Source organism: Oncorhynchus keta, chromosome 16, assembly GCF_023373465.1.
Source record: "Oncorhynchus keta strain PuntledgeMale-10-30-2019 chromosome 16, Oket_V2, whole genome shotgun sequence".
Classification (NCBI taxonomy): domain Eukaryota; kingdom Metazoa; phylum Chordata; class Actinopteri; order Salmoniformes; family Salmonidae; genus Oncorhynchus; species Oncorhynchus keta.
Genome location: NC_068436.1, coordinates 15,566,938 through 15,711,116, shown reverse-complemented (window position 1 = coordinate 15,711,116; position 144,179 = coordinate 15,566,938). Strand labels below are relative to the sequence as shown.

The 144,179-nt window shown below is 44.7% G+C and overlaps 5 protein-coding genes and 1 pseudogene across 11 annotated transcripts; 2 read left to right on the top strand and 4 right to left on the bottom strand.

Moving 5' to 3' along the window:
- The window catches only part of LOC118373766 (ovochymase-like), a 39,595-nt pseudogene extending 24,531 nt beyond the window's left edge, over positions 1 to 15,064 (bottom strand).
- An 11,536-nt stretch (positions 15,065 to 26,600) lies between these two features.
- LOC118377030 (G protein-regulated inducer of neurite outgrowth 3-like) lies at positions 26,601 to 50,997 on the bottom strand. Of its 2 annotated transcripts, none has more exons than XM_035763846.2 (2): positions 50,754 to 50,997; positions 26,601 to 30,324 (listed from the first exon to the last, which is right to left on the bottom strand). In XM_035763846.2, the coding sequence occupies exon 2, from the start codon at positions 30,226 to 30,228 to the stop codon at positions 27,529 to 27,531; it is 2,700 nt and encodes an 899-aa protein (XP_035619739.2). In that variant the 5' UTR covers positions 30,229 to 30,324; positions 50,754 to 50,997; the 3' UTR covers positions 26,601 to 27,528. The 2 variants fall into 2 exon arrangements, with proteins under 2 accessions (XP_035619739.2, XP_035619737.2); XM_035763844.2 differs by lacking the exon at positions 50,754 to 50,997 and adding an exon at positions 36,593 to 37,021.
- Positions 49,661 to 54,792, top strand: LOC118377032 (ELMO domain-containing protein 2-like). 3 transcript variants are annotated; one of them, XM_052464803.1, is made up of 9 exons: positions 49,661 to 49,977; positions 51,425 to 51,572; positions 51,819 to 51,847; positions 52,399 to 52,496; positions 52,597 to 52,726; positions 52,891 to 53,024; positions 53,165 to 53,233; positions 53,512 to 53,645; positions 53,754 to 54,792. In XM_052464803.1, the coding sequence occupies exons 2-9, from the start codon at positions 51,428 to 51,430 to the stop codon at positions 53,912 to 53,914; spliced, it is 900 nt and encodes a 299-aa protein (XP_052320763.1). In that variant the 5' UTR covers positions 49,661 to 49,977; positions 51,425 to 51,427; the 3' UTR covers positions 53,915 to 54,792. The 3 variants fall into 3 exon arrangements, with proteins under 3 accessions (XP_052320763.1, XP_052320761.1, XP_052320762.1); XM_052464801.1 differs by lacking the exon at positions 49,661 to 49,977 and adding an exon at positions 50,006 to 50,196; XM_052464802.1 differs by lacking the exon at positions 49,661 to 49,977 and adding an exon at positions 51,193 to 51,336.
- A 92-nt stretch (positions 54,793 to 54,884) lies between these two features.
- LOC118377031 (mitochondrial uncoupling protein 2-like) lies at positions 54,885 to 59,561 on the bottom strand. Its single transcript, XM_035763847.2, has 7 exons — positions 59,402 to 59,561; positions 58,262 to 58,398; positions 57,921 to 58,128; positions 57,578 to 57,775; positions 56,934 to 57,035; positions 56,105 to 56,285; positions 54,885 to 55,721 (listed from the first exon to the last, which is right to left on the bottom strand). The coding sequence occupies exons 2-7, from the start codon at positions 58,385 to 58,387 to the stop codon at positions 55,607 to 55,609; spliced, it is 930 nt and encodes a 309-aa protein (XP_035619740.1). The 5' UTR covers positions 58,388 to 58,398; positions 59,402 to 59,561; the 3' UTR covers positions 54,885 to 55,606.
- A 3,853-nt stretch (positions 59,562 to 63,414) lies between these two features.
- On the bottom strand, positions 63,415 to 100,037 carry LOC118377026 (TBC1 domain family member 9-like). Of its 4 annotated transcripts, none has more exons than XM_052464798.1 (23): positions 99,946 to 100,037; positions 99,040 to 99,176; positions 90,720 to 90,830; positions 87,990 to 88,108; positions 87,172 to 87,400; positions 86,789 to 86,865; positions 86,491 to 86,675; positions 80,680 to 80,887; positions 79,401 to 79,607; positions 78,861 to 79,040; positions 77,152 to 77,302; positions 75,106 to 75,320; positions 74,225 to 74,342; positions 73,694 to 73,979; positions 73,008 to 73,137; positions 72,646 to 72,744; positions 72,424 to 72,492; positions 71,534 to 71,786; positions 71,331 to 71,396; positions 70,575 to 70,658; positions 70,268 to 70,336; positions 65,552 to 65,655; positions 63,415 to 65,388 (listed from the first exon to the last, which is right to left on the bottom strand). In XM_052464798.1, exons 2-23 carry the CDS (start codon positions 99,158 to 99,160, stop codon positions 64,597 to 64,599), a joined length of 3,873 nt encoding a protein of 1,290 aa, XP_052320758.1. In that variant the 5' UTR covers positions 99,161 to 99,176; positions 99,946 to 100,037; the 3' UTR covers positions 63,415 to 64,596. The 4 variants fall into 4 exon arrangements, with proteins under 4 accessions (XP_052320758.1, XP_052320756.1, XP_052320757.1 ...); XM_052464796.1 differs by lacking the exon at positions 99,946 to 100,037 and adding an exon at positions 99,763 to 99,939; XM_052464797.1 differs by lacking the exon at positions 99,946 to 100,037 and adding an exon at positions 99,491 to 99,902.
- A 7,192-nt stretch (positions 100,038 to 107,229) lies between these two features.
- LOC118377029 (RING finger protein 150-like) lies at positions 107,230 to 141,750 on the top strand. Its single transcript, XM_052464794.1, has 7 exons — positions 107,230 to 107,975; positions 120,812 to 121,062; positions 122,587 to 122,658; positions 123,100 to 123,182; positions 123,448 to 123,544; positions 123,662 to 123,887; positions 137,929 to 141,750. The coding sequence occupies exons 1-7, from the start codon at positions 107,519 to 107,521 to the stop codon at positions 138,045 to 138,047; spliced, it is 1,305 nt and encodes a 434-aa protein (XP_052320754.1). The 5' UTR covers positions 107,230 to 107,518; the 3' UTR covers positions 138,048 to 141,750.
- The last annotated feature ends 2,429 nt before the right edge of the window (positions 141,751 to 144,179 follow it).

Here is a 144,179-nt window from a genome sequence, read left to right as displayed (position 1 = left end):
GTCTATGAGTACACTCATAGATATAGCACTGATATATTATCTATGGGTACACTCAGAGATATAGAACTGATATATTATATATGGGTACACTCAGAGATATAGAACTGATATATTGTCTATGAGTACACTCATAGATATAGAACTGATATATTGTCTATGGGTACACTCATAGATATAGAATTCTATGTTATTCCATGGTTTTCCCCGTAGTGTACTCACCGGTTATAGCTAGTGTTGCGGGCATCATGGTGGTAGGCTTGACCGTGGTCGGGATGAGGCCGGTCTTGGTGAATGTGGCACTGAAACCCTTGGAGGTGAGAGTGGCATCGCTTTTGAAACGCACCACCATCGTGTTGCCACTGGAATCCACGCGGCCTGGATTCTTACGACCACAGAATCGACCTGTGAGAAAACAACATTTCACTGTTCAGAATCCCCTGAAGAGTTTGATTAGGCCACTAATCAAACTACACAGTTAGTTATAATAACCCAAACTCCAATTGGTGGTACACTGATGTAAAACCTGGGCAGGCATTATGCACCACTTGAATTGACCAAACAGTGACACCAATTATTATTTGATTAATTCACACAAGTATTATACAGGTCTCCGCATACATAGTAAGCTTAATAATAACTATAAATACAGGTATTTTGCATAACTTCTGTTTGTAGAGATTACATTTACATGCCAGTCTAATTTGGGAACGTCTCTCTATTTTTCCATCTTCCTACCCAAAACCTTTAGTGGACATCATATCTTATTCATGCAGCCTGAAGTGAATTTGAGTGTTGCTGTGTGCATAGTTGATTTCACTCCCCACAGCCTGTTTCAAGTGCTCCTGTTGCATGTTGATTACCATACAAAACCTCCTAAAACTAGTTGATTAGTAAAGTTGCTCAAATTGTGAGACTTAAGAATATATTGATTGTGGGTTTGGAGGATTGAAGAGGTTGCACTCGTTGTCACAGTCTCTCTGTTCTCATAATTGAAAATCCATGACCAAAGTAGCCTATTTTAGAAAATGAATATTTGAGTGTACCCATTTTATGAGGGAAGGGTATAATTAGGGTATTTTGACATATTATGAGACTAGTGAATAAGTACATTTTGAGTGTTGGCCTACACATATTGTGCAACAGGTGTGTAGGCCTAAGTATGTCTGTACTATAAGTATCTATACTAGTCCAACTGCTGTATACCAGAGTTAGCATAACACAGAGTGATGTCATACCCAACATGGCCGAGCCGGTTTTGTGGCCATCGTAGACATCTACGTAATCTCTACAGGCCTCAGGGACCAGGTCGAAGGAGGAGAACGTCAGTCTGATCTTCTCTCCCTCTGGTACAGTGATCCTCCACTGTGGACCACATGCACATATTATTTCATTTCACCACACATTTCGTACACAAACATATCCATTTAGTTTTTACCACAAACATCCATTTCAAACACAAACACATCCATTTAGTTTGACCACAAACATCCATTTTATACACGAAGATATCCATTTTGTTTGACCACGAGCATTCATTTCATACACAAACACATCCATTTAGTTTGACCACAAACATCCATTTTATACATGAAGATATCCATTTTGTTTGACCACGAGCATTCATTTCATACACAAACACATCCATTTCATTTGAACACAAACATCCATTATATTTCCATGACTTCATCAAACATTCAATCAATTACAAAGATGAAATCAATGATCAAAGATCAACTATTCAATCAATGTCAAGATAAATCCATTATATAACCACATGCACCAACATGAGTCTGATATTCCTTCTAGTAGATTCTGGTGGGGGCGGGGTTTTTGGCACACATTTGAACGTATTCATATTCCAAGGCAGGGGCTTTCTAAGTAAGGCACAACCTTAAGAAAAACATTACTGATAGAAGTTACATCTCCAGAATAGACACAGTCACTCGTCTGCAGGAAACGGGCAAGGGTGTCCTTTCTCTACATTTCATTTCTATCTACATTGCTTTATGCATAATTTCTCCTCAATGTTCCCATCCATCTCTTTCTCTCTCTTTCTGCCTGGAGGGTGCCCAGGTTGCAGACGGCTGCATGCGCTGCATATTGACACGAGTCATGAATAAAAATCATCCAATATCTCCTGGGCTGTGACGGTTTGGACAGGAGCCCATCCGCCTCAACATCCAAGCCAAGAAGGAGACAGAAAGCAACATGAGCAAGCCAGATAATACACAGCCAAACAACAGGACAAAGCATGAGTCCCAATTGGCAACCTTTCCCCTACATAGTGCACTACTTTTAACCAGAGCCCTATGGGACCTGTAGTGCACTATAAAGGTCTATAGGGTGCCATTTGTGACGCAGCCCAATGATCTAATGATCCAAACCAAGCAAAAGCTGACGTCAAAGCGCTCAGCCGTGCTCCGAACCAAACACGACGCGAGTTGCTCCCCAATGTCGATCCACTATCCAGAACATCAAGCATGGTCAACATCCCCCTGTGTTCAGATGGTGCCTAGTGACCATGGATTTACTAAAGGGGCACCTCATTTGTAAACACCCCAAAATATAGGAGTCCGTTTCCCCACTGATTGTTATTGATGTAGTTAAGCTCCATACAGCACAGGACATGACGGACCATGTTATTATTATTCACTTCCTCAGACAGAGAGAAAGGCGCTATTGATTGTAAAGTACCTCACAGAAAGACTGGGGCCATATAAACAATGTGTTGTGGATAATACACCACTTGGTAGAAAGATGCTGCCATGTGTATGGCAGATTGTGTGTGGTACCATGGATGGCATGTCCTTGTGGAAGCCGCTAGTAGTGTGAGAGAGTGTGTGTGTGTGTACTTGGTAGAGAGCCCCGTTCTCATAGTTCTGTGCTGGGAACCCAGGGGTCAGCGGTCACCTTGGAGAGCGCCACCAGCCCCGGCTATTTCTGGAAGCAGGGAGTGTGGAGATGGAAAGGACTTCAGCTGAACAGACACCTCAAGGATGCCCACCATCCATCCATCGCTTTCTCTCTGTCTCTCTCTCTGTACTCTTTCTCTGTTACTCCTTCTATGTCTCCTTGCCCCCTGTCATTCTCTCTCTCTCTCTCTCTCTCTCTCTCTCTCTCTCTCTCTCTCTCTCTCTCTCTCTCTCTCTCTCTCTCTCTCTCTCTCTCTCTCTCTCTCTCTCTCTCTCTCTCTCTCTCTCTCTCTCTCTCTCTCTCTCTCTCTCTCTCTCTCTCTCTCTCTCTCTCTCTCTCTCTCTCTCCTGAAAAGTTCTGAATGTTCATAACTATGATCACTGTTGATAATGGTGTTATTGTACCTAAAGTACTCTCTGGTGTCACAGCTTGGTACTTCGCTTTGAATCCCTTGTCTGTATTTCTGTCATTGGTGTCAAAGAACAACAACATAGAGTTTCCTAATGACACTAGAGAGAGAGAGAGAGAGAGAGCGTGAGTGTGTGAGTGTGTGAGTGTGTGAGGTGTTCGTGCTGCAGCCAAGGGGCAAAGGAAGTGAAGAGCCAGCGGAGGTGTTGGCTATGTGTTAATGTGTGGCACGGTGGAAAGTGTAACACAGCTGAGAATGATGGTGTGGCCTCACATTTACATCCACCAATCTCTAACTATACAAGTACAGAAAGTATAGAAAAGTACAGGAAAAAAAGTGAGTCCTAACCACAAGGTTTAAACATCAACGCTTTTGCACAGTCACCTTAATAGTTCCACCTCACACTTCACATAGCTTCCCTTTGCTGTGCCAGACAACCCAGCGTGTCAGCTAAGAGGTGAGAATGGACAGTTGGAGAGAGAGAGAGAGAGAGAGAGAGAGAGAGAGCCTCTGGCTGGGTGTCTAATTCTCCCATCCTGTCAGAAACAGTCTGAAGAGCACACACCATCACCTACAGGCGTAATAGAATATGATATGCGGAGTAAATTAAATATTTAAATGTAATATGTTTGCTCAAGTAAATGAGCTTGTAATAAAATGGGTAAAGCTAGTGATAGTGGGGAGAACCTGGTGGTTTGAGTTGTATAAAGTCAAGGAGAAAAGATCTGAGGATAGATCAAACAACTGAATATGACTGTACGATGTGCTGGAGATACTGATACTTGTTTTCAACAGGCTCAAAGGACAGAAATGGAATTACATTCCTTTGAATTAAATGTCTTTGTGCCCCACCATACCTTAAGACATGCCAAGGATGGATCCCCTACCCTACACCTGTACCCCACCTCTCAAAACCCTGTGTGGATCAATATCTGATCTGTATAGTGAGCTATTTGAGAACACACTACCCCCCACTCCAGCACACAAACCTTCGCATATGTCTCCCCCTCAGGTTTCAGTAATAAATGTTGGCCTACCAAACCCTTTGCCTGGATGTATTGGCCTTAATCCACTTAATTAGTCTGGCTCCAGTGTCTCCAGTGTCTTACCGATGACTCCCAGGTTGTCCTGTAGTGTAAAGTAGTCTGCTGTGCACAGGTCTGTTGCCTCCAGGGAGAAGTGTTCAAACCACAAATGGATCACCTGGAGTAGAGGAAAACAAACAGGAAGGTTTTTATTATTCACTGTCTTAGAGACTAGAGCAGTAGACATACTGCTACTTAGTAAGAGGCTTGACTGTGTGTGTGGGTGTGTGTGCATATGCGTGTGTGTGCGAGTGAGCGAGAGAGAGAGAGAGAGACAGGAGAGAGAGATTAAAATCGAGACGACGGGGAAAAAGAGAGGGAGAGAGAGAGAGAGAGAGAGAGAGAGAGAGAGAGAGAGAGAGATTCAAATCGAGATGACAGAGAGAGAAAGAGAGAGAGAAAGAGATAGATAGAGGAGAGAGAGGGGGAGGAGAGAGAGGAAGGGAGAGGGGAGGGGGAGAGAGACAGACAGAGACAGAGAGAGAGAGGAAGGAGAGGGAGGGGGAGAGAGAGAGAGAGAGAGAGACAGACAGACAGACAGAGAGAGAGAGAGAGAGAGAGAGAGAGAGAGAGAGAGAGAGAGAGAGAGAAAGAAAGAAAGAAAGAAAGAAAGAAAGAAAGAAAGAAAGAAAGAAAGAAAGAAAGAAAGAAAGAAAGAAAGAAAGAAAGAAAGAAAGAAAGAAAGAAAGGGGGAGAGAGAGGCAGTCTCAGTCTGGCTTGCTTGGCAAAGTGAAAATGATTTTTGTTTTCCTGTCTCTTCTCCTTCTCCGGATGTCGTAGCTTGAGAGAATGAAAGAGACGGCAGAGCAGCCATCTGTCACGGTGTGGAGCTGTGTTTACCCATGTCTCAGAGCTACATCTGATCTAAGGGCTTTCTGTTCTGTTCGCCTTGCCTACCTACCGTACTGTTATATACCCTGGTGTCTGTCTATGGTTGCTTCCTAAATGACACACTATTCCCTATTTAGAACTATGGGCTCTGGTCAAAAGTAGTGCACTACATAAGGAATAGGGTTCCATTTGAGATGCAGACTTATGGCTACGCCTGACATCCTTCCAGCTCAGAGACTCATATCAAAAGCACTATTCCAATGAAAGATCATTGAAATGATGATCTGTTGGTGACGGTGATCGAAGGCGTCTTTTAAACCATTGTTCCGCTGCAGGTTTTGTTCTATATAAGTCAACCAAGCATTCTGGTTTAGAGTTGGTTTTTAAAGTGCAATATTTTTCAAAGTTAGTGATGTGGTTAATTTGATGTTTTTAGTCGTTATCTTAATGGTTTCTGCACCTGCCAAACATTCTCTCTAGCCGCTGTGCATTAATAAAAGATAAGGGGATCCCTTTGATGAATATTTATCAGGGAGACACAGAATCTCCTTTAAGGACAAGAGACCCTGTTCCTTACAATATGATTGGGTTCCCATTTTCCAATTTCCAAAATGGCCGCCTGTCTTTGTGTTCTCTTCTGCTCTGTATGTGCACTGATGGGTGAAAGGACAGGGCATGGAAAGGTGTCTGGCGTGTTACTTCCACCCATCAGCTCCTGTCAGATCAGTGGTCGTCATGGAAATGACATGAGGCTTTTTTAGATTATCTCTTGAAAGTTTAGAATTCTTAAAAATGCATCCATTCTTCCTTTCTCTCTTCCATGAGGTAGTCAATGATCCAACCAGTGACTACTTCAATTAAGGACGAAAGAAAGAAAGAAAGAAAGAAAGAAAGAAAGAAAGAAAGAAAGAAAGAAAGAAAGAAAGAAAGAAAGAAATGGAGGCTAGTCAATGACATTTGAACAGAGCCTATGAGACTTAGTTGAGTTTTGACATGTATACTGAACAAAAATATAAACGCAACATGTTAATTGTTGGTCCCATGTTTCATGAGCTGAAATAAAAGATCCCAGAAATGTTCCATACTCACAAAAAGCTTATTTCTCTCAAATTTGGTGAACAAATTTGTTTACATCCCTGTTACTGAGCATTTCTCATTTGCCAAGATAATCCATCCACCTGATCAGTGTGGAATATAAAGAAGTTGATTAATCAGCAGGATCATTACACAGGTGCACCTTGTGCTGGGGACAAGAAAAAGCCACTCTAAAATGTGCAGTTTTGTCACACGACACAATGCAATTGGCATGCTGACTGCAGGAATGTTCACCAGAGCTGTTGCCAGAAAATGTCATGTTAATTTCTCTGCTTTAGAAAATTTGGCAGTACATCCAACCTGACTCACAACTGCAGACCACATGTAACCACGTCATCCCAGTACCTCTACAAATCAGCCGGGATAGACAATCTGGACCCTCTCTTTCTAAAATGATCTGCCAAAATTGTTGCAACCCCTTTCACTAGCCTGTTCAACCTGTCTTTTGTATCGTCTGAGATTCCCATAGATTGGAAATCTGCCGCCGTCATCCCCCTCTTCAAAGGGGGAGACACTCTTGACCCAAACTGCTACAGACCTATATCTATTCTACCCTGTCTTTCTGAGGTCTTTGAAAGCCAAGTTAACAAGCAGATCACCGACCATTTTGAATCTCACCGTACCTTCTCCTCTATGCAATCTGGTTTCAGAGCTGGTCATGGGTGCACCTCAGCCACGCTCAAGGTCCTAAACGATATCATAACCGCCATCGATAAGAGACATTACTGTGCAGCCGTATTCATCGACCTGGCTAAGGCTTTCCACTCTGTCAATCACAACATTCTTATTGGCAGACTCAACAGCCTTGGTTTCTCAAATGATTGCCTCGCTTGGTTCACCAACTACTTCTCCGATAGAGTTCAGTATGTCAAATCGGAGGGCCTGTTGTATTTATGCTACAGTAGTTTGTGTCAGGGGGCTAGGGTCAGTTTGTTATATCTGGAGTACTTCTCCTGTCCTATTCGGTGTCCTGTGTGAATCTAAGTGTGCGTTCTCTAATTCTCTCCTTCTTTCTTTCTCTCTCTCGGAGGACCTGAGCCCTAGGACCATGCCCCAGGACTACCTGACATGATGACTCCTTGCTGTCCCCAGTCCACCTGGCCATGCTGCTGCTCCAGTTTCAACTGTTCTGCCTTACTATTATTCGACCATGCTGGTAATTTATGAACATTTGAACATATTGGCCATGGTCTGTTATAATCTCCACCCGGTACAGCCAGAAGAGGACTGGCCACCCCACATATGCTCTCTCTAATTCTCTCTTTCTTTCTCTCTCTCGGAGGACCTGAGCCCTAGGACCGTGCCCCAGGACTACCTGACATGATGACTCCTTGCTGTCCCCGGTCCACCTGACTGTGCTGCTGCTCCAGTTTCAACTGTTCTGCCTTGTTATTATTCGACCATGCTGGTCATTTATGAACATTTGAACATCTTGGCCATGTTCTGTTATAATCTCCACCCGGCACAGCCAGAAGAGGACTGGCCACCCCACATAGCCTGGTTCCACTCTAGGTTTCTTCCTAGATTTTGGCCTTTCTAGGGAGTTTTTCCTAGCCACCGTGCTTCTACACCTGCATTGCTTGCTGTTTGGGGTTTTAGGCTGATTTTCTGTACAGCACTTTGAGATATCAGCTGATGTACGAAGGGCTATATAAATACATTTGATTTGATTTGATTTGATTTGTCCGGACCTCTGGTAGTCTCTATGGGAGTGCCACAGGGTTCAATTCTCGGGCCAACTCTCTTCTCTGTATACAACAACGATGTCGTTCTCGCTGCTGGTGATTCTTTGATAAACCTCTACGCAGACAACACCATTCTGTATACCTCTGGCCCTTCGTTAGACACTGTGTTAATGAACCTCCAGATGAGCTTCAATGCCATTACAACTCTCATTCCGTGGCCTCCAACAGCCCTTAAATGCAAGTAAAACTAAATGAATGCTCTTCAACAGATCGCTGCATGCACCTGCCCACCCGTCCAGCATCACTACTCTGGACGGTTCTAACTTAGAATATGTGGACAACTACAAATACCTAGGTGTCTGGTTAGACTGTAAACTCTCCTTTCAGACTCACATCAAACATCTCCAATCCAAAATTAAATCTAGAATCGGCTTCCTATTTCGCAGCAAAGCATCCTTCACTCATGCTGCCAAACATACCCTCGTAAAACTGACCACCCTACCGATCCTCGACTTCGGCAATGTCATTTACAAAATAGCCTCCAACACTCTACTCAACAAATTGGATGCAGTCTATCACAGTGCCATCCATTTTGTCACCAAAGCCCCATATACTACCCACCACTGTGACCTGTATGCTCTCATGGGCTGGCCCTCGTTTCATACTCGTCGCTCAAACCAACTGGCTCCAGGTCATCTATGAGTCTCTGCTAGGTAAAGCCCCACCTTATCTCAGCTCACTGGTCACCATGGCAGCACCCACCCGTAGCACGCACTCCAGCAGGTATATCTCACTGGTCACCCCCAAAGCCAATTCTTGCTTTGGCTGCCTCTCCTTCCAGTTCTCTGCTGCCAATAAGTGGAACGAACTGCACAAATCTCTGAAGCTGGAGACTATTACCTTCCTCACTAGCTTTAAGCACCAGCTGTCAGAGCACCTCACAGATCACTGCACCTGTACATAGCTTATCTGTAAATAGCCCATCCAATCTACCTCATCCCCATACTGTATTTATTTATTTATCTTGCTCCTTTGCACCCCAGTATCTCAACTTGCACATTCATCCTCTGCACATCCTACCATTCCAGTGTTTAATTGCTATATTGTAATTACTTTGCCACCATGGCCTATTTACATGCTGTATATAGATTTTCCTACGGTATTATTGATTGTATGTTTGTTTATTCCATGTGTAACTCTGCTTGTTGTATGTGTCAAACTGCTTTGCTTTATCTTGGCCAGGTCGCAGTTGCAAATGAGAACTTGTTCTCAACTAGCCTACCTGGTTAAATAAAGGTGAAATAAATCAATAAAATAAACCTTCACATCCGGCTTCTTCACCTGCGGGATCGTCTTAGACCAGCCACCCGGACAGCTGATGGAACGGAACTGTGGGTTTGCACAACCGAATCATTTCTGCAATAACTGTCAGATAGCGTCTCAGGGAAACTCATCTGAGTGTTCGTCATCCTCACCAGGGTCTTGACCTTACTGCAGTTTGGTGTCGTACCCAACTTCAGTGGGCAAATGCTCACCTTCAATGGCCACTGGCACGCTGGAGTAGTGTGCTCTAAACAGACAAATCCCGGGTTCCAACTGTACCGGGCAGATGGAAGACAACATATATAGCGTTGTGTGGATGAGCATGGTGGTGGTGGAGTTATGCTATGGGCAGGCATGAGCTTCAGACAACGAACACAATTTAATTTGATCAATGGAAATTTGAATGCACACAGATACCGTGATGAGATCCTGAGGCCCAATATCATGCCATTCATCTGCCGACAGTACCTCACGTTTCAGCATGATAATGCATAGCTACATGTCGCAAAAATCTGTACACAATTCCTGGAAGCTGAAAATGTCCCAGTTCTTCCGTGACCTGCATACTCACCAGACATGTCACCCATTGAGCATGTTTGGAATGCTCTGGATCAACGTGTATGACAGCATGTTCCAGTTCCCGCCAATATCCAGCAACTTCGCACAGTCATTGAAGAGGAGTTGGACAACATTCCACAGACCACAATCAACAGCCTGATCAACTCAATGTGAAGGAGATGTGTCGTGCTGCATGAGGCAAATGGTGGTCACACCAGATACTGACTGGCTTTCTGATCCACACCACAACCTTTTTTAAAGTGTGGAATCCATAGATTAGGGCCTAATGAATTTAATTGACTGAGATCCTTATATGAACTGTAACTCAGTAAAATCGTAGAAATGGTTGAATATTGCATTTGTATTTTTGTTCAGTGTATTTGTTTGAAGGAAAGAGCACAGTAAAAGGAAAAGAGGTTACTGTATAAAAATCTTAGTGTTTTGAATGTGTTGCATTGTGGTACTTACCATGCCTGGGTCCACAGTGATGTGCCAGCTGCAGCTCATGCCGTTGTCGTAGCTACTGGGGTGATTCATGCTGGTGAACTCCCCCGACGGGCCCTTGAGTGCCTGAGGACCCCCGCATCCTGAATTGACCTCTTGTCCCACACACAAACACGCACGCACGCATGCACACACACACACACACACACACACACACACACACACACACACACACACACACACACACACACACACACACACACACACACACACACACACACACACACACACACACACACACACACACACACACACACACACAATTGATTACATGAACATTCAGTTGATGTGTCAGCTGCAGGGGAACAGCTTTGGGTAATGTTGGCAGAATAATTTGTTTTGATTAGAACCCTTGTTATTGGGCTGTTATGTATAACATGGAAGAGTAACACAATGTCATTATGGAACATCCTGCTGGGACAGACTGTTTGATGATATAGTGGCACTACTTACGTTAATAAGAGTATTCAAATTAAAGATTGCTTCACCAGTCCCATTAAACAAAAGCAATTGGTAATTGGTCATTAAAGCATTAATATACAGCAATAACATACACTCTTACAATGGTATGGCCAATGACAACATGGTCAGCAACTACCCTATACAACCAATACAGTACACGTTTTTTAAATATAATTTGCACACATATACACTGAGTGTATAAAATAGTAAGAACACCTTGCTAATATTGAGTTGTACCCCTTCTTTTAGTCCTCAGAACAGCCTCAATTCTCCGGGGCATGGACTCTACAAGGTGTCAAAATCGTTCCACAGGGATGCTGGTCCATGTTGACTGGATGTTGTCTGGATGTCCTTTGGGTGGTGGACCATTCTTGATACACACGGGAAACTGTTGAGCGTGAAAATCCCAGCAGCGTTGCAGTTCTTGACACACTCAAACCAGTGCGCCTGGCACCTACTACCATACCCTGTTCAAAGGCACTTAAATATTTTGTCTTGCCCATTCACCCTCTGAATGGCACACATACAAAATTAATGTCTCAAATGTCACAAGGCTTAAAAATGCTTCCCTTCATCTACACTGATTGAAGTGGATTTAACAAGTGACTATAATGGATCATAGCTTAATAAGGGATCTTACATTCACCTGGATTCACCTGGATTCACCTGGATTCACCTGGATTCACCTGGATTCACCTGGATTCACTTGGATTCACCTGGATTCACCTGGATTCACCTGGATTCACCTGGATTCACCTGGATTCACCTGGATTCACCTGGTCAGACTATGTCATGGAAAGAGCAGGTGTTCCTAAAGTTTTTTTGTACACACATATATCTATCCGTATGTTGACTAGTGGTGTATATACAGTGCATTCGGAAAGAATTCAGACCCCTCAACTTTTTCCACATTTTATTATGTTACAGCCTTATTTAAAAATGTATAAAATTGTTATTTTTCGTAATCAATCTACACACAATTAGATTAAAAAAGCATTCACATTCACATAAGGATTCAGTACTTTGTAAAGGCACCTTTGTTGAAGCAGTTTGGAACCACCAAGACTCTTCCTAGATCTGGCCGCCCGGAGAAGGGCTTTGGTCAGGAGGTGACCAAGAACCCGCTGGTCACTCTGACAGAGCTACAGAGTTCCTCTGTGGAGATGGGAGAAACTTCCAGAAGGACAACCATCTCTGCAGCACTCTGCCAATCAGACTTTCATGGTGGAGTGGCCAGACGGAAGCCACTCATCAGTAAAAGGCACATGACAGCCCACTTGGAGTTTGCCAAAGGCACCTAAAAACTCTCAGACCATGAGAAACAAGATTCTCTGGTCTGATGAAACCAAGATTGAACTCTTTGGCCTGAAAGACAAGCGTCACGTCTGGAAGAAACTGGGCACCATCCCTACAGTGAAGCATGGTGGTGGCTGTGGGGATGTTTTTTAGCGGCAGGGACTGGGAGACTAGTTAGGATTGAGGGAAGGATGAACGGAGCAAGGTACAGAGAGATAGATCCTTGATAAAAACCTGCTCCAGAGCGCTCAGGACCTCAGACTGGGGTGAAGATTCACCTTCCAACAGGACAACGACCTGTATAACGACCTAAGTATACAGCCAAGACAACACAGGAGTGGTTTCAGGACATGTCTCTGAATGTCCTTGAGTGGCCCTGCCAGAGCCCGGACTTGAACCTGATCTAAAACCTGATCTAAAATGGAGAGACCTTAAAATAGCTGTACAGCGACACTCCCCATCAAGCTAACAGAGCTTGCAGAGAACAATGGGAGAAACAAATACAGGTATGCCAAGCTTGTAGCATCATACCCAATAAGACTCAAGGCCGTAATCGCTGCCAAAAGTGCTTCAACAAAGTACTGAAGAAGGGTCTGAATACTTATGTAAATGTGATATTTTCAGTTGTATATTTTTTACAAATTTGCAAACATTTCTAAAAACCTTTTTTTGCTTTGTCATTATGGGGTATTGTGTTTAGATTGATGATACATGTTTTTTAATACATTTTAGAATAAGGCTGTAGGTAACAAAATGTGGAAAAAGTCAAGGGGTCTGAATACTTTTCCCGAATGCTCTGTACAATGTAGACAGAAGCTAGACAGTTTTTGGCCTTTCAATGTGACCATCACTTCAAAGTGCAGACATTATTTCTGGGCAAGGTTTATTGAATAAGGGATTTAAAGGACGAATAAAAGGAGAAAGGATATAAAAGGGAGAGAGAGAGAGAGAGAGAGAGAGAGAGAGAGAGAGAGAGAGAGAGAGAGGGTATTTGCATTATACTAGACCAGTGTACTGTGTGAGTGCTGTCTCTGGAGTCAGCCGTGTCTCCTAAGACAGTCTCACTCATAGAAATGGATGACAGCCATTATTCTTAGGTACGATATGACTGATTTGGCTAACCGAGCCAAGGTAGCGTGGGACAGTGTTAATAACATCATAGATTTTTACATGATTTAAATGCATTTTTAGGGGGTGGGGGAGGCTGTATTTTTTGGGAACCAGCACAGAACTGTAAAAAGGCACCAAGATATATTGCAGATAGGTGGACTCTATTATATGATAAATAGATCATCATTGACACCCTGTCAGAAGCCAAAACAACACGCATGTTATATCACATTTTAACTCAGATGATTTGATTGGCTGTTTATATAGATGAAATAGAATGACTCATGGAAAAAATGCAGATGTGACAAATTGAGGACGTATTTGTCATGCTTTCTATGGTGACAGAGTGACACTATATGAAAAATACATCCAGCCATCCATAACAGTGCTTGGAACCGCGTCACTGCATCAGTATCCAGTGCTGAGACCAATGAGATGCCAAGGTTCGCAGGAGGTTTGTCTATAGATGTTCCCTCAACGTTATTAGAGGGAACCTTTGCCTTTTGTTGTCGTTCTGTTCCTCCACAGCTGGGTCTCAGCTCGGACTGTCTGTCTGCCACACTGTGAGGCCAGTGGCAGGGGACGTCACTGTGACTCACATCACAAAGGTACCACAAAGACACAGAACCCCCTTAGAATATAACTCTCTGTCTCGCCCTGTACCCAGAATGGAGGCACATTCAATGCCAGAAGTATTCAATGCCATTATCACTGTAGCAATGAATGCTGTTGGTTTGTTATTGCGATATACAATGACTCAGATCATTCTTCTATACTTAACATTTATTGCTGATATGAAAGTGTGGTTTAATTTAATCCTAAATAATAAAACATCTGTCAGAGACAGAGATACATTAAGAGCACAATGTACAGTGATGGAAATTTAAATCAAAATAGACAACAAAACATCACTTTTCATCTTCTTGTCAGCAAACTCACCACCAACCGACAGCCATTACCCACCCACTCCCCAGACGCTTAGCTAAGCCGGGTATTATGGTAAATGTATAATGGTCCATAAATCACACGGGTCCATAAATCACTGTTTCATAGTCCTGCTGAGAGGCATTGAACTTTCTGGTGTGAGTAGAGCTATAAACCTTCATTTGATTGAAGTGTTTCAAGTTTTGTACTCACACACCTCCTTGACAGTGATGAAGTTTAGAGGGATAGTCCAACTCCTAAGTGTTTACAGTAAATACAGTAGTACTAATCATCTGGCCTACATGAATGTGTTTAAAGTATATAGCAGCTCACCACCAGGTAGCCTAGCAGTTAAGAGAATTGGGTCAGTAACCGAAAGGTTGCTGGTTCCAACCCCTGAGCCGAAAAGATGAAAAAAATCTGCATTTCTGCCCTTGTGTAAGACAGTTAACCTCCAACAACAACTTCTCCCCGGGCACCGATGACGTGTATATCGATTAAGGCAGCCCTCCGCTCCTCTCTGATTCAGAAGGGTTGGGTTAAATGTGGAAGACCCATTTCGGGTTTAATGCATTTAGTTGTGCAACTGACTAGGTATCCCCCTTTCCCTTCCCTCCATTTAAACATACAGGTAGTACACTACTCACCTTCATCAGTAGAGACGCTGTTCTTGTCAGTGAAGTAGATGACCACCAGTCCGATGCAGGCCCCAGTCAGAGCCACAAACAGTAGTATCAGGCTCTTCTCCAGGGTACTCAGACCCCTGGACGTGGGCCTCTTCTTTAGGTCTTCCTCCATGCTCTCTGTTCACAGTGGTGGAGATGTGCAGGTGTGGAGCAAATGTGCTTTGCCTCTGGTGCACCTGCGTCTCACGGTCTGGTTTGACCTTTGCTAGACTGGCTGTACCTTGGACTCTCCTGAACCTGGACAAGGGACACGGAGTGTGTCTGTGCCGGAGACCTTTTGACTGTTTAGGATTTTTCAACATGTTGTAAAACGTGTTTTTGTGTGCATAGGGTAAATTAGTTGATGTCATTTTGACTCTCAAATAAAACCATTAGGATATTGTACACAGCTTCAGTAGGGGCAATGGTACATTTTTTTTACCTCTCACCTATAACTTAGCCTGTTGTAGGCTACTACAGAACCGTTATACACACTGTTGTACAGTATAGCCTATAGCAGGGGTATTCAACTCTGACCCTATGAGGGACAGAGCCTGCTGCTTTTCTGTTCTATCTGGTCATTAATTGTACCCACCTGGTGTCTCAGGTCTAAATCGGTCCCTGATTAGAGCACAACATTGAAAAAAAACACAGTGGAACCGGCTTTGAGTTCCAGAGTTGAGTTTGGGGGGACAATGGTATATGACCTGTGTTTACGCAAGGCTTGTTTATATTATTAACTTTGTCCCTACACTCGACCCCGAATCTCATTTCAAAACATTTACTGTCTCAACCTCAGCTTTTATAAGAGGAGCGGGGCCCGTCACACAGTGCACTGCAATTATCGTCAAGCTTACTAATTGATTAATGTAGTACAGAGCACTTCTGGGCTATGGTTAAACTCTTTAATGTGGCTTAAGTGCCAAAACACTTAGAATTAGCGATGGATTTGATTAAAGTCAAAGGCATGATGGGGACTAGGCTCACGGGAAGCTACTGTGTAGTCATCTATGCCCCATAGGAGTCCCACAGACGCTACCTGGCAATCAATTACAATTTGTTAAGCTAATGGATAATGTGCTAGAAACAGGCTTGTAATCCTGCCTGTTGGAATCAGGGGTCCCTTCCCAGGATGCATCTAAAATAGCACGTTATTCCCCAAATAGTGCAGTACGTTTGACTAGTGCTCTATGTGCCCTGGTCAAAAGTTGGGCACTTTGTAGGGAATTATGGGCCGTGGTCAAAAGTAGAGCACTATGTACGGAATAGGATGCAATTTCGGACACTTCGTTGCAAATTTCTAATGGCTCTCTGTATAGACAGACTGGCTCATGCTGTCTTGCTGTAATGCTGCCAGTGTGTTTGTAGCAGGGGATAACGACTGCCCCCTCGGATTGATGCCATGGAAGTTCGAGGCCAACCGAGGTACTAAAGACTTATATTATAGTGAATGGAAAAATGACAATCTTCATGGTCAATCTTTGAGTAAATAAAACAATTTAGAAGACAATCATGGTACCAACAATTGCTTCTAACACACCAGATGTATGTCCTTGAATCAATTATTTTAAAATCGCACACAGAAGAAGTTATAAGGATAATTAAGTTGCTAATGGCAGCCTGCAGTACTCCGGTCGGCCTTCAGCTTCAGTTACTCAATGAGAGGGAGCAGCACTTCCTGGAGTAGCTCAAACTGCGCATGTGATGTCTCCATCAGACACCATTTAAACAGACTTCACTTGGCTTCAATGCGCTATTGAGTCTTCACATAGGAATGAATGGTGTCACGTGATCAGTGGCTTTGTCCATTCATATATACAGTCATTGGTTTGTAGAGAGGAGTTTCAAAGCGCTGAGATAAGCACTTCACTATGTACAGACTGATAATAGCACAAGCCAGAGAGATATTAGAACAAGCAGAAGAGGGCCATTTTACAACCAGTCATAAACACTAACAGAGATCAGCACAGATCAGTATGATTGTCAAGAAAATTGCGAAAATGGTCTCTGTGGAGAGATTAATTTCACCACACAAGCCATATTGTTAAATATTTATACAGCACAGACTAGTACAATGTATTATCAGATAATGTTTTATTATCTAGGTGAAGTGTGAGTTACACTGTAGCGGGTATCTATCTGGCTCCCCAAGGTCTACTTTAGAGGGTTCGATGTTGTGAACCTGTGGTGAGGTGGTTCGTGTATCCCCTGGGCCTAGGATATGGGAAGTAGCACACTCACATACAACAGCACTGGGTCTGAAATGGCACCCTGTCCCTTATATGATACACTACTTTTGACCAGGGCCCTACTATGACTGTAACTTGGGACTCAACCTGTGTTACAGTACTATACAGCACAGGAGTTTGGTGGCAACTTAATTGTTGAGGACGGGCACGTGGTAATGACTGGAGCGGAATAGGTGGAAAGGTATCAACAACATTAAACACATGGTTTCCATGGGTTTGATGCATTTCCACTCGCTCCGTTCCAGCCATTATTATGAGCCGTCCTCCCCTCAGCAGCCTCCTCTGCTGTACAGGTGTGAGTTGCTGTTTTTTACTGTGTGTCAAAGTGAGGCCATCTTGTTTGCATTTAATTACCAAGAAGGATGACGAAGGCTGAAGGATGATGAAGGCTGAAGGATGAAGGCTGAATCACTATTTCTCAACACATGATTGTGTGAGAATCACCCCTCAGCCACGGGCAACGTCCGGCGAGACAGAACGCTCCCCCTCCTCCTCTGACCGACAGGTTTTTCATTGGACTTTTAATCAGAGTCGACTTCAGGAGAGTTGAGGAATCTTTATATCATCTGAGGGGGCGATAATGATAAGGGACAGTTTGGCAACCTCAATATTCACGCTCGCCATTCGTCATTACAAATTAGGCCGCTCAATAACGACCTACGTCTTCATTCACACGCTCCTAATTGCGGATTGGGAATTAAAAATAACTTTAGGGGAGATTTGCATACAATGTGGAAGCGATACCAGAGGTTTCTTCACAATAACTTTGGAGTCAGGGTTAATGAGTTTCATAGAGGAAGTGCTTAAATTTAGCTTAATCTCCATGGAGATTGAATGGTTGGAATTACCTCATCATATAAAGGCCTCTTGGATTCAGCCACAGTCTGATTAGACAGAGACACATTCACTATGGTAACCAGTCACTTTAAATACCTAATCTATCTCTAGGAGATAAGCACCTAGGCCTATACATTCCCTCCAAATCTTCCCTTTGGGAAAGACAGAAACAAGTGGTGATATACTGTACTCCCACTGGGCACACACTGGTTGAATCAACCGTGTCATTTCAATGAAATGACGTTGAACCAACGTGGAATAGACGTTGAATTGACGTCTGGGCTGAAACGGAAGCTTCTTATCTCTCCTTGGCAACACATTTAGGAGCATATCATTATTTAACAGAACAAAATTAAATGATTTAAGATATTATACAGTCGATAATGATTTTATACAATGTCTTGCATTTTTTTGTTGGTTGTGGGTCAATTCTAGTAGGTGGTTGAGATATTTTCTAAGTTGCTTTAAATTTCAACTCAAGGGGGAGAAAGCGGTCTAAGGAACTGCACCTCAGTGCTAGAGGCGTCACTACAGACCATGGTTTGATTCCAGGCTGTATCACAAAAGGCTGTGATTGGGAGTCCCATAGGGCGGTGCACAATTGGCCCAGCGTCGTCCGGGTTAGGGTTTGGTCGGGGTAGGCCGTCATTGTAAATAAGAATTTGTTCACAAATAAAAGAAATACAACTGGACACCTGCCATGGAGGATGCTTCCAAACTAAGATGTCTGGGAAGTGACATTAACAACTCTCATTGCAACTCTACCCTCCAAACTTGCTCACAACTAACTGCACACCACTCACCACAATGACATCTGTTCACAACAATACTAGTAAATGTCCTACAACTACAGGTCAGTATATCAACCCTGCTGCTGCTGCAGGTCTTCAATACATCAGCTGCAAAACATTTTAGTGCATCAAGAATGGATTGGATTTATATAGCAGTTTTCCCAGTCGCTCAAATCGCTTTATTAGATGTGGTGTGTCAATGTGGGGGATATTTTTCTCAACCATGAGTGTCTCTGGGAGGGGGAGGGAGAGGGAGAAAAAGGGAGAGAGATAGAGTGTTGCTGCAGTGTGTGTGTGTGTGTGTGTGTGTGTGTGTGTGTGTGTGTGTGTGTGTGTGTGTGTGTGTGTGTGTGTGTGTGTGTGTGTGTGTGTGTGTGTGTGTGTGTGTGTGTGTGTGTGTGTGTGTGTGTGTGTGAACCTCTGTCCACTGGGGGACCAATGATTTATAGAAACATCTGTCAGCCGTTATAAAGCAGTCTCTAGTGAAGACAGCCAAGGTGACCTTAGTGTGTGTGTGTGTGTGTGTGTGTGTGTGTGTGTGTGTGTGTGTGTGTGTGTGTGTGTGTGTGTGTGTGTGTGGAGATAACTGGGTCATAGCAGGAGGTTTAACACAGTTTAACTATGTTTCTAAGGTGGACATTTTATCTGGAGGGCTAGAGGCAGTCTTGATATAGACTCGAACTAACACGCAGTCGAAGCACCACGCCGAAACCTGATGTTCAGTGAAGCTCAAACAATGGTTATGTAGTGGTGACTGTAGAGGATTTTCCATAGAGAGGGGAAAAATGCCCCGTGTGTCACGCCCTGGTCGAAGTATTTTGTGTTTATCTTTATGTATTGGGTCAGGCCAGGGTGTGGCATGGGGTTTTTGTATTGTGGTGTGTTTTGTCTTGGGGTTTTGGTGTGTATATATTGGGATTGTAGCTAGTGGGGTGATCTAGCAAAGTCTATGGCTGTCTGGAGTGGTTCTCAATCAGAGGCAGGTGTTTATCGTTGTCTCTGATTGGGAACCATATTTAGGCAGCCATATTCTTTGAGTTTGTCGTGGGTGATTGTCCTTAGTGTCCTTGTAACTATCTACTGTTAGTTTGCACCAGTTTAGGCTGTTTCGGTTTTTCATTACGTTTATTGTTTTTTGTATTGATTCGTGTTTACTTTGTTTTTATTAAACATGAATCTCAATCTACACGCTGCGTTTTGGTCCGACTCTCCTTCACCACACCTAGAAAACCGTTACAGAATCACCCACCACCAACGGACCAAGCAGCGTGTCAACAGGCAGGAGCCACAGGAGAGATGGACATGGGAGGACGAACTGGACGGCAAAGGACCCTGGGCTCAGCCTGGAGAATATCGCCGCCCCAAGGAAGAACTGGAGGCGGCGACAGCGGAGAGGCGCAGGTATGAGGAGGCAGCACGGCGTAGCGGATGGAAGCCCGAGAGTCAGCCCCAAAAATTTCTTGGGGGGGGGCTCAGGGAGAGTGTGGCAGAGTCAGGAGTCAGACCTGAGCCAACTCTCCCTGTTTATCGTGAGGAGCCAAGGAGGAGACCAGAACCAGAGCCGGTGTTGGAGGTGAGCGAAGCAGAGACTGTGAAGGAGTTCATGGGGAAATTGGAGGAGAGAGAAATGAGGGAGTTGCTGTGTTGGTGCTTTAAGCATGGAATTCGCCCGACGGAATGTGTCGGGGATTTGATGGCACCTGAGTTAGCGCTCCATAATCGTCCTGAGGTGCGTGTTAGTCAGCTGGTGAAGTTGGTGCCAGCCTCACGCACCAGGCCTCCTGTGCCCATCCCTAGCCATGCACGTCCTATGCCAGCACTGCTCTCAAAATCTCCAGTACGCCTTCACGGTCTAGCCCATCCTGTGCCACCTCCACACCCCAGCCCTCCAGTAACAGCTCCCTGCACCAGGCTTCCTGTGCGTGTCCTCGGTTCAGTTCCACCAGTGCCAGCACCACGCATCAGGCCTACAGTGCGCCTCGCCTCTCCAGCGCTGTCGGAGTCTCCCTCCTGTCTAGCGCAGCCAGAGCTTTTCTCCTCTCCTGTGCTACCGGAGTCTCCCTCCTGTCTAGCGCAGCCAGAGCCTTTCTCCTCTCCTGTGCTACCGGAGTCTCCCGCCTGTTCAGCGCAGCTAGAGCCTTTCTCCTCTCCTGTGCTACCGGAGTCTCCCGCCTGTTCAGCGCAGCTAGAGCCTTTCTCCTCTCCTGTGCTACCGGAGTCTCCCGCCTGTTCAGCGCAGCTAGAGCCTTCTTCCTCTACAGCGCTGCTGGAGTCTCCTGTGTGTTCAGCGCAGCCAGAGCTGCCAGCCTGCATGGAGCAGTCAGAGCTGTCAGCCTGCATGGAGCAGTCAGAGCTGTCAGCCTGCATGGAGCAGCCAGAGCTGTCAGTCTGCAAGGAGCTGTCAGTCTGCAAGGAGCTGTCAGTCTGCAAGGAGCTGTCAGTCTGCAAGGAGCTGCCAGTCTGCAAAGAGCTGCCAGTCTGCATGGAGCAGCCAGAGCTGCCAGCCTGCATGGAGCAGTCAGAGCTGTCAGTCTGCGTGGAGCAGTCAGAGCTGTCAGTCTGCGTGGAGCAGTCAGAGCTGTCAGTCTGCATGGAGCAGTCAGAGCTGTCAGTCTGAATGGAGCAGTCAGAGCTGTCAGTCTGCATGAAGCAGCCAGAGCTGTCAGTCTGCAAGGAGCTGCCAGTCTGCAGGGAGCCGCCAGAGCTGCTAGTCTGTAAGAAGCCACCAGAGCTGTCAGCCTACATGGAGCAGCCAGAGCCGCCAGTCAGCGTGGAGCAGTCAGAACCGCCAGTCAGCATGGAGCAGCCAGATCTTTCAGTCTGCCAGGATCCGCCAGTCAGCCAGACTCTTCCAGATCTGCCAGTCAACCAGGATCTGCTGAGACCACCAGCCAGCCAGGATCTGGTAGATCTATCTACCTGCCTGAGCTTCCTCTCACTCCCGAGCTTCCTCTCACTCCCGAGCTTCCTCTCACTCCCGAGCTTCCTCTCACTCCCGAGCTTCCTCTCACTCCCGAGCTTTCTCTCACTCCCGAGCTTTCTCTCAGTCCCGAGCTTTCTCTCACTCCCGAGCTTCCCCTCAGTCCCGAGTTGTCCTTCAGTCCCGATCTGCTCCTCAGTCCAGTGGGGTTCTGGGTGAGGACTACTAGGCCATGGTCGGCGGCGAGGGTGGACTATCCAGGGAAGCGAGTAGAGGGGACTAAGACATTGACTGAGTGGGGTCCACGTCCCGCGCCGGAGCCGCCACCATGGACAGACGCCCACCCGGACCCTCCCTATTGTTTTGAGGTGCGTTCGGGAGTCCGCACCTTGGGGGGGTTCTGTCACGCCCTGGTCGAAGTATTTTGTGTTTATCTTTATGTATTGGGTCAGGCCAGGGTGTGGCATGGGGTTTTTGTATTGTGGTGTGTTTTTGTCTTGGGGTTTTGGTGTGTATATATTGGGATTGTAGCTAGTGGGGTGATCTAGCAAAGTCTATGGCTGTCTGGAGTGGTTCTCAATCAGAGGCAGGTGTTTATCGTTGTCTCTGATTGGGAACCATATTTAGGCAGCCATATTCTTTGAGTTTGTCGTGGGTGATTGTCCTTAGTGTCCTTGTAACTGTCTAGTGTTAGTTTGCACCAGTTTAGGCTGTTTCGGTTTTCATTACGTTTATTGTTTTTTGTATTGATTCGTGTTTACTTTGTTTTTATTAAACATGAATCTCAATCTACACGCTGCGTTTTGGTCCGACTCTCCTTCACCACACCTAGAAAACCGTTACACCGTGAGAATATAACAGAATCGTATGAGACGACACAACAGTGACATTCAGAGAAATTCCCTCACCAAGATAGAATGTAGACTCTACTAATCCTTTCCAACGCTAGAGCATAATTTGATTTCTTAAAGCGCACTGACACATTAATGTTAGATGATGATAGACTGGCCAACTGATGAACATGGGCTCTCAGTTTAATTAAGTTTCTGGGCCCCGCACAATTTATTTTCATCTAAATCAATGATCATCTGCAAGTCAAATAGCCTATATCTATTTTTAAGGCAGGGATTTCATTTTCCAAACCCTATGATTTATAACTCTTAAAATAAAACTCAGTTTCAATTCCACTCCCTATATTTCTTATCCTGCCAGAGAGGAGAACAGCAGCACTCATTGTACAACATTACAAAACACCCTTTCCATTTCAAACAGGTGCATTCAAAACAGCCCCACCCCCAACCGTCTAGGGGGGGGTTCTACCTGGAACCAAAGACTGCGGACATGACCAGATTGGATTCTGGGTAGTGATATTAGACAGGACATACAGTGAAGAGTGTGATTTTAATATTGAATTAATAGAGGCTGCAAGTTACTATGTCAGAGTGAGAGGTATTTTTTCTCACTTTTTTGAGATCCCCTACTTCCCATGTCTGTTTCTCTCTGTCTCAGTCTCTCTCATCTCTCTATCTTACAGTCTTTTCATCACAATGAATCTCCTCTTGTGTTTAACATCCACCGCCTAGGGCCACTTTCAAATGGGAACCAGTCGCAGGGACACGGGGGGGCGAAGGGGACATTAAATATTGAAACACCAGCTAATTAAGGCCTGGGTGAGGGAGTCAGCATTAAGGCTGGTGAGCCGACTGCTGAAGGTCGGGATCTATGGACAGAGAGACGGAGAGAGAGAGCGCGAAGAGACAGAGAGAGAGAGAGATGGGGGAACATTGAAGGAAGATGGGAGGGAGAGGATCAGGGGATGCTTGTAGCTCTACACATGTAGAAAAAGTGTCAGTACAAATCCAATGCATCTCTCAAAGGTAGCGCGGCACAAGGTTGGTGATGCACTTCACTGTGGCAGCCCCTTTAATCAGCAACTGAGATGACTGTCTGGTTGTGAGTGTGTGGGGGGTGTGATTCTCGTCTTAACACCTTGAATACCAGGGGGATGGACTTTTGTGTGTGTGTGTGTTCTTTTGACAGGGAACAGAATAGCCCAGGACACCTAACCTAACAGCCCACTGTGACGAGTGCAGTGATGAGTGGTGACACACACATACACAGAGACACACAGGAAGTGACAGCACAGTCCTGTGAAATCAGTGTATCACACTGAGACAGAGGGTGTATTCAAACAGACAGTTAGTTGTAATTCCCAAACAAAGTAGATTGGCTGTGAATATTCCCCATTCCACAGTAGGATGTGATGGTAAGCCTATATCAACAAGTTGAGACTACATTTTCAATGTTTTATAATTTAATAACTTCATTACTCTTACAATGACTGGTTTGGAATGTAGACCTACCTACCTCTCACAATGACTGGCTTTGGAATGTAGACCTACCTACCTCTTACAATGACTGGTTTGGAATGTAGACCTACCTACCTCTCACAATGACTGGCTTTGGAATGTAGACCTACCTACCTCTTACAATGACTGGTTTGGAATGTAGACCTACCTACCTCTTACAATGACTGGCTTTGGAATGTAGACCTACCTACCTCTTACAATGACTGGTTTGGAATGTAGACCTACCTACCTCTTACAATGACTGGTTTGGAATGTAGACCTACCTACCTCTCACAATGACTGGCTTTGGAATGTAGACCTACCTACCTCTTACAATGACTGGTTTGGAATGTAGACCTACCTACCTCTCACAATGACTGGCTTTGGAATGTAGACCTACCTACCTCTTACAATGACTGGTTTGGAATGTAGACCTACCTACCTCTTACAATGACTGGCTTTGGAATGTAGACCTACCTACCTCTTACAATGACTGGTTTGGAATGTAGACCTACCTACCTCTTACAATGACTGGTTTGGAATGTAGACCTACCTACCTCTTACAATGACTGGCTTTGGAATGTAGACCTACCTACCTCTTACAATGACTGGCTTTGGAATGTAGACCTACCTACCTCTTACAATGACTGGTTTGGAATGTAGACCTACCTACTTCTTACAATGACTGGCTTTGGAATGTAGACCTACCTACCTCTTACAATGACTGGCTTTGGAATGTAGTCCTACCTACCTCTTACAATGACTGGCTTTGGAATGTAGACCTACCTACCTCTTACAATGACTTTGGAGTATAAAAAACATTTTGAACATCTGTCTTATTTACTATGTACTTATGTACTCATGGAGGACCTGAGCCCTAGGACCATGCCTCAGGACTACCTGGCCTGATGACTCCTTGCTGTCCCCAGTCCACCTGGCCGTGCTGCTGCTCCAGTTTCAACTGTTCTGCCTGCGGATATGGAACCCTGACCTGTTCACCGGACGTGCTACCTGTCCCAGACCTGCTGTTTTCAACTCTCTAGAGACAGCAGAAGTGGTAGAGATACTCTTAATGATCGGCAATGAACAGTCAACTGACATTTACTCCTGAGGTGCTGACCTGTTGCACCCTCGACAACCACTGTGATTATTATTATTTGACCCTGCTGGTTATCTATGAACATTTGAACATCTTGGCCATGTTCTGTTATAATCTCCACCCGGTACAGTCAGAAGAGGACTGGCCACCCCTCATAGCCTGGTTCCTCTCTAGGTTTCTTCCTAGGTTCTGGCCTTTCTAGGGAGTTTTTCCTCGCCACATTGCTTCTACACCTGCATTGCTTGCTGTTTGGGGTTTTAGGCTGGGTTTCTGTATAGCACTTTGAGATATCAGCTGATGTAAGAAGGGCTTTATAAATACATTTGATTTGTTTGGATACTAATGAATTTACACATACAAATCTTACTACTAATTTGTGTTCTCTAATAGAAGCCCACAGTAATTCACAGATGTAGTCATATTTACTTTAACTGTGCCTAATCTAATCAAAGATGTAAAACCCAGAATAAACTAACCCAGCAAGTGAACGATTTTAAATTTAAATGATTTTGAAAATAAACTGTTTTTAAGTCTTTGAAGAGACTATATTTCTCCTTCTCCGCAAATATTCAACCATCTAATTTCAAAAGTGGTTCTTTTGTCCTAGCTTTGATAAGTATTTAATTTTAATTTAATCTAATTTTAATGAGAGATTATAGCGAGAGGAAAAGGGCTTGAATAGTGTGGAGTACTGTATACACACACTTTGGGTCAATTTCACCACTGTCTCAAAGACATTCTTTTGGGAAAGGGCTGTATAAAGCCCATCGACAACTAATCCACAAGGAGTACACACCTCCACTTCTCTACTACTGCCTGCTGATACATCCTGAACAATGTCCCCTGTGGTTTCAAACAGCCTTCTACAGCAGTTTTCAGATGCACCTATTGAAACAAAACACTGTACCTGATGATACAGCGTGTACAACTAAGCATATACAACATCAGTATATTTATGTTTTGAATCAGAGCAAATCAAAAAGCTGACATTTCATATTATATACGGACAGAGTCTAACCAATAGTTAAAAAAAGAAGAGTATTATGATTCCATAAAGGACATGACAAGCTGGGTGTTTCATGAGGATGGTTCACAGACCAATTGGAAGAGGAATTTAAAAATAGAGACCTCAGAGCTCCTCGGATTAGCAATGTCTCTACTACTAGACATTACTCACGCTCTCAATCGTTTCCGGTCTCCATAGATCAGCTATCAGCTGCAATATTGCTTCAAACAGACCCTTTTCCCATCCTCAAGCAATATCTGATAACACATTGTAACTGAGGAACTCACACTGTGGGGATACATGCTGCTAACGCTCTCTTGAAACACCTGTCAATGAACCCAGACAAAAACTGCTCGGCTGTATATCAGTTTTCGACCTTGAGTTTAAAAAAAATCCAAAACGGAGAGAACAGAGACTAAATATAGAGCACCTAAATGCACACAGGCCCAGTGTTATATTGTATATAAGACATACGGAAGTGAGCACAGCAGAGGTTTTATTCTTCTTTATCAAGACAAAATAAGTAGTTACCCATTCAAAATAAAATCTGCAACAAAAAAACAAATAATAATATATTAATCTTATAAATAGAGGTTGTTCAATACACCCGGAACGTAATCGTACTGTATATATACCAAAATGCACCCACTGCACTGAGAAGTAGTGATATTTAGTTGCACATCTGTAAAAGGTATGATACTGACAGTAATATGTATGTACGCCCAAAGATCAAAGGCATGTACTGTATACACCAGGACTTCATAGTGGTAAAATGAGTTATGACTGCCATAAGTACTAACACACATGCGTTTCACTAAGATAATATTATTGCCATTTTTCATTAAATACTGTTAGAATCTCTCATCTAAAAAATAAGTTGTCCATAACAAGAACCTATTTTAGCTTTTTGTTTTGCCCTCTTCTGTTGATAATCATCAACCCTATCTAAGGTAACATTGTATACCACAACATCTGACCAGTAGGGTTAGGGAGAGATCCCAATATCCACACATGGCTTGGCATCGGAGGAACCATAACAAGGGGTGAACCAGCCTGCTTTATAGGGGACTCAGCTGATGGTGTGGGCTGCATACAGCCCTCTGCTTCTCCTTCTCACTCCAGCACGGCGGTAGGGGGAGGGTGTGGGCTGCATACAGCCCGCTGCTTCTCCTTCTCACTCCAGCACGGCGGTAGGGGGAGGGTGTGGGCTGCATACAGCCTGCTGCTTCTCCTTCTCACTCCAGCACGGCGGTAGGGGGAGGGTGTGGGCTGCATACAGCCTGCTGCTTCTCCTTCTCACTCCAGCACGGCGGTAGGGGGAGGGTGTGGGCTGCATACAGCCTGCTGCTTCTCCTTCTCACTCCAGCACGGCGGTAGGGGGAGGGTGTGGGCTGCATACAGCCCGCTGCTTCTCCTTCTCACTCCAGCACGGCGGTAGGGGGAGGGTCTGCGCAGCACTTGGGCCGTCTGATATTTTTCAGCATGGACCTGAAAACGTTCTGCTGCCTCCTCTTGTTTTTCCTGCTGTTGGTGTTGTCCACGGCAACGGTGGCGGGCGAGTCGGGCACCACCGGCGGCACTGAGATGGACTTCCTGAGTGATGACTGGGTCACGACCTTCTTCTCTTGTTCTTTGATCTTACACTGCAGGTGGCTCTGAATGGCAAAGCCAAGGGACTCGGGGTCAACGGATGCTCCGTACACCTCCCAGGTCATCCCCTGCTCGTCCCACTGCACATCGTGCACGCTCTTCTCTCCTTTCTGTTTCCCCTCCTCGTCTTCGTCCTCCTTTTCCTTCCTCTCCGGCTCCAGCTGCTCCTGCTTCTTCTTGCCCAACAAAGCCTTAACGCCCCCAACCCCCTTAACAATGCTCTGCTTCGCTGCTTTGACTGCGGTCTTGGGTTTAGTGTCCTCTGCTTTTTTGGAGGTTGTCGTTGAGGCCTGGCTGGGCTTGGTAACGGAAGGAGTTGACTGCGAAGGAGGAGGAGCAGCCTTATTGTCGGAAGATTTGGTCTTGCTTGCGGCAGTTGGCAACAAGGGGGATGGAGCTTTAGCAGAGGGAGGCTTGGCAGGCTGCGTTGGCACGGTCTGCGTTTCATTAGACACCTTTGGTTTCTCTGCTGCATTGGGTTTGCATTGGGAGTCTGCCACTGCCTTCTCGCCTCCATGCTGGTGATGATTCGCTTTAGCTACCGGCTCGTTTTGGCCACCGCTCGGCTCGATGTTGATCTGGTAGACGGGCTGCAGAGGTGGGAGTGCTCCTCTCTGCTGGATGTTGCATAGCGCTGCTGCCCCCCCGACTGCCAGGTCTTTAGGCTTGGCCCCCAGCCTGGCGACCTCTGCATGGAGGGCCGCCACCGCCTCCTCTGCATGGAGCACCACCCCGGCACTCTGACTGGAGCATAACCCCGCCTCCAGGGTCAATCGCTCTGACCCGGACCTGAGACCTGCGGTGTAGTTAGGTGGCGGGGGGCAGGATGGACTGCTGCCCATGTGAATCTGGTGGAGAGGAACCTGGTAGACCACAGACAGGCTCTCAGCTGCTGCTTCCTCCCTCAGGGCAGCACCTCTGTCAGTGGACCTGTAGGGCGGGGGCAGAGGAAACAGGCTGGGGCTGGTGGAGACCGCCCGGCTGCACACGTCAGCCACTGCCTGGACCTCCACGTCTTGGCCCTGCTTGCTATGGGTGGGGGTGGCGATGGGGGTGCGGGTCATGGTGGAGGCCTCCCGGTATAGTTTGCAGTGGGCTTTCTGTTGCATCTCCTCCGAGACAGAGGCAGTCTGGACAGCTTCATCTGTCACCTGTGCTGCATGGTGGGCAGGCTGCTGGTTCTGGCCCTGTTGGGCCTCCGGCTGTTGGTTCTGTTGGGCCTCGTTGGGTGACGAGGGAGAATCCTTCTGTGATGAAGACTCTGACGATGCCACCTGCAGGTGTTTATCTAAGCAGATCTCTGTCTTTGCTACTGGAGTAGGTTTTAAATCCTTCTTCTCGGGAGGTGCCGGACTTGAGGCCTTATTCCTAAGCCCTACGTTCTCCTTGCTGTCTGATGATGGAGGCGTGATGGTGACGGCAGCATTGACAGGAGCTACTGCAGTCTGCTTGGTCTGTTCCGGCTGCGATGTAGCTGCCGTTTTATTATATTCCATTTGGGAAGGAGGGTTCTGAGAGTTTGTCTTGGGCCTATTTTCTTTAGAGGCCTGTAGAGGACGTTCTGGTGGAGTAGGGTTGGTGGCAGGGCTAGGTAAAGGTGAGAGACTCTGTGTTGTAGCACTATTATCAGCCTCTTTTGATTTGTAAGGAGGTGGAGCAACCTTGTTTGAAGTCACTGCAGCTCCCTCTGCCTTACCTTGTTTGGGAGTCGTCAGAGACGTCAGCACTTCAGAGGCCGAGGTATGCTTTGGATCACAGGTCTGAGGGGGATGTTGATTTGGTGTGGTTGCGTTTTTGTTGTCCCCTTCTAGTAGTGACTCCTCTTTAGCTACTGCAGAAACTCTGACTGTAGCACTCTGTACTGCTGTGGGCTCTGGCGATGGCTTGGCTGCACACCCCTCCCCCGCCCCTGCTCCACCAGGCTCTTTCTCTCTGCAGTAATTTGTATGCACGTCAACCTTTGATGATGTAATGGCGGACGACAGGCTTGCCTTACAGATATGCTTCTCCTTCTCCTCGGCGGCGGCTGTGGGGGTTAACGCTGTCAAATTGGCGTTGCCGTCCCTACTGCCCTCTGTTGCCGCCTCGGTTACACTCACACCTCCTCGGCATGTCAATACCATCTGCTGCTCTATTCCAATCACATGCTCCGATGGCGATTTCCCTCCGTCGCCATTGGTCGAGAAAGGTGTGTTGGTGTTGGACCCCACACCTCCGCCAACCTGTTGTCCATGGCCAGTTGATTGGATCCTGGAGGTTGTGTTGGGGGTTGTCAGACACAGGTTAACCTGTGTGTGTTCTGTAAGGACAGGGGCAGGGGTAGTGGTGGGGGCAGGGCAACCCTGGGTGAGGTTCAGGTTAGGTTCTTTAGCCCAGTTGGCGTTAGACTCCTGGTTTCCCAGAGCTTCCACTCCAGCCAGATGAGGGACCATTTGGACTGTCACTGTCCTTGTTGGGTTGGTTCCCATCCTGTATTGAGACAGTCCTCTGAGCCACTTCTACTGTAGGGATCCAAAGTCGAACCAGGTGTCCACAATCCTGTCCCTGTCTATTTGTGTAATTCCCTATAAAGTAGGAAAAATAGAATAGTTTTAGATTCAGAGAAGAAGTATGAACAACACATTAGATCCTTCCATGTAGATAACGATACTATACTATACGCCTTATATAGTATAATATCCTCTAATATAGTGGAGAATGATGATCTTGGTCATGTCTTTCTCACTCTTGCATTTTACATCCTGACCTCAAAGGTGATTTCGAAACACCAAAAGACGTGAGACTCTATTACAATTCTTTTTTAAACAGAAAGACATTTTAACTTGAAATTAGAGAACTAACACGATGACCGACGAGGAACAGTTGTACCACAGTGTAGTGCACTCCAGAAAACATTTATGGATATTTTTCAAACTAGACTTTCATCCTCGAGACCAGACATCTGATGGAGAAGTGACCAATGAGGCAATACATTAAAACAATGGGAGTTGACACCTTCGCTTATTTCTGACTCCTAGTATCCGTCACAATAAAGACCGTGTGCCAACTACCGCATCAGAACTGAATGAATTAACTGAATCTGTAAACAATGCAACAGATAATAGCAATAAATCCAAATGACTAAGAATAAGCCCAAGACAATGATGCTTCAAAACTGACCTAAACTGTTTTGCTGCTCAGAGAAGGTTGGCCTTTCCTCTTCTCATTCCAGTACATTCCAAGTACATTTCATTTTAATGTGTCTCTGATGACTGCAAACTGAATTGAAATTATGGACCATGAGCACTCCGAGTCCCTTTGGAGCAGAGAAGATAAAGCAATGCCAAAACTAAGATGAACTATGCCACAAATGATTTTTGCTCAAAAACGGATGGAATTTGAAAGACTACAGCAATCACAAACACTTACTACACACTTCAACAAGCTTAAGTGAATTAAATAATTCCTCTTAACCCAGGAGGAAATCTATTGAATTATCCTTAAGTGGGGACAGAGGCATTGACTTTGCAATCGCAACAAGTGAAAGCAATAGTGTAGCCTTAGTTCCATGTTTGACTTTATCATTAGAAAAAATATATATCCCAATGCCCCAGGGCAGTGATTAGGGACATTGTCCTGTGTAGGGTGCCGTCTTTCAGATGGTACGTTAAATGGACGTCCTGACTCTGCGGTCACTAAAGATCCCATGGCACATATCGTAAGAGTAGGGGTGTTAACCCTGGTGTCCTGGCTAAATTCCCAATCTGTCCCTCATACCATCATGGCCACCTAATCATCCCCAGTTTACAATGGGCTCATTCATCCCCCTCCTCTCCCCTGTAACTATTCCCCAGGTCATTGCTGTAAATGAGAATGTGTTCTCAGTTAACTGACCTGGTAAAATAAGGGTTAAATAGAGAGCTATCAGACACTGCAGCCTACATATGTAGGATCTTAATTTGTTTCCTACAGTAAGAATATAATCCTGCAGCAACAGGAAATGTGAATTATTATGTGGACTATAATAAATGGACAGTTTTGTAGGAGTTGATCAATTTTCTCAGCAACAAAAGAGTGACCAAATTACGATCCTATATCTATGACAGAAGTCCTTTTAAAAAGGTCTGAAATGAGCCATCTGCTGGCCTCAAACACAGACCTCTGTGAGTTTGTTGGTCTCATCTGTTACAACATCTCCCCTGAAGCTACAGCAACAGAGCTGTTTATTGTGGACATAGATAAGACATTGAACCATTTTGAGGAGATTTCAAATGCACTTCAATTAGCCCATTGGATTTATCCAATAGGCTTCATTCATCAGGGAGTCTGTTCATTTTCGACTCTGTGATCTTATGTTCCTCGTCATCATTCTACAGTTTATGGCAATTAAAAAGCAGGCCTGTTGTCATTAATAACAAAGTAAATGTCTCGACGGGTTATCCTTATCCTTCTCAATCAGACACTTCTAGTTACTGAATGTCCTAGCCAGGCTACTAAATATTCAATTTGGAATTGTAGGCTCAAATACATCAGAGTGTATTGGCTTATATGTAGGCCAAACGCACACACCCATCCGAAAATAAATCTCAAGCAGTGTCTAAGCCTGCAGCTGCAGACTCCAGACAGAGAGAAATAGAAAGAGTGAGTGAGCAGGGGCCCACTCAAAAAGAAATACGATTTCTGAAAGGTACGAACTAAATGGCTTTGCCATGGTATTTTTAGTACAGAAGGAAAATAGGATGTCTTGTATAGTCCTGAGTGCTTGAGTTGTGATTTGTCAGATTGGATTTTCCATGCCACACAGTTGGCAAACGTGTATAGTATATTCACACTATACGAAAGTGACCTATTACTATGGCACCACTCTCTGGCTGCCTTGACAAGAGGCTCTGGCTGCCTTGACATGAGGCTCTGGCTGCCTTGACAAGAGGCTCTGGCTGCCTTGACAAGAGGCTCTGGCTGCCTTGACAAGAGGCTCTGGCTGCCTTGACATGAGGCTCTGGCTGCCTTGACAAGAGGCTCTGGCTGCCTTGACAAGAGGCTCTGGCTGCCTTGACATGAGGCTCTGGCTGCCTTGACAAGAGGCTCTGGCTGCCTTGACAAGAGGCTCTGGCTGCCTTGACATGAGGCTCTGGCTGCCTTGACAAGAGGCTCTGGCTGCCTTGACAAGAGGCTCTGGCTGCCTTGACATGAGGCTCTGGCTGCCTTGACATGAGGCTCTGGCTGCCTTGACATGAGGCTCTGGCTGCCTTGACATGAGGCTCTGGCTGCCTTGACATGAGGCTCTGGCTGTCTTGACATCAGGCTCTGGCTGCCTTGACATGAGGCTCTGACTGCCTTGACATGAGGCTCTGGCTGCCTTGACACGAGGCTCTGGCTGCCTTGACAAGAGGCTCTGGCTGCCTTGACAAGAGGCTCTGGCTGCCTTGACATGAGGCTCTGGCTGCCTTGACAAGAGGCTCTGGCTGCCGGACGAGATCACATCCAACCCCTTGGAGGTGTGAAGTGAAATGATGGTTCCCTATGAAATTGTTCTTCAATGGCCAACCGAGTATTCAGCAATCAACTCTCCCGCAATAATTGAACCGGGTGTACAGGGGCGAAATGAAGAAAAGGAATCAGAGCAACTCAGCACTCACACAGACACACTGTGTGTGACTCCTTGCACTGTCATCCGAGGACGTTCACATTCTATAAAATTATGTGTTTCCTATGTAGTTTATCTCAATCAAAATTACATGCTGACTTCAAGCACCTGTTGTTCTGGAATTTTGTGTCCTCGGGTGTTGTTTCTGGGCCTCACTATTAATCATCCTCATCATTAAGTTTGTTCTCAGCCAAGGAAAGGTTAGTCTTCTTTTTGGGCATATCCAAATAGCCAGAATCTGTGACATTTTATTTTCTGCACAAAACAATGAATTCATAAAGAGTAAGTGTGAGTGTAAGAATGCTGACCCAGGATCAGTTTAGGATCAATATTCCATATAATAGAACTGTGGGTTTAAGTTACTCTGTCGGAGTACATTTTGAGGGGAGAGGCAGAGGGATAGACAAGTCACTCCTTTATTCAGGGCCCGTAATGATTCATAACGCCCCTCAGAATAGGAGTGTGGATCTAGGATCAGGTCCCCTCTGTCCATGTAATCTTATTCATTATGATTTAAAAGAATAAACTGATCCTAGATCAGTTTACTCTCACGCTTACTCTTTATTAATAAGGGCCTTGGTTACTTGAATCAGGAGATGACTGTATCCTACAGGAAGGGGTCAGTGTGTCCTCTGCCTCATGTAGAGTAGCTGTGGGGTCTCCCATCAGGAGTTCCATCACCCCATGCTAATATTGAAGATGAGCGAGAGGCCCCCAAGCTGTTCATTTGACACACGGGAGCATATAATTACGACGTTGTAATTAGATTTGTCTTGTTTCTTACTTCGATGGGAATTCAGTGGAATAAACCACGCAACAAGGTGGTAAATAAGATCCAGCGAGGTACACTATATGAGGACACCTGCTCGTCAAACATCTCATTCCAAAATCATAGGTATTAATATGGAATTGGTCCCACCCTTTGCTGCTATAACAGCCTCCACTCTTCCAGGAAGGATTTCCACTAGATGTTGGAACATTGCTGCGGGGTCTTGCTTCCATTTAGCCACTAGAGCATTAGTGAGGTTGAGCACTGATGTTTGGCGATTAGGCCTGGCTCCAATTCATCCCAAAGGTGTTCGATGGGGTTGAGGTCAGGGCTCTGTGCAGGCCAGTCAAGTTCTTCCACAATGATCTCGACAAACCATTTCTGTATTGACCTCGTTTTGTCGTGCTGAAACAGGAAAGGGCCTTCCCTAAACTGTTGACACAAAATTTGAAGCACAGAATCGTCTGGAATGCTATTGCATGCTGTAGCATTAAGATGTCCCTTCACTGGAACTAAGGAGCCTAGCACAAACCATGAAAAACAGCCCCAGACCATTATTCCTCCTGCACCAAACTTTACAGTTGGCGCTATCCATTGGGGCAGGTAGCGTGCTCCTGGCATCTGCCAAACCTAGATGGTGACCCGTGATTCATCACTCCAGCATTTCCACTGCTCCAGAGTCCAATAGCGGTGAGCTTTACACCACTCCAACCAATGCGCATGGTGATCTTAGGCTTGTGTGCGGCATCTCGGCCAAGGAAACCCATTTCATGAAGCTCCCGACTAACAATTATTGTGCTGACGTTGCTTCCAGAGGCAGTTTGCAATTCTGTAGTGAGTGTTGCAAACGAGGACAGACCATTTTTATGCACTTCGCACTTCAGCACTCAGTGGTCCTGTGAGCTTGTGTGGCCTATCACTTCGCGGCTGAGCCGTTGTTGCTCCTAGACGTTTCTACTTCATAATAACTGCACTTTCAGTTGGGCAGCTCTAGCAGGGCAGACATGTGTTGGAAAGGTGACATCCTGTGACGGTGCCTTGTTGAAAGTCACTGAGCTCTTGAGTAAGGCCATTCTACTGCCAATGTTTGTTTATGGAGATTGCATGGCTGTATGTTCGATTTTATACACCTATCAGCATAATTTTATTACACCAATGCAGTAAAAGTGACGTCCCTGTGTTTTATGTATATTTCCACACTATGAGGTTGGAATAATACTGTGAAATTGCGAAAATTATGATGCTGCCCTTTCAGTGTAAGAGCTGTTTGAAAAGACCGCATGAAATTTCTGCCTGCCCGGTGACATCACCATGGGTAAATTAGTTAATAGACCAATAAGAAAGAGATTTCCAAACCTCTCTGCCAATAATAGCTAGAATTAAATGTTCCCCTCCCAACTCAGACCACTCCCAGACAGTCCTAACAAAATTATTGCTTTAGAAATGTATCTTTGCTAAGAAGCTATATATATATATATATATATTTACAATTAGAATTGAAAACAATCACAGTGAGGTACTTAAATTGTTAACCAGAAATGATTTGATAAGTTAAATAAAAACTGCATTGGACCTTAATCACAAAATAATTGCACATTCTACATTTGCAAAATAAACATGTTAAATATTTTGAAAACCATTTTCAAAAAGCTTATCGTACAGTACAGTAGGATCAAATATATCTAGGACTACTGAGGTTTCCCCCCTCTTGAATTGACTGACATATTACATACATATCACAACGAATCACGTGATACACTAGGTGAGTTGGGGGAATAGACCCTGACAATTGAATGGTCATATCAGATCTCATTCTGAAATAGTAATTCGTAGGTCTGTGTGTTTCCCTGGAGATACCATATATTTAAAATACAATTTTATACAGTCAGTGAATGCATGGACTTAGCGATGGAGATAATGTAGCTTAGACATACATCAACTTTACCATTATGACATGAATTCCTTTAGAAGCATCACATCATCTATTTCACGTTTCACTTCTACTACACATTTAGTAGGCCTTTAGGCTACCCAATCCGTCTGTAGCTGTGAACGTGTCTATGAATTCGTCATATTAGGGTCTCCTCTCTCGAACAAAAATATCACCACCGCAATTACAGTTTCAACCCCAGACAATTATCTTATGATGTAGCCTACAAGTGAATTGATATAGAAAATACAACAATATCGTAGCCATGACAAAACAAAGGGATGTGCGGATGAAAAGATACAGTTAGGTGAGAGAAGCAACATCACAACCATGTCAATTGACGATGCACATCCGAACCCCACTCCTAATAACCAACACATCAACACTTAGGAATTTCAGGATCCCCCCTGCGGCTTTATAGTCATATTTGACCTTGCGGAGGAATTCATTATCTGTAGACTTATTATCTTAACGACACTTTATTCAGACAAAGAGGAGACAGCTTACCTGGTGCGGTGTAGTCCCCGTATCATATCATATTCGGGGGTTGATTACTGCGCTATTTAGTCACGGTTTGTTTCCACCGTGCGGCTGAAGCACCCAGCTGAATATCAATGAAATAATTTCAAGCAGGTCTCCGTGACATAAAGCCGCGCCTTCGATCGGAGCGGTTCGGAATACAGGTCTGATCAGAGGAGGTAGGCTAAATGATAATTGGGCCAAGCATGTAATATCGATTTTCTTCTGAGGGTCTAGCGAAGATGTGGCTGTGCGCTATGACTCATGCTTGTTCGGTTGGGTCCTCCTCCTATACAAACAGTTATCATATCAAACTTGCTTTACTCTTCACCGAGCAATACCGGCTACATTGTCATTGGACCTAACAAATCGTGGTGTCACCTCTCTCTTTCTGCGAGATCGTGCTGTCCCAGGGGATGTCCACACTGCATTGTTTTCGGGATGCTCAATGACTTTAAAAGAGAAAAGGAAAAAAAGCATGTGGAACATTTTTTTATGAAAGAGAGGAGGACACAGAATTGCAGGGACATTAGACATCAAACATAGAGAAAGCAGCATTTAATGACATATGATAGGCTAGTTATTTCCTGCTGTGGTATCACCCATATGGCATTGCTTGCTGAATGGGAACAACAATCTATAGGCCACAGACAGTGTCACTGCAACACTGTCTGTTGTGTTGTGTTGAGGCAGTGGCTATACACTATCCATTTCCATCACAGGATATATGGCTGTGACTATGCATGCACTTGCACTGAAGGGGAAAAGCACCATACTTATGCCCTGTACTCAGTGGTGGTTGGAGCTTGTATGGCTCCCTGGGCGAACACCCCCACACAACAGCAACAACAAAGCGCCATTCTGCACTAACTGTCATTTTTATTCAGACATTTGGAACAAGACAAATAAATAATCAAAACATTTAAAACTATAGAAATATAAATAAATATACAAAAATAAATATACAAAAATAAGACTCATACATATCAAAAAGAAGTAACAAAGACAAATAGATACAAATTGTAATATATAAATACAAATAAAAAAAGAGAATCTATTACCCTATTCCTAACAAAAAACACACAAATGAAAAAAAATTCATGCAAATACACAAATAGAATAACACACTTATAAAGAAGAGAACCTGATTATTACGCTATTGCACTTCAAACAAGAAACACACCAACTAAATTGCACAACTAATTGCATTAGTACTGTACACTGTTAGAGGTGTGCTATTTGATAGATTCCCCCTCACCCCCAACCCTGGGCTTCCAGTGGGGAGACCTGAGATCAACCTACCCCCACTCCCCCTACCCCGGGCTTCCAGTGGGGAGACCTGAGATCAACCTACCCCCACTCCCCCTACCCCGGGATTCCAGTGGGGAGACCTGAGGTCAACCTACCCCCGCTCCCCCTACCCCGGGCTTCCAGTGGGGAGACCTGAGATCAACCTACCCCCGCTCCCCCTACCCCGGGCTTCCAGTGGGGAGACCTGAGATCAACCTACCCCCACTCCCCCTACCCCGGGATTCTAGTGGGGAGACCTGAGGTCAACCTACCCCCACATCCCCCTACCCCGGGCTTCTAGTGGGGAGACCTGAGGTCAACCTACCCCCACTCCCCCTACCCCGAGCTTCCAGTGGGGAGACCTGAGGTCAACCTACCCCCGCTCCCCCTACCCCGGACTTCCAGTGGGGAGACCTGAGGTCAACCTACCCCCGCTCCCCCTACCCCGGGCTTCCAGTGGGGAGACCTGAGATCAACCTAACCCCGCTCACCCTACCCCGGGCTTCCAGTGGGGAGACCTGAGGTCAACCTACCCCGGGCTTCCAGTGGGGAGACCTGAGGTCAACCTACCCCGGGCTTCCAGTGGGGAGACCTGAGATCAACCTAACCCCGCTCCCCAACCCCGGGCTTCCAGTGGGGAGACCTGAGGTCAACCTACCCCCGCTTCCCCTACCCCGGGCTTCTAGTGGGGAGACCTGAGGTCAACCTACCCCCACTCCCCCTACCCCGGGCTTCTAGTGGGGAGACCTGAGGTCAACCTACCCCTACTCCCCCTACCCCGGGCTTCCAGTGGGGAGACCTGAGGTCAACCTACCCCCGCTCCCCCTACCCCGGACTTCCAGTGGGGAGACCTGAGGTCAACCTACCCCCGCTCCCCCTACCCCGGGCTTCCAGTGGGGAGACCTGAGATCAACCTAACCCCGCTCACCCTACCCCGGGCTTCCAGTGGGGAGACCTGAGGTCAACCTACCCCGGGCTTCCAGTGGGGAGACCTGAGGTCAACCTACCCCGGGCTTCCAGTGGGGAGACCTGAGATCAACCTAACCCCGCTCCCCCAACCCCGGGCTTCCAGTGGGGAGACCTGAGGTCAACCTACCCCCGCTTCCGCTACCCCCGGGCTTCTAGTGGGGAGACCTGAGGTCAACCTACCCCCACTCCCCCAACCCCGGGCTTCCAGTGGGGAGACCTGAGGTCAACCTACCCCCGCTTCCCCTACCCCGGGCTTCCAGTGGGGAGACCTGAGGTCAACCTACCCCCGCTCCCCTACCCCGGGCTTCCAGTGGGGAGACCTGAGGTCAACCTACCCCCGCTCCCCCTACCCCGGGCTTCCAGTGGGGAGACCTGAGATCAACCTAACCCCGCTCACCCTACCCCGGGCTTCCAGTGGGGAGACCTGAGGTCAACCTACCCGGGCTTCCAGTGGGGAGACCTGAGGTCAACCTACCCCGGGATTCCAGTGGGGAGACCTGAGATCAACCTAACCCCGCTCCCGCAACCCCGGGCTTCCAGTGGGGAGACCTGAGGTCAACCTACCCCCGCTCCCCCTGCCCCGGGCTTCCAGTGGGGAGACCTGAGGTCAACCTACCCCCGCTCCCCTACCCCGGGCTTCCAGTGGAGAGACCTGAGGTCAACCTACCCCCGCTCCCCCTACCCCGGGCTTCCAGTGGGGAGACCTGAGGTCAACCTACCCCTGCTCCCCCAACCCCGGGCTTCCAGTGGGGAGACCTGAGGTCAACCTACCCCCGCTCCCCCTACCCCGGGCTTCCAGTGGGGAGACCTGAGGTCAACCTACCCCCGCTCCCTCTACCCCGGACTTCCAGTGGGGAGACCTGAGGTCAACCTACCCCCGCTCCCCCTACCCCGGGCTTCCAGTGGGGAGACCTGAGATCAACCTAACCCCGCTCACCCTACCCCGGGCTTCCAGTGGGGAGACCTGAGGTCAACCTACCCCGGGCTTCCAGTGGGGAGACCTGAGATCAACCTACCCCCACTTCCCCTACCCCGGGCTTCCAGTGGGGAGACCTGAGATCAACCTACCCCCACTCCCCCTACCCCGGGATTCCAGTGGGGAGACCTGAGGTCAACCTACCCCCGCTCCCCCTACCCCGGGCTTCCAGTGGGGAGACCTGAGATCAACCTACCCCCGCTCCCCCTACCCCGGGCTTCCAGTGGGGAGACCTGAGATCAACCTACCCCCACTCCCCCTACCCCGGGATTCTAGTGGGGAGACCTGAGGTCAACCTACCCCCACTCCCCCTACCCCGGGCTTCTAGTGGGGAGACCTGAGGTCAACCTACCCCCACTCCCCCTACCCCGGGCTTCCAGTGGGGAGACCTGAGGTCAACCTACCCCCGCTCCCCCTACCCCGGACTTCCAGTGGGGAGACCTGAGGTCAACCTACCCCCGCTCCCCCTACCCCGGGCTTCCAGTGGGGAGACCTGAGATCAACCTAACCCCGCTCACCCTACCCCGGGCTTCCAGTGGGGAGACCTGAGGTCAACCTACCCCGGGCTTCCAGTGGGGAGACCTGAGGTCAACCTACCCCGGGCTTCCAGTGGGGAGACCTGAGATCAACCTAACCCCGCTCCCCCAACCCCGGGCTTCCAGTGGGGAGACCTGAGGTCAACCTACCCCCGCTTCCCCTACCCCGGGCTTCTAGTGGGGAGACCTGAGGTCAACCTACCCCCACTCCCCCTACCCCGGGCTTCTAGTGGGGAGACCTGAGGTCAACCTACCCCTACTCCCCCTACCCCGGGATTCCAGTGGGGAGACCTGAGGTCAACCTACCCCCGCTCCCCCTACCCCGGACTTCCAGTGGGGAGACCTGAGGTCAACCTACCCCCGCTCCCCCTACCCCGGGCTTCCAGTGGGGAGACCTGAGATCAACCTAACCCCGCTCACCCTACCCCGGGCTTCCAGTGGGGAGACCTGAGGTCAACCTACCCCGGGCTTCCAGTGGGGAGACCTGAGGTCAACCTACCCCGAGCTTCCAGTGGGGAGACCTGAGATCAACCTAACCCCGCTCCCCCAACCCCGGGCTTCCAGTGGGGAGACCTGAGGTCAACCTACCCCCGCTTCCGCTACCCCGGGCTTCTAGTGGGGAGACCTGAGGTCAACCTACCCCCACTCCCCCAACCCCGGGCTTCCAGTGGGGAGACCTGAGGTCAACCTACCCCCGCTTCCCCTACCCCGGGCTTCCAGTGGGGAGACCTGAGGTCAACCTACCCCCGCTCCCCCTACCCCGGGCTTCCAGTGGGGAGACCTGAGGTCAACCTACCCCCGCTCCCCCTACCCCGGGCTTCCAGTGGGGAGACCTGAGATCAACCTAACCCCGCTCACCCTACCCCGGGCTTCCAGTGGGGAGACCTGAGGTCAACCTACCCCGGGCTTCCAGTGGGGAGACTTGAGGTCAACCTACCCCGGGCTTCCAGTGGGGAGACCTGAGATCAACCTAACCCCGCTCCCGCAACCCCGGGCTTCCAGTGGGGAGACCTGAGGTCAACCTACCCCCGCTCCCCCTGCCCCGGGCTTCCAGTGGGGAGACCTGAGGTCAACCTACCCCCGCTCCCCCTACCCCGGGCTTCCAGTGGAGAGACCTGAGGTCAACCTACCCCCGCTCCCCCTACCCCGGGCTTCCAGTGGGGAGACCTGAGGTCAACCTACCCCTGCTCCCCCAACCCCGGGCTTCCAGTGGGGAGACCTGAGGTCAACCTACCCCCGCTCCCCCTACCCCGGGCTTCCAGTGGGGAGACCTGAGGTCAACCTACCCCCGCTCCCCCTACCCCGGGCTTCCAGTGGGGAGACCTCAGGTCAACCTACCCCCACTCCCCCTACCCCGGGCTTCCAGTGGGGAGACCTGAAGTCAACCTACCCCCGCTCCCCCTACCCCGGGCTTCCAGTGGGGAGACCTGAGGTCAACCTACCCCCACTCCCCCTACCCCGGGATTCCAGTGGGGAGACCTGAGGTCAACCTAACCCCGCTCCCCCAACCCCGGGCTTCCAGTGGGGAGACCTGAGGTCTACCAACTCCGCTCCCCCTACCCCGGGCTTCTAGTGGGGAGACCTGTGGTCAACCTACCCCCACTCCCCCTACCCCGGGCTTCCAGTGGGGAGACCTGAGGTCAACCTACCCCCGCTCCCCCTACCCCGGGCTTCCAGTGGGGAGACCTGAGGTCAACCAACTCCGCTCCCCCTACCCCGGGCTTCTAGTTGGGAGACCTGAGGTCAACCTACCCCCGCTCTCCCTACCCCGGGCTTCCAGTGGGGAGACCTGAGGTCAACCTACCCCCGCTCCCCCTGCCCCGGGCTTCCAGTGGGGAGAGCTGAGGTCAATCTACCCCGGGCTTCCAGTGGGGAGACCTGAGGTCAACCTACCCCCGCTCTCCCTACCCTGGGCTTCCAGTGGGGAGACCTGAGGTCAACCTACCCCCCGCTCCCCCCAACCCCGGGCTTCCAGTGGGGAGACCTGAGGTCAACCTACCCCCGCCCCCTACCCCGGGCTTCCAGTGGGGAGACCTGAGGTCAACCTACCCCCGCTCCCCCTACCCCGGGCTTCCAGTGGGGAGACCTGAGGTCAACCAACTCCGCTCCCCCTACCCCGGGCTTCTAGTGGGGAGACCTGAGGTCAACCAACTCCGCTCCCCCTACCCCGGGCTTCCAGTGGGGAGACCTGAGGTCAACCTACCCCCGCTCCCCCAACCCCGGGCTTCCAGTGGGGAGACCTGAGGTCAATCTACCCCCGCTCCCCCAACCCCGGGCTTCCAGTGGGGAGACCTGAGGTCAACCTACCCCCGCTCCCCCAACCCCGGGCTTCCAGTGGGGAGACCTGAGGTCAACCTACCCCCGCTCCCCCTGCCCCGGGCTTCCAGTGGGGAGACCTGAGGTCAATCTACCCCCGTTCCCCCTACCCCGGGCCTCCAGTGGGGAGAGCTGAGGTCAATCTACCCCGGGCTTCCATAGAAAACCAATAACGCAAATGTCACCATTTTGGAATATTATTATACATTGTTTTTTTTGTGCGGGCACCCCATGCTGTCCCCGGCAAGATGTCTCTCCGGTCGGCTTCCCATGTTGCCTATGCCTCAGTCCGCCACTGCCTGTACTGTATGTGAAGATGTTTCACTGTGACAGTACAGTACATGTGGTGCTGTTCGACAGCAGTGCACTCAGGGGGACAATGGCTTTAGTCTAGATTTCCAGGTCAAATGAATCTGATTCAGTATCTCCTCCATGTGTTGTTCTCCCTGTCATGTCCCCAATCCTCACCGCCAAGATACTGTGTTATGGATCATTGCTCCCTGGGAAGTCCAACGATGACATCACCCCGTTGAAGTTGAAATGTAAAATGGTTAAGGTAAGGGTTATTGTAATGAACACGAGGGGAGAAAGAGAGCTGGTTTCAAGCGCAGGGCGCAGCAGGTGTTTATTGCAAAGGACCACAGGAGGAAGCAGGTAGCTGGGTCCAGAGGCAGACAGAAGGTCATACACAGGGGGTCCAAAAGGGAAACAGTAAAGGCAGGGAAAAGGCTAGTAACGTAGTACGGGAGATTGGGCAATAGGTAGGTAACAGGAAATCCGATAGGCTAAAGTACAGGCAGGGAATAGGCAAAAGGCGTCATTCGTGAGGCAGGCAAAAACTATCCAGCACAGGAGGAGTAAATCACAGGGAAGTCCAGTGCTCCAAAAGACGTGTGTCACAAAACAAACAATACCTCATAGTGATGGGGTGCAAAGAACTGAACTAAATAGTGTGTGATAATGACATACAGGTGTGTGAACAAGTGAATAGAATTCAGGTGATTAGGATATGGATAGTGAGCTGCGTTCAGGGGATCTAGGTGTTTGAGGGTGTGGGCTGGAAGGTGAGCTGCGTTCAGGGGATCTAGGTGTTTGAGGGTGTGGGCTGGAAGGTGGGCTGCGTTCAGGGGATCTAGGTGTTTGAGGGTGTGGGCTGGAAGGTGAGCTGCGTTCAGGGGATCTAGGTGTTTGAGGGTGTGGGCTGGAAGGTGAGCTGCGTTCAGGGGATCTAGGTGTTTGAGGGTGTGTACTGGAAAGTGAGCTGCGTTCAGGGGATCTAGGTGTTTGAGGGTGTGGGCTGGAAGGTGAGCTGCGTTCAGGGGATCTAGGTGTTTGAGAGTGTGGGCTGGAAAGTGAGCTGCGTTCAGGGGATCTAGGTGTTTGAGGGTGTGTACTGGAATGTGAGCTGCGTTCAGGGGATCTAGGTGTTTGAGGGTGTGGGCTGGAAAGTGAGCTGCGTTCAGGGGATCTAGGTGTTTGAGGGTGTGGGCTGGAATGTGAGCTGCATTCAGGGGATCTAGGTGTTTGAGAGTGTGGGCTGGAAAGTGAGCTGCGTTCAGGGGATCTAGGTGTTTGAGGGTGTGGGCTGGAATGTGAGCTGCGTTCAGGGGATCTAGGTGTTTGGGAGTGTGGGCTGGAAAGTGAGCTGCGTTCAGGGGATCTAGGTGTTTGAGGGTGTGTACTGGAATGTGAGCTGCGTTCAGGGGATCTAGGTGTTTGAGGGTGTGGGCTGGAAAGTGAGCTGCGTTCAGGGGATCTAGGTATTTGAGGGTGTGGGCTGGAAAGTGAGCTGCGTTCAGGGGATCTAGGTGTTTGAGGGTGTGGGCTGGAAAGTGAGCTGCGTTCAGGGGATCTAGGTGTTTGAGGGTGTGGGCTGGGAGCAGACGTCACAGTTATGGTGATGGTTAAGGTTATGGTTTGGGTAGGGACATCCCAAGAATACCAGATAGCACCAACACTGTGCCATCATTGTATTATGACACGTTTTGTAAATCATGGTAGGAATTACTGGTATAGTATTGGAGTATTGAATGTCAATGTTTTCTTCATTTCTGTCAATCAACTAAATAGTTGGAATACTTACAATTTCAAATCAAATCAAATTGTATTAGTCACATGCGCTGAATACAACCTTACCTGTGAAATGCTTACTTACAAGCCCTTAACCAAAAATGCAGTTCAAGAAATAGAGTTAAGAAAATATTGACAAAATAAACTAAAGTAAACCATTTAATGTAACACAATAAGATAACAATAACGAGGCTATATACAGGAGGTACTGGGTCAATGTGAGGCACGTAGTGAGTGTAGCATTGTAACCAACCGTCTGAAGGGATTATAACATTAAGACATGGTTGGTAATGTCATCCTACTGTATTTCAGTGTGTCTCTGATCACACACACACACACACACACACACACACACACACACACACACACACACACACACACACACACACACACACACACACACACACACACACACACACACACACACACAGAATAGCTCACCTTTCCTGGCCCTAAGAAGCCCAGGAAAGATGATTAGATGAGACAGCAGCCACTGAGGCCAGTGATACAAACCTTAAAGGCAGAGCGCAGTCTTATATAGAGTACCGGTCAAACGTTTGGACACACCTACACATTGCCGGGTTTTTCTTTATTTTTTAAAACTATTTTCTACATTGTAGAATAATAGTGAAGACATCAAAACTATGAAATAACCCATATGGCATCATGTAGTAACAAAAAAGTGTTGAACAAATTCTTAAAAAGTAGCCACCCTTTGCACACTTTTGGCAAGCTTCATGAGGAAGTATTTTCCAACAGTCTTGAAGGAGTTCCCACAAATGCTGAGCACTTGTTGGCTGCTTTTCCTTCACTCTGCAGTCCAACTCATCCCAAACCATCTCAATTGGATTGAGGTCGGGTGATTGTGGAGGCCAGGTCATCTGATGCAGCACTCCATCACTCTCCTCATTGGTCAAATAGCCCTTACACAGCCTGGAAGTGTGTTGGGTTATTGTCCTATTGAAAAACAAATGATAGTCCCAGATGGGAAAAATGCAAACCAGATGGGATGGCGTATCGCTGCAGAATGCTGTGGTAGCCATGCTGGTTAAGTGTGCCTGGAATTCTAAATAAATCACAGACAGTGTCACCATCGAAGCACCCCCACAACTCCTCCTCCATGCTTCTCGGTGGGAAATACACATGCGGAGATCAACCGATCACCTACTCCGCGTCTCACAAAGACACAGCGTCAGACCAAAGGACAGATTTCCACTGGTCTAATGTCCATAGCTCATGTTTCTTGGCCCAAGCAAGTCTCTTCTTCTTATTGGTGACTTTAGTAGTGGTTTCTATATAGCAATTCGACCATGAAGACCTGATTCAAACAGTCTCCTCTGAACAGTTGATATTGAGATGTGTCTGTTACTTGAACTTTATTTGGGCTGCAATCTGAGGTGCCATTAACTCGAATAAACTTATCCTCTGCAGCAGAGGTAACTCTGGGTCTTGCTTTCCTGTGGCAGTCCTCACGAGAGCCATTTTCATCATAGCGCTTGATGGTGTTTGCAACTTCACTCGAAGAAACTTAAAAATGTATTGAAATTGTCGGTATTTACTGACCTTCATGTCTTAAAGTAATGATGGACCATTGTTTCTCTTTGCTTATTTGAGCTGTTCTTGCCATAATATGGACTTGGTGTTTTACCAAATAGGGCTATCTTCTGTAAACCACCACTACCTTGTCACAACACAACTGATTGGCCCAAACACATTAAGAAGGAAAGAAATTCCACAAATGAACCTTTAACAAGGCACACCTTAAATGCTTTCCTTATGAAGCTGGTTGAGAGAATGCCAAGAGTGTGCAAAGCTGTCATCAAGGCAAAGGGTGGCTATTTGAAGAATCTCAAATATATTTTGATTTTTTAAATACTTTCTTGGTTACTACATGATTCCATATGTGTTATTTCATAGTTGTGATGTCTTCACTACTATTCTATAATGTATAAAATAGTAAAAAGAAAGAAAAACCCTGGAATGAGTAGGTGTGCCCAAACTTTTGACTGGTACTGTATATATATATATATATATATATATATATATATATATATATATATATATATATATATATATATATATATATATATATATATATATATGTGTCACGGTCGTCCTCCTCTTCATCTGATCTTCACTAAGAAGCAATTTTTTTCTTTTAGACATTTTAAATTGAAAACAATTACAGTAAGGTACCTAATTCTTTTCCAGAATTGTTTTGAAATTGAGATAAAAATGGCTTCATTGGACCTTTTAATTACAATTTAAACACCACAACATATATGTCACATCAACAGCATCCTCCCGGACACCCTAGACCCACTCCAATTCACATACCGCCCCAACAGATCCACAGATAATGCAATCTCAGTCGTACTCCACACTGCCCTTTCTCACCTGGACAAAAGGAACACCTACAGTGGGGAGAACAAGTATTTGATACACTGCCGATTTTGCAGGTTTTCCTACTTACAAAGCATGTAGAGGTCTGTAATTTTTATCATAGGTACACTTCAACTGTGAGAGACTGAGTCTAAAACAAAAATCCAGAAAATCACATTGTATTTTTTTTAAAGTAATTAATTAGCATTTTATTGCATGACATAAGTATTTGATCATCTACCAACCCGTAAGAATTCCAGCTCTCACAGAACTATTAGTTTTTCTTTAAGAAGCCCTCCTGTTCTCCACTCATTACCTGTATTAACTGCACCTGTTTGAACTCGTTACCTGTATAAAAGACACCTGTCCACACACTCAATCAAACAGACTCCAACCTCTCCACAATGGCCAAGACCAGAGAGCTGTGTAAGGTCATCAGGGATAAAATTGTAGACCTGCACAAGGCTGGGATGGGCTACAGGACAATAGGCAAGCAGCTTGGTGAGAAGGCAACAACTGTTGGCACAATTATTAGAAAATGGAAGAAATTCAAGATGGCGCTCAATCACCCTCGGTCTGGGGCTCCATGCAAGATCTCACCTCGTGGGGCATCAATGATCATGAGGAAGATGAGGGATCAGCCCAGAACTACACGGCAGGACCTGGTAAATGACCTGAAGAGAGCTAGGACCACAGTCTCAAAGAAAACCATTAGTAACACACTGCCATCATGGATTAAAATCCTACAGCGCACGCAAGTTCCCCCTGCTCAAGCCAGCGCATGTCCAGGCCTGTCTGAAGTTTGTCAATGACCATCTGGATGATCCAGAGGAGGAATGGGAGAAGGTCATGTGGTCTGATGAGACAAAAATAGAGCTTTTTGGTCTAAACTCCACTCGCCGTGTTTGGAGGAAGAAGAAGGATGAGTACAACCCCAAGAACACCATCCCAACCATGAAGCATGGAGGTGGAAACATCATTTTTTGGGGATGCTTTTCTGCAAAGGGGACAGGACGACTCCACCATGTTGAGGGGAGGATGGATGGGGCCATGTATCGCGAAATCTTGGCCAACAACCTCCTTCCCTCTAAGTGCATTGAAGATGGGTCGTGGCTGGGTTTTCCAGCATGACAACGACCCGAAACACACAGCCAAGGCAACTAAGGAGTGGCTCCGTCAGAAGCATCTCAAGGTCCTGGAGTGGCCTAGCCAGTCTCCAGACCTGAACCCAATAGAAAATCTTTGGAGGGAGCTGAAAGTCCTTATTGCCCAGCGACAGCCCCGAAACCTGAAGGATCTGGAGATGGTCTGTATGGAGGAGTGGGCCAAAATCCCTGCTGCAGTGTGTGCAAACCTGGTCAAGAACTACAGGAAACATATGATCTCTGTAATTGCAAGCAAAGGTTTCTGTACCAAATATTAAGTTCTGCTTTTCTGATGTATCAAGTACTTATGTCATGCAATAAAATGCAAAGATCATACAATGTGATTTTCTGGATTTTTGTTTTAGATTCCGCCTCTCACAGTTGAAATGTACCTATGATAAAAATGACAGACCTCAACATGCTTTGTAAGTAGGAAATCCTGCAAAATCGGCAGTGTATCAAATACTTGTTCTCCCCACTGTATGTGAGAAGGCTGTTCATTGACTACAGCTCAGCGTTCAACACCGTAGTACCCATGAAGCTCATCAATAAGCTAAGGACTCTGGGACTAAGCACCTCCCTCTGAAACTGGATCCTGGACTTCCTGACAGCCCGCCCCCAGGTGGTAAGAGTAGGCAACAACACGTCTGCCACACTGATCCTTAACACTGGGGCCCCTCAGGGGTGTGTACTTAGTCCCCTCCTGTACTCCCTGTTCACCAACGACTGCGTGGCAAACCTGACTCCAACACCATCATTAAGTTTGCTAATGACACAACAGTGGTAGGCCTGATCCCCGACAACGATGAGACGGCCTATAGGGAGGAGGTCAGAGAACTGGCAGTGTATAGATACATTATTGAAAAATATATAGATAAATAGTTGAAGATACCTAGATTGATAAAGCTATTTCATAGATAAAGTATCCATACATGCAATGTTTTTTTTTTGCCAAAACATTACTGTTTAAAAATGGGAGATTGACATGTCTGATTCCATACTTCAATCAAATATGAACACACTACTAATTCAAGGAATTTGTCGAGCTGTTAAACTTAATCCATATGACCAGTGACCATGGTTTCTTTATGGAAGTATTTTCACCATACATCCTATGCAACATCCGCACCTTCGTGTGGCAAGTATAGGAAATGCAGCTACTATAATAGGTTAGTGCCCTCAAATTCAACTCTGGACCTCGAAGCCTGTTCCACTGTTTTTTTTTCATTGTTCCCGTCTAATCTGGGACTGATTTAGACCTGGGACACCAGATGAGTGCAATTAATTAGCAGGTAAATAAGTTTACTCCAAATGTTTTTGAGTCCCGTTTTTTTTCTTAAATAGAAGTTGGAGTTCAGTCGTGTCTCTCTTAAATATAAAAAATAAGCGGCTAGAAGAAGTTGGAAGGAGCCCCACAAACTTCAGTTCACTTTAGAGCAGAATCTATCATTTATAGCAGCTTGTGCCAAACCCTTAGACTATTCAGATTGGAGTGGCAACACGTGGAAACCATACAATTAAAAGGAACTACAACGTCCGTTTAAGAACACAACAACTTGTCGTTGAAGAGCGTTTGGAGTACAAGGTTTCTGTTCTGTTGCAAAACGTTTTGAAACAGAATCTGTGTATTGAATACACCCCAGGATTCCATCAACTCACCATACCCCAACCCAACAGGTGGCGCTAAAGGTAAAGTGGTACACTTGTGGGTCGAGATTCTATTAATCAAAGAAGAGGTTAGCCAAAAGACTTGTCAACATCACTACCTCAGTGGACACATCTCTTTTTAGTTTAATCTGAGGAATTTGTCATTGCTAAAGTAAATAACGCTCACCACTAGGTCTATTTGTTGCTATATTCACTCAAATCAAGGCGTAATTGCTGACATAATCCACCTGATTACTAGAGGTAAATATTGACAACCTGTTGTGATTGTGTGGCTAAGCTAGCTAACGTTAGGTAGCTAGCTAACGCTTAAAAGCCAGGTATAGCTAACTGTGTTTATGAACATGTTGACTTTCTTTCTGGGGTTAATTATCTAGGTCTCTAACTGCAAGTATTTCACAGTCATTGATTTGCTAGCAAGCTATCAGTTGAAGACTGTTCCAGAACAGTCAGTTTGTTATAGCTAGGCTAGTTAGTGTTGTACCGGTCAATGAAATTACTGTACATTTTTAGTACCCCAACAACTTAGAAACCTCAAGCTACTGTGCTGAAGCTTTACGGTGGAGGCACAGTGGCTGAAATGAGACGATCTACTGCGAGCTGACTAGCTAGCTGTTAGTTAGGAGGTAACTAACGTTAGCTGCTAAACAAAAGACAAGCTGCCAGTCGGCTAACAAAAGCAGTTATTTTGCCAAGCAAAAGCCATTTGTGTAAAGACACCTACTAAAGTAGGAGCTCAAATTACAATAGAGCCTTTCTGTTCAAGTTGCAACGTGTTCTCTCATTTCACTTCTACTCACTGGCAAGCCTGGTTCAGCAGCCACAGCCTGCACCTGGTTTCTGGGCTGTACGACTCACTAATTGGCTAAATGAATCACGCCTGGTCTCCTAGCTAAGTAAATGACTGTCCTGGAACAGCATTCAACAGATGGCTTGCTAGCAAATCAATGATTGTGAAATACTTGCAGTTAGATTTAGATCATTTGGGAGGGGGGCAACGTGGAAAGTTACTGCTACGGTAACTTTCCAGTGATTGACTTGACCTAACATGACCACCTAGGCCTATCTGATGACATGCCATTTTAAGATTAGCTACGTATCAACCGTTCCCATTGAATATGGGGTTTTGTACAGAGTAGCGAATGATTGTTTTTGGGGAGGTCCTGCAGTACTTTAGACTGATAGCTTGAAGGTATCAATAGCTAGCTCCTACTACAGAGACATTACCATTGCTGGATTTTTAAAATTCTCCAGCCATTAATTCCATTGCGCTGCGTACAACTAAATGATAAATCGATTGGCTTGTCTGGAGTACACGGGGAATCTTTTTGTGTGCTCGTTTGTCTCGAAGAAGAGGCACGGCTCCCCATTGCTGTCCTACCAGTATGTGTCTTGGATGACTCGTATGATTATGGTGTCGTTCACTTGCCTTGTTGTATTTGGAACTCTTGCTGACATGTTTATGTTGTAGACCATGTTCGGCAGCATCTGGGGATACTTCTACACATCCTTCCTTAGATACTGGCTGAAGTGGTTCATCAGACAGGTGACAGGGAAATGCGAGCTGCAAAGGATTTGTGCCGGCTACAAGCCTGGGGCGCCAAGGACAACGAAAGCAGGTGAGGTTACATTCTAGAGCTAAATAGTGTTCATTAGGGTAACAGAACATGTTTTAAAGCATTTTGTTACGGGAAAACAACAATTGGCATCTCTAATTGGGCAAGTCCAGATAGTCCTCCGTGTTTTTCCTCCATTCGACACCCAATGAACACTACCCAACCCTTACGAAAAAGAAGCTGTCAGTTGTGCTATTCATTATCATTTTGAACTGTTTTTAACCTGGCATTTGATTTTTCTTCATTCAGAATACTCACTCAAGAACTCCAAATCTAAGGTATATGTTGGAAATCAATTCCTTTCACTTGATTTTTTTTGTTGTTATTCTTGTTATGCTAAGCACATTCTTATCAACAGTTCGTGGGCATTTCCATGGTAACACATTTAGTTGAACAGTGCAGATGCAAAGTTTGGTAATAAAATGACAGTTTGTGGTGTTGGTGTTGTCATTCACTTACCAAACCTTTGCATCTGCACTGTTGGAAGTCGTCGTGCGTAGTTGTATGGTTTGCTTAACTTTGCAAATATTCGTTTTTGTTTGGCATACATTTTAAAGGGAACAATTCTGAGTCTCAGCATCACTCTGTTACTATGGCATTTCCCCCATACAAAGTTAAGGCAGTAGGTAATACATAGTTGGTTCCATCATTCCATCATCTGACCTCAGTGATCATCGTGCTTGTTATGACATCATAGTCTGTAGGAGAAGTACTAACACAAACTCTGAGCTATTACAATGGATGAGATAACTAATCACACCATCTCTCTCCTCTGTCCCTCCATCCTTTTCCCCTCCCTCTCTCTTCCTCTCTCCTTCCCTCTCTCCAGCTATTAAGAGCTGCTGTGGATGTGGAGGAGGATGGTTTGGAGAAGCATCTGGATCTTGTCATGAGGGAAAAGAATGTCAAAACGCAGAGGGATCCCACGTCAGTCTTGTTACCCTTTACAGTTTGTTTTATTAATGTTTTATATAGATTATTTTATATGGTATGTATTGATGGCTAATGTGTGTCTCTTTGGTCCTAGGTTTAAGGTGAATCTGAAGCTGTGTCTCTTACAAATAACAGGATACAGGAACTTATTCACGTCCGTGGAAGAGTTGAGGAAGGAGAATTTTGACTCTGATAAAGTCCAACACGAGGAAATGCTTTTGAAGGTACTGTGGCCGTTCATTTTTTTTTATGTCAATGACTAGCATGGAGCAGTGGACTGTTTATGGATGAGATGATTCAACATGACTTTTTCAAACTTTTTAATATCATCTCTGTTTAAAGTGTAAGTGTAAAGCATTAACAGGAATGGACTTGTCTGACTCTACAGTTCTGGGACCTGTTGATGCCCGAGGTCAAACTGGAGTCCAGAGTTACCAAACAGTGGGGCGACATTGGTTTCCAAGGCGATGACCCCAAGACTGACTTCCGAGGAATGGGCATGTTGGGCCTAACCAACCTTGTGTGAGTTATGTTGTCTGAATGACTGTCCAGTCCTTAACAATCTACCCTTGCTCATCAGTATTCTGAAAAGTTGTATATTTTTTTCTCAAGTTTAAGCTAGATTTCTTAACTTTTTAAATTTGGTATCTTGTTTATTACAGGTTCTTTAGTGAGAACTACACTGAAGAGGCTCGGCAAGTGCTGTCCCACGCAAACCATCCCAAACTGGGGTAAGGATTACGTAATTATCTCATTTTAGGAGTTGACTGGCCTGTTGAACTCTGTTCTTTATATGTCAGCTGTTCTGTTGCACATTTCAGTATATTCACTCATCTGTCAATAGTTGTTTGTTTTAGCTTGCCCAATGTACTGGGTGGGTAGAGTTTCCACATTTGAAACCTCTGCCCACCTGGGCCCCAAACAAGCTACAACAAGCACACCCAAAGTAAACTTACTTTGGCAACATTTATAGCCTTTTAATGATTATCATATGTGTGTCATGTTTCAGGTACTCCTATGCCATAGTGGGTATCAACCTGACGGAGATGGCATACAGTTTACTGAAGAGTGGTGCTCTCAAACCCCACTTCTACAACACGGTGTCTGGGAGACCCCAACTGCAGCACCTCCATCAGCTGTTCTGTAAGTGTATGCTAATCGCGCTCAACTCTGTTTGTCAGTAGCATAGGGGATAACTCCCTGCTTCAGGTTACCTAAACCCCTAACTCTGTCTTGGCCTCCCTGCTTCAGGTTACCTGGTGTACAAGTTTGATAAGTTCTGGGTGGAGGAGGAGCCCGAGAGCATCATGGAGTTCAACCACTACAGGGAAAAGTTCCACGACAATATCAAGATTCAACTACTGGACCCCGCCGTCGCCCTCACCATGACGGATAGTCCAAGAAGTAACTGACTGACCAACCGACTGAACGGGTCTCGCTTGGACCTCATCGGGACCACCAGAACCTCGATACATTACAGCGTACTTCCAAACTAATAAGGGACATTTTGAGCTAGCTTTCCCTTCGATCTTAGTTTAGACCCAATCTACACACTTATTTTTTATTTGTATAAATTAGTGACTAGTTTTTAGAAATAAGACCAGGTGACTGGAATTCAACCCTCTGCCTCAAATAATGACCATTCCAATGCTTCAAATATTACAAAAGGGGAAATAAAATAGTAGGGCACTAGTTCTATGTAGTTGATTGGCTGTGTACTTTTCAGTGGACATGGAAACGGAATCACAAAATAGTTTTAGAGGAAATGCAGATTGGTAATAATAATAATAACATTAACTAGGTTTGAATTTATTTAACAAAGTCAACAAGTGCCGTCTCGCATGTATTCATAATAACTTTGCCTACTCATTCTCGTATTTGTCCTTCTTGCTCAGGAATCAAATATGTGCCCAGAGAGGGAATTTATATCGTAGTAGACTTACAACTAAGGAATAATTTGTTTACCTAATGCTCAATGGTTGTACCACTTCCTCAGACACGGAGAGCTCTGTGCATGTTTTAATGCGTTTGAATTGATACCGTCATTGTTGTCAATACATTTCAATAGGTGGTGCTGAGATTACTGGTTATTACGCCGCTGCCTATTCCACACATTCGTACAATATTGTCTTTGCTGAAAGCTGACTTTGTATGGTATTTTGTCTGTTATTTATAGGCCGTGGGCCCTGATTTAGTTTTTTGAAGATGATTTGACATTTTGTAGACCCAGTATGGATCTTTGTAACGACTGACACATGTCCAGTGTTAATAAATTAAACTTCTGATGTGATGTTTTTGGATGAGTGTGTGATGACTGTCAGCTGTCAGGCTGAGATTGAGATCAAATGGAGCGTGTAATATACAATACAATGAACACAGACAAACAAAATAAGCATATTTATAAAGTTCAATATATTGCAAATTACCAACATCTAAATACTAATTATTAAACTAACTTATTACATTTGTTGGGGGGGGGCTAAGGGAAAGTGGGATAAATAGTCAGCTGCACAACTGAATGCATTCAACTGAAATGTGTCTTCTGCATTTAACCCAACCCCTCTAAATCAGAGCGTTGCGGAGGGGGCTGCCTTAACCGGCGACCGGGAGTTGTTGTTGGGGATTCAATTTAAGCACACAATACAAGGGAAGCCTTTTTCAACCCGGTCCTGGTAGCCCAGCAGTCGTTCCTAGAGTACTGTATCCTAACCCTAGTACACCTGATTTAAAGGAACAGTCGGCTTGCTGATTCGTTCACATTTGGCAGGTGTGCTAAATACACTTTAGAGAATATCTAGAGGTCCACAAGGACTGGTTTGAGACCGTAGGAGAAGTATAGGTCAAAATAAATAAAAATAGAAAATAAAACTTCTCCAATGTAGATGCACTTCAAATGCACTTTCATAACTCCTTTTTTAACAAAGGATTCCTCATTATTCATACAACATGCTGACGAACACATAGGCATCTTAACGTTATGGATCGTGGTCCATAGTATTGCTGTAGTCTGTCTACACTACATTGTGGGTCCAACTCAATAGGGCTAGGGTTTGTGCGCTTGTCAATCCATCATTGCATAGGGCTCTTTGAACGTAGGAATGAAGTTAACTTTTGTCCTCCATCTTCTGCTTTCCTACCATCATGACTCTCTTGAGCTGCTCAAACGACACAAACATCACAACGTTCCATGAGCCCAGCCTTAGAAATGAGGGCACAAATCTACAGGGAACAAGAGGACAAATTAAACATTAGTTGGCATGTCAGGGAGAGACTTTCTACTAAAGAACCCTGCGAATGCTCCAAAGTTTTGCTTAGTAGAGTTCAGAGGGGACTGCTGGGAGGAGCTATAGGAGGATGGGCTCATTGTAATGGCTAGAATTTGATTACATTCCAGCCATTACAATGAGCCAGTCCTCCTATATCTCCTCCCACCAGCCTCCTCTGGTAGAGTTACTGTGTCAAGGTAACCACCCAAAACAGGAAAATCAATGATATATCATTGAGGACTAAAATGTACAACTACATCCAACTGTCTTGTTCTATCAACAGACTGAAGGACACCGGTCTGTTTGTACAGTGTGTGTGACTGTCTGTGAGCTCACCCTTTGTAGAAGGCTGTGGGTCCCTCTTTGGTGGCCATGGTCCAGGCACAGTTGATGGCACTTTTATACTGGCCCGGCGGAGAGTTCATGTATCGTGTCTTCACCACGTCCACGGGAGAGGCAATGCAGGTGGTAACGAAGCCGGCGCCGAACGCAGAAGCAAAATGGCACGGGAGGTTATCTGTGGGAAAACGCAAGCCCTTTTGAAACACTGTCACAAAGATATCAACCTATTTTCAGTATGATTAACGATTTTAGATTTTGTGGATACCATGTTTGTAAAAGTCAACTAGCCAGCTAACTAATTCGACCAAAAAGTGCAATTTGTTTTACTAGCCTGTATTTCAAACTCAATTTGCTAGCTAGCTAGCTAGCAATGACCAGCGCTGGCTTGTTTCCATAGAAATAGAATGAGAACATATTGTTATGGTGAATCCATTATGACATGTGTAACTAATCATAGTTTAAAGATTGAACCTTAGATGAACTAGTTGATTAACACAGATGTATAACAGAAATGCTGACACTAAAGGTAATATTCAAGTAGTGCCATGCAGATACACTGTACTGTATAAGGCCTCTGTCTCGAGGCCTACAGGAAATCATTATCTCTGTTTTATACCGCTTTGTTGTGAAAGGTGCAATAAAAATCCTTTAGATAAATGTTAGCTCCGTGTTATTCCATAGCTGGACAGAATATTATGTACCACTATGTATACTGTTATCAGACTTTCAAGACACATGAAGAACAAAAGAGCGAGAGGGCATGTGGACTCCTGCCCAGTCAGCTGTCTCGCTGTGACTGTATGCACCAATAGCACCCACTCACCTGACAACAGGTTGTGCCTAAGAATGGCCTCCTTGATGAGGTCATAGGTCACAAGCTCTGTGCAGTTGACCAGAGCGTTCCTAGTGATGTTGGGTAGACAGCCTGGAGTGAACAAGAAGCAGGTCGGTTGGTTAATAACCCCAATAGTTATACCAGAATTAAACCAATAGTCTATCATTAGTAAAAGGCCCAAGAAAACTCAACAACAACCTGCAAAGCCAAGTTTTATTTTCAGGTGCACTCAAGTTCTGTCCTATGGGATCATCAACTTTGCAGCATCTGCTCCAATCAATATCTGTACATCCCTGACATTTAATTTTACCTTTATTTAACCAGGCAAGTCAGTTAAGAACATATTCTTATTTTCAATGACGGCCTGGGAACAGTGGGTTAACTGCCCGACCTTGTCAGCTCGGGGGTTTGAACTCACAACCTTCCGGTTACTAGTCCAACACTCTAACCACTAGGCTACGCTGCCGCCCCAATGACAGTGACATAGACAACAATCTTTGGTATTTTCTATGCAAACAGTTCCACTACGGACAAACACAATCAATGGGGCTCAAGGTTAGCAGCAACACCACCAATGGAGATTGGTGTTACTTGCAAATCAACCGATTGGGCCCAGGGCCGTACTGACTAACCTTTCCAGAGCCCGCGGATGCCCTCGTGGTTGAAAATGTGTTTGTAGGCCTGCATGGTGCCCGTGTAGCGACGAGCCACCCCGGTCAGGTTGACCTGGGCCTGGAAGCGGACCTTCACCACGTCAGTGGGCTGGGCGAAAGACACAGCCATGGCCCCTGTGGTGCAGCCGGCCAAGATACGGATACCAATATTTGCAGCTGGGATAGGACAGGGGCAGACGGGGTACGAGGGTTTGTTAAGTACTGAAAGGATGATGATTGAGGTACTATATGATGCTTCTTCTCTTGGTACAAAATATGTAACATCACAGATTATTATCTCGAATTAATTATCCTAATTTACTGTCTGCTCCGCCAGAGTAGAAGTTTTTGACGTTGTCATAGAAGCCGATCCTGATGGAGGCAAAGCACATCTGTCTCTGTAAGCCCGCCACCAGACCGTTATACAGCGACCTGGGCCCCTCCGTCCGGATCATGGTACTGATTGTCCCAAACACCCCCCTGTAGCGGATACCCTTGGTAGCTTCCGACGCCACCTTCTCTCCCTGAATCTGGGGTACACAAGTGTCAGTGTTAACGGAGGTCCCCACAAGAATCAGTGTTACAGGAGGTACTGGTAAAATTCAGAGTTACAGGAGGTCAGACTCAAGTCTTCAGGGCTGGAGGAGGACAGTGAACCATTACCTGGAGTCTGACTTTGGCTGTATCCAGGGGAAAGGTGACCAGGTCAGCGATGCAGGCCGCTGAGCCAGCACTCAGCAGCTTCACCACCAGGGTAGGGGGTGTATCGGAGGGCTTCATTCCCACCATGGTCCCTGGTACTGCAGACAGTGAAGGAGGAAGGATGTCAGCACTGCTGCATCTATTCTCTCTTACCATCCTTGGAACAAAATGCTGTGGATACTTAGGATATTGTTGAGTAAATATGCCGGTCAATTTGTTGATTCGGTTTCTAAAGTACAATAGCCTGTGTAGCCCATTGTTGTGGCAGGAGGGATTTTGTGATATTTGAAAACACATTACATCATAATAACAACAGAACAGCATTGATTACAATAATCTATACAATCAACCAGATCAAATAAACATCAGTTATATATAGGGGTGGGTTGCACCAACATGGATTAACTCAAACTGGGTTTAATCAAGGTTTAAACTGGGTTAAATGAAGGTTTTAGTATTAATCTTGTTGCACCACATTTTTAACCTAGTTTTAAATGAATCTTAGTTCAATTTAAATCTTCTTCTAAACTAAGTTTAATTTTGTTCTTAGTTTAAATCTTCTTGCTCTATTGTTTTAAAATGAAATGAAAATGTAGATAAGGGATTATTCTGAACTGCTCCTGCAGGAGGTTTAAATGGATTAAATGTCAGTGTATGTGCTTCATTTTCAGTGTGATTGTAATCATGGTATCCACAAGAGTGTTAAAGGTCAACTAGCCAGCTATCTAATTTGACCAAAATGTATAGTTTTAATAGCCTGTATTTCAAACTTAATTGTCAAGCTAACTAGCAATGACCAGTGCTAATTTGTTTCCATAGCAATAGAATGAGAACATATTGCTATGTCGAAACCATTATGACACATGTAACTAATCATAGTTTAATGATTGAAACTTAGATGAACTAATCCAGGTTGAAAATGAAATGGTGCAATACATCTCAAAAAGAATGACAAAACCTATATTAGGTCTAATCAACAACAACAAAAAATTAAACCATGTTGGTCAAATCAAATCAAATTGTTTGGTCACATACACATGGTTAGCAGATGTTATTCCCGAGTGTAGCGAAATCTAACAGGTAATATCTGAGAGTACTTACATTGTTATTAATCCTGTGGATTAAAATCCGTTTGACTAGCTATTGGTTTACTGCAGGACGTGAGAGCCCAAACTACAGTCCCAGGGAGCCAGCCCTAACCCTGAAACAAGGAGTTGTGCATCCTCATATTTATTTGATTTTTTACTGACTTGCCACAGAGAGAGGCGTTACTGTGTGCAGGAGCACGGGCCAAACCAAAGTCCACTCACTGTCAAGAAAGTCAATGTCCAAATCAACCCTACAGCAGCGCACAGCTTCTAACATTTGTGAAAAACAACACATTTACCAGTACATTACATTGTAACTACAATACAACATTTAATGGGAATATTTCATTAATCCCAGTGCAATGTGGCAACATTCACCACTCATTGTGTAATGGTACCTTTTGGTACCTTTTGTCATAAACTCAGCAAAAAAATAAATGTCCTCTCACTGTCAACTGCTTTTATTTTCAGCAAACTTAACATGTGTAAATATTTGTATGAACATAACAAGATTCAACAACTGAGACATAAACTGAACAAGTTCCACAGACATGTGGCTAACATAAATGGAATAATGTGTCCCTGAACAAAGAGGGGTTCAAAATCAAAAGTAACAGTCAGTACCTGGTGTGGCCACCAGCTGCATTAATTACTGCAATGCATCTCCTCCTCATGGACTGCACCAGAATTGACAGTTCTTGCTGTGAGATGTTACCCCACTCTTCCACCAAGGCACCTGCAAGTTCCCGGACATTTCTGCGCGGAATGGCCCTAGCCCTCACCCTCCGATCCAACAGGTCCCAGACGTGCTCAATAGGATTGAGATCTGGGCTCTTCGCTGGCCATGGTAGAACCCTGACATTCCTGTCTTGCAGGAAATCACGCACAGAATGAGCAGAATGGCTGGTGGCATTGTCATGCTGGAGGGTCATGTCAGGATGAGCCTGCAGGAAGGGTACCACATGAGGGAGGAGGATGTTTTCCCTGTAACGCAGTGTTGAGATCGCCTGCAATGACAACAAGCTCAGTCCGATAATGCTGTGACACACCGCCCCAGACCATGACAGACCCTCCACTTCCAAATCGCTCCCGCCCCAGAGTATAGGCCTCGGTGTAACTCTCATTCCTTCTACTATAAACTTGAATCAGACCATCACCCCTGGTGAGACTAAACCGCAACTCGTCAGTGAAGAGCACTTTTTGTCAGTCCTGTCTGGTCCACCGATGGTGAGTTTGTGCCCATAGGCGACGTTGTTGCCGGTGATGTCTGGTGAGGACCTGCCTTTACAACAGGCCTACAAGCCCTCAGTCCAGCCTCTCTCAGTCTATTGCAGACAGTCTGAGCACTGATGGAGGGATTGTGCATTCCTGGTGTAACTCGGGCAGTTGTTGTTGCCATCCTGTACCTGTCCCGCAGGTGTGATGATCGGATGTACTGGTCTTGTGCAGTTGTTGTTACATGTGGTCAGCCACTGCGAGGACGATCAGCTATCCGTCATGTCTCACTGTAGCGCTGTCTTAAGCCTCTCACAGTACGGACATTGCAATTTATTGTCCTGGCCACATCTGCAGTCCTCATGCCAACTTGCAGCATGCCTAAGGCACGTTCACACAGATGAGCAGGGACCCTGGGCATCTTTCTTTGGGTATTTTTCAGAGTCAGTAGAAAGGCCTCTTTAGTGTCCTAGGTTTTCATAACTGTGACCTTAAATACCGTCTGTAAGCTGTTAATGTCTTAACGACCGTTCCACAGGTGCATGTTCATTAATTGTTTATGATTCATTGAACAAGCATGGGGAAACTGTTTAAACCCTTTACAATGAAGATCTGTGAAGATAATTTGTAAAAATCCAAATATCTTTGAAAGACAGGGTCCTGGAAAAGGGCCATTTCTTTTTTTGCTGAGTTTACATAGCTATCTACCACAGAGTATTTGGAACCACTGGGGCTCTTTTACTCTGTTCACCCCACAGTTACCAGCTCTCAGCCAATAGAAGTTAGGGCGTGGATGGCAGGGGCTTAAGGTGGGAGAGTTTAATTGGCTAACTGCCAGATTCATGATAGTCTGTCAAAAGGTAACTGGTGTTTCTGATGAAATTGGGACAGACCAGGTGAGATAGTTGGCTTTATTGCAATTGATTGCCTATTGATAAAGAGGTTTAAACATACCAGCAGTCTGGTTTAACCATGTTAGCAGCTAACTTAATTATCTACAATAAGTTATATCACTATGAAAAATTGTGTTTTTAGGGGGACAAAATGTTTGAGCACATGTTGGAATGTGCCGTTCAAATCGTAATGCTGGCACATGTGGAGTGAAGAGTTTGCCTCTCGGTCAATATACAGAGGTGACAGAAGTGGGAGGGTTGTGACATGAACTAGGGACTAAAGGTCAAATGGGGCTGATAAGAGTATCACCTTACAGCAGGGTATTTTCCCTCTCTCCCTCTTCAGCTCAGCTACCTAGAAACGCTACCTTGTGTAAAAGACTTAGAAAAACTGACCCTGGGCCTCCCGAGTGGCGCAGCGGTCTAAGGCACTGCATCGCAGTGCTAGAGGCATCACTACAGACCCGGGTTTGTTCCCGGGCAGTGTCACAACTGGCCATGATCGGGAGTCCCATAGGGCGGCACACAATTGGGCCAGCATCATCCAGGTTGGGGGGAGGGTTTGGCCGGGGGGGGGAGGAGTCGTCGCACTCTAGCGACTCCTTGTGGAGTCAGTGGAACAGTGTTTCCTCAGGCACATTGGTGCAGCTAGCTTCCGGGTGTTAAGAAGCACGGTTAGGCTGACCACCCAGGTTTATAGTAAACTCACAGGAATGAGAACTTGATAAACAAAACATTATTGGTTAACATATTACCCCTGTGGACAAAGAGGGAAACCCGGTGATTGGAGTATAAACAGAAAATAATCCAGAAAGCAAGAGGGAATTGGGGACATTGTTTGCTACCATACATAAGACTATGCACCTACCGTATAGGCTCTGGGATGAATGGTAAAAAAAAAAACACAAATTCAGCATCATACATGATTAGACGTTTATGATTTTATAAATCAAATTCTTTATCCTAAAAACACAGAACATTAATTAAAATCCAGTGTTCTACATCAGTTTCCCAAAGACGGTCCTGAATCAGCTGTGTAGTGCAAGGGCAAACACGTGTACCCAGGGGGGCCCCAGGACAGAGTTTGGGAAACACCGTTCTACATTCTAATGCCCTTTGAATCCATAATTTAGGGACATGATGCGTTTGCTCAGGTCCTGGGATGAACAATATTACGTAACTGCAGTCAAAGGAGGACAGAGAATGACGTATTAGCAGACCAGTTACAACTAGACATCAGTTAAACACTTCAACCCCATCCATTACTACGTTAATGGATTAATCATTGCTAGATAATGTTTCCATATGCATTACAATGGCAAGCTCTTATTGGTCAACCTGAACCACACCCCAAGCATCTGCAGAGCAGCACATCAATGAGAAGAAAGCAAGAGAACAACCTTTGTGACAAAGTTTCTATTTCAGCATGACTCCCATGCTGACACCGCACACCATTGTTGAAGCTAGAGAACTGCAAAGATGTCAGCCATTAACCCTTCGCTTCCTTTTACTGAAAAGGTAGAAAAGAAAAAGGTATTTGCAGTGGTGGCATCAGAGATATTCTACTCCCTTATTTTTTCTTGTTTCAAATGGAAGTCAATGAGCTGAGTAGACCAGACCCAACTGCTATCACATTGGTGTCTATGGGAGAGCCAGCCCCTTAAGTAGACAGGAACTGACCATTCTTTCAATGATAAACAGCCTGATGAAAGCATCCTCATTTATCCTTATCTTTGGTGGCATTACAGGATTTTGGTCTGATTCTGGAACATTCTCTTCTCCAGCAGAGGGTGCTCTGTCTCCATCTCTGTATAGAGACGTCTTCCCCTCTCAATGTGAAAAACAGAGCGTATCAATATTTATCCCAGGCTACAGTATGAGCAACCCTAACTGATAAATCCCATAAAGAGACATGAGACATTTTTAATATGTAGCGTAAGACCGTTCTACACTTTTTAATTAGTTGAAGTGGTACACCTAAAATCATGACTTTTGTACATGACAAAATCATTCACATTGGAACAAAAAAAAATATATATAAAACAGCGTAAAAATATACAGAGCAAAAAGTTCAAAACATTGTTACAAAAAAAAAATAAGCTTTTGGAGTGTGCTGACGACGAGTGCAGGAGTGGCACAGAAAAAAGGCAGAAAACATGCTTATGGAATTAAAAGATGTTGTAAATGATTTTTTTTCCTGATAAAACAAAGTGCGTGTGCTCTACAGTTCAGTATGCAGGCTAAGCTACCACACGAATGAAATCTAAACAGTGTTTTCCATAGTGAATTTACTGAAGTACATCTAGTCAGATAAAGCTTTCACCACCATTCATATTTAATTCCAGTGCAAGTGTGGTTTATCCTGAAGCGGTGGCAACTAATCTTCCCAACTCTAGAAGTACAGTCACTTCTTCATTGTAGCTAACGGATGCTATCCGTCTTAACCATTGTTTCTTGTGTAAATTAGCAGCTAATAGATTAGCAGTGAGTACAACTGCCCCACAGGTTGCTGTTAGTCAATTAGCCTAGCAGCTAATGAGTTAGCGGCTAACAGAACTCTACAACGACTGAGCAGTGTTCCTCTGGGACTGTGACAGGCCACTCCTGGACTGGGCTGGTGGTCTGTAAGACTTAAACATCATGATACGTAGTAGTCTAACTGGTTTAGCTATTATTAGTAGTAACATGTATACACCACTTCATATAAAGTAGAGCAAGCTCAGCTAATACATGTACAGTACATACACAACAGCTCTGCCTGAATTCCTTTTGAGGTCAAAGGTCAATAAAGCCATTTTTGTCCTTCCCTGGTCCCTCTGCTGAACAGAATCTAACCCTAAAGATAAAACAGGTTGTTGACATCTGGTAAAATACATTGCTAAGTGCAGGTATTTAAAAAAAAATTATACTCTTACAGTATTGCACACAAATGTTAGACTTTTCAGTTCTAGCAGACTGTCATTCTTGTCACCCAACAAAGAGGAGAAGACTGGGTTTTTCATGTTGTACATTTACATGACATGTTTCCCTGTTTCCGAAGCAGTCAACCTACAGAGCAAGAGTCTGTCTCTGTAAATTCTCTTTTTCATTGAGGCATTAGTTACCCAGACAGGGAGATCTCATAGTCGCTAGCGGACAGTAGGGAGCACCCCACTTTCCTCACATTCTTGGCATTGGTGATACGTGCGGCCACCTCCACTGGCTTCTCGAAGTAAAGCACCAGGGCCTGCTCAGTGAGCACTGATGCCAGGAACTGCTCAAAGGTGATGGCCCAGTCTTTATCTATGCTGGTGCTGTGAGGCAGCCCCCCATCTCTGCCATGGGGCCCACCTTCACCGTGAGGCCTGTTCCCTCCCCCATGGGGCCTGTTCTCGCTGCGCACCAGGACCGTGTCATCATTAATGTCCTCGCAGTGAAGCTTGTCGTCGAGCTCATGGGAGCCGCCACTGAGCACCGAGTAGGACGACATTGACGTGTCGTCTTTGGTCTCGTCATCTGAGATGAGCATGGAGGACGATGTCCCTGTGTCCTTCGGGGACGAGTCCTCCAGCTTAATCTCCTCCATGGCAGACAGCTGCTCGCCCCTGCCGTCCCTTTTCGCAGGGCCACACGGCCTGGCCTGGCTCTCCTCCTTCCCCTCTCCCTGGCCCCTCTGCTGGAAGACACCCTCAGGCTTAGTCCCTCCATCTTGAGCTGGCCCACTGGTTTTGGCCTCCTCTGGATCATCCTGGTCCTGCTCCTCCTGGTCCTTGGAATGGCAGAAGAGCTTGCCCACCTCGCCCATCTCCAGCAGCAGGCTGGTGACGGTGGCCGTGGCGTGGTACAGCTCCTGCTCCTGGGCATCCTCGCTGAACATGTTGTACAGTGTCTTGCACAGCTCTATGAACTGGCTCTGAACGAAAGAGAGAGGAAGACATGCAGGTTAGCCTGGGAAGGAAGATGAGGTAGAGTCATTGGCACGACACACACAATTTCATAGCCTCACACAGCCACATTGATCAAGTGGACTCCACTGACTCCCCCTGGGGAGGTGGAGTGGTTCTTAATGCTCTTACCTGGTTGAGTTTGGGCAAATCCTTCATGTTGTCCAGTTTGTTCTTGGTGCCCTGGTTCCACAGCCTCAGGTAGTGGCGGTAGTCAGGGGTGTGTAGTTTCTTCACTGTAGAAACAGAGGTGGCCGTTAAGAGTTAAAAGCTAGCAGCCTGGCACGCTTTGCCTATTTATAGGAGGCCATAACAACAACTAATGTATGTGCTGTTGTCAAGGAGAAAGTATTGACTGAATAAGAGAATATGCACCAATAATGCCCTCAAACTGAAGTGGCATGCAGGCCTAGCTTGGGCACCATTTAACATTCAATTCTATTAGGAATCTATTGCTTTAATGGGAATTTTATTGTCTGGAAAATCAGTAAGTATATCATCCCTAATCTCAACAACCCGGTCGCATTCCGCTTCGCTCCACAGGTAGTATCACATTTTCATTTCATTTCATTACAGCACAACGGTTTGATTTGTTTCATCGTAGCTAGCTACATAGCTAGCTACATAGCCGTCTGTGTATCAAAGATAATTGTGTAGTCTAGAGCGATTTTCTAGTTTAGCTAGCCAGCTATTGTCGTTCTTTTAACGCAACGTAATCAACACTGCTAGCTAGCCAGCTAGCCCCCGAATAGCAGCACTGTAGAAACTATTACACTCAACGGAACGACTTGATTAGTGTAGTGTCAACAACGCAGCCACTGCCAGCTAGCCTACAAAGTCAACAACGCAGCCACTGCCAGCTAGCCTACTTCAGCAGTACTGTATCATTTTCATCATTTTAGTCAATAAGATTCTTGCTACGTAAGCTTAACTTTCTGAACATTCGAGACGTGTAGTCCACTTGTCATTCCAATCTCCTTGCATTAGCGTAGCCTCTTCTGTAGCCTGTCAACTATGTGTGTCTATCCCTGTTCTCTCCTCTCTGCACAGACCATACAAACGCTCCACACCGCGTGGCCGCGGCCACCCTAATCTGGTGGTCCCAGCGCGCACGACCCACATGGATTTCCAGGTCTCCGGTAGCCTCTGGAACTGCCGATCTGCGGCCAACAAGGCAGAGTTCATCTCAGCCTATGCCTCCCTCCAGTCCCTCGACTTCTTGGCACTGACGGAAACATGGATCACCACAGATAACACTGCTACTCCTACTGCTCTCTCTTCGTCCGCCCACGTGTTCTCGCACACCCCGAGAGCTTCTGGTCAGCGGGGTGGTGGCACCGGGATCCTCATCTCTCCCAAGTGGTCATTCTCTCTTTCTCCCCTTACCCATCTGTCCATTGCCTCCTTTGAATTTCATGCTGTCACAGTTACCAGCCCTTTCAAGCTTAACATCCTTATCATTTATCGCCCTCCAGGTCCCCTCGGAGAGTTCATCAATGAGCTTGATGCCTTGATAAGCTCCTTTCCTGAGGACGGCTCACCTCTCACAGTTCTGGGCGACTTTAACTTCCCCACGTCTACCTTTGACTCATTCCTCTCTGCCTCCTTCTTTCCACTCCTCCCCTCTTTTGACCTCACCCTCTCACCTTCCCCCCCTACTCACAAGGCAGGCAATACGCTCGACCTCATCTTTACTAGATGCTGTTCTTCCACTAACCTCATTGCAACTCCCCTCCAAGTCTCCGACCACTACCTTGTATCCTTTTCCCTCTCGCTCTCATCCAACACTTCCCACGCTGCCCCTACTCGGATGGTATCGCGCCGTCCCAACCTTCGCTCTCTCTCCCCCGCTACTCTCTCCTCTTCCATCCTATCATCTCTTCCCTCTGCTCAAACCTTCAACCTATCTCCTGATTCTGCCTCCTCAACCCTCCTCTCCTCCCTTTCTGCATCCTTTGACTGTCTATGTCCCCTATCCTCCAGGCCGGCTCGGTCCTCCCCTCCCGCTCCGTGGCTCGACGACTCATTGAGAGCTCACAGAACAGGGCTCCGGGCAGCCGAGCGGAAATGGAGGTAAACTCGCCTCCCTGCGGACCTGGCATCCTTTCACTCCCTCCTCTCTACATTTTCCTCCTCTGTCTCTGCTGCTAAAGCCACTTTCTACCACTCTAAATTCCAAGCATCTGCCTCTAACCCTAGGAAGCTCTTTGCCACCTTCTCCTCCCTCCTGAATCCTCCTCCCCCTACCCCCCCTCCTCCCTCTCTGCAGATGACTTCGTCAACCATTTTGAAAAGAAGGTCGACGACATCCGATCTTCGTTTGCTAAGTCAAACGACACCGCTGGTTCTGCTCACATTGTCCTACCCTGTGCTCTGACCTCTTTCTCCCCTCTCTCTCCAGATGAAATCTCGCGTCTTGTGACGGCTGGCCGCCCAACAACCTGCCCGCTCGACCCTATCCCCTCCTCTCTTCTCCAGACCATTTCCGGAGACCTTCTCCCTTACCTCACCTCGCTCATCAACTCATCCCTGACCGCTGGCTACGTCCCTTCCGTCTTCAAGAGAGCGAGAGTTGCACCCCTTCTGAAAAAACCTACACTCGATCCCTCCGATGTCAACAACTACAGACCAGTATCCCTTCTTTCTTTTCTCTCCAAAACTCTTGAACGTGCAGTCCTTGGCCAGCTCTCCCGCTATCTCTCTCAGAATGACCTTCTTGATCCAAATCAGTCAGGTTTCAAGACTAGTCATTCAACTGAGACTGCTCTTCTCTGTATCACGGAGGCGCTCCGCATGGCTAAAGCTAACTCGCTCTCCTCTGCTCTCATCCTTCTAGACCTATCGGCGGCCTTCGATACTGTGAACCATCAGATCCTCCTCTCCACCCTCTCAGAGTTGGGCATCTCCGGCGCGGCCCACGCTTGGATTGCGTCCTACCTGACAGGTCGCTCCTACCAGGTGGCGTGGCGAGAATCTGTCTCCTCACCACGCGCTCTCACCACTGGTGTCCCCCAGGGCTCTGTTCTGGGCCCTCTCCTATTCTCGCTATACACCAAGTCACTTGGCTCTGTCATAACCTCACATGGTCTCTCCTATCATTGCTATGCAGACGACACACAATGAATCTTCTCCTTTCCCCCTTCTGATGACCAGGTGGCGAATCGCATCTCTGCATGTCTGGCAGACATATCAGTGTGAATGACGGATCACCACCTCAAGCTGAACCTCGGCAAGACGGAGCTGCTCTTCCTCCCAGGGAAGGACTGCCCGTTCCATGATCTCGCCATCACGGTTGACAACTCCATTGTGTCCTCCTCCCAGAGCGCTAAGAACCTTGGCGTGATCCTGGACAACACCCTGTCGTTCTCAACTAACATCAAGGCGGTGGCCCGTTCCTGTAGGTTCATGCTCTACAACATCCGCAGAGTACGACCCTGCCTCACACAGGAAGTGGCGCAGGTCCTAATCCAGGCACTTGTCATCTCCCGTCTGGATTACTGCAACTCGCTGTTGGCTGGGCTCCCTGCCTGTGCCATTAAACCCCTACAACTCATCCAGAATGCCGCAGCCCGTCTGGTGTTCAACCTTCCCAAGTTCTCTCACGTCACCCCGCTCCTCCGCTCTCTCCACTGGCTTCCAGTTGAAGCTCGCATCCGCTACAAGACCATGGTGCTTGCCTACGGAGCTGTGAGGGGAACGGCACCTCAGTACCTCCAGGCTCTGATCAGGCCCTACACCCAAACAAGGGCACTGCGTTCATCCACCTCTGGCCTGCTCGCCTCCCTACCACTGAGGAAGTACAGTTCCCGCTCAGCCCAGTCAAAACTGTTCGCTGCTCTGGCCCCCCAATGGTGGAACAAACTCCCTCACGACGCCAGGACAGCGGAGTCAATCACCACCTTCCGGAGACACCTGAAACCCCACCTCTTTAAGGAATACCTAGGATAGGATAAAATAATCCTTCTCACCCCCCCCCTTAAAAGATTTAGATGCACTATTGTAAAGTGGCTGTTCCACTGGATGTCATAAGGTGAATGCACCAATTTGTAAGTCGCTCTGGATAAGAGCGTCTGCTAAATGACTTAAATGTAATGTAAATCTAATCAGCGACCGTAGACAATTTTTGCTCCAAGAAAACATGATACATAGAAAAGTAACAGTACTTCCCCTTTTCATCCCAGAGTTTTGGGATGTGTGCACACACACACACATGTGTATGTGTGTGTGTGTGTGGAGTCAAATATGGTTTGAAATAATTTCAAATAGGAGGGAGATGACAGAGAGCGAGAGGTGAGATGAGGGAGGAGGTGAGCTGAAAGAGAGGGAAGAGGGAGAGAGAGGAGCTAGGGGCCAAGAAGAAGAAGAAGAAGGTGGAAGGGGACTGCACTGGCAGAGGCCATACCACTGCCCCAGCCCTAAAGACCAACGGTGGTGCAAGTGTCTAGGCCTGTTGAGACACCAACAGGGACTGTACCTGAATGATCAGCTGAGAGCCTACCCCTCCTTGCCCTCTCTGTGAGTAGTAGCACCAGGTTTTGAGTCGATTCCATTTCAGTGTAGTCAATTCAGGAAGTATTTTTTTTCTCATAGGAGGAATTGGTGAAATTGGAATTTGTTTACTTCCTGTATTGACCGAGTTTAAATGGAATTGACCCCAACCCTGTTAGCTACAGCTAACTTCCTTACAGTGAAATGGGTGTTCTTGAGGTACAGTAAATAAAGGCCTTTGCAACAACAAAAGGAACATGAATGGTAGACTTTGTGGCTTAAGGTATTATCATTTAGATTGGAGCATTTACAAACTAGCGATAGATACGCGTCTCATAACTGTTTTATAGCAGTGCGTACCTTTCTCAGTCTTGAACGTGACCCTGACAAAGCCATCATCCTTCTCGCTCTTGCACTTGGGGTCAAGGCCTGGAGGAAGGGAAAGATCAAGAGTGCAAAGGTCAAAGGACACATTAGGAAGTTGTCTGAAGAGGGGAAAAAAAGGTGAGAGGTTGAAATAGGTTGATGCATGCCTTGAGTAGAGTGTGACTGTGATTGAGGACACATAAGGCTCTGGTCAACATTAGTGGACTATATAGAGAAAAGGGTGCAATTTGAGGCGTAAACATTGTGTAACCTCTGGCGTGTTGACGAGGACATGGCCTACCATTGGAAGTTTCCGGGGTGATGTCCTCAAAGAAGTACTGGGTGGCCTCGAAGGCAGAGTCTGGTTCCTGCTCATGGGTCACCTCTGGGAGGGGACAGGAAGACAACATTTTGGGCCTCATTGTTATTATAATTGATAGCATTTATATGGCGCCTTTCCAGATGCTCAAAGTACTGTAAGGGGCATCATCATAACGCATCAAACACTGCAGTTGAAAAAGTGCAATAAAAATTGTATCCAATTGTATCTTTCCATCGAGGCCTCACACATCCCAATGTTTGATCATAAGTCTGAAGTCATTTCTGTATCCTCCCCTCGCTAAACATCTGTTAGTTCTCAACATATATCATTCTGCCAGAGACAATATTTCCATGTGACTGGCAAAGGAAAAAAGCTAACCCCATCATTCCGAGAACCAAAACAATAGCTGCTTCAGGCTTTGCTGTTATACAGGGAATTAACGCGACCTGAGCCAGAGAGCCATGAAAGCTCTTCTGATTGAGAGATTTCCAGCTGAGTTAAAATACTGCTGTGTAAGTCTTGAGAAGGGAAGCTGCGGTTGGTACTCCATATGCTCAACCAAGCGAGGGAGAGAACAAAATAATTCATCTTTCCTCCTTTACAGTAAAGAAATCCAATCCCCTATCCTTAAAACATCCTCCCCCTCACTCAGTTATGACAGCATATAAGGAGTATAGATTTCCCTCTGGAGTCCCTCTCTGAACAGTACACACACACACACACACACATACTTACCAGGAATCACATGCATCTTGTACAGGAGCTTCAGTTTCTCAGTCAGATCCCCATGGCATAAAACACCTAAAATACACCATAGATGTGATAATTTATCATAACATTATGTCTATATAGACTTAATATTAATTTTGACTAGTTGCTACAATCATTAGTCAACTTCTATTTGATACACCCCCTCACCCACCTCCACCAATACTCACTCAGTCCACTAATAAACTCCCGGAAATTAATCAGAGAGTCTCCGTTATGGTCCAGGAGCCTGAAGAAGCGCAGGGCCAGGAGGTCTGCATGGGCCCCGTTGACAGGGGCCCAGGGGAAGAGCAGGGAGAACAGCCCCCTGAACTGCTCCAGGTCGATGCGGTACTGCTCCAGGTAGGGTAGGCTGGGGTCGTGGCGCTCCGTGGGGTTGCTGCCACCCGTTCCGCCCCAATAGCAGCTGGTCAGGTGTTCCTCCTGGAGAATGAAGATGGTAGAAATAGATTAGATAGATTCAACAGGCTTTTAATGTGAATGAAATAAATATATTACATTTATGTAGCAGTTTCCTATAAAATGTTGAAGTATAAAGAAGCGAGGTGGAATGAGACCAAATGGTGATACCTATGCTAAATGTGGGAAAATGTGGTCGCCCACAGTGAGGAAAATGCATATAGATACCGCTGAATTGCTTTGCACAATGTTTCTAATGGATAAGTACTTGATAAACAGAGAATAATGTGAACGTTGCACAACATTGGGTATTAAAAGTTCTCTACTTCTAACATCTTATACCAGCAACCCTGACCATTAGAACTGTGCTGAAGACTCATCCGTCTTTCTCCATGTCCTCTAACAGGATTGAGCAGTGAGCGTACTTTGTGTTAATGGAGTAAAATGCTGTTGCCAGGGTTTTAGGTCTGTCTCTATGGATATTAAGTCCCGGCTCCAATTATAGCCCATAATTCAGCGTTGCCGTGGCAGCAGGGCACTGTGTGAGAACTAGGAGAAATGAGACGCCCTGCCAAAGAAAGAGAGGCTGAGGAAAAGCACTACAGGAAGAGATGAGTTCCTTTAAGTTCCTATTGGCTACAATAGTTTGGCTGTCACTCACCTTGAACAGAACGTAGAGCTCCTCCAGTTCATCGATGCTGAAGGCAGTCTCTGTGACAATGGTTCTGACCTGAAAGAGAACAGTGGATTTAGGAGCTGTGTGAGGAGATCAGAACTAACCAGCATTGAATACAATCAGAAACGATGGCTTAAAATGACTTGAAATCCTCCACACCCAACATCTGGTGTACCATACAGTGTGTGTAATAGCAGGGGTCATTACCACGTTGCGTTTGGTGGTGTCCTCGATGGTCTGGATGACCCTTAGCCTCTGTTTGAAGCGCATCTGCTCAATCACATCAGCCCTGATGGAGCCAAACTTCTACAAACAGCAACATGGGACAGAGAGAGGTCAACAATGCTGCTATCCTAAGGTTTAGATATTCACTGAGACTGCATAATCACCAGCCAGAGTAAAGGTCAAAACAGAGTGACAGTTCTACCAGTGAATAAACCTGGGTCTAGGAAGCATGGTTGGGCTGAATTCCATTTAAACTTAATTGACTGAATTTAAATGGACCCCATCTCTGACAGATTGAAGGAATGATTGAATGACGGTGCCCTGGTCATGGTGCGAAGACTCACCTCGTAGGAGCTGCGGACCAGCTTGAAGATGTCCACCTCCGGGTGGGGATCCCCATCGTCTGTCAGCAGGGAGTGCAGGTGGGGGATGGGAGGCAGAGTGCTGTCCTTATTGGTCACGCTGTCCAGGTACCTACACACAAACGTTTCAAGCATATTCCTTGAATAAAGGCTTCTCTATGAAAAACTAAATTCTTCATATTGACAGCGTATCAATATCAAGTTTTAATTGAATTAAGAAGCGTTGTTATTGCAGTGTTTCAAAACAAGATGAAGATCTCTCATGTCACTTCCGCCAACACAATTTTACCTTTGACCCGACTCATGGGGTCTGCTCTGAGTGAAAAACTAAAGTAGCATGACTGACCAGCAAACCCATGTTGAATGACCTAATTGGTTATGGTTAGGATTAAGGTCAGGGCAAAGGTTAGGGTTTTAGTTTAGGTTCAGTGTTCCAGTCATGAGTTGGCCTATCAGTCATGTCCCTTTCGTCCAGGGCTGTTCCAATTCTGGTACTGCAGGGCTAAAACCCTTCTGGTTTTCATCAGACCTGGTGCACCAGGTGAATACAATGACCTACCAGGTAGAAACAAATCAAGAGGTGTTTCTGCCCTCCAGGACCGAAATTGAAAAGCCCCGTTTTAGTATCTTTGGCCCCTTGTCGGTCTTCCACCCCCACCCGTCCTCACCTTCCCAGCACGGTCATGGCCTCTCCATCGTCCTTGGCCCCCAGCAGCTGGTGGATGTTGGCGTGCAGCACGCTGAGTGCCAGCTGGAAGATGACCTTGATGCCCTCGTAGAAGAAGCAGTCGACCACCACCACGGCACTCTCGAAGGGCATGACACTGAGGAACAGGGTGAGGAACCAGGAGAGGGAAATGGTAGAGATGACTCCCAGGTCCTGCATGCAGTCGTAGAGTTCAGGGACGTACTCCCTGGCCAGCTCCTCAAAAACACCTTGGTCTACCAGAGCTCCTGGAGAAGGAGAAGTGGGAGGTTAGCAAGACAGAAAAGAGGCCTATGCAGACACTGATACAGTAAGAGGGAGAATGATGCCAACAGATATGCACAAAGACTGAGGGACACATACACACATCTGAACACAAAACAGAAAATAGAGACACTGAGACCAAGTTAAAAATGCAGAGGATAACACACTAGTAGACCACAAAGCCACCCATTGCCCTTCTACAGCCTCATTCCAGAAGCTTCCAACTGACCTACGACCCTGGTGTTGTAGTAGTCAGGCAGCATCCGCTCACACAGAGCCACCAGCAGCCAGAAGGCCTCCTCCTCTTTAGCATACAGCAGCAGCACCGACGTCACAATGTTCATGGCCTAGGAAGAACCACCAAGATTATTCAGAATAATACATTCAACTTTTATAGCGCTTTTCTTTACAGAATCTCAAAGCCCATCAAAAAGCAAAACAAGAATCAAATTAAACAGCTATGTGACAGTAGGTCTGGACTACAGTTTTCAGCCTGAGTTAAACGCCTTCAGAGTTTCAAGCTGCCAACAGATGGACTGGCAGTCAAGAGGGAACCACATGGCTTCGACCCGCAGGGGGAACCAAGATTAGGGACCTGCGGGGGAGTCAGGACAGCTATAGAAGTGGCAAACTATTATGTGACTTGACCAATTATAAACTGAAGAGCAGTGTGAATGTTTGTGTTGTAAAATAAGTGTGTGTAACAAGCTCTCACAGTCTCACTGCAGAATCAGATGTTTGTCCACATGCATAACATTTAGAAGATTAGGCACTAATTCCAAATGGTTAAGGGTTAAGGTTTGGGATAGACAAAAATTGTGCTTAGCGCTGGGATTGAACACGCGACTTTCAGAGCCGGAGCTCGCAGCTTACGCCAATCTGCCATCCCTGTCCACAGGACTTAAAGGTAATAGCGCCAATATTGCCCCTAGAGACCGGTTTTGAAGTAATCTCGTGATGTCCTGCTGCTTACGTGGACGGATGTCTAATTTGGCAGTGGATTTTGAGCGACAGGACTGGTGCGTCTGTGTGTGTATACTATATACCATGCGTGTATACTATATACCATGCGTGTATACTATATACCATGAGTGTATACTATATGTGTACCTGGCAGTAGCCTATGTTGGGGTTTCTGAAGGCGTAGGCAGTAAGGACCCTTCGTAGGGCAGCGATCCCCATCTCGTTCTGGAAGGCTGGGTGTTCAGGGAGGGAGCGGTGCAGGTCTCTCTCGATCTCCTCCGTGGCCAGGTTGTACTTCCCCATAGACTTCTCTACCAGGTCCTCGTAGTAGCCAGGGTGGGTCGCCATCTCGTTGATCGCCCCTGGGGGGGGATATAGTGACCACAGGTAGTATAGCGTTAAACGAGGCCCATTGGCACCAGACCATCAGCCAATTGCGTTTTTTTTTAAATGGTCTGGTGGAAAAAAGTTAATATCAGGCCCATCTTTCAACTAACAGCCTTAGGAGAATTGCTAACAAACAGACGTTCCAGTTTTCAGGGGGAAATGGAAAGAGAGCCTGTGATGCGACTTCCGCATTTGGACGTTAACAATGCAACATCTTAACTCCTCCACATTTACTGGATTGGTTGAACAGAGAACCTCCCCCCAACAGTTATTTTTTGATTCTCTTCAAGACCATAGGGGATCTAGTTTCAGGCGTTTATTTTACACCTGGCTAAGTTAGGCTAGCATTGCAATGCATATTCAATGTAATCAGTTTCAGAAATGGTTGGAGTGAAGAAACCAGAACTCAAGACATGCCATTGCTCACTCCATCTCTACTAACAGAGGGATGTGGCAAGCAGCCAGTAGACATGCAGTTGTAAACCTTCCACTCTCACTTTAGGCAGAATCCCTTCTACACTAAAACCTTAGTGCCTTTATAGCCCTCCCCTCCTGTACTCCCAGCTGTGGAAGCAGCCATTACTGTGCACTGAGAGCAACAACAACACAGACTAAACCAGTAAAGAGGGGGGGGGGGGTCCTGGGTAAAAGTCTGTTGAATCATAACACCCTCAAATTCACTCTTCTAGCGCAGTCAAACGCAGGCTTATCAACTGTTCCCACTGTGACAGTGAGTTGAGGGACAAGTACAGAGGTTGCATTCAAATGCTCCATCTTCTTCCAAATAAAAACACAGCTAGCGAGCTTCGCCAAAAGAGACGCTAGGCTAACATGTAAACACACCAGTCCCTCCAGGAAGTGCAGATGTTTGGCTGCCATGGCGACTGTGGAAGGTACCACAAGTAGGTCACTAGGGGAAAGAGCAGGTAGATAGTCGCTAACTGTTAGTGCTGTCGCGTGGGTGCAAGGAATTTCCTCCAGGAAGAAGAGGCTGAAGTATAAAACATTGTTTGGTGATCTCAGCAGTGACTCTCCCTGTAGGCCAACTGGTTCTTCAGGTTTATTTATATAGGTCAGCTTTTACAGCTACGGTGGTCACAATGTAGGCCTACGTCTCTAACACAACCCCTACATAAGCTGTTGTGTTTGTAAAGCCTGGTTAACCAGACTGACAGTGTTCAGTTTGGCGTACAGTAAGCAGACTATAGAATGTGTGCTCTCACTGTAATATGCTGTAGCAGTGGACGTGAAGCATGCAGCTCAGTTACAGGTTAGATACAGTACGATACTGCTGCTCAGGCAGGAGATGGGAATGGAATGCATTGCCAAGGCCAAGCTAATGCATGTTTAATGAGGCTACCCAAATCCATATGTACACTGAAAGAAAAGCTAATATTTGACTGTCAATACTTCTAATACACCTGGATGATGAACCATTCTGTGCTCATACCACAAAAGGGGGTTTGGGAAAACCCAAAACTAAAATCTGATGTGTCTCTCCTGTTGTTTTTCCTCCTGTGGTAACAATAACTATAGTAATGAGATGTGTGGTCCCACCACATGATGCCGAATGCAGGTTAGGAGTTGGTGTATGAGCACGTAGTACTGTCTATCCGTGGTATTTGAGTGTGTGTATCAGCGCAGCTTGTGGAGATACAGACTGAGTGAAAGTCGAGTACATGAATGTCAAGAACCGGGGGCATAATGTAATACACAAATGAGTATGTACAGTGAATGTGAGAGTGCATTGTGAGATCATGCCCACGTCGGACTGTTTGTGAGAACGCGTGCGACTGTTGGCCTCACCGGAAAAGAGCAGCCACAGCTCTCCCCTCATGTTCTCTGGGATGCCTTTAAGCACCAGGTCCTTGGTCTTCTCTGTACGGTACATACACACCCCCTGGCCGTACTCGGTGATGTGGTTCTTCCACGCCTGTTCCTTCAGGAACTCCTTGGCCTGGGGAAAAATACAAATTGACAGTTAATAATCTTGCATGTGTTGGAAAAAGAAAAAAGTAAAATGCCCCTTAGAGAGAACTACAGAATGATGTTCAAGGACAGAGAGAGCGAGAGAAAGAAAGTAGACACCCTTGTAACAGCTGTGCCAACAACCCGACTTCTCTGCAGAAAGCAACAAAAAAAAGCCTCGTACGAACCATCCTAATCTGGCACACTTACATTGTTTCAATACATGCAGAATGTAAGCTCGAGAAATCAGGATGGTTCGTAGGAGGCAAAAAAATAATTACCACCTCATTAAATAACGAGCCAGAGAGCCTTCAAAGCCTAAACAATATTACTAACTTTCGACACAGACGTATGCAGCACAAATACTCCAAGAGGTCTCTGAAGAATTTCATTAAGGCTTTATTTACTTCAATTAACTTGGATCTAAATTTACTTTACACACACTTCCCCCTTCCTTGGTCTACATCTGCAACTTCCCTACAGGCCTTTGAACTGTGCAATGCCAGCTGGAGGTTAGAGCAGGAACAGAACACACTGACTGTAAGCCAAGCTTTGTTTTAGATCCAGGTTGAGACACTGATGGCACCCGACAGACATGGCCGCTCTGTTTCTGGCTCCTAAGCAACTTTGCTTTGTTGTGTATTGTTAGATATTACCGCACTGTTGGAGCTCGGAACACAAGCACTTCGCTATACCCGCAATCACATCTGCTAAATAGTTGTACGCAAGCAATACAATTTGATTTGAGGCTTGGGAAAAGCCTCAGATTATTACATGCAGATATTGGATTCCCAATGGCTTAATCAGCATGCAGGTATATACACACAATTAGGTTGTTACAATATTTTGTCACTGTAAATAAATGTATTCAACTCAATTAATTTAGTCCCAGTTCAATTCCAATCATGTGGAATCATTCCAATTCTCTACTATAGCAATAGAGCATCTTCTTCAAATCAAATCAAATCAAATTTTATTTGTCACATACACATGGTTAGCAGATGTTAAATGCGAGTGTAGCGAAATGCTTGTGCTTCTAGTTCCGACAATGCAGTGATAACCAACAAGTAATCTAACTAACAATTCCAAAACTACTGTCTTATACACAGTGTAAGGGGATAAGGAACATGTACATAAGGATATATGAATGAGTGATGGTACAGAGCAGCATACAGTAGATGGTATCGAGTACAGTATATACATATGAGATGAGTGTGTAGACAAAGTAAACAAAGTGGCATAGTTAAAGTGGCTAGTGATACATGTGTTACATCTTGTGTTCGACCACATGTTTATTTAACTAGGAAAGTCAGTTAAGGACAAATTCTTATTTACAATGACATTCCTACCCCGACCAAACCCTAACCCGGACGACGCTGGGCCTATTGTGCGCTGCCCTATGGGACTCCCAATCACAGCCGGTTGTGATACAGACTGGAATTGAACCAGGATCTGTAGTGACACCTCTAGCACTGAGATGCAGTGCCTTAGACCGCTGTTCCACTCGGGAGCCCCCAACATGTGAACAGAACATTCAATGACCGTACCAGTTTGGGGTTGAACTCCTCCGGCGAGCGGCGGCGGTACATGGTCATGAGGGCCTGGGTGGCGGTGGGCACGCTGTTGTCATTGAGGTTAAACTGGCGCTCACCCTCGGAGGAGCCCTCTGAGCCCAGACTGCTGCGTTGGGGACTGCTGGAGAGGAGAGAGCCCTGCTGGGAGTACACCTAGAGGAGAGAGAGAGAGACACAGATTCAGGATCAGAATTAGGAGATGATTAATGCAGTTAATTATCATGAGTTTATCATAACAACTGTTCTGAGACCTGTGCTGAGATGCTAAAATAATACTGAGAATACACCTGGTGGAGAGCAGAACAAGTCCAGGATCAGGGTAAGGATAGTTAATGCAGTGTGCTTTATAATAAGAGCTGATCAGAGACCTGTGATGATAATCATGCTAAGTATTTACTGAAGACCTGGAGTAGAGGGAGACTTCTCAGCAAACTTGGGGAGCAGTTGTGGAAGAGTATAGACCTAAATGGTGTACAACATCCTAGATATACAATGACATAGATGTGTCCTCACTTCATCGTCGGAGCTGTTCACACTCCCGGTGGTCTCCCTCTCGAAGTAGATCTTGGAGGTAGTCTGCTGCAGGAAGTCAGAGATCCTCTGAACCAGGAAGTCCCGGTCCTTGAGGTTGGCGAACAGGAAGGTCATCCTATTCTTGGTGCTGATGGACACTGGGCTGGGCAAAAAGTTGGAGCTGTCTGCCTTCTCCACTATCGTCACCTGGGAGGGACAGAGACACAGAGGTCTGTCACAACAGATATGTAATTCATGTATCAGTCACAACAGGTATGTCAGTCACAATAGATGTCAGTCATATGTCAGACAACAGATATGCCAGTCATAACAAATCAAATGTTATTGGTCACATACACATATTTAGCAGATGTTATTGCAGGTGTAGCGTAATGCTTGGGTTCCTTGTTCCAACGGTGCAGTAGTATCTAACAATTCACAACAATACACACACATCTAAAGTAACTCCATTCTTTTAAGAAAAAATATAAATATTAGGACGAGCAATGTCATAGTGGCATTGACTAAAATACTAGTAAATTGAATACAGTATAAATTATATGAGATGAGGAACGCAGTAAGTAAGCATTATTAAAGTGACCAGTGATTCCATGTATATTACATGGGCAGCAGCCTCTGAGGTGCAGGGTTGAATAATCGGGAGGTAGCCCATCTAACCACATAGGTCAATATTCTCATGTGCAATGACCTAAGGCCAACATACCATACCAAACACACAATAGGTTTCCCCATATCAACACTTCAACCCACATACTAGGTGACTGAATTGATTCAGTGCCACACATAACACTAGACATTAGTAGTCGATCCACGTTCTGTCCTGCCAGTGATTGGTAGTTTAAGATGGCTGATGGGGATAGGATGTGACAGGGTGGGTGGGGGGATGGGGTCCTGATTGGCATGGCAATGGCTGGGCGAGGGGCAGCCAGTGACTAAAGCAGATTGGGAGTGACAGCTCCTACCAGAGTCTTAAGCCGGCTGCTGCTCTTTCTAACTGCCCTGCAAGTAACCCCCTACAGCAGCACACAGCACAACTTGTCTAAGGTAACCTTTCTTTCCTGATGGAAAATCTCAAATCTATAGTGGTCCCACATTGACTTATGTCTTAGCATCATCCAAAATTGTCACAAAAGTCTAGTTCAAAGGTCACCAACCCCAAATCCCAGAGAGCTCCAGTCAGTGCAGACTACTGCTCCGGGCCAACACTAAGCTCTAGGACTACGGTCAATCACCAGAGTCTGTACCCAGCCAGACTCACCTCTCTTAGGGGGATGATGAGGCTGCACAGGGTCTCCTCCTTGGAAGTGAAGCAGATGTAGTTAGTGGAGACAAACATCTGGCCCAGGATGTGCATCTTGTTGAAGGGGGTCCAAAGGGTGCAGCCTGTGTGTCCGTCCAGCTTCTCATCCTTGGGCAGACGGAACAAGGCCCGGTAACGCTCGCTCTTAGCCCTGGCATCCAGGTCCCTGGGTGAGACAACAAGGTTCAAGAGATTGTCTAGTCTAGAGACGGTCAATAATCTAATTCGGAACATAATCTGTTGTCTTTAAATAGCAGCAGTAAATTGAGACTAACTGTCGGTGCAGTTCTTGACACAAACCGGTGCGCCTGGCACCTACTACCATAACCTGTTCAAAAGGCACTTAAATCTACATTCTTGCCCATTCATGCTGTGACTAGCACACATACACAATCCATGACTCAACTGTCTCTAGGCCTGAAAATCCTTCTTTAACCTTTCTCTTCCACTTCAGTCAATATCATGGAAAGAGAAGGCATTCTTAATGTTTTGTACGCAGTGTATTTCCATACAAATGTATGTATTCCAAATACCTTTACAAATGTATGTCACACATTAAAATACATTTGGCAAATGTTTTATATTTCCCATGTATCCTAAAATGCATCCCAAAAACAATTTCAAATGTTTTTTCTTTGTATGAAAAATAAAATAAGATCAGGTCAATGAAGTGAAAGAGCAATTTGCAACCAAGTATGACAGTATAATACCACAATAGACATCTATATAGGGCAACCAGTTCCTACCACAATAGACATCTATATAGGGCAACAGTTCCTACTACAATAGACATCTATATAGGGCAACCAGTTCCTACCACAATAGACATCTATATAGGGCAACCAGTTCCTACCACAATAGACATCTATATAGGGCAACCAGTTCCTACCACAATAGACATCTATATAGGGCAAACCAGTTCCTACCACAATAGACATCTATATAGGGCAACCAGTTCCTACCACAATAGACATCTATATAGGGCAACCAGTTCCTACCACAATAGACATCTATATAGGGCAACCAGTTCCTACTACAATAGACATCTATATAGGGCAACAAGTTCCTACCACAATAGACATCTATATTGGGCAACAGTTCCTACCACAATAGACATCTATATAGGGCAACAGTTCCTACCACAATAGACATCTATATAGGGCAACGGTTCCTACCACAATAGACATCTATATAGGGCAACCGTTCCTACTACAATAGACATCTATATAGGGCAACCAGTTCCTACCACAATAGACATCTATATAGGGCAACCAGTTCCTACTACAATAGACATCTATATAGGGCAACAAGTTCCTACCACAATAGACATCTATATTGGGCAACAGTTCCTACCACAATAGACATCTATATAGGGCAACAGTTCCTACAACAATAGACATCTATATAGGGCAACAGTTCCTATAACAATAGACATCTATATAGGGCAACAGTTCCTACTACAATAGACATCTATATAGGGCAACAGTTCCTACTACAATAGACATCTATATAGGGCAACCAGTTCCTACTACAATAGACATCTATATAGGGCAACCAGTTCCTACCACAATAGACATCTATATAGGGCAACCAGTTCCTACCACAATAGACATCTATATAGGGCAACCAGTTCCTACCACAATAGACATCTATATAGGGCAACAGTTCCTACTACAATAGACATCTATATAGGGCAACCAGTTCCTACCACAATAGACATCTATATAGGGCAACCAGTTCCTACTACAATAGACATCTATATAGGGCAACAAGTTCCTACCACAATAGACATCTATATAGGGCAACCAGTTCCTACTACAATAGACATCTATATAGGGCAACAGTTCCTACAACAATAGACATCTATATAGGGCAACAGTTCCTACAACAATAGACATCTATATAGGGCAACAGTTCCTACAACAATAGACATCTATATAGGGCAACAGTTCCTACTACAATAGACATCTATATAGGGCAACCAGTTCCTACAACAATAGACATCTATATAGGGCAACAGTTCCTACTACAATAGACATCTATATAGGGCAACCAGTTCCTACAACAATAGACATCTATATAGGGCAACCAGTTCCTACCACAATAGACATCTATATAGGGCAACAGTTCCTACCACAATAGACATCTATATAGGGCAACCAGTTCCTACCACAATAGACATCTATATAGGGCAACCAGTTCCTACCACAATAGACATCTATATAGGGCAACAGTTCCTACTACAATAGACATCTATATAGGGCAACCAGTTCCTACTACAATAGACATCTATATAGGGCAACAAGTTCCTACCACAATAGACATCTATATAGGGCAACAGTTCCTACTACAATAGACATCTATATAGGGCAACAGTTCCTACAACAATAGACATCTATATAGGGCAACAGTTCCTACAACAATAGACATCTATATAGGGCAACAGTTCCTACAACAATAGACATCTATATAGGGCAACAGTTCCTACTACAATAGACATCTATATAGGGCAACCAGTTCCTACCACAATAGACATCTATATAGGGCAACAGTTCCTACTACAATAGACATCTATATAGGGCAACCAGTTCCTACCACAATAGACATCTATATAGGGCAACCAGTTCCTACCACAATAGACATCTATATAGGGCAACAGTTCCTACTACAATAGACATCTATATAGGGCAACCAGTTCCTACTACAATAGACATCTGTATAGGGCAACCAGTTCCTACCACAATAGACATCTATATAGGGCAACAGTTCCTACCACAATAGACATCTATATAGGGCAACCAGTTCCTACCACAATAGACATCTATATAGGGCAACCAGTTCCTACCACAATAGACATCTATATAGGGCAACCAGTTCCTACCACAATAGACATCTATATAGGGCAACCAGTTCCTACAACAATAGACATCTATATAGGGCAACAGTTCCTACTACAATAGACATCTATATAGGGCAACCAGTTCCTACCACAATAGACATCTATATAGGGCAACCAGTTCCTACTACAATAGACATCTATATAGGGCAACAGTTACTACAACAATAGACATCTATATAGGGCAACCAGTTCCTACCACAATAGACATCTATATAGGGCAACAGTTCCTACTACAATAGACATCTATATAGGGCAACCAGTTCCTACCACAATAGACATCTATATAGGGCAACCAGTTCCTACTACAATAGACATCTATATAGGGCAACCAGTTCCTACTACAATAGACATCTATATAGGGCAACAGTTCCTACCACAATAGACATCTATATAGGGCAAACCAGTTCCTACCACAATAGACATCTATATAGGGCAACCAGTTCCTACCACAATAGACATCTATATAGGGCAAACCAGTTCCTACCACAATAGACATCTATATAGGGCAAACCAGTTCCTACCACAATAGACATCTATATAGGGCAAACCAGTTCCTACCACAATAGACATCTATATAGGGCAAACCAGTTCCTACCACAATAGACATCTATATAGGGCAAACCAGTTCCTACCACAATAGACATCTATATAGGGCAACCAGTTCCTACCACAATAGACATCTATATAGGGCAACCAGTTCCTACCACAATAGACATCTATATAGGGCAACCAGTTCCTACCACAATAGACATCTATATAGGGCAACCAGTTCCTACCACAATAGACATCTATATAGGGCAACCAGTTCCTACCACAATAGACATCTATATAGGGCAACAAGTTCCTACTACAATAGACATCTATATAGGGCAACAAGTTCCTACCACAATAGACATCTATATTGGGCAACAGTTCCTACCACAATAGACATCTATATAGGGCAACAGTTCCTACCACAATAGACATCTATATAGGGCAACGGTTCCTACCACAATAGACATCTATATAGGGCAACGGTTCCTACCACAATAGACATCTATATAGGGCAACCGTTCCTACTACAATAGACATCTATATAGGGCAACCAGTTCCTACCACAATAGACATCTATATAGGGCAACCAGTTCCTACTACAATAGACATCTATATAGGGCAACCAGTTCCTACCACAATAGACATCTATATAGGGCAACAGTTCCTACTACAATAGACATCTATATAGGGCAACAGTTCCTACAACAATAGACATCTATATAGGGCAACAGTTCCTACAACAATAGACATCTATATAGGGCAACAGTTCCTACAACAATAGACATCTATATAGGGCAACAGTTCCTACTACAATAGACATCTATATAGGGCAACCAGTTCCTACAACAATAGACATCTATATAGGGCAACAGTTCCTACTACAATAGACATCTATATAGGGCAACCAGTTCCTACAACAATAGACATCTATATAGGGCAACAGTTCCTACTACAATAGACATCTATATAGGGCAACCAGTTCCTACCACAATAGACATCTATATAGGGCAACCAGTTCCTACCACAATAGACATCTATATAGGGCAACAGTTCCTACTACAATAGACATCTATATAGGGCAACAGTTCCTACTACAATAGACATCTATATAGGGCAACCAGTTCCTACTACAATAGACATCTATATAGGGCAACCAGTTCCTACCACAATAGACATCTATATAGGGCAACAGTTCCTACTACAATAGACATCTATATAGGGCAACCAGTTCCTACCACAATAGACATCTATATAGGGCAACAGTTCCTACTACAATAGACATCTATATAGGGCAACCAGTTCCTACCACAATAGACATCTATATAGGGCAACCAGTTCCTACTACAATAGACATCTATATAGGGCAACAGTTACTACAACAATAGACATCTATATAGGGCAACCAGTTCCTACCACAATAGACATCTATATAGGGCAACAGTTCCTACTACAATAGACATCTATATAGGGCAACCAGTTCCTACCACAATAGACATCTATATAGGGCAACCAGTTCCTACTACAATAGACATCTATATAGGGCAACAGTTACTACAACAATAGACATCTATATAGGGCAACAGTTCCTACTACAATAGACATCTATATAGGGCAACAGTTCCTACTACAATAGACATCTATATAGGGCAACAGTTCCTACTACAATAGACATCTATATAGGGCAACAGTTCCTACTACAATAGACATCTATATAGGGCAACAGTATGGGTAGTGGTTAGAGAGTTGGAATCTGTCTTGAGGGAAATACATTTGAAAGTCTTGGGCTAATGACGCAAGCTTGGGTGTTCAAAGTTAGTAGCGCCAGTAAAAGTTCAGATGTACCTAAAATGATTGACAAAGTCGTGCTGTAGATTTAAAGAATGCAAAAGTGTCTGAGCCAAACTACTAGAAAGGAACCCAGTTTAAATATACTACTAATGCCTCCTCAGCTGGTTGTCCTCCAGGCACGTTGGAACAAGACTATACATATCTTTCCTCTCCTTTCCTTTTGTTGTTTGTTGGTGGTCTTATGTAGTCATTTAGTTAAGTATTGGCATATTGTTTATTGAACTGTGTAAAACTTACAGCGCCTTGCAACCACATGGAATGGTTGAGAATGGTTATAGGTCACCCGCAGCAAAGAATTTTGTGCAGCATTATAAATGACTAAACTTACTGCATCTCCCCAGAAACCAATCCTCCGCAACTATCAACTGATCCTATTGAGGGGAGACCAACAGAAATCTCTCAACTACAACATCCAGCCTCACCAAACCTCCCCAGAACTTCACCAAACCTTTCCAGACCTCCCCAGAATCCCCTCCACCAAACCTCACCTCTTCAGGGCAGACACCTTTTTGGGTGTCTTCCTCTTGAGTTTGGGCAGAGAGCGGTCCTGCTCAAAGCCCTTGTTGTCAAGGAGCTGTCTCATGGCAATGTTGGCCAGTTGCTCCATCAGCTTGAAGGTCTCGTTGATGTTGAGGAAGACCGAGAAAACGTGCTCAGCCACCCGCGTGCTCACCTTGGCCCGAGGAATGGAAGCATGAATGAAGGTTAGAGGGGTGTAGGGATGGATAAAGAGACGTTAAAGCGATGGTAACATGCAGTATAGTTTATATGATTTACAAGGCTCACCTTGACTGCATCGGGGAGGAGGAGTGTGGCGCTTTTCTCCAGCTGGGTGATGTCGGCCCAGCGGATCACCAGCTTGGCTGAGGGGGGAAGAAAGAGGGTGAGAGGGGGGAAGAAAGAGGGTGAGGGGGGAAGAAAGAGGGTGAGAGAAAGAGATTGAAGACAGATGGTTGCATTTATATATTTTTGAGTTGCATAAGAGCTGATAGTTTGAAATATACATCACTTCATCTTAAAAATGACGTATCCACCCAGAAAAATATCAAGGGGTTGTACTATTTTTGGGACTTCTGAAGGGTCTTCAAAAGCTATGCATAATCAGTAGGTAGGACTAACCAGGTATGCAATGGTGTGTGTACCTGTGCCAGCATGCCAGTGGTCCCTACCTTCTTTCCCCAGCAGGTAAGAGTAGAAGCAGATGTGGTTGATGCTGAGGTAGAGCCAGCCCTGCCGGGGCACATGGCCCTTCCAGTAGCTACAGGAGTAGTAGTTGACCAGTTTCTCCTCTTCAGGCATGCCAAACAGCTTACGGAACGTACAGATGGCCTCCTTGAATTTGTCAGTGTCATCATCCTCCTTCACGTCGTGGTTCTTGTTGTACTCGGCGATAATACCCTGGGGGCAAGAGACCAATAGAGGGAGTGAAGGACTTTGAGAGACAATCAATAAAAGTTGAACAATTCATTTTCAAATAGAGATAGCTAGAAAGTGAGAGAGTGAGTGGCAGACAAAGTGAGAGAACTAAATAAATCTTATCTGGCTAGCTTTTGTAATCTATTCATTGAGTAAGAACTACTTCATCACCATACAGATAAATACAGAACCTGGTTTAGAGGCTGTGTCAGGAGCTGGACCTGTTCTTAGGTTATAATAAATAAATACAGCCGGGCTTCGTTATTTTGCCCCTGGCAGGAGTCATTTTGACAATACTAGTTTGACTACATGCTAGACTAATATTACACCTGGCATGACGAACATGTCACAGTCAAACGTCATACGTTTCAATGTCAAAACTGTCAAAATTAATTGCTGACAACCACCATTGCTATTGTCACAAACACCATTACAAAGATTTGTGAAACTCCACAAACCCCACCATGCAACCGCTCTAAACACAACCCACCTTCCAAATCCCAGAGAAGTCCATACTGTTTCTTTAGAGACAAGCATCTGCTAAGTGACTCATATATACCCTAAACAGTACCTGAACTTTGCCCTTGACAAAGGTAGTGATGTCATTCTCGTTCTCAAAGATGGACAGTGTCTGCAGGAGGTTCTGCTCCAGCCACTCCCAGTGCTCTGTGATCTCCTTACGGGAGCACCCTATGGAACGAGGGAGGGGAGAAGAGACGGAGGAGGAGACAGGGGTGCATCAGGGAACTTGATTACAAGAGGCTCCCAGAAGAATGTGGAGGCATGGAGTTTCACCCATTCCTCATTTTCTTTGAGACATTACAGCATGTCGACTGAGACGCTCTTAATCATTCTTACAATTGTATGCAAATTGAACATGTGTAGCATACTTGGAATCCTAACCTACTCTTCTGGATACTAAGTAGTATGGAGGTACATGATTCAGGATCAGTGACAGACAGACGAGGGGAGACAGTACAGACAGCAGTAACCAGCTGTTCAGACAGCTAGTCAAGACTACTAGACACAACCCACCAGGCTATAAACCTAGGTGTTCTTTTAGACTGACCTAAAAAAATAAATATATATATATATATATATTTTTTTTGTTACATTTATTTAACAAGGCAAGTCTGTTAAGAACAAATTCTTATTTAAAATGACAGCCTAGAAACAGTGGGTTAACTGCCTTGTTCAGTGGCAGAACAACAGATTTTTACCCTGTCAGCTCGGGGATTCAATCTAGCCACCTTTCGTTTACTGGCCCAACACTCTAACCACTAGGCTGTTTGTGACCAAATCAGCTTAGAAATATTGTCAAAGTGTGACCATTCCTCTGTCAAGCCCACACTGACTAATGCATGTTTTTATTACTGACAGGCTTGATTATTGCAATGCAATCCGGTCTGGTCTCCCCCCTCAACAAAAAAACATTGGCCAGCTTTAATTCATTCAGAATGCAGCAGCACGTGTGCTTACAAAGGCCAGGAGGAGAGCACATACACACCACCTATTTTAAAGTCACTGCATTGGTAAGCCAGTTAGTTTTAGAGTGGATTTTAAAATTGCTTTATTGATTTTTAAAGCACTACGTGGGTTTGCACCTGAATACATGTCTGATATCTTAAAAGCATATGTGCCGGGTTGTCCCTCTGATCCTCTGTCACTGGCCTTTCAGCTGTTCCAAAGGTCACTCAGAACCACAACGTTTGGTGGTCCTGGCCTTAGAACAGCCTCTGGACATGCTTTCACTTATGATTAAAATAACCCTATTCCCATATATAATCACATGTATTTTAATGCATTAGTCTCATGTGTACTGTTATTTTAAGTTTTCTTGAAAAAAATGTATTGTCTTAGTTATTTGTCTAGAAAACCTGTTTTTATCTTTCTCACCTTTTATTTGTTAATCACTTTGAAACACATCCTGTAAGAAATGTGCTATATGAATAAAGTTTGATTAAATCTAGACAGCCCAGCCACTGACATTACTTGGCCATCCCCTCTGCTCGGCCTACATTTACTACCACACATATGGCGATAAGCTCATGGCTAGCGCGCTATTGGCTAATTAGCTTCAGATATGTTACGATCCTATTTAAAAAGGTGAAATAATAATGCCCTGCAATACAGCACACCTTAAATTCAGGGAGAATTTTTAATAGTATTGGCAGGCAAATCCCTATTGGTGCTACTGTGGCTACTTGTTAGCAGCTACTTAGCGCTAGTGAAATCTAAGAGCCAGTCAAGGCAGAGCCTGGTAGCACAGAAACCTCAGTGTCCACTATCGTTAGAGGCCTCATCCGTCATCCATCTCCCTATAAGTAGCCCACTGCTGCTCATCTCTTAGCTACATTAGCGATGACGTCTGGCAGACAGACTGCTCCACGCTCCCTCTGTGCTGGAGGATGGGCGGATAGGGAGAGGGGAGGGAGGAGTGGTTGCCATTTCAAGGCCAGCCCTCAGGAGTCTTATTCTCAGGGGCTTCCATTTCAGAGAGGGTCTTCTCTCCTGTTTCTTTCCCCTACTCCTTTTTCCATATGGGAGCACTCACTAAGGCAAATACACATGCTCGTAGTCACACACTATTCAAAGTCCTCCAACACGACAGACTTTTCGATCCACCATCTCAGTTCATTTAAAAACAGAGCCATTGTTCATTACGTCTGGGGAGTATAGTTCTGAAGCCTCTCTTTACTTACACAATGATCCCTCTTAAAAAAATAAATCCTTCCTTTCTCGTCCGCTTGTCATGGGTCCGTGGGATTGCATTGTGGCTCCTCCAGAGTAATAAATTATTTGTGTGACATAACTGCTCAAGGAAAGAGGAAGGTGAAGATTGGGGTTTCTGTGATGTCACAAACCATTGTAACTAGCCAAAAGAGGTGTGATGAGATAGCCTAGTTGGTTGAGATCGTGTCAGTATCTTACATTTACAGCCCTGAGTTAACCTTTTAGCTTTTCCATATAGGACATTAGGGTGGTTAACCCTTTAACATGCAAAGAGAGAGTGTTAACAGATGAAGTCAGCAGATGTAATGTAAGATTTACCATGCTAGCTAATACACTTTTAAAAAGCATGACAGCCCCTCATATTTTGAGCGAATCACCATCGATTCCCATTCCTGGTATCCGTTTCCCCCCAGTCTAGCCCTTTAAGAGCAGTGGGCCATGACGTGATGCTTGGCATTAGCAGGAAGTGAGAACATGGTGCAGGAAGAGAGGGCCTTGTGTGCAAAGGGGAGGGGGGAGAGAAAGAAAGAGCGAGAGAGAACTAGACACAGACACACACAGTACACACCATGAGCAATGATCCAGTAGATTAGGGAGTCAGGTGTCTGGTAAAGGATTCTGTAGGGGGCCACTCGAGCACTGGAGTCCAGCACCACGTCCAGTGTTCCCACCAACAGACCTGCGGTGGGAGGAGCAGGGAATACCGTGGGTTAGGGAGGGAGACACTATGGGAATATCATGATCGTCTATACAACATTGTTTGGACGTTGAACAGATAATGCATTGATTGTCTTGAGGATGGAAAATAAAACCTGTAAGTGATCCAAGAACTTAAAATGCAAATACAAACAAGTCATGAATCCTCCCCCTAAAAAAATGACTTCAAAGCAAAAACCCAGCAAAAGAGTTTCTGTTTTAGCCCATTTCGGACACGTAACAAAGCAGCCCCCTCCACCATGTGAGACAGCAGACCGTTCTGGGACATTAACCCTTGTTAGACCACTTATGCCCCTCCGGCGATGAGATCACCACTTATGAAATAGAGGGAGGAGGAAGGGGTATTTAGGGCTGACGGGCAGCTGTGGCTTTCCTGTCGACTGCTTCATGCCCAATTTATATTAGAGGACCAAACTGAGCCACACAACCCAGGACTGTGCCCGTATCTACAAAGCATCTCAGAGTAGGAGTGCTGAACTCAGATCGGTTTAGCCTTTTAGATCGTAATTAGATGGGTTTATATGGACAGGTGGGGACCTGATCTTATATCAGCACACCTACTCTGATACATTTAGTGGATGGGGTCTGGGCTGGCCTGGTTACACATCCACCATAGTTGCTGGAACTGTGCTGGAAAAGACACAGTGAAGAAATATCCCAGCCAGCACAGTACGGTTCAGGTTGGCACTAATGTGTGAATCTGGTATCAAAGTGGGGTGGATGGGCAGATGGCACAGAGCTCAGATTTCCCATGTGACAGATCGATGCGGAGAGAAGGTGAGAGTAAAGTCACCTGGAATAAAAAGGACGAATCCCCTATAATCTAATGAACGAGGGATGAATCCCCTATAATCTAATGAATGAGGGAAGTGGAGAGATAAGATGGACAGATTATGGACTCATGACAGCTGAAAGAAGCCAATAACTCCCGTCTCTTTTTAAAGAGTTGTTTTATTACTAATGCTTCTTATCTCTGATACAGTAATAATACATGACTAGTGTCTAGCTACTGTCTATTGTAAACCACAAGATCATAAAATCAGAAGAAACTGGTACCACAATTCCCCAAAAAGAAAGAGTGGAGGAAAAACATCTGAAGTGATGAATACGCTAGTCTTGCTGAAGGCCTTCTGTTGTCGTTTTTTTATGCCTTGGGGTCTAACATGTCATCAAAGTTTGAGTGGAAATGACACTCCTTTTCCAACAAACTCAACCTTTGATAGAAAGAAGCTTTTTGGCTGCCATATTCCACAGTCGCCCTGAAACTTTATTCCCGGTGCGGGAATTTTACCATTGCCACGACAGCTTCTTGCCAGTCACACAGACCGAGATAGACGAAAAGAGCGATATGGGGAGAGAGGGGGACAGAGACAGACCGGGAGAGAGACAGACATGCAGAAAGGGAGCAAGAGAAACCAAAACAGCCAGTCTGGATGATATTCTTCACTCTATACATAATGTCTGCTGGAGGACTTCTGGTACACCACTCATCTATTCTTCCCTCCATACATAATGTCTGCTGGAGGACTTCTGGGACACCACTCATCTATTCTTCCCTCCATACATAATGTCTGCTGGAGGACTTCTGGTACACCACTCATCTATTCTTCCCTCCATACATAATGTCTGCTGGAGGACTTCTGGGACACCACTCATCTATTCTTCCCTCCATACATAATGTCTGCTGGAGGACTTCTGGTACACCACTCATCTATTCTTCCCTCCATACATAATGTCTGCTGGAGGACTTCTGGGACACCACTCATCTATTCTTCCCTCCATACATAATGTCTGCTGGAGGACTTCTGGGACACCACTCATCTATTCTTCCCTCCATACATAATGTCTGCTGGAGGACTTCTGGGACACCACTCATCTATTCTTCCCTCCATACATAATGTCTGCTGGAGGACTTCTGGTACACCACTCATCTATTCTTCCCTCAATACATAATGTCTGCTGGAGGACTTTTGGGACACCACTCATCTCCACTAGCTTTTCTAATGAAGACATCTGAACACAATTACATCTCTGGGGCTCCATTTCTCTCTCCCTCCTGTTCTCCCTCTTTTAATCCTATGCAGGGCGCAATAAAAGGTTAGGACGAATTCAATGAGAAGTGCTTAAATAATTATAAAAGGCAAATATATTAATTATCTATCATTAACACATATTGAATATGATAAAAAATGTCTGTAAATATCAGAGTGGGCCGTTAAGAGGCAGTTAGGGCAAATCAGGTTTCACACTGGATGGTCGTATACAATATGGCCGTTGGTTCTGACAAGTGTAAGGGCTTGAGATTTCCCATCTGAACTAGGCCTATACCTGTAGTTGCACTCACCGTGAACAAAACCCAACAGACACACTTTCAACTGTATCTTCACATTAGTCACCATTGATAAGGTTACTGTACAGTTATATTTATTTGTTTTAAGTGTTAACTGCAATGACAACGCAGAACAAAAACAGAGATACAGTACAAAATCAAGGAAATAGAAAATAAACTAGATGGGAGAGAACAGAACAGCTTGGCCGATATGCAAAAGGTTTGTGTGTTAGCCTCCATTTCAAAGGGTTAGCACAGACACCAAAGCTGTTGTTGTTACTTGGGACTGGCTAATGCAAGGATACAGGATCTGGGCCTTTCTGGCAAACATGTTGTGGGCATAAAAGGACATTTTCAGTTTCAAACTTCAATCGGTTGTTTCTGTTGAACAGTGTTAAGTCCAGTTCTGCACCCCCATGGTTGCATATCTTTGGTCTAGCCCAGCACTGACACCACATTCAGCAAAGAACATGATGAGTTGACTAGTTGGGCTGGAACAAAATGTGCAACCATGGGGGTTACCTCAAGACATGGAGTTGCAGAACACTGAACAAATATCTGTGAAGCACCTCTCAGTTGGATAGGCAGGGCATGACCTGAACCCAGCGGTGTTGCAGGGATGTGTGTTAGGGGTTAACACAGGAAGCACAGGGGTCAAACACAACAAAAGAGACCACTGAGGAGTGAGACCCACAACATCCTGTGACTTCTGCCACTGCATGCAACCTACAGCTCAAACCTCTCACTCCAAATAAGTTGAACAGTTAAGATAAACAGCAATGGAGAGGATTAGTATGCACAGTATTTTATGAAGAAGGAATTAGTGCACCCTACATCGTGACAATATTACTTGTTTTAATCAGAGGGCTACTTTCCCTGCTTTCCCCCTCAGAACACATGATCCTCCACCATGCTATAATAACAAGAGTTAACATGAGCTACTGTACTGTGGTGTTTTGTAATGGTGAAGAGAAGGCGGACCCCAGACCTTTAGCCTAGTGTTGACCCTTTAATCCATAACATGAACTTTGGGAAACCACACAATTGTCTTTGACTATATGTTCCTATACATTTGAATGTACTTTCAACACCCCATGCGTAACTAACACACACACACACACACACACACACACACACACACACACACACACACACACACACACACACACACACACACAGAGAGAAAAACAAGATGTAGAGAAACTAAGCTCCAATGATGTATGGTCCTTCTGTGGCTCAGTTGGTAGAGCATGGCGCTTGTAACGCCAGGGTAGTGGGTTCGATTCCCGGGACCACCCATACGTAGAATGTATGCACACATGGCTGTAAGTCGCTTTGGATAAAAGCGTCAGCTAAATGTCATATATTATGAGAAATGCTTCCTTTGTTGTGGATGGGGATGGAAAGAAACGAGCCCGAGTGTACATACAGTAGACTGGAGAACAGACCAGCATCATGTGATGTTTTGGACTTTTTATAGATTGGAGAAGCCAGGAAACAAGGTCAGAAGCTGGGCTGCCTATTGTTACTTAGAAAAGCTCCATTCTCTGTTCAGTTGAGACGGCTAGTTCCTACTTTCCACTCTTGAGTGGAAAAAAAAACATTTTTGAGCAAAAGCAATCGGTTCTCCTCTCCTTTTCATCGGTCTCATCCTACTTTCTGTTGGGTCTATTTCAGTGTTTCATTTGGAAAAATGTATAGCAGTGGAGGGGAAGTTCCGATGGGGATTGAAGGAAGGGTCCCACCCTTGCTTTGGGGGTCTGAGTTCCCTGTCAGATATTTTTTATGGAGGACTGAGAAGCTCAGTACTGGTGACTAATTAAAAAACGGACTTTCTACTCCAAAAATGAACATAAAATACAATTATCCCGACACCATCTAAAATATAACTTCCACATCCAGAATTTAGCACAATAACACATGTAAAATTATTTCGGAAAAAACATTATGACATATTGGACAATGCATATAGTCTATGCATGGTCCATATTATCAGGTATGCTATTAGCAATACGCATTATCACTTGAAGCCCAACTGATGCAGAGAAGAGCAAATAAATAGGTAGTCCCATGCTTCAGCCTGTCTGCAGTTAACCTATTTGGCTAATCATTAGCAAATTATTTTAACTAGTTATTATGCATAAACACAGTGAATATAGTGTAGAGCTAGCTACCTGGTAGGGTAACCCAGGGTAACACACACACACCTGTACTTGAGGTAGGGTGGTGTTTTACCTCAAAACTATCCTACAATTGACCAGTGTTACATTTATCCCAAATATCCCCCATGCACTAAAAACTGCCTGGTGCAGTTCGTGCATATTTAGGAGTTGAGAAATACACATGCATCGACTGCTTGTCAGAATGCATGTTTCCCTCCTTATGGCACTTGTAACTTGAATGTGCCACAAGAATAATATTTATCTTGCATAGAACACAGAAAAACAAGCCGACTATAAAAGACGAACAATTATATTATGGGGTTACCCGATTTTTATATTCATGACTTGTTTGTTTGCAGAGGAAAAGTACATGTGGACAGTTCTAGCATTGGCAGAAATATTTCTCATGTTCCATATTTTTTGGGACGTGGCAGTAATGATTTTGCTGTGGAGCAGCACCACAGCAAAATGACTACAGCGGAAACACTGGTCTATATTCTCCCAAGTACTGACACTGCACCTAATCACCCCACTGGCTGAGAATCAATATTGTTTCAAATAACAAGAACCTGATACGAAGTAACACCATACATGTTATTTTAAGTCATGTTTCTCTAACCTAACCCCCTGTAACACAGCTGTAGTGTTACTCCTTTTCTTCTTTCCCAAGCCTCAATGTGTACCTCCAGGTCAGAGGTCACCAGATAAGATAGATAGGTGACGTAAAGCAGCAGATGATTGTGTGGGTAATGTTCGATGATCAAAGAGGTCGATGGTTAGAAGTCTAGTCCAAGTGTCTATTGAGGGCGATGTCATCAGGTCTACGTGATGTTAGTCACCCAACACATGTAGGCCTAGTAGAGTTTCAGGTCATACAACTCCAAAATGTCACACTATTGTGAAATGTTAGGTAATATAGGTTGGCTTATTGTCCCTTGGATAGTGTTATGTTTTGCATTGAAAGTATCAGGTGAATAAGCTCCAATTCAACATTTGGGGTGGAAGGTAGCCTAGCGGTTACAGCATTGGACCAGCACCCGAAAGGTCGCTAGTTCTAACTCCCGAACTGACAAGGTGAACAATCTGCCCATGTGCTCTTGAGCAAAGCATTTAGCCCAAATTGCTCCAGTGTCGCTGTAGATAATGGCAGACCCTGGCAGAGACACCACTCTCAGAGGGAGTCTCAAGGAGAGTGGGGATATGCAAAAACAAACATTTCCAATTCACCTGCGTATTAATACACAATTGTACAAGTGGGAAATAGAACAATAATAAGCATCTACCGAATTACCATCGTCAACACTTCACAATTGAAGCTTGACATTTTTCAAATCTTAGGACTTAAGATTGATTTTAGGGGAACTAGTCATCTATAATGAAACTGTACTATATTTTCTGTTTCTCAGTCTCTATAAATCAATTAAATAAAAAAAATTATAATGTTGACTTTTCCTCATATCAAGTAGCCTCATAAATATGGCTATAAATCAAAAAGCGTTGGCCCTGGTGCCCTTCCATATGCCCCAGGAGGACCAGGTGCTCGCTTGGCTTTCTCTGCCCGCTGAAAATGGGTGTTTACTGGGCAGTGCCAGTCATTGTGCCCAGGCTCTCTCTTCTCCTCAGCAGGCCAACTGGCACACCACACGGTCCGCTCAGTATTCACATAACAATGACATCATCACATATCACCACCGCACGCTTTGTGTCGCTATCCCGAGACAATAGGGAGAGGCAGAGTGTTGTTTCGGGGGCTAACTTTCAGTCGCTGGCATGCGGGGAAAAATTATATCTCCGTCCTTCAGTAAAATGTCAGAGAAATGTCTTGTTGCTGACCAATGAAGTGAGATACTTGCAGGGCATTTTGTCTCCCCTTGTCATATTCATTACTGACTAGCTGACACTGAAGAGGGAGTGACTGACTGGCACTGAGGACAGCAGCACACAGTTCAACTCTCTTTGACTCACCATGACTGCGACGGGCAGTCTAGTCAAAGCAGGGCTACATAGATACTGTATAGAGAGGGCTATAGATATATTCATACAGAGTCATCTCTATGGCTCAGAGTCAAAGACTTGGACTGAATCTACTGTACCTATAGTGAACCTGACTGAATTTCAACTGATCATGACTTTTTTTAACAAGGTAGCATCATTCGTAACCCATTTTCATATTTTTGGATTCTCAGTTGCGATGAATTCAACAGACAGACTGAATCCAGGTCAGCCTGATTGGGATGGCACCCTATTCCCTACATAATGCACTACCTTTGACCAGATCCCCGGTCAACAGTAGTGCACTACATAGGAAATAGTGCACCATTTCAGATGTAGACACAGTCGCCACCACCTATGGTCCTAAAATGATTGCTCCTCCCTGATGTAGCAGTCCTCCTAGTGACTGTGGACTAATTTGGATGGAGTGAGTGAAGTAGTAGAGGAGGAGATGAGTAGAGAAAGGAGAGGGAGAGATGATTCAGCATGTACTACTCCTGCCGGGAAGAAAGAGTGTGCCTTTGCTCTGCGTGTCTCCTTGTGTATGGGTTGTCTCGGTGGCATTCAAAATTCAGTATGGGGTATGACACATCACCAGCCATTTTAACATTCCCTGGGCGTGCTGGGCTCTAATCAATCACAGGTTCATTTCCATTTATTGGAGCTTTTTAACGGTCCCAAGTGCTGGAATTTGTCTTCCCTGTCAGGGGAGATGTGTCCAGCCTTATGTTAGCTAGCTAGTAGCCTAATGAGATTACAATTGGAGTGAACTAAGCACAGTCAATGATTATCTATTTAACAAATCTATGCATTTCTTTCCTTGTTTTATTAATGCTTTAATGGGTATTTAGAAGGCTTACTCTTTGCAACAATATTAGTTACAATTTTCCAGGATCACCTAAAGTACAAGGCCTACATAAATAGCCCAGATCTTGGGATGCTGATCAATAGGGTACATTAGCTGCTGAATGCCCACTAGCTCCATTGTATGTTGTTCTATGGGAGGAGGTCCATTAACGTACAACAATGGCCCTATGACTATTCTGAGCCTAAAACCTCATTCAGATAAAATCACACCTGCATGTGTCTAGTTATAGTAGCTCCCGAGTGACACAGCGGCCTAAGGCACTGCATCTCAATGCTAGCGGTGTCACTACAGACTCTGGTTCGATCCTGGGCTGCATCACAACCGTCTGTGATCGGGAGTCCCATAGGGCAGCACGCTGGGCGTCATCCGGGTTATGGGAGGGTTTGGCCATCATTGTAAAATAAGAATTTGTTATTAACTGACATGCCTAGTTAAATAAATAAACTATAGTAGTAGGGGCTATTAGGGTCACGTGTCTATTCATTCATACAGGTCTACATCCCCTCATGCCATTGTCATCCCTTTGATACCCGAGTGACCTGACCCCAATCCCTCACTACGCATGCAATCTTCTCTCCATTACTAAACATCTGTGAGGCATGAATAATCTCCCAAACCAAGCGAGAGACCCGGCCAGGGGACAATCATTTGTCTTGGCACTGCTTGCACACCAGCTGTAATAGCGTTAAATAATCCTAGCCACGTATATCTGAACTCGACGATGAAACATTCGTGGAGTTGAGCTATGCTTGGCTACAATAATCTATGATTTGGAGACTGGGAGAGAGACGCAGAGCAGAGACAGTTATATGTATCTCACCCGCTAGTCCTCCTCTGCCGTCCCCGTGGCCCTTGCGTTTCTGGAGGATGAAATAGGGATTTGCTCGCTCGGTTATCCACAGCGCACCCGCCTGCAACACCTCTTCAGGGTGCACCCACATCCTCGTCCAGTTGATTCTAAAAGCACATCAAATCCAGTTGATTCAGGCGGTGCCTGTCAAATGAACTGGAATGCTGATTCGGTCAGTCCAGTGGCTGAGACTCGATGCAGGTCCACCGAATAACGCGTACAATTGGACAACGACAACTTGGTTGCAGTGTAGGTATACAACTATGACAGCATAAAGACCCTATTTATTCGCTAAAAACACGCAAAAATAAAATACGCTCTCCAAACATCATGCAAAAAATTGTGTGCAATACACTCAGTGGATCTCAATCACTAGGTGGCACAATAACGCGGGTATCGCATTAAAACAACCGAATCTTACAGATTTCTGTAGGGATGGATCTGAGAGCGACACTTCGGTTCGGTCTTTGTTGTTTATTGTCTGTGTTGTAACCGCTGTCAGGTAGATATCGCTGCCGCCGACGAGTCCTCGTTTATCGGTCGCCAGATATTTCAGAATAAGCGATGGTTGGACGCTAAATAATGTACCCACAAGCACGTTATATCCATTACGCTATTTACAACATACTATCCAACATATATGTATGCCGCCTGCCTCCACATCGAACAACAATGTCATTTAATGCAACCTACTCTCTACCGCCGCTACCGCACAGCTCCGTATCAACAACACGCGTCATAGAGTGGCCACATCGTTACGTCAACTTTGTGGGAGGTGGTTGCATAATTATAGCCTAGGCCCTACGTGGTAATAAAGTAGGAATTCAAATGACTAAAGTTGTTCATCGATATGACTTGGCTAATGTTTACAAATACCAGGTGTCGAAGCTGTCTTCAGGAGCAAAGCTGTCACTGCCGTCTCTCTCTCTCTTGCATTTGTTGTTTTTGCCACCTGTTACCAATTAGTGGATCAATTGTAATGGTTTCCATGGTTTCTTTCATCTGTACTTTTTTCTTTAATTCAAATATCATCAAAGCAATTTTATAAGCAAATACAATTGCCATAACTTACACCTATGTCCAGTGGGTAGCCTATAGGGGATTTACAATGACATGCCACACACATTTGGGATTTCTTAAAAACTTGAGAAGGGGGTGTTTAAGAATGAAAACGTTGAATTTGTAAATTCCCAGTTAGTCAGAGGGCTGAAAAGGTACACGAAAATAATATCCAGTTTAAAACATCAGTTCCTTCAACACCACACACCCACAAACCTGTCAGACATGAGTCAACAAATGCTTGTGTGTCAACAAACAAATATGTGGTAAATATGTGGGAGTTGATGGAGAGAGAAATGGTTTATATTCCACAACGTCTCTTCGTCTACAGTATGTGGTCCATGGTCTGCTAAAGGCCTGTACTTAACTGTGCTTGTTTATATATATATATGTGTGTGTGTGTGTGTGTGTGTGTGTGTGTGTGTGTGTGTGTGTGTGTGTGTGTGTGTGTGTGTGTGTGTGTGTGTGTGTGTGTGTGTGTGTGTGTGTGTGTGTGTGTGTGTGTGTGTGTGTGTAGCTTTGCTAAACTGACTGCACTTTAAGGATTCACAGATTCCATCGACGCGTGGGAGACCTTGTCTGAGGTTGCTCGACTTTCTCTCGACAGACCACATTAAGTAAACTCGGAGCTGCAGAGATGAGACCGATGTCACTACACTTTCTGTTGTTGTTGGTTTAGACTGAGGCTGAAGGTAGGGACAAGCAGATGTGCATAGTGCACTATTTGTTTTGACCTTCCACCTATTCACCAGTAACCACAGTGGGGCTATGTCAGGGGCTCTGTTCAGTCAGTGTTTGTGTACATAGTCTGGAGGAACAGTTTCATCCACAGAATTGGGGAATGGAAACTTGACATTTAGGACTAACAAACAAACCCACTGACATAATGCCGACTCAAAGGGACCCCCTAAATACGTGTACTTGAGTTCACAAGATCCAATTTCCAACTGAAGTTTACTCTGTTCTCATTTCTTTCCTAAAGATACTCTTCCACTAGATCGAAAAGTCCCTCTTAGTTTCACCCTGTTTCATCTGCAAAACTTCTTGTGTTTTTAGCCTCAACTTTTATTCTGATAATGCTCAAAAGCACCTTAAATTTAGGGCAGGATTCAAGTGAGGCTTACCTTTCTGCCATTTAGTGGGCAGAGGGGCAAATTCATTTATAATTGGATTAGGTTTATGTGTAGAGTTGATTAAATGTTATGCTACACAAAAATAAATAACACATTTTTCTAAAGTAATCCAACCAGTTAGTTAGATTTTTTAATCCCATTACTGAAATAGTTGTCAGTTTAAATGGCTTAGACTTCCATCTCCTACTGAGACAAGCTCTCCTGACAGAGATGGGGATTTCTTCAATGTTTTTTACTGTCAAGCAGACATCAGGGATTGAGGCTTTCAAGCTTCACTCTCAGTCCCAGTCAAGTTAAACCCTTCATGGTTGAGTTGATCGTGGAGAGCTGCTTTCTGCTTGGCAGTAGGGCCTTCCTCCCGGCCTTCTCTTACCATCACAGAACCAAAACAGAACTATCTGTTCCATAACACATCCTCATATCCCCATTTTAGAAGCAGTCCTTCCCTTTAAAAAAACAGAAGCAGAACTGAAACAAGGGTTCCCATTCTAAGGAAATGTTCCTTTTCCTCTCCTTGTTCTGTTGTGAGCTGCCAAAACCCCCGAAATCAAACAGTGGTGCTACGGTAAACACTCCTTGAAGGAGAAAACACCTAAAGTAAGGATTTCCTCAGTATATAACTAAATGAGGAAAGGGGAAACCTAGTCAGCTGCACAACTGAATGCATTCAACCGAAATGTGTCTTCTGCATTTTACCCAACCCCTCTAAATCAGAGAGGTGCAAGGAGCTGCCTTATCCCATGTCATCGTCTTCCGCATTTTACCCAACCCCTCTGAATCAGAGAGGTGCAAGGAGCTGCCTTATCCCATGTCATCGTCTTCCGCATTTTACCCAACCCCTCTGAATCAGAGAGGTGCAAGGAGCTGCCTTATCCCATGTCATCGTCTTCCGCATTTTACCCAACCCCTCTGAATCAGAGGTGCAAGGAGCTGCCTTATCCCATGTCATCGTCTTCCGCATTTTACCCAACCCCTCTGAATCAGAGAGGTGCAAGGAGCTGCCTTATCCCATGTCATCGTCTTCCGCATTTTACCCAACCCCTCTGAATCAGAGAGGTGCAAGGAGCTGCCTTATCCCATGTCATCGTCTTCCGCATTTTACCCAACCCCTCTGAATCAGAGAGGTGTAAGGGGCTGCCTTATCCCATGTCATCGTCTTCCGCATTTTACCCAACCCCTCTGAATCAGAGAGGTGCAAGGAGCTGCCTTATCCCATGTCATCGTCTTCCGCATTTTACCCAACCCCTCTGAATCAGAGAGGTGCAAGGAGCTGCCTTATCCCATGTCATCGTCTTCCGCATTTTACCCAACCCCTCTGAATCAGAGAGGAGCAAGGAGCTGCCTTATCCCATGTCATCGTCTTCCGCATTTTACCCAACCCCTCTGAATCAGAGAGGTGCAAGGAGCTGCCTTATCCCATGTCAACGACGCAGTTGTTGTTTAACTGCCTTGCTCAAGGGCAGAAGACCAGATTTTTCCATCTTGCAGACTCGGGATTCAAACCAGAGACCATTCAGTTACTGGCCCCACACTCTTAATTGCTGGGCTACCTGGGCACCCCAGAATAGCATAGTTAGGGTATGTCATATTTAGGCTATTTCTAGGGTGTAGGCAGTGGTGTAAAGTACTTAAGTACAAATTCTTTAAAATACTACTTAAGTAGGTTTTTGTGGTATCTGTACTTTACTTAACTATTTATATTTTTGACAACTTTCACTTTTACTTCACGACATTCCTACAGAAAATAATGTACTTTTTTCTCCATTAATTTTCCCTGACACCCAAAAGTACTCGTTACATTTTGAATGCTTAGCAGAACAGAAAAATTGTCCAATTCACGCACTTATCAAGAGAACATGTGGTCATCCGCCTCTGGCTATCATTACATTTTCAAAACAAGAAAATGGTGCCACCTGTTTTGCGTAATATAATGAATTTGAAATTATTTATACTTATACTTTGACTTTTGACGTTTAAGTATATTTGAGCAATTACATTTACTTTTGATACATACAGTGGGGCAAAAAAGTATTTAGTCAGCCACCAATTGTGCAAGTTCTCCCACTTAAAAAGATGAGAGAGGCCTGTAATTTTCATCATAAGTACACTTCAACTATGACAGACAAAATGAGAAAAAAAATCCAGAAAATCACATTGTAGGATTTTTAATGAATTTATTTGCAAATGATGGTGGAAAATACCGTGTGCTCCCTCCCGGAGAGGGAGCACACGTGACAGTACCCCCTTCCAGCTGCAAGACGCCGACCAAAGGGACGATTCCCGAGATCAGGAACGGACCGATCACCTCTGCTGAGGCGCAGGAAACCTGTCGCCGGTTTCCTGCGATTAACCGGTGATCCAGTGAAGGCATGATCCGGCTGTAGCAGGGAAGCCTGGCGATCCAGCTGAGGCTTGAGAGCCTGACGAACAGGCGGAGGCTGGGGAGCCTGGCGATCTGTCTGAGGCATGCAAGCCTGTAGCAACTCCCGGACACGAAGTCCTTCCCACATTCCCACTTCCCTTAGGTGAGGGAATGTGTAACAATGTGTGTAACAATGTGCACTGAGACGGGAACCAAGTTCAGGGAGTGAGTTTTTTAGTAAAATAAACGGCACATAATACAAAACAAGAAACCGAAACAATGACGCATGGGGAAGGAACCAAAGGGAGTGAGATATATAGGGAAGTGATGGAGTCCAGATGAGTCTGACGATGCGCAGATGCGCGTAACGAAGGTGGCAGGTGTGCGACATAACGAGTAGCCTGGTGACCTAGAGGCCGGAGAGGGAGCACACATGACAAAAGGTGAATTTGTCTCCCAGTGTCTGTTGGAAAGCAGACTGAACCAGGCTGTCCTCTAGGATTTAGTCTGTGCTTAACTTTATTTATAACGTTTTTACCCCTTTTTCATGATACCCAATTGGTAGTTACAGTCTTGTCCCATCGCTGCAACTCCCGTACAGACTCGGGAGAGGCAAATGCGGAGAGCCATGCATTCTCCGAAACACGACCCTGCCAAGCCGCACTGTTTCTTGACACACTGCTCGCTTAACCCCGAAGCCAGCCGTACCAATGTGCCGGAGGAAACACTGTACAACCGGCGACCATGTCAGCGTGCATGCGCTGTGTTTGAAATTCACTGTTCAACTAAGGGACCTTACATATAATTGTATGTGTGCGGTACAGAGATTAGGTAGTCATTCAAAAATCACTGTAGCCCTTTCCTGCAGGCCTCATGGGTGGAATGTTATTAATATGATTTATAGTTTTATTAATATATATATTTTTTAAACAGACAAATGACATTGTTTCTACAATTTTGTTATATTTCGGTCTTCTGTGATGTATATAAAGTGTAATATTGGGATGCAAAATCAAAATGTAATACATCAACTCTATATCTGACATGGTATAGGTGACTTTTTTTTAAGCCCATAACCATGTCTGTGAGGTATATACTTTGTTTCAATGTAGATTTGTTTAAGACTACCAATAATCACTGTGACCCTGATTTAGCCCACTACAGTATTAAACACTATTGCACATAGTGAGTCCATGCAACCTACTGTATTCTGTGATTTAAGCACATTCTTATTCCTGAACTTATTTAGGCTTACCATAAGAAAGGGGTTGAATACTTATTGACTCAAGACATTTCAGCTTTTCATATTTAATTGTTTAGTAATATATATATATATATATATATATATATATATATATATATATATATATATATATATATATATATATATATATATATATATATAATTCTACTTTGGCATTACGGGGTTATTTTGTGTAGGTGCTCTAACCACTACAAAGTATCATGAGATGGCTGTTGTTGATGTGTTCTGTGTCATTCTGTGTTCTGAGTCATTTCCTTAAAGTTCCCCCATGTCTCTGATACCAACATAATGAATGTCAGCTAGCTGTCAGCTACTGCAAGAGATACATATTTCACAATATGTTTACTATTACCAAGGCACCTGACCACTGACTGAGGGCCAAATTCATACGGTCTTGTACAAATACAACATCTGTGGATTTGATTGAATTGAATCCAAAAGGATTACGTCAATAGTTTTACGTCTTGGCAAATCCAGATCAAATGGAATAGATTTGATCATTTCATATGTGGTGGCAATGGCATAAAATACTTCTAGGTTTCCTACTTCAAAACGGTAAGGAAAGTGATTAGATGGAGACATGGCCTAGTTATTTCCAGTGAAATCTCCCTTCCCAAAAGGCTGTGCTGTGGAAATGCAACGACCTGTCACCTTACTACTGTACAAAAATACTCTCTAGAGTCAATATACCATCTCATCTGACCTCATGTAGGTTTACTGTATCTATCTCCATCTGTCCATATGAACACAATGGTGTGTGTGTGTAGGCTACTGTACTAAACAACAGTCTGTCATTCTCAGATCCTCCTGGTATCCAGCCTCGCCCAGAAACGTTGTTCACGAAATATGTGGTCAATCAGATTTTTCACAGAAGCACATGTTGTTTTATGGCTACATTTCTCCATGGTTCATAAAACGTTTGTTACGAGTCTTGTGTTCAAATCTAACTCCATATGGATGACTTGCTGTATTTTGGGCGTTCAGAATAATTACACATCAATAGTGGCAACGCAACAAGCCTGAGACTGTATGGCTCGGTTCCAATATCCACACTAACATATCTCTTTGCATGAAGCCCTATTCGGCATGTATTCAGGTGGGATGCTCCTGTGGATTTACCCAGAGCCACACCAACACTGCTGTAGACCCACCGGCAGGTCAGATGCCCAAACATGATAAGCTTGACACTTAGAAATACCTATTGAACCTTCCAGAATACAGTTCAATGCATATAATAATATACTGTCTCTGTTCATGGGGTTGCTGTTTACACTAAAATACATAGAGCAGGGTTTCTCATTCACAGTTTGTGTGTGTGTGATATCTGTTAGCCCTCGTCATGTATCGTACATGTTCCTGGGTCTAATTATACCTGGTCATCACACAAACTGTATGTACATGTAGTATATACTATTGTTCATTATATGTCACTTTATTCCTAGTTATATGTACATATCTACCTCAATTACCTCGTACCCCTGCACATTGACTTGGTACTAGTACCCCGGGTATATCGTTACTCATTGTGTATTATTTGTTTTATTATTATGTGTTTTACTTTCTATTATTCCTCTATTTTCTTTCTTTCTGCATTGCTGCTAAGTGAAGGGCCCGTAAGTAAGCGCTTCACTGTTGGTCTACACCTGTTGTTTACAAAGCGTGTGACAAATAACATTTGATTTGAGTTTATGTGAAACTATTATTAGACTGCATTTATCTAGACTTCTATTCATTGGAAAGAATGTGATTAATTGGGACGTATATAGGGCCTATGACGCATTCATCCTATATACTCTCTTCCAAAGGCTAGCATGATGATAGACATGTAGTAGGATACAGTGCTCTCTTAATAAGGTCAATTTGAAGAACTGCTTGCAATATGTAATCCCAATATTTACCCAGCAGAGGGCAATGTTTAATCGATTACAGGTCACAGACCCACAGCTATGATCATGTTATTTTTCTGCAATGTGTCTTGACAATATTATGCTCTAATTCGAAACCCCCAATGTAAATTTAGTGTGTGTGTGGGGAGGTATATATATATACCGGTCGAACATATATATATATATATACCGGTCAAACGTTTTCATAGTGTTGATGTCTTCCCTATTATTATGCAATGTAGAAAATAGTCCAAATAAAGAAAAAAATATTGAATGAGTAGGTGTTCTAAAACGTTTGACCGGTAGTGTATATATATTTGTTTTTTTTACTAACAACTTTGGTGGGCGAAAATAAATAATTCGAGGTCGCCTATTGCCGATCCCTGTATAGGCGAACACTAGCCTTTATTATGGGGGACAGGTTCGACTATATTCGTGATCCCCGCCCAGGTCACATGTTCAGAAAGCTTGTCCAGCTGACTGATAACAACATTGCAGGCCGGTTGCTTAGGTAGCAGTAGGCAGGGTGGAGAAGCACGCCTACAACCAACTGTTTAAAAACATTTCTGTCAACAATCAGAAGCTACCTTTAACCAGTTGGTTTGCTACATCACTTTTCAAGTATTTCAACTTCAGGGTAGTCCGAAATCGCAGTCGTCGAGCTTGGAAAGGGGGAGGCTACCAGCGAGAGGCAGCTTTTAGGCTTGGTGGAGAGGGAAACATTCGCTATATCCTCGGACTGAACATGGCAATGTCCCTCATCCAAGCCTGCCGCAGTCTAGCTCTATCAACATGGCTGCTATCCTTTTGCTTCGTGCATTTGCTGTGCCTGGACTTTACAGTGGCGGAGAAAGAGGAATGGTACACCGCGTTTGTCAACGTTACTTATGTGGATCCCGTGACTTCAGAAATCAAAACAGAGAAGACTGAGTGTGGAAGATATGGCGAGCACTCCCCCAAGAAAGAAGCAAGAGGGCAAGTGTTGATGCCTTTGCTTTTGCAAGAGAGACAAGCTTGCGACCCGAACGCTAAGTATCCCCTGCCTTATCAAAACAATGCTTGGATGGCGTTGATAGCTGCGGGGAATTGTACATTCAGAGATAAAATTCACAGCGTCGCTGCACTCCACAACGCATCTGCAGTCATAATTTATAACGTGGGCTCCACTAATATCAACGATACCATAACAATGCCTCATCAAGGTAAACTACACTTTCGGGGGAGAAATGCATCATACTCATCAATCTTACATGACTGTATGCGATGCACTGTATCACTTGTATGAGACACTGTACTTGTCACTGTTGTGACTTGGTGACAGTTTACAAGTGCTCTGCCCTCTTATCATGTCGTTATGGCAATGGCACACTGTTTTAGGCTGTTGAATACTGGCAATGCAATCATGTCAGTAAGCAACAAGCTCAAAACTGTCAAACTCACTATTATATATTGAACTAATCAACAAAGAAGCACATTGTTCATTTGAAGCACATTGTCCACAAAACTAGATTTTGGATTGCAGGCCTACTTGTTAAGGGAATGGGCCACTTGTGTAAAATAGATATGTTGATATTATGCTGCATAGCCCATGCATGAACTCACCATGACCCTCTGGGAGTTGTATCCACCCAGCTCGTATAGACTATTGATGCATGTTTCCCTGACTGCATTGGGATAGATCATCAGTCAAGCTCTGATATCCTACACATTCCCTATACATTTTTAGCCTATATCTCATTTTAATGCATATCTAATTCTCGCTGATTCTGAACTGGGCCAAATGTTGAGTCAGGGGTTGGCATGGTACTGGCTCAGACCAGGCTGAGGCTGTTGTGTAAGCTAAAGAGTTCTCCTGTAATTTCTCTCTCCGGCTCATTCTTGACCGCATCAAAATCTGACCTCACCTCCCTCCCTGTCCTTCTTCAGCACTGACAACTGACCAGGTGAAAGCCAGCCTCATGATGAGCTTCCACCATTATTGTTTTCACTTGTCAGGTATGTTCCAATCAGTGCAGATGAAGGGAGATGAAGAGACAGATGTTTTATTTTTTACAATTTAGAGCCTGTCTCTCCTGCTGTCTCTCCCTGAGCCATGTCGGAAAGAATCAAGGACAAAGAGGAGCAGAGGGGGGACAGGAAGTAGGAGGATTTTAGTTTTGGGTGGACATAAATATTAATGGCAGAAGGATTTAGCACAGTTAAGATTTCAAACCCAAAATTATTTACATTTTTGGGTTGTAAAACTGAGTCCTGCTTTGCAAGAGATCCAAATGGCAATCCATATTTTATTTTATTTTACCTTTATTTAACTAGGCAAGTCAGTTAAGAACAAATTCTTATTTTCAATGACTGCCTAGGAACAGTGGGTTAACTGCCTGTTCAGGGGCAGAACGACAGATCTGTACCTTGTCAGCTCTGGGATTTGAACTTGCAACCTTCCGGTTACTAGTCCAACCACTAGGCCATCCTGCCGCCCCGGTACAGCTTCTGTCAACTTAGTGTGTGTGCATGTAGAAGAGTCTTTGTTTGTTTTTGTAAAACCTACCCAATTCAATGGTGACACTGAAGTACCATAAATACACTTTGTGTATTAATGGGGTCGACAGACTAATTCAAATGTACTAATTGAGTCATCTCTGTTTAGCCTTGGCTTGAACATCTACAGAAAGCGACGGTTACTATGACAACGTTTCTTAGACATCTGATTTCGTGGCGTGCTTTTAATTGAACTATCACAGCGTAGTGATGGGTGGACATGTTTAAGATGAGCCAGCTTGGAGAGTCAAGCACATCCAATGGACATTTTAATCAGTTGGGTATGTTATCCCTCAGTCGAAGGTGTTTCCGTCTGGGCATCTTATGAGTCCTACATAAAACACCCTCCCTCTATTCATGATCCATACTAGAGGTCGACCGATTATGATTTTTCAACGCTGATACCGATTATTGGAGGACCAAAAAAGCCGATACCGATTAATCGTCTGATTTTTAAAAAAATAATAAAAAAGTAAATTAAAATGTAAAAAATTTTAATTAAATTAATTTGTAATCATGACAATTACAACAATACTGAATGAACACTTATTTTAACTTAATATAATATCAATAAAATCAATTTAGCCTCAAGTAAATCATGAAACATGTTCAATTTGGTTTAAATAATGCAAAAACAAAGTGTTGGAGAAGAAAGTAAAAGTGCAATATGTGCTATGTAAGAAAGCTAACGTTTCAGTTCCTTGCTCAGAACATGAGAACATATGAAAGCTGGTGGTTCCTTTTAACATGAGTCTTCAATATTCCCAGGTAAGAAGTTTTAGGTTGTAGTTATTATAGGAGTTATAGGACTATTTCCCTCTACCATTTGTATTTCATTAACCTTTGACTATTGGATGTTCTTATAGGCACTTTAGTATTGCCAGTGGAACACTATAGCTTCCGTCCCTCTCCTCGCTCCTCCCTGGGCTCGAAACAGCAACACAATGACAACAGCCACCATCGAAGCAGCGTTACCCATACAGAGCAAGGGGAACAACTACTAGAAGGCTCAGTACGAGTGACATTTGAAACGCTATTAGCGCGAGCTAACTAGCCAGCCACTTCGGTTACACCAGCCTCATCTCGGGAGTTGATAGGCTTGAAGTCATAAACAGCACAATATTTGACGCACAACAAAGAGCTGCTGGCAAAACGCACTAAAGTGCTGTTTGAATGAATGTTTACGCGCCTGCTTCTGCCTACCACCGCTCAGTCAGATACTTAGATACTTGTATGCTCAGTCAGATTATATGCAACGCAGGACACGCTTGATAATATCTAGTAATATCATCAACCATGTGTAGTTAACTAGTGATTATGATTGATTGTTTTTTATAAGATAAGTTGCTAGCTAGCATTAAACTTATCTTGGCTTACTGCATTCGCGTAACAGGCAGTCTCCTTGTGGACTGCAACGAGAGAGCGGCAGGTCCCCGAGCTGACAAGGTGAAAATCTGTCGTTCTGCCCCTGAACGAGGCAGTTAACCAACCGTTCCGAGGCCGTGATTGAAAATAAGAATGTGTTCTTAACTGACTTGCCTAGTTAAATAAAGCTATTTAAAAAAAAATAAGAATAATAAAAAATAAAAATTGGCAAATCGGCGCCCAAAAATACCGATTTCCGATTGTTATGAAAACTTGAAATCGTTAATAAATAAATCGGCCATTCCGATTAATCGATCGACCTCTAATCCATACCGTCTCTCCACATTCCTTATCTTTTCACATGCAGTCTAGTCTAGAATTTTACATAGAGCTCCAAGACAGGATTGTGTTGAGGCACAGATCTGGGGAAGGGTACCAAAACATGTCTGCAGCATTGAAGGTCCACAAGAACACAGTGGCCTCCATAATTCTTAAATGGAAGAAGTTTGGAAACACCAAGACTCTGTCTAGAGCTGGCCAAACTGAGCAATCAGGGGAGAAGGGCCTTGACAGAGCTCTAGAGTTCCTCTGGAGATGGGAGAACCTTCCAGAAGGACAACCATCTCTGCATCACTCCACCAATCAAGCCTTTATGGTAGAGGGGCCAGACGGAAGCCACTCTTCAATAAAAGGCAAATGACAAGGTTCTCTGGTCTGATGAAACCAAGATTGAACTATTTGGCCTGAATGCCAAGCGTCACGTCTGGAGGAAACCTGGCACCATCCCTACAGGGAAGCATGGTGGTGGCAGCATCATGCTGTGGGGATGCTTTTCAGCGGCAGGGACAGGGAGACTAGTCAGGATTGAGGCAAAGACAAATGGAGTAAAGTACAGAGAGATCCTTGATGAAAACCTGCTCCAGAGTGCTCAGGACCTCAGCCTGGGGTGAAGGTTCACCTTCCATCAGGCTAATGACCCTAAGCACACAGCCAAGACAATGCAGGAGTGACTTCGGGACAAGTCTCTGATTGTCCCTGAGTGGCCCAGCTAGGGCCCGGACTTTAGCCTGATCGAACATCTCTGGAGATACCTGAAAATAACTGTGCAGCGACGCTCCCCATCCAACCTGACAGAGCTTGAGAGGATCTGCAGAGAGGAATGGAGGAAAAACTCCCCAAATACAGGTGTGCCAAACATGTAGCGTCAAACCCAAGAAGACTTGAAGCTTTAATCGCTGCCAAAGATGCTTCATAAAGTACTGAGTAAAAGGATCTGAACACTTATTTAAATGTGATATTTCTGTTTTTTTTTTAAATATAAATTTGCAAAAATTCTAAACCTGTTTTTGCTTTGTCATTTTGGTGTATTATGTTTAGATTGTTGAGGGGGAAAAAAACATTTAATCCATTTTAGAATAAGGCTGTAATGTAACAACAGTCTGAAAAAGTCAAGGTGTCTGAATACTTTTCGAATGCACCGAATGTGTGTGTGTGTGTGTGTGTGTGTGTGTGTGTGTGTGTGTGTGTGTGTGTGTGTGTGTGTGTGTGTGTGTGTGTGTTGCCCACATGCGTTTTGAGCTCGGCTACACTTTTGTCTTTACTGTAGCTCTGTTTACTGAGACAGATCATGTTAATGGATTGAAACTAAACAAACCATGTCTGTGTCTTAACACAACCTGACTGTGCGACTGGTTTGACGACGTGCTGTAAAATGTAGCACCCTCCTTCACAATGGGCTGACAGGTAGGTTATGCACTATCACCCTGTTAGCACGCTGCCAAACTGCATTAGCCTGCTGCAAAAGCACTGACACACCTCCTCCAACCAATACAGAGTGGTGTCTGTCTGTATGGGCATCCAAGCTGTGCAGGTGATCGGGTTGCATGAGGGTTGGCATCAATGGAATGGTTACCATTGCTGATGTTTTGCCTTCTTTTAACTGAGGATTACGCCATGTGGACCAAAACTGGTAATTACATTCATATAAACCCCTTTGTTCACATTCACTGGCAGTCTCTGACAGATTCCAAGCCCTATCTTCACGTCACCCCGCTCCTCCGCTCTCTCCACTGGCTTCCAGTTGAAGCTCGCATCCGCTACAAGACCATGGTGCTTGCCTACGGAGCTGTGAGGGGAACGGCACCTCAGTACCTCCAGGCTCTGATCAGGCCCTACACCCAAACAAGGGCACTGCGTTCATCCACCTCTGGCCTGCTCTCTTCCCTACCACTGAGGAAGTACAGTTCCCGCTCAGCCCAGTCAAAACTGTTCGCTGCTCTGGCCCCCCAATGGTGGAACAAACTCCCTCACGACGCCAGGACAGCGGAGTCAATCACCACCTTCCAGAGACACCTGAAACCCCACCTCTTTAAGGAATACCTAGGATAGGATAAAGTAATCCTTCTCACCACCCCCCTTAAAAGATTTAGATGCACTATTGTAAAGTGGCTGTTCCACTGGATGTCATAAGGTGAATGCACCAATTTGTAAGTCGCTCTGGATAAGAGCGTCTGCTAAATGACTTAAATGTAATGTAAATGTCTATCTGCATCATCTCCTGGACTGGACAGGAGCATGCTGGCTTCTAATGGGGAAGTGAGGAGAGATGATGGAAGGCCCTACCAGATGCCTCAGACACATGGGGCCAGCCGAGGAGAGGGGTTTGGGGGTGGGTGGCCACCCCTGGCGAGCTCTCTGAGACCCCCATTGGGTCCCTCCCTGCTTGGCTGGCACAGTCCAGGGGATGTGTCTTTTAAGGCGTCAGTATTCTTCAGCTCGGCCGGCGCCGAGCTCGGCTAGGTGAACTGAACAAGTGTGCTTGTATACTCCCTTAAAAGACCATCGCTTGAAAAATGATAAAAAAGTGTTGATGGTATTGTTTGTCCATTTTGAGAAGCCGTAGCCAGTATACACTTCAAAATAGTTAAATTAATCTAAAATAACTCAAGAAATCTGTTATTCATTTTGAAGTTTTTGCTGAGGGGATCTTAGTCTTGCAATTTGACATCTAACTAAGATGTTTGCAGTATTTGTCTCTTATTTTATTTTTTTGCATGAAAAACAACAAAGACATTACTGAAGAATCCCTATTATTGACCAATCACCGACAAAGGGGCGTAGACTTCGGCAAAAATTGTATGCCTGAACAACTGAAGTGAACCAAAACGTCACAAAAAGTCGGCATTATATATGCACTAACTCTTCCAAACTATTTTGTCTGGGAAGCATGTGGATACGAACCACACCACACACACCCTTCCTGCTGAGAGGGTACAGCGGGCCGGCAGTCCCTGGGAAAAGAGGAGACTGTGCTATTTCTGGGGCTGCTAAGACTCATACTCCCCGCCCTGAGACGAACAGACAGAGATGGGGGGGGAGCAATGATGAGGGAAAGGGGGACTAAAAGAAAGCGAAAGGAAGTGCCAACAGAAGTGGACTGTATCGGCCAGGGTAACCGAGGGCCAAGAACCTCGTTCTCTCTCTCTCATCTTAATTAGGTTGGCCCCACCTGTGACAAAGAACGCATACAAGGCCTTTTTGTATGAGAACACTCAGACCTCTTTGTGGACAGGACACATGAATCCTATCAGGGCTGATCTTTATGGAAGACTAGACACTTGCAGTCTGGCTTTTATATGGAGGGAGAGCAATGAGCATGTGTAGGACATTTTCTGAGAGCTGGAATTAATCACTAGATTTCTGTATGTGGCTCCCTCCCTCTGCCTGACTATGTTTTTTTAGGCAGTTGTTTTGTCGGCCATCTTGGCTATGCAAATTTCAGTGGCTACATGTATGAATTATTTTATATTTTTATGCACATTTTTGCTGGACAGACTAACACCGTTGATATTGAATAAGGATTTGTGCTGTTTAATTACAGCTAACCAACTACTATTATCCACTACACAGCAGGTTATGCTGCCCTCAAGGCTGCTAGCAAAACCTAATCCTCAGCAGCAATAAACAGGTTAGCGCCCTTCCTCTAAAAATCAACTCTAAAAAGCTCACTCGCTCTCTATTCCACCTGGCTTGCCTTATTATGCACCATCGTGGCTGATTATGCACCATCGTGGCTTATTATGCACCATCCTGGTTTATTATGCACCATTCTTGCTAAAGGGTGTCCACAAAGAGGAGAGATTTTGGACTAGTTCAGCCTCTGTCGGGCCATCGGTTGATATTACACACTGCTTTGATTTTTAGAAGCAGCTATTTCCGTTTTCTTGTTCTTTCTCTCTTTCTAAATGAAATGGATTCGCCAACTACTTGCAGACAGTATTGATAAAATGTGTATAACATCTTGCCCCTTGTGGAATATCTTTGTGTCTGTATTCTTGTCTCCTTCATCTGGGTTGTAATTTCTAGCCTGGTCCAAGATCTGTTTGTAGTGTCTTGCCAACTCCTGTGGTTATTGACATGACTATGACCATAGGAGTTGGCAAGACAGCACAAACAGATCAGGGACCAGTCTATGTAATCCAAAATCCCACCCAGATGGTAAAGATGGCTAAAACCTTGAGTCTACTCTGCACTACCTACTTAAGATCTCATACTTAACAGCTGAAGCATGGCCAGTGTGCAAAAGCAGCTTTGCAGACGTAGAACTTTGTCAATGTGTTCCCTTACCATGGCCATATTGTTCTCGAGGCTCATAGAGGGGAAGAAGTGAATCCACTCCCTGGGGCCATGTGTTGCTACTAATCTTTTGGCATCCATGTTGGATTGTGCCCTCATGTCCAGATAGTTTTTTTTTATTCATCAGTTGAGGGGTATCTGGTTAGGTTAGCAAGCCCATTGTTTTTTTTTAAAGCTGTGTAGCGTTTGTCAGGGTGTAGGGCTCAGTGTTAACGTAATAGTATTAGCAGCCGTGAGATCTGTTTACCGTGCACACACAGCCTTGTTTTTCTGTCGGTGATTGTGCCGCTGATTGCATTAGGAATTGCTACCCTTAACAGTTGCTGCTGCAATGCTCGTTGCTAATTCAGCCAACTGTGTCTGTGTGTGCGCTTGTTTGCATATAGGCTTATATGTGACGTTTGTATGAACAAACCATGGTGCTGCTGCAATGCTCGTTGCTAATTCAGCCAACTGTGTGTGTGTGTGCGCGCGCGCGCTTGTTTGCATATAGGCCTATATGTGACGTCCTTGGACCTAATGCATTGTGCCTTGTGTGTAAACCCTATATGCAGGGTAACACAGTAGCCTCCGGCCTACTACCCATTGTGCACTGTTACATCACAATGTGATTTAGGCCCCGTCTATGCCAGGACATTGGCTCCGGAGCTCTTTGTTCCTGATGCGCTTAATTCATTAGACCACTGTGTATTATTAGATTTAGTCTAGTCGTTTTAGTTTTTTGGAAACAATTAGGCCATCTGAAGCCGAAAAAGCACACCTTGCCAGTAGCCCTTTAACTTCCGTTTCAAGACGATACGCCTTTGAGAGAAAAAAGCTTCAAGACTGTATCTTTTGGACCCATACGAAGAGTTGGGCTAGTAAAGATTATTATTATGTAGATTATCTATAGATCTGCTCTCCCTTCTCTCCATAAACCTGTGGCTTTATACAACGAACTAGTTACATATGGAGATTTATGAGCATAATAATGCATTGCGCCTTTCCCATATGAAATGTGTGCTGTCCATGGGGGATCAGTCCCTGCGTCACACACACATACCTCTAGGTTTATTTCCAGGACCGCGTCATGAAACTGGGCGCTATGGCGACCGATCGAGAGTACAGAGAAACTAGTTGTATTCTGTCTCCTCCATCTCTTCCCTCTGTCTTTTGACCACCCTCTTTCACCCACTCTAATTTGACCTATTCTCACTGTTAGATGTGAGTCATGCAACCCTGCCAAGGAAAATTAGCATGCCGTATCGCATAGGCCGTATCCCATAGGCGGAGTGTGAGTTTCAAGTTTGGGGAAGCAAATTTTCACCTGAAAAAATGCACCTTTTATAATAAATCATTCCATGCATCATCATATTTGCAGACTTATGTAAAATAGCCTACTATTCCAAATGTGATGAGTTGATTGGATAGTTGTAATTTAGGCTAATAATATAACTTAATCATTGAATGCATGGCTGTAGGCTATATCAGATACGTTTCTTCTTTCTTTGCACAGGAACATCTTGGCCTTTTCTGAACACATGTCATGCAATTCTACTATACTTTATATGACTGGAGACAATAGCAGAATCTTTTTTTTAGTACGACAAAAATGACAGGGTAGCCTACTCTGCTGACACTGACAAACAGATCAATTAAAACGATGTTGTCTGATCCATCTAATCGTCCTATGAGAAGGGTAGACACATACAATTATGACGTTCATCTAACCTGGAGGAGGAAATTATTGTCCAAAAACTAACTTTCAAGTAGCACATACCCAACCATGAAAGAGTGGATATGCGCACTCACCGGGAGTATGACTGAAACTTTTGGCTGGTGCTAAGAAGAAAGGCTATACTGTTCACTCAATTCAATTGAGAATTTTGACAACTAAAAGACATATTAGTCTTTTCATTGTCTTTTCTTTACAGCAATAGACATTTGCATTCCAAATTATGTTTTCCTTCAATTGGATTTTGAAATATTGCGATATGCCTGACTGGGCTTCTACTTTTCACTGACATTCGCAACTCAACAATCATCTATGTGGCTATTTGCCAGGTGCGCTGTCCAAATTGCGGCGCCTTCTGACTGTAGGCAATGCGTTTTTACATTTTTATTTCACCTTTATTTAACCAGGGAGGCCAGTTGAGAACAAGTTCTCATTTACAACTGCAACCTGGCCAAGATAAAGCAAAGCAGGGTGACACAAGCAACAACACAGAGTTACACATAAACAAACATACAGTCAATAACACAATAGAAAAGTCTATATACAGTCTATATACAGTGTGTGCAAATGAGGTGAGGTAAGGCAATAAATAGGCAATAAATAGGCCATAGTGGTGAAATAATTACAATTTTTTTTACCATTTACCATTTTGCAATTAAACACTGAGTGATAGATGTGCAGAATATGATTGTGCAAGTAGAGCTACTGGGGTGCAAAGGAGCAAAAAAATAAATAACAGTATGGGGATGAGGTAGTTGGATGGGCTATTTACAGATGGGCTATGTTCAGGTGCAATGATATGTGAGCTAATTTGACAGCTGGTGCTTAAAGTTAGATAGGGAGATATGAGTCTCCAGCTTCAGTGATTTTTGCAATTCGTTCTAGTCATTGGCAGCAGAGAACTGGAAGGAAAGGTGGCAAAATTAGGAATTGGCTTTGGGGGTGACCAGTGAAATATACCTGCTGGAGTGCATGCTACGGGTGGGTGCTGCTATGGTGACCAGTGAGCTGAGATAAGGCGGGGCTCTACCTAGCAAAGACTTATAGATGACCTGGAGCCAGTGGGTTCGGTGATGAATATGAAGCGAGGGCCAGCCAACTAGAGCATGCAGGTCGCAATGGTGGGTAGTATATGAGGCTTTGGTGACAAAACGGATGGCACTGTTATAGACTGCATCCAATTTGCTGAGTAGAGTGTTGGAGGCTATTTTGTAAATGACATCGCCGAAGTCGAGGATCGGTAGGATGGTCAGTTTTACGAGGATCCACAGCTTATATGTTTTTAATAAAGCCAATGATCCTCTGTGGCCAAATCATGCTTTCTGGTGTAGTAGCTTATTTTAAATTATTTTATGAATTATTTTATGAATATCTGTATCGACAGGAGTAAGATAATTAGGCTATATAATTTTGCCAATTTACTTTAGGAGAAGCTTAGCTCTTAGCCTTATGGACGTATGGCAATCTTTTGGCGGTTTTAAATCCGCATTTGTTAGTGAATATATTTCAGTCTCTGGAGTAAAGTCCAATGTTCCTTTTCTAATCCGGAATTCATTAGTGAGTGGGTTGACGTAGTCATCCATTTTTGAATGCCTTGCTGCTTGCTTTGTGTCTTTCTTGGGCTAAAAGTTTTGCAGCTACTTTTATTTCTTCAGTCACAGCTTTTTCCAACCTGTTTTTGTCTGTTCTGCAGTGATAATATGGTGTTGCTCGGTGCCAACTTTCCTCTCTCTCTTTTTTTTCTTTCTCTCTCTATCCATCCCCAGGGTATGGTGATATAATGGCCTTGGCCACTTTCAGACCTCCGCCGGGTGCCGAGGGTATCCCACAATGCCCTGTGGCTGGCCGGGCTGCCTGGGCGGCGGTGGTGGCAGAGTGAACGAGCATCTCCTTTAGAAATTACTGATAGATGGAGTGAAGAAGTGAAGCACCATGGGGCTTCTGTGTTCCTGTGGCTCCGCACAGACGCCACGGTAACGAGGGTGCAGAGTACTAGAGGAAATGATGTCACCGAGTTCCAAAGGCTAATGAGTCACTTAGGCCCTTGACGACACAGACGTCATCCCACATCAATGTGTGGCTGCAGATGGAGTGACCATGAAGTGTAATCTCTTGTCTGGGATTTTAAACCACTCAGACACCTCTGATAGGCTATACTTCCTATCTATCACTCTCACCTCACCTCCCAATGCTTCAGTCAGTGGTTAAAGTGTGTCTGTGTCCGATAGACAGGTAGGCAGTACATACTGTAGCTGCAAGTTAAGGCACTCGGAGTCTTGCCTCGCTGAAGCTTTTTGGCCTGCTTCTTATGAACGTGAATGGCGACCATTTTGAAATCTTGAGGGGAGTCGATTGTGTTATTTAGTGTGTTAGCTTAGGACTTTTATCACTGTAATTATAATTATAATTTTCTGTGTGAAGAAAGGGTATATTGAAGCTCTAGTATCTTGGTGTGACGGTTGAGGATTGTGTGAAGTGTCAGGTCACAGGCCATAGGGAGAGGGGCTAGATGAGAGGTGAGGATGAGAATAATGTCTGGTGGGAGGCCCTGTCAGAACTTGCTAGTTTCAACTCTGAAAGGAGTTAACTGAAGTGTTAAAACACAACGTGTTAAAGTGGCACTTCTGTTGTCCATGACCTTGATAACATTCAACTCAACAACCTTCAACTCAGTTGTGAAAGTGTTAAAATATCCTACAATTTTCCACTCTGTTGACTATCTGGTGGTGTGAACTAATGGCTTTGCTATGAAATTATGTTCCCTTGTAGAGTGTCTGGGGGGTGTGTGTTGTACTTTGTTTGACCCTAAATGAGCTACCGATCAAACCTTTTTAGTGGCAGCTGGGCCTGACCTAATTGTCAATTGGACTGTGTTATCAAAGCGGTCTGGTATTGTGACACCAGGGACGTGAAATGTTCAAAACGTTGCTGATAGAAATGTCAGCTGATATGCTTCCTTACTCTGTGACAGACAAATAATTTCTGTTCGACAGATACAGATTTGTTTGAAATCTGTAATGTTTTCTCCCTTCTGAACAGGGCCACAGGGCTCTGACCCAGACATGGAGAGCCAGGGGTTTTGTTTTGTTAGCTCTGTGTCCTGTCTCTGCCTGAATGAACTCCCAGTAGGCTAGCCTAATGCTAATTACTCACTGTGTTCTACAGACAGTGTTCTGTGAATACAGGTTATTTATAGTTTAGCTCAACCCTGATACACAATAGGGGTCTGATACCTCCACAGAGAGGTTTCAAATCTCATACAAATTAATGGGATCTAATGAAGCCACAAAGGAGCAATTAAAGAGCCACATGCAGTCCCACAGCCACATGTTGCAGATCTCTGTCCCATACAAAAAAAATATTGGCACATTAATACACACATATGGATGTGTAGGTTGTCTCAACAGATCCTTTATTAACTTTCTTTCCAATGAACTACAACATATTTACAGTAGTTGGTTGGATACATTTTGTAGCAGCTGACAAAGTCTTGACTTCCTACCAGCCTGGTGTTCTAGAACGGAGCAGAGAAAATGTCTAAATGGGCCTCTTGGAGATGGGCACTGTATTTTCTAAATCACACAACACCAAATGTTTCGCTTAGCAGGAGCTGTTGTGTGACTTAGAAAATACAGTGCCCATTTCCAAGAGGCCCGTTTAGACATTTTCTCTGCTCTGTTCTAGAAATGTCTCCCTTTTGCAACTTTTTAACAAACCGGATAAATATTTGATTGACTTTACCAACGACTGCTCTTCTTTTTGTTCACCTGGAAATTCCTGTTCCAACAGGTACGGGGGATATCGTGGCGATCATGATTCCGGAACCCAAGGGTCGGGAGATCGCTGCTCTACTAGAACGCAACGTCACGGTGACCATGCACATCACCATAGGAACGAGGAACCTTCAGAAGTACGTGAGCAGAACGTCGGTGGTGTTTGTCTCCATCTCCTTCATCGTCCTGATGATCATCTCCCTGGCATGGCTCATCTTCTACTATATACAGCGGTTCAGATACGCCAACGCTCGCGACCGCAATCAGGTACGGTTCACTGTACAGACACATGAATATAGTCATTTGGTACACCCCCCCCCCCTCCAAATATCAATAACGAGTCTACATACAGGGGGTACTGGGTTAATGTGAGGAACGTAGTGAGTGTAGCATTGTGTAACCAACCGTCTGAAGGGATTATAACATTAAGACATGGTTGGTAATGTCATCCTACTGTATTTCAGTGTGTCTCTGATCTGCTACTATATACAGCGGTTCAGATATGCCAACGCTCGTGACCGCAACCAGGTATGGTATGACCGTAATGACAGCGTAAACTAGCAGTTTGACCACAGTATGAACATACTTTTTCGATATCTATATGTAGAGCAGTTGCTTTTCTCTGAGGTGATTTGTCTACTCTAAACCTCTCCCTGCTTTTTCCATCCAGAAATGAAGGCCAAAATTAAAAATACCGCAACAGCTGGGTTTGCTAGCGGAAACTTGTTGGACCGTCAACCGGGTAGTCCTGTTGGACAGTGTAGTCAATGCACACACTGTGGCCCACACTTTTACAAAAAAAGATGCTATCTAGAACCTTAAAAGTTTCTTCGGTTGTCCCCATAGGAGAACCCTTTGAAGAACCCTTTTTGCTTGCAGGGAGAATTATTTTGGTTCCAGGTAAAACCATTTGGGTTGCATGTGGAACCCTTTCTACAGAGGGTTCTACATGGACCTAAAAAGGGTTCTTCAAAGGGTTTTCCTATGGGGACAGCTGAAGAAACCTTTTTCTAAGATTGTCCGATGTTGACACAAATGTCACAGACAACCGCATGGGTTGTCAAGGCGAATGGGCACCATGGTGACAATTTTTAGATTTTTCATACCTACTGGAGTTGAATTATGATTCACTCCAAGAACTCGCCAGGCCTGAAACCACAAATCTGTTCTCTGTTGATGTCACAATGACTTTCCTTGATGATTGATTGAGAGCAGCTGTGGGCAGTGGCCTGGTCTGATGCAGTTCTTTTCCACAGTGAGAGTAGACCTAGATGACGAGGGTTAACAGCCTACCTTTTTCTCAATGTCTCTTAGTATTTATCTATCATCCACTCAAATCTCTCCCTTACTCATGCATTTAGCTCTCTATCGCTCCCTCCCTCTCTTTTTCTCTCTCTTTCCCTTTTTTCATACCTTGCACTACTCAGGGACCTGACTCGGCCTGTGTTTTCTGCTCTGGTCTGCAACAAAGGGTTAACTGTCAGCTCAGAGACGCTGCTATGTCAACATCACTAAGCGACTGTTCATCCTGCCGGGTTAAAACATTACACAGCCTCTCAGAACGTCTCCTTCAGATCTATTAACCAGTAATATGGTCCACCATGGTTCAGATGGAGACCGTGCATCTCAGGCCCTTTCTCTAACCTTGAAATGTGTCCATTCCCATTCCTTGTCAGCGATTATTGGATATATAGGAAATTCCAGACATTCTTTTCTCTCTTTTGGGTTGCCAGGTTGGGTTGCTTATCTTTCCCCCACCTTCTTTGTTGTTCTTTGATCTTCTATGAGCAGAGACGTCTCGGAGACGCAGCCAAGAAGGCCATCAGTAAGCTCCAAGTACGAACCATCAGGAAAGGAGACAAGGTACACCTGGCTGCGTACTTTACGAACCTCTTCTATGATGTTGGATAAATGTGTTACGAAGGTTGTTATGAATGATACTGCCACACTCATAAAGGTTTCATGACTGGTTTCATGAAGGGGTTATGAATGCCTTATGTATAGACCCTCTTCAAGTAAAGTGTTTCCAAAAGCACCTATTTAAGTAGCAGTGATGTGGTTCTAAACCGAAGCGAACCGTTTCCTCACGCTCCTGCTAAGCGCAGCATTTGGTAATGAACTTCCATCAGCCCAATGATAATGACTGACTCATTTTTATTTTCTCTCTCTGTGTGTGTGTGTTTAAATTTGAATGAATTATACAGGCTGCATGGCTTTTGATCCGCTCTGCTTTATTCACCTTCCAGGAAATGAAAAGGAGACTTGACAACCAACCAAATGTCTCCTGTGTGTTTGGTGTTCTAGGAAACGGAGTCTGACTTTGACAACTGTGCTGTGTGCATCGAGGGCTATAAAGCGAATGATGTTGTTAGGATATTGCCGTGCAGGTACGACAGCCTCTCCCATTTGTCAGTGTAACTAGAGAGAGCAGACACATTGACACCCATTACTATCATTGTCTCCTATAGATCATGTGTTGCAGTAGGTCTATTGGGAATGATTGGTAGTCATTAATATGCCACAATAATTTACTGTTCTGTACCTGAGAGCATATGTAGAGCATGGTGAGTGATGCTATGTTACCAAGGAGACTGTTACTACTGATGACATCATCAAGGCTGTGCGTGTTCGTGTGTGTGACTCTGTCCTCAGACACATCTTCCATAAAAGCTGTGTGGACCCCTGGCTTCTGGACCATCGGACCTGTCCCATGTGTAAAATGAACATCCTCAAAGCGCTGGGAATACCAGTAAGGAGGTTCTGTCTTTCAACATCTATCCATCTTTCATTCCCGACCCTGATCCTGGAGAGATTTTATTTTTGGAAAGTGTTTTTGATGTTTTTATATTTGATTGATTGATTTCAGCCCAACTTTGACTGTGGGGGTGACATTCCGCCAGACTATGAGATGTCAGTGGGAGGCCCGCCCACCAACGCAATCACAGGGGCCAGTGATGTCACGGTGAACGGGCAGGAGAACTCGGTGGTGCTGGACACGGTGGACATGGACAGGACGATAGGGCTGCCTCAGGTCTACCACGACGCACACGAGACACTACCACAGGCTGGGGACAGCCGAAACATTGCCAGCAGTGAGTATAGACACACACCTATGCACCTACACACACACACACCTACACACACACCTTTGCGCATCAACACACACATATATACGCATATACAGTGCCTTGCGAAAGTATTTGGCCCCCTTGAACTTTGTGACCTTTTGCCACATTTCAGGCTTCAAACATAAAGATATAAAACTGTATTTTTTTTGTGAAGAATCAACAACAAGTGGGACACAATCATGAAGTCGAACGACATTTATTGGATATTTCAAACTTTTTTAACAAATCAAAAACTGAAAAATTGGGCGTGCAAAATTATTCAGCCCCTTTACTTTCAATGCAGCAAACTCTGTCCAGAAGTTCAGTGAGGCTCTCTGAATGATCCAATGTTGACCTAAATGACTTATGATGATAAATACAATCCACCTGTGTGTAATCAAGTCTCCGTATAAATGCACCTGCACTGTGATAGTCTCAGAGGTCTGTTAAAAGCGCAGAGAGCATCATGAAGAACAAGGAACACACCAGGCAGGTCCGAGATACTGTTGTGAAGAAGTTTAAAGCCGGATTTGGATACAAAAAGATTTCCCAAGCTTTAAACATCCCAAGGAGCACTGTGCAAGCGATAATATTGAAATGGAAGGAGTATCAGACCACTGCAAATCTACCAAGACCTGGCCGTCCCTCTAAACTTTCAGCTCATACAAGGAGAAGACTGATCAGAGATGCAGCCAAGAGGCCCATGATCACTCTGGATGAACTGCAGAGATCTACAGCTGAGGTGGGAGACTCTGTCCATAGGACAACAATCAGTCCAATATTGCACAAATCTGGCCTCTATGGAAGAGTGACAAGAAGAAAGCCATTTCTTAAAGATATCCATAAAAAGTGTTGTTTTAAGTTTGCCACAAGCTACCTGGGAGACACACCAAACATGTGGAAGAAGGTGCTCTGGTCAGATGAAACCAAAATTGAACTTTTTGGCAACAATGCAAAACATTATGTTTGGCGTAAAAGCAACACAGCTCATCACCCTGAACACACCATCCCCACTGTCAAACATGGTGGTGGCAGCATCATGGTTTGGGCCTGCTTTTCTTCAGCAGGGACAGGGAAGATTGTTAAAATTGATGGGAAGATGGATGGAGCCAAATACAGGACCATTCTGGAAGACAACCTGATGGAGTCTGCAAAAGACCTGAGACTGGGACGGATATTTGTCTTCCAACAAGACAATGATCCAAAAGATAAAGCAAAATCTACAATGGAATGGTTCAAAAATAAACATATCCAGGTGTAAGAATGGCCAAGTCAAAGTCCAGACCTGAATCCAATCGAGAATCTGTGGAAAGAACTGAAAACTGCTGTTCACAAATGCTCTCCATCCAACCTCACTGAGGAATGGGGAAAAATGTCAGTCTCTCGATGTGCAAAACTGATAGAGACATACCCCAAGTGACTTACAGCTGTAATCGCAGCAAACTAACTTAAGAGGGCTGAATAATTTTGCACGCCCAATTTTTCAGTTTTTGATTTGTTAAAAAAGTTTGAAATATCCAATAAATGTCGTTCCACTTCATGATTGTGTCCCACTTGATGTTGATTCTTCACAAAAAAATACAGTTTTATATCTTTATGTTTGAAGCCTGAAATGTGGCAAAAGGTTGCAATGTTCAACGGGGGCCGAATACTTTCGCAAGGCACTACATGTAACACACTCTCTCACACACACCTATGCTTTGGTTCCATCCCAGCACTAACAGAACTTCTTCAACTCACCTGTACTTCCTCAACACAAACCAGTGAACACCAGAACACCCATACCAGTCATGTTCAGAGCTGTGCTATGGTGGGATATAAGAGGAGTACTGTATTCTGAAATAGACCACAGTGTCCTCTCTGTCTCCACCAGAACAGAGAGTAGTTGCTCTTTCTAACAGACCACAATGTCCTGGTTCTTCACATGTGCGTCCACAACAACACCCTATTACCTATATAATGCACCATTTTTGACCAGGGGTCATAGGGCTCTAGTTAAAAGTAGTGCACTATATAGGTAATACCGTACCATTTCAAATGCAGCCTTGTACTGGCGTGGCTTAGCTAGGCCAGGGCTGCTGTACTGGCGTGGCTTAGCTAGCCCAGGGCTGCTGTACTGGCATGGCTAAGCTAGCCCAGGGCAGCTGTACTGGCATGGCTTAGCTAGCCCAGGGCTGCTGTACTGGCGTGGCTTAGCTAGTCCAGGGCTGCTGTACTGGCGTGGCTTAGCTAGTCCAGGGCTGCTGTACTGGCGTGGCTTAGCTAGCCCAGGGCTGCTGTACTGGCATGGCTAAGCTAGCCCAGGGCTGCTGTACTGGCGTGGCTTAGCTAGTCCAGGGCTGCTGTACTGGCATGGCTAAGCTAGCCCAGGGCTGCTGTACTGGCGTGGCTTAGCTAGTCCAGGGCCAGAACTAGGCCATCAGCCACCTGTTTCACTGTTCCCTCAATCCAGTCCCTGGCCAAAGAAGGAATAGTGCTCCCTTTTTTCAAAGTCACAAGCTAACCCAAATGCATTGGCATGGTTTACATACGTAGCATAAGAGTATGTTTTAAGGTTGCCGTGCTTGCTATTAGCAAGGTATTATGATGAGGCACTACAGCACTGAGCCATTGATAGGCACGTTGTGTTTTTTGAGTTAGTCTGTTTGTTTAACAGCTGGTTAGCACATGGAACTTATTAGTGTGTGTGTATGCATGCCTGCCTGCCTGCCTGCCTGCCTGCCTGCCTGCCTGCCTGCCTGCCTGCCTGCCTGCATGCCTGCATGCATGCATGCAGGCAGGCAGTCGGCCCGGAGAGTGGGGCAGGAGTGTGTTGACGCTGGCATGGCCCACTTCCTGTCCTGCCCACCGTGCTGAAATTCCACCTGCAGTTGGCAGGGCCTCCGACCAAAACGCTCGCCTCTCGAGTCTCTTGTGCCAATGGAACAAGTTAATGCTGCCTTTGTGACAGCTTCTTATTAGCTTCCTGAGGCCTCTACTGGACCTTAAAGACCTGGACAGCGTCAACCTGCTAAGCCCCTTCAAAACATTAGAAAACTATGGAGAACCTTGTACTTTTTTTTTTTTTTTTTTTATCCTTCCCTCATTCCCATAACACAAGCCGACTTCTTGCGCTCCCATGAATGCCAGTCAATGTTCTACTTTCAAGGTAGTTGAACACTTTTTACACTGAGTTTACATGCCTGTATGTCTTTCAACTGTGCACAGCTTGTCCCCATTTCGAGCCTTGGCATTGCTTGTCACACCTACCTTTGTGTTAAATATTAGCTTTCTCGGTTCCATCCCAGAGCGTATTCAAAATCCCCCACCTGCTGTTTATTTTAAGCCCCAGGATGGATCTGCGATGTCAGGGAGAGTGATTTGTGGGTTGCGCAAAACGCAGAGCCCAATCGGGCTGAGTCATTGCTTATGGAATGGCACGGCAGTACTGCCACTCTAGGCCTTTAGCCTTATTGTAGTCTGGCTGTCACCAGCACGATAGCTTACTGCAGTATAGGCAGTAAAACAAACTTGGCGCGCACTGAGGGGGATGACATTTGGTGTAAGGAGAAAGAAACCTCCAGGCCCATATTCACAGTGTCTTCGAAATAGGAAGGCTGTACATATAATGGTATTTACTACGATCTAAACTGCTAAACTGATCCAAGATCAATACTCAACCCTCGAAGAGTAACACAGTATGTCTTAGGGGTACACTACTAGTTAGCCAGCTGACTTTGATAAACAACCAGAAGTAACCGTTTATTTTCTGGTTCAGTAGGAAAGCTAAGTTTAGAGATGTGTTTTTGGTTGTTGGCTCAGTTAGACCATGCCCATTTCAGGTTTATCTTTATAAAAACAACTATAAAGATATTTCAGAATATTCAGGCAAGTTAGCTGTCTAACTCCTTGAACCTGCTTTGCATTATACCTCTCTGATTTGAAGTGACAACCAGCAGAGCTGTTCATGTTGAGTCATACAGGACAAATAAGCCTCCACGTAGCTGAGTCATACCAAGTGCTCCTGGTCTTTCCTACCTGATATAATTGTTTGATCTCCCTAGTGATGTTATTATAGATGCTCCTGGCAGCCTTAGGTCTGTCAGCCTGGTTTCAAAGAGGATTATGATAAGAGATGTGCATGTGTGTGTGAGTGTGTGTATAAAATAGATGATGAGATGTGTGTTTGCATGTCTGCTAGAGCCAGTCTGCAGTGCTGCTACTGACTCTCTCCTAATGCAAGCCTTAACCTCTCCTCCTCTCACATCTCTCTCTCTGTCTCTCTCATCAGTCTCTCTCTCTCTGTCTCTGTTCCTCACCAGTCTCTCTCTCTCTGTCTCTGTTCCTCACCAGTCTCTCTCTCTGTTCCTCACCAGTCTCTCTCTCTCTCTCTCTCTGTTCCTCACCAGTCTCTCTCTCTCTCTGTTCCTCACCAGTCTCTCTCTCTCTCTGTTCCTCACCAGTCTCTCTCTCTCTCTCTCTCTCTCTCTCTTCTCTCTTTCTCTCTTTCTCTCTTTCTCTCTTTCTCTCTTTCTCTCTCTCTCTCTCTCTCTCTCTCTCTCTCTCTCTCCTCTCTCTCTCTGTGTTTCTCTCTCTTCTCTCTCTCTCTCGTTTCTCTCTCTGTGTTTCTCTCTCCTCTCTCTCTCTGTGTTTCTCTCTTCTCTCTCTCTCTGTGTTTCTCTCTTCTCTCTCTCTGTGTGTTTCTCTCTCTCTCTCTCTCTGTGTTCCTCACCAGTCTCTCTCTCTCTGTGTTCCTCACCAGTCTCTCTCTCTCTGTGTTCCTCACCAGTCTCTCTCTCTCTCTGTGTTCCTCACCAGTCTCTCTCTCTCTCTCTGTGTTCCTCACCAGTCTCTCTCTCTCTCTGTGTTCCTCACCAGTCTCTCTCTCTCTGTGTTCCTCACCAGTCTCTCTCTCTCTGTGTTCCTCACCAGTCTCTCTCTCTCTGTGTTCCTCACCAGTCTCTCTCTCTCTCTGTTCCTCACCAGTCTCTCTCCCTCTCTGTTCCTCACCAGTCTCTCTCTCTGTTCCTGACCAGTCTCTCTCTCGCTCTCTCTCTCTCTCTCTCTCTCTCTCTCTCTCTCTCTCTCTCTCTCTCTCTCTCTCTCTCTCTCTGTGTTCCTCACCAGTCTCTCTCTCTCTCTGTGTTCCTCACCAGTCTCTCTCTCTCTCTGTGTTCCTCACCAGTCTCTCTCTCTCTCTGTGTTCCTCACCAGTCTCTCTCTCTCTCTGTGTTCCTCACCAGTCTCTCTCCCTCTCTGTTCCTCACCAGTCTCTCTCCCTCTCTGTTCCTCACCAGTCTCTCTCTCTCTCTCTCTCTCTCTCTCTCTCGCTCTCTCTCTCTCTCTCTCGCTCTCTCTCGCTCTCTCTCGCTCTCTCTCGCTCTCTCTCTCAAAATTTAATTTCAATTCAAGGGCTTTATTGGCATGGGAAACATGTGTTAACATTGCCAAAGCAAGTGAGGTAGACAACATACAAAGTGAATATATAAAGTGAAAAACAACAAAAATTAACAGTAAACATTACACATACAACAGTTTAAAAACAGTAAAGACATTACAAATGTCATATTATAAATATATATATACACAATGTACAAATAGTTAAAGGACACAATATAAAATAAATAAGCATAAATATGGGTTGTATTTACAATGGTGTTTGTTCTTCACTGGTTGCCCTTTTCTCGTGGCAACAGGTCACAAATCTTGCTGCTGTGATGGCACACTGTGGAATTTCACCCAGTAGATAAGGGAGTTTTTCAAAATTGGATATGTTTTTGAATTCTTTGTGGATCTGTGTGATCTGGGGGAAATATGTCTCTCTAATATGGTCATACATTGGGCAGGAGGTTAGGAAGTGCAGCTCAGTTTCCACCTCATTTTGTGGGCAGTGAGCACATAGCCTGTCTTCTCTTGAGAGCCATGTCTGCCTACGGCGGCCTTTCTCAATAGCAAGGCTATGCTCACTGAGTCTGTACATAGTCAAAGCTTTCCTTAATTTTGGGTCAGTCACAGTGGTCAGGTATTCTGCCGCTGTGTACTCTCTGTGTAGGGCCAAATAGCATTCTAGTTTGCTCTGTTTTTTTGTTAATTCTTTCCAATGTGTTAAGTAATTATCTTTTTGTTTTCTCATGATATGTTTGGGTCTAATTGTGCTGTTGTCCTGTGGCTCTGTAGGGTGTGTTTGTGTTTGTGAACAGAGCCCCAGGACCAGCTTGCTAAGGGGACTCTTCTCCAGGTTCATCTCTCTGTTTGTGATGGCTTTGTTATGGAAGGTTTGTAAATCGCTTCCTTTTAGGTGGTTGTAGAATTGAATGGCTCTTTTCTGGATTTTGATAATTAGTGGGTATCGGCCTAATTCTGCTCTGCATGCATTATTTGGTGTTTTACGTTGTACACGGAGGATATTTTTGCAGAATTCTGCGTGCAGTCTCAATTTGGTGTTTGTCCCATTTTGTGAAGTCTTGGTTGGTGAGCGGACCCCAGACCTCACAACCATAAAGGGCAATGGGCTCTATGACTGATTCAAGTATTTTTAGCCAAATCCTAATTGGTATATGTTGAAATTTATGTTTCTTTTGATGGCATAGAATGCCCTTCTTGCCTTGTCTCTCAGATCGTTCACACCTTTGTGGAAGTTACCTGTGGCGCTGATGTTTAGGCCAAGGTATGTATAGTTTTTTGTGTGCTCTAGGGCAACAGTGTCTAGATGGAATTTGTATTTGTGGTCCTGGTGACTGGACCTTTTTTGGAACACCATTATTTTGGTCTTACTGAAATTTACTGTCAGGGCCCAGGTCTGACAGAATCTGTGCATAAGATCTAGGTGCTGCTGTAGGCCCTCCTTGGTTGGTGACAGAAGCACCAGATCATCAGCAAACAGCAGACATTTGACTTCGGATTCTAGCAGGGGAGGCCGGGTGCTGCAGACTTTTCTAGTGCCCGCGCCAATTCGTTGATATATATGTTGAAGAGGGTGGGGCTTAAGCTGCATCCCTGTCTAACCCCACGACCCTGTGTGAAGAAATGTGTGTGTTTTTGCCAATTTTAACCGCACACTTGTTGTTTGTGTACATGGATTTTATAATGTCATATGTTTTACCCCCAACACCACTTTCCATCAGTTTATATAGCAGACCCTCATGCCAAATTGAGTCGAAGGCTTTTTTGAAATCAACAAAGCATGAGAAGACTTTGCCATTGTTTTGGTTTGTTTGGTTGTCAATTAAGGTGTGCAGGGTGAATACATGGTCTGTTGTACGGTAATTTGGTAAAAAGCCAATTTGACATTTGCTCAGTACATTGTTTTCATTGAGGAAATGTACGAGTCTGCTGTTAATAATAATGCAGAGGATTTTCCCAAGGTTACTGTTGACACATATTCCACGGTAGTTATTGGGGTCAAATTTGTCTCCACTTTTGTGGATTGGGGTGATCAGTCCTTGGTTCCAAATATTGGGGAAGATGCCAGAGCTAAGTATGATGTTAAAGAGTTTTAGTATAGCCAATTGGAATTTGTTGTCTGTATATTTGATCATTTCATTGAGGATACCATCGACACCACAGGCCTTTTTGGGTTGGAGGGTTTTTATTTTGTCCTGTAACTCATTCAATGTAATTGGAGAATCCAGTGGGTTCTGGTAGTCTTTAATAGTTGATTCTAAGATCTGTATTTGATCATGTATATGTTTTTGCTCTTTATTCTTTGTTATAGAACCAAAAAGATTGGAGAAGTGGTTTACCCATACATCTCCATTTTGGATAGATAATTCTTCGTGTTGTTTGTTTAGTGTTTTCCAATTTTCCCAGAAGTGGTTAGAGTCTATGGATTCTTCAATTGCATTGAGCTGATTTCTGACATGCTGTTCCTTCTTTTTCCGTAGTGTATTTCTGTATTGTTTTAGTGATTCACCATAGTGAAGGCGTAGACTCAGGTTTTCCGGGTCTATGTTTTTGGTTGGACAGGTTTCTCAATTTCTTTCTTAGATTTTTGCATTCTTCATCAAACCATTTGTCATTATTGTTAATTTTCTTCGGTTTTCTATTTGAGATTTTTAGATTTGATAGGGAAGCTGAGAGGTCAAATATACTGTTAAGATTTTCTACTGCCAAGTTTACACCTTCACTATTACAGTGGAACGTTTTACCCAGGAAATTGTCTAAAAGGGATTGAATTTGTTGTTGCCTAATTGTTTTTTGGTAGGTTTCCAAACTGCATTCCTTCCACCTATAGCATTTCTTAATGTTACTCAGTTCCTTTGGCTTTGATGCCTCATGGTTGAGTATTGCTCTGTTTAAGTAGACTGTGATTTTGCTGTGGTCTGATAGGGGTGGTAGTGGACTGACTGAACGCTCTGAGAGATTCTGGGTTGAGGTCAGTGATAAAGTAGTCTACAGTACTACTGCCAAGAGATGAGCTATAGGTGTACCTACCATAGGAGTCCCCTCGAAGCCTACCGTTGACTATGTACATACCCAGCGTGCGACAAAGCTGCAGGAGTTGTGACCCGTTTTTGTTGGTTATGTTGTCATAGTTGTGCCTAGGGGGGCATATGTGGGAGGGGATGCTGTCACCTCCAGGCAGATGTTTGTCCCCCTGTGTGCTGAGGGTGTCAGGTTCTTGTCCGGTTCTGGCATTTAGGTCGCCACAGACTAGTACATGTCCCTGGGCCTGGAAATGATTGATTTCGCCCTCCAGGATGGAGAAGCTGTCTTCATTAAAATATGGGGATTCTAGTGGGGGGATATAGGTAGCACACAGGAGGACATTTTTCTCTGTTAGGATAATTTCCTTTTGAATTTCTAGCCAAATGTAGAATGTTCCTGTTTTGATTAATTTAATGGAGTGAGTTAGGTCTGCTCTATACCAAATTAGCATACCCCCTGAGTCCCTTCCCTGTTTCACACCTGGTAGTTTGGTGGATGGGACTATCAGCTCTCTGTAACCTAGAGGGAAACCAGTGGTTCCATCTCCTCTATACCAGGTTTCTTGCAGGATGACAATGTCTGTATTACCGATTTCTTTGGTGAAGTCCGGGTTTCTGCTCTTTAGGCCAAAGGCAGATGACCTCAGGCCTTGGATATTCCAGGATAATATAGTGAAGGCTTTTTGTTCCATAGAGTGTCCAATGTTGTTGGTCGTGGTTTGGCCTCAGGCCAGTAAGTGTGAGCAGAGCCTGCTGAGCATCTGGTACATGCCATTGGCTTGGGCGAATGTGAGAGTGGGGGTTGGGACTGTTTGCCCGCTCTCTCTCTCTCTGTTCCTCACCAGTTTCTCTCTCTCTTTCTTTCTTTCTCTCTCTCTCTCTCTCTCTGTTCCTCACCAGTCTCTCTCTCTGTTCCTCACCAGTCTCTCTCTCTGTTCCTCACCAGTCTCTCTCTCTGTTCCTCACCAGTCTCTCTCTCTGTTCCTCACCAGTCTCTCTCTGTTCCTCACCAGTCTCTCTCTCACTGTTCCTCACCAGTCTCTCTCTCTCACTGTTCCTCACCAGTCTCTCTCTCTCACTGTTCCTCACCAGTCTCTCTCTCTCTCACTGTTCCTCACCAGTCTCTCTCTCTCTCACTGTTCCTCACTAGTCTCTCTCTCTCTCACTGTTCCTCACCAGTCTCTCTCTCTCTCACTGTTCCTCACCAGTCTCTCTCTCTCTCTCTCACTGTTCCTCACCAGTCTCTCTCTCTCTCTCTCACTGTTCCTCACCAGTCTCTCTCTCTCTCTCTCTCTGTTCCTCACCAGTCTCTCTCTCTCTCTCTCACTGTTCCTCACCAGTCTCTCTCTCTCTCTCTCACTGTTCCTCACCAGTCTCTCTCTCTCTCTCTCACTGTTCCTCACCAGTCTCTCTCTCTCTCTCTCACTGTTCCTCACCAGTCTCTCTCTCTCTCTCTCTCACTGTTCCTCACCAGTCTCTCTCTCTCTCTCTCACTGTTCCTCACCAGTCTCTCTCTCTCTCTCTCTCTCTTCCTCACCACTCTCTCTCTCTCTCTCTCTCTGTTCCTCACCAGTCTCTCTCTCTCTCTCTCACTGTTCCTCACCAGTCTCTCTCTCTCTCTCTCTGTTCCTCACCAGTCTCTCTCTCTCTCTCTCTGTTCCTCACCAGTCTCTCTCTCTCTCTCTGTTCCTCACCAGTCTCTCTCTCTCTCTCTGTTCCTCACCAGTCTCTCTCTCTCTCTCTGTTCCTCACCAGTCTCTCTCTCTCTCTCTGTTCCTCACCAGTCTCTCTCTCTCTCTCTGTTCCTCACCAGTCTCTCTCTCTCTGTTCCTCACCAGTCTCTCTCTCTCTGTTCCTCACCAGTCTCTCTCTCTCTCTCTCTCTCTCTGTTTCTCACCAGTCTCTCTCTCTCTCTCTCTCTCTCTCTCTCTCTCCCTCTCTCTGTTCCTCACCAGTCTCTCTCTCTCTGTTCCTCACCAGTCTCTGTGAATAGCAGCTGGCATCACTTAGAGCCTGAACTCCTGCTGCTACGCCAGAGCCTTTCAGGACACACCTTCAGACTCCCAGCCCTCTCTCTCTCTCCCTCCCTCCAAGCCTTTATGTAACCATGACAAAATGCAGCCATGGACAGACAGGATTGAACTGTTATATATTAGTATTAGGTTGGCATTTACCTCCTTGAGGGTGTAGCTCATGTTTGGTGCCTGCTTGGTTGTAATATTGGTTCCACTTTCACTAAGTAATTCAAATAGTTTATGCCAGTGTATTTGGAAATTGATGATGTGTAATTAACACACACACACTGTTTAGTTCTGTTGTTTTGGTTGTCAAGTGAGACTCATTATCAGCCTGTCACACACTGTGTTCTTCCTGCATCAAATAGCTGGGAGTTAACCTGTTGCGACAAGCAATCCCGTATCCGGGATCCTATTTATAGCCTCAAGCTCATTACCATAACGCAACGTTAACTATTCATGAAAATCGCAAATGAAATGAAATAAATATATTAGCTCTCAAGCTTAGCCTTTTGTTAACAACACTGTCATCTCAGATTTTCAAAATATGCTTTTGAACCATAGCTAAACAAGCATTTGCGTAAGAGTATTGATAGCTAGCATAGCATTAAGCCTAGCATTCAGCATGCAACATTTTCACAAAAACAAGAAAAGCATTCAAATAAAATAATTTACCTTTGAAGAACTTCAGATGTTTTCAATGAGGAGACTCTCAGTTAGATTATTTAAATATTATTTGTGTAGGACAAATCGCTCCTTTTGTTCATCACGTTTGGGTAAGAAAAATTAACTCCATAATATCGACAGAAACATGGCAAACGTTGTTGAGAATCAATCCTCAAGGTGTTTTTCACATATCTATCGATGATAAATCATTCGTGGCAGTTGACTTTCTCCTCTGAAGAAAATGGAACGCGCATGGAGCTGGAGATTACGCAATAATTTCGACGGAGGACACCGGGTGGACACCTGGTAAATGTAGTCTTTTATGGTCAATCTTCCAATGATATGCCTACAAATATGTCACAATGCTGCAGACACCTTGGGGAAACGACAGAAAGTGCAGGCTCATTCCTGGCTCATTCACAGCCATATAAGGAGACATTGGAACACAGCGCATTCAAAATCTGGACCATTTCCTGTATGAAATTTCATCTTGGTTTCGCCTGTAGCATTAGTTCTGGGGCACTCACAGATAATATCTTTGCAGTTTCGGAAATGTCAGTTTTTTTCTTTCCAAAGCTGTCAATTAAATGCATAGTCGAGCATCTTTTCGTGACAAAATATCTTGTTTAAAACGGGAACGTTTTTTATCCAAAAATTAAGAGTGCCCCCTATCTCGAAGAAGTTAATGGGAGTTCTGTTGTTTGTTTGTCGCGGCGCTAACTAGCTCACAGTGCCGCATGACAACCGCCCTGAGATGAAGGATCTGATCTATCAGTGTTCTGCTGAATTGCCGTGTTGCAGTGACAGATCGCGGTGCACGCCATGCCCGCCAGCGTAAACACCGAGCGCTGTCTGTTAACCTCTTGCTCCTACCCAACACGCAGGCGTCCCATCTAGACATCTGGAAATGCAAATGCGCTACGCTGAATGCTAATGGCACTCGTTAAAACTCAAACGTTCATTAAAATACACATGCAGGGTACTGAATTAAAGCTACACTCGTTGTGAATCCAGGCAACAAGTCAGATTTTTAAAATGCTTTTCGGCGAAAGCATGAGAAGCTATTATCTGATAGCATGTAACACCCCAAAAGAGCCGCAGGGGACGTAAACAAAATAATTAGCATAGTCAGCACTACACAAAACGCACAAATAAAATATAAAACATTCATTACCTTTGACCATCTTCTTTGTTGGCACTCCTAGATGTCCCATAAACATCACTATTGGGTCTTTTTTTCGATTAAATCGGTCCATATATAGCCTAGATATCGATCTATGAAGACTGTGATCAAGGAAAAAAATAGCGTTTTATAACGTAACGTCATTTTTTTAAATTAAAAAAGTCGACGATAAACTTTCACAAAACACTTCGAAATACTTTTGTAATGCAACTTTAGGTATTAGTAAACGTTAATAAGTGATCAAATTGATCACGAGGCGATGTATATTCTATAGCTGTACGTCTGGAAATAATGTCCGGGTAAATCTCAACCAAAATATCCGGTCGGAGACCGGAAGAAAGGCGCTACCTTGTGTCCGTTTGACCAAGAAACAAATCGTAGGCAAATGACAAGACTGTTGACATCGTGTGGAAGCTGTAGGTATTGCAACCTCGGCCCCATTTAATGTGGTTCACATTCAACAATGGGTTCTAGTGGCGCATGGATATATTTTCAGTGATCAGATTTTCCTGCGCTTTTCGATGAAACGCACGTTCTGTTATAGTCACAGCCGTGATTTAACCAGTTTTATAAACGTCTGAGTGTTTTCTATCCACACATACTAATCACATGCATATACTATATTCCTGGCATGAGTAGCAGGGCGCTGAAATGTTGCGCGATTTTTAACAGAATGTTCGAAAAAGTAGGGGGTAGGAGTAACAGGTTAACTTATTACGGTTATCCTTCACTTTGGACCGTGCTACAGCATGTTGCCAAAAAAAGGCCCGATTTGCTGCAGGAAAGTGGGACAGGAGTGGTGTTCGTCCATAGAGAGCATATGTGAAGTAGATTGATGGTCCCCTGTACTTCTCTAGTTGTTTTCTATTCATCTGACTGTGTAGCACTGCTATCTCCTAAGGCCCGGTGTAGCGCTGCTATCTCCTAAGGCCCGGTGTAGCGCTGCTATCTCCTAAGGCCCGGTGTAGCGCTGCTATCTCCTAAGGCCCGGTGTAGCGCAGTCTGTCTTTAGTCAAGTGGACATCACAGCACTTACAAAGCAGTTTACATCTCGTCAGGTTCCCTACTATGCCTTCATCAGTCGCCTCATCTTGTCTCTTCTACTGCACACTAACCGCCATTTTGGGTCCATTCAGGTTTACCTGTATCACCCTCTCTTTAAAAGGTGTAGTGGCTTCCTTTCGCCTTTACCATAGCCACTGCCCAAGCCTGAAGCGGGGTTGTTTGGTACGCATACAGTCCACAGTCAAGGTTTCCAAACGGCCAAACATTCCATGACATCCAGGGATACGGTGCAACAAAAATGTTTATTCTTCTTATATCTAACAAATAAATGATTCTTCAATCAACTTAAAGCATAGAATACTTTATATGGAAAATACATATTATGACCTGTCTGTATGTCTGTATGGTCAAAAAACTATACCGCTCCCGCATCTAGCAAGGACTCCCTCTCCCGAAGGCCCAACTTCCTGCCTTTATCCTAACACACTTACCACAATACAATGAACAGGCAAGAGGGGGGGCCAAATGGCCGAGTTACACTAACAACAAATTAATATATCTCAATCGGGTAAATATAAATCATAAAGGTACGTACCTAATATTTCATCATTTACATTAATATTTAATATATTTACACAAATATACATGGAGCTCCATATGTTCGGTCTTTTATACAAATATGTCCAAATCGGCTCTAACAAAAGGTGACCACCATGTTGTGTCTGTGCTGACCGATCTCTCTCTCCCTGCAGGTGAGCACCAGCCCCCGCTGAGCAGCGACTCGGACACCTCCCTTATCTTGGCTGTGGAGGTGGGTCTGTCCGACATGGAGCTCTCCCTCGGGCACGACCGTGATGAGGTCAAGTCCTGAGCCAATCAGAGCCAAGTAGGAAGTAAGCTCCCGGGGTCGACTTGGAGATGAGAAACGGGACCGAAGGGGCAGTGCCTGGCCCCCCTGATGGGAGGTAGTGGCTCCAAATAAATAAGAGACAAGCAAGCAATAGAACCCATAGCAGTGCAACACACCTATCTGTCCCCACTGCCTCATCTACAGGGTCCTCCTGTCCCGCCTCCCTTTTCTGACTGCTGTCACGTTCAGTACCCATGGAAACCAGGCAGCCAATCACAGCTCTTGTCATTAGCCTCTGGACTGGGGGTATAGTTTAGCACCTCTGTTAGTTGTCTCCATGTCACCATCACTTTATTGACTCTTTGGACATGTGACATTTTGATTTCTTTCTACGAGATCATAACTGCCAACGTATTCCAGAATGAACCACGGAAATCTTTACACCTCGTTATAGGAGTATCTATTTATACTGTGTATGGTCAATATAAGCCTCCTGCAGCATGGGCTTTGAGTGTCAAAAACAGTTAGTGCGTGTTCTAAGTGACCAGCATTTACTTGTGGTAAACTTGAAGCTGATGTTTTTTCACCATCTCTGCTTGAAATAATTTCCATAACATTCAACGCTGTTGGTATTGTAGCATTTATACTATGCACATGTTGTCAAGCATTTCTGAATATCTGATTGTTAAATTGCATCTTTATCCTTAATTTAGGGGTCTTTAGGACTATCGTTTATTTCCACTTCTGAAGTACTGTACACCATGTGTTGTGGGGATCAACTACGAGTTTGTTTTACCACACCAGTTGACAATCACAGCCCACGGTAATGGAGATTTGCAGTGATGATGTCAGCTACAGCCCTGTTTCAAACTGCTACAGCTTTATTAGCACCGCCAGTAACACAGCACAGGAGGCGATAGTAGTGGCTGTTTGTTCCGTTTTAATGTCATGTCATCTCCCAGTCGAGCCACCCAATAGCATGTGGTGAAATCTTCTGTTACCTAACATAATGTGTGTCTGCAGTGCTGTGCATTTGCTCTGTGCCAAGTTCTTGCAGTTTTAGTTTTTTGTATTGATGTTGCTTCTGTTTCTAGAAGCCAAAGCAAGATTGCATTGTGGGTGTTGTTGAGTTCACCCATTGGTTGGATAGTGAAAAGCACATCGAAGTTGTCTGTTGATAAAAGTAAATGACATTTGACTATATCTGAACTCTGTGTATTAGATAGCCCCTAGTCTGAGACATCCCAGACCTAGGGCAACCGCACTAGTATGCTGGAACATTGGTACATTGTGGGAAGCAACTGGTCCATCTAGAGAGAATAGATAGCCCCTTGGTGAAGGAATACCATGCATGGGTTGTGGCTTTGGTTGACTGTGAATTCATTATGAAAGAGTTGACTAAACCCTGTTGCAGATCGTTTGTATCTCCTTAGTCATTTCTTCTGAGGATAAAATGTTTTCTTTTTTTCCTATGATGAATTTCAAAATGGCAGTTTTTTTTGTACATTCGTCGTGTAGGGAAACGAAAGTCTGACGAACAGCATTTATTTTAGTATGAAAATACGTTTTATTTTTGTAAGAAAAAGAAAATGGAGGTAAATGTTTACAGTCCAGGAGAAATGGAGTAGAGAGAATATTTGCCTGGTTTCAAGAGCTCACTGGTAATGCTAATGCATTTTGAATTACATGTATTAATTCATGGTTTATGTCCTTCCTCCCCCGATTTTGATTACTGCTCTGTAATTGATTCAAAGGCCATTTTTTTATTTGAGTTTGATTCCTGTCTCCTTTGGAGTCCCCTCAAGGTTCTCAACACATTGATTTATTTACAAATGTGTACTTTCATCCTTAACATATGATCATCTTATATTGCTTTAATATGCAATTTAGATTAGATTTTCAGGCTAAAATCTGCATGAAATGGCACAAGGCCACTGTTTTCATGGAGCATCTACTGCGTTTCTCTTCCTTACTATGTGTTCGTTCATTTAATCATTGGTTCCTTTAGGCCGCCAACCAATCAACAACCAATCAACTCCCAGTTATGGAAGAAGTTCATATTACCCATATTCCCCCCTGTCCTTGTCAATCAGAGAAGGATTACAGAATCTATGGGAGAATGTTGAAATCTCCCACGCTTATGCATTAGGTACATCTGTATGCCCTCCTAGTGTGTCAGACTCCTTACATTTAGCTTTGTTTTGCAGTATCAGTTTGTGAAATACACTACATCTGTGTGATTAATATTGTATAAGCGTCATAAATGTATATTTAATCAATCGATTGAATGGAGACTGAAGAGTGATGCATTGAACATGGCTCAGTTAAAAGCATATTCTTCCCACTTTTTGCATTCCGATTCTCTACACTTCTCACTAAGTGTGCACACTTAAAGTAATGGATTTTATAATGGTGGAAACGCCCTCCAGCCAATGTTTACACCAATCCAGTGCTTCTAAATCAGTGATGGGAACTGCACGGTATAGGAGGATGGGGATTGAGTCATGGAGGAGTTAAGTGCTCCACCATAACTCATGGCATCCTTGGCCAGAATACTAGAGACCCATTAGAATATGGTATGGTAGTCTCATCTAGCCTCTCCACACACAGCTGTACAGTTTTTGCTACGGGCTGAGGGCCCTAGAAACAACTAACAGCATTTGATTTCCCTCTGGGGGTTGGTTTCACACACACACCACACCACACAGTTTCCATGTGCCCATTTGTTTGTATTGCACAGGGGGACAAGATAAGAGGAAGCAATTAAGCTCGGGGGGCATTTTGTACCAGAGGAGGGTTTTGATAGGTACTGATTGTACTGTGTGTGTGTGTGTGTGTGTGTGTGTGTGTGTGTGTGCGCACGTACGTATGCGTGTCTGACATCTTTACTTGTGTGAAGCCAGAACATTTAAAAGCCTTTAATTGCTTCCTGTTTCATGTCAGGGGTCGTGTTTAATTGACTTAACTTCCTGAAAGGTCATTCTCTCATTCTCAAACTTCTTAAGTCCACTTATTCTAACAACTCTTTTTTTTAATGACCATGAAGAAGCAATGGCCTTGATTTGAACGTGATTTGAATGAATATCTGTGATATTCGTAATGAACACTTATAGAAACCGCCGTGTTCTTCCAAATATAAAGTAATGAATGCACATATTATAGTCTTATAGTAGGATCTTGTTTACCCCAATGATGGTATAATTATGTCAGGTATACATAAAATTACATAATAGAAACTCCTAATTTAAATATAGCTTTTAGTTCTCTGTCTTTAACTGGTTGTGTACCAGTTGTGTACTACCTAGAATGCATTTTTTCACATGAAGGAGAGTTCTGTATACTACAACGAAATGGCACAAAACATCTTTTGAATACGGTTGACCTTAAATGCGGTTGACAGTTGACACGACCATGTTTTTAAGAGAGAGGGCTACAATATTGGGAATGGCACATGACAATTGTCACTGTATGTGTGCTGTTTAAGAGTCTGTGTTCTTTTATCTAGACTTGTATACCAGCTGAGGATTTGGGGAATGTTACGAAAATGTTGTATGCTATATCTAGCAGAACTCTACAGTATTGCTATTTTGTTATATAGAGGAATATGTAAATATTTTTGGCAGTGTTAATGATATACAGTACAGTTATATAGTACAATGTTGCATGTGTGTGAGTCAATGATTGTGAGGTACAATACATTTTATTGCAAGTTTTTCCAACTGTGGTGAAGCTGTCTGGTTTCTATTTCGTTATTGTCAATCATGTTTATGTCAACCCTCTCTGATACCGTTAGGGTGAGCCAATGCTATTTAGATGATTTATCCTGACATGATTCATTGGCCAATATGTAAATAACCATCATATGTTCCAACGATATAAGCTGGTCTCTGCTGTATCGTTACGATATGCACACTAGCACACTACACTACATGGCCAAAAGTATGTGGACACACCTTCAAATTAGTGGTTTCTGTCACACCCATTCCTGACATGAAAGGTTATTAATAATTTACGAGGGAGGAAAATAGAACAAAGAGAGACGGTGAGAGAAAGAACTTTGGGGAAAGGGCACGAGAAATGGGTGATGAGAAAGTCAAGAGAGACTCAAAAGCTCAAGCCAAGAGTGGGACAGATGTCTTTCCAGAAGGCCATTAGTTTTTATTGTAGGAGGAATCGGCATATATTCAAGCAGTGAAGTCATGATGTTCTAGGGGGGAGAGATGTCTCACTCTCCAACGCCACCCACCTTCAGCCCAACGACAATAACACGTACTCCGTGACAAGCCGACAGATGTGCTGCTAGGGTTGGGGTTTGGGAGAGAGGGATGAGAGAGAGAGAAAGAGGTAGTATGAGAGTAGTATGAGAGTTCTCAACCAACCCAGGGAAAGAAAGAAACAAATTGGATTTGTTGGAAAAGAGGGAGAAAGGGTTCTTTATAGAAAGAAACATAGAAAGATGGAAGAGGACTGGCCACCCCTTGGAGCCTGGTTCCGCTCTACTTTTCTTCCTCTGTTCCTGCCTTTTCTGGTGAGTTTTTCCTAGCCACTGTGCTTCTACATCTGCATTGCTTGCTCTTTGGGGTCGAAGGCTTAGTATCTGTACAGGCACTTTGTGACAACTGTTGATGTAAAAAGGACTTCATAAAACAAATTGGAATTTGATTGATTGAGATAGAGAAAGAGAGTCCTCAATCAAGAAATTGGGTTTGAGAAAATATAAGCTAGGAGAAAAATTAAGGCAGAGAGGGGTGGAGGGAGAGACAGAAGAGTGAAAAAATGAGCAAAACAGCCAATTTCACACAGAGACAGAGGATAGAAAAACAGAGTGACAGATGGAAAGCGGGGAGAGGTGAGAACGAGTGTAACAGTATAACTTTAGACCATACCCGGGCTCGAACCAGGGACCCTCTGCACACATCAACAACAGTCACCCACGAAGCATCGTTATCCATCGCTCCACAAAAGCCGCGGACCTTGCAGAGCAAGGGGAACCACTACTTCAAGGTCTCAGAGCAAGTGACGTCACTGATTGAAATGCTATTTAACGCGCACCACCGCTAACTAGCTAGCCGTTTCACATCCGTTACACGAGGAGAGAGAGGAGCAAAACAAACTGCCCAGTTTCGAGACTCACACATCCACACAGCACAGGCTGAGATGACAGTTTGCTCACTCAGCACCAGAGGGACAGGTGGCATCCCAAATAGCACCCTATTCCCTACATAGTGTGCTACCTTTGAACAGAACCCTATGGGCCATGGTGCACTATACAGGGAATAGGCTGCCATTTGGAATGTAGAGAAACTGAAACCCTCGTTTCCAATATATAATGTCTCTTCATGGTCTCTGATTTGAAGCGATTACTAAACGCTCTACTATCTTAGTTCATCTGTATTAACGGAGAGAGGAAAATAGAGGAAAGGCGAGTAGGCAACACACCAGCACTACTGAAGAGGTTTATATTGGTCTTTAAAATGTTGATGGAACGTTGCTATAACATTTATGTTTATCTGTATCCGAGAAGAGAGGAAAATAGAGGAAAGGAAGGCAACCCACCTAGAGCAACTGACCTAGAGGTCAATATTGGTCTTCAAGGCATTGATAGAATAATCTCTTGGTCGCTCGAAACAGGGTTGAGGGGGTTGTGAGGGTGATTGTGATTTTGATACATGCTTAAGTGAATTGTGAAGGCCAGTGGTAGGCGGCTCAAACCATAGGAACCAATCGTATGTCGGAAAGATAGGAAAAGGCCCCCTGGACATTTGTAATGAGAAGTTAATCAGCACAGAATTAAGTACAACATAATATACATATGTATCTCTGTGGTTATTATAAGAGTGCTGGAGTCAGGAATCTCCTAGTCCAAGATATCCAGCCATCAAATCTTGGATGAGCTACTGGGTGTGCAGGCTTTTGTTCCGGACCAAATAACCTGTGTAGTTGCTAATGCTACTGACAGTATTGACAACATTGACATGCTTGGCAGTCTTGATACAACATTTTAAACAAAAATGTGATGGTTTATTGGATCAGTCTAACACGTTGCACATGCACTGCTGCCAACTTGTGGACAAAATCGAAATTGCACCTTGGCTGGAATAATACATTATGGCCTTTCTCTTGCATTTCAAAGATGATTTTGGCAATGTTTTT

Coding starts and splice junctions, on each gene's coding strand:
- LOC118377030 (XM_035763846.2), bottom strand. CDS start 30,228: ATGGGAACCAACCCAACAAGGACAGTGACAGTCCAAATGGTCCCTCAT.
- LOC118377032 (XM_052464803.1), top strand. CDS start 51,428: ATGTTCGGCAGCATCTGGGGATACTTCTACACATCCTTCCTTAGATAC. Junction 51,848..52,398: donor TCAAGAACTCCAAATCTAAG/GTATATGTTGGA, acceptor CCCTCTCTCCAG/CTATTAAGAGCTGCTGTGGA. Junction 53,646..53,753: donor GCACCTCCATCAGCTGTTCT/GTAAGTGTATGC, acceptor TCCCTGCTTCAG/GTTACCTGGTGTACAAGTTT.
- LOC118377031 (XM_035763847.2), bottom strand. CDS start 58,387: ATGGTGGGAATGAAGCCCTCCGATACACCCCCTACCCTGGTGGTGAAG. Junction 57,776..57,920: donor CTACTCTGGCGGAGCAGACA/GTAAATTAGGAT, acceptor GTCCTATCCCAG/CTGCAAATATTGGTATCCGT. Junction 55,722..56,104: donor CCCACAGCCTTCTACAAAGG/GTGAGCTCACAG, acceptor TGTTCCCTGTAG/ATTTGTGCCCTCATTTCTAA.
- LOC118377026 (XM_052464796.1), bottom strand. CDS start 99,809: ATGACGCGTGTTGTTGATACGGAGCTGTGCGGTAGCGGCGGTAGAGA. Junction 88,109..90,719: donor CTACTGGATCATTGCTCATG/GTGTGTACTGTG, acceptor CTCGTTCCATAG/GGTGCTCCCGTAAGGAGATC. Junction 65,656..70,267: donor CACGTTCAAGACTGAGAAAG/GTACGCACTGCT, acceptor CTGTTTCTACAG/TGAAGAAACTACACACCCCT.
- LOC118377029 (XM_052464794.1), top strand. CDS start 107,519: ATGGCAATGTCCCTCATCCAAGCCTGCCGCAGTCTAGCTCTATCAACA. Junction 121,063..122,586: donor ACGCTCGCGACCGCAATCAG/GTACGGTTCACT, acceptor TTCTATGAGCAG/AGACGTCTCGGAGACGCAGC. Junction 123,183..123,447: donor GTTAGGATATTGCCGTGCAG/GTACGACAGCCT, acceptor CTCTGTCCTCAG/ACACATCTTCCATAAAAGCT.